Source organism: Diabrotica virgifera, chromosome 3 (assembly GCF_917563875.1).
Source record: "Diabrotica virgifera virgifera chromosome 3, PGI_DIABVI_V3a".
NCBI classification, from domain to species: Eukaryota; Metazoa; Arthropoda; class Insecta; order Coleoptera; family Chrysomelidae; genus Diabrotica; species Diabrotica virgifera.
Window position 1 is genome coordinate 53,225,417 of NC_065445.1, and position 144,179 is coordinate 53,369,595.

At 32.3% G+C, this 144,179-nt stretch overlaps 3 protein-coding genes across 3 annotated transcripts; 2 read left to right on the plus strand and 1 right to left on the minus strand.

Annotated features, from left to right (window-relative positions):
- Nucleotides 1-7,788: 7,788 nt before the first annotated feature.
- LOC114349079 (60S ribosomal protein L21) lies at nucleotides 7,789-8,645 on the minus strand. The gene is made up of 2 exons (XM_028299493.2): nucleotides 8,531-8,645; nucleotides 7,789-8,311 (listed from the first exon to the last, which is right to left on the minus strand). The coding sequence occupies exon 2, from the start codon at nucleotides 8,302-8,304 to the stop codon at nucleotides 7,825-7,827; it is 480 nt and encodes a 159-aa protein (XP_028155294.2). The 5' UTR covers nucleotides 8,305-8,311; nucleotides 8,531-8,645; the 3' UTR covers nucleotides 7,789-7,824.
- Nucleotides 8,646-8,680: 35 nt separating this feature from the next.
- LOC114349068 (RNA-binding protein 42) lies at nucleotides 8,681-17,324 on the plus strand. The gene is made up of 5 exons (XM_028299485.2): nucleotides 8,681-8,896; nucleotides 8,958-9,307; nucleotides 11,890-12,031; nucleotides 12,096-12,280; nucleotides 17,077-17,324. Exons 1-5 carry the CDS (start codon nucleotides 8,829-8,831, stop codon nucleotides 17,205-17,207), a joined length of 876 nt encoding a protein of 291 aa, XP_028155286.2. The 5' UTR covers nucleotides 8,681-8,828; the 3' UTR covers nucleotides 17,208-17,324.
- Nucleotides 17,325-25,306: 7,982 nt separating this feature from the next.
- LOC114349040 (myotubularin-related protein 6) lies at nucleotides 25,307-107,206 on the plus strand. The gene is made up of 11 exons (XM_028299471.2): nucleotides 25,307-25,786; nucleotides 25,868-25,981; nucleotides 46,923-47,243; nucleotides 61,505-61,765; nucleotides 64,103-64,235; nucleotides 64,376-64,608; nucleotides 68,524-68,774; nucleotides 74,590-74,718; nucleotides 78,485-78,611; nucleotides 90,035-90,340; nucleotides 105,900-107,206. Exons 1-11 carry the CDS (start codon nucleotides 25,763-25,765, stop codon nucleotides 106,038-106,040), a joined length of 2,040 nt encoding a protein of 679 aa, XP_028155272.1. The 5' UTR covers nucleotides 25,307-25,762; the 3' UTR covers nucleotides 106,041-107,206.
- Nucleotides 107,207-144,179: the final 36,973 nt, after the last annotated feature.

Below are 144,179 nucleotides of genomic sequence, written 5' to 3' on the forward strand. Positions count from 1 at the left end.
AAACACAGGATCTAACAGTCTTAAAGCGATGTATAAAAACCTCTTAGATTGCACTAAAGTAGTACTTCTCTTTAAAGATGGCCTAATCTAACAATTTATTCATGTCTAACAATAGGAAATCCAATACCTATATGTGACTTTTTCATTCTATTGAAGTTAGTGTCTTGTACAGCACAACAAAATTCACTTTGTATTTGAGATTTAAATGCGCACTGGTGTTGATGTTCGGTTTTTCCAAATTTTCTGAATTTTATTTTGGTAACATCTCGCCAATTAAAATACCTGCACGGTACCAAAATAAAATTCAGAAAATGTGGAAAAACCAAACGTCAACAACAGTGCGCATTCAAATCTCAAATATAAAGTGAATTCGGTTGTACTGTACATATACCAAAGGGTTCCTATGTTCCACTTAATTATAAAAATTATAGCTAAAAGAGATGTGCAATAATTTTATCCACAGGGTCGCAAGAACCCTACATACAGTAGTCAAACACTTTCCTTTGAATATTCGCGGTTTATTACTGACTCTTTATACACTCCTGGCCAAAAAAACCCAGAAACCTTAAAAATTGGTCATTTTTGATGTCTCGAATTTCCTAAACCTGTTGTCCGATTTGAGTGATGTTTTCAATATATTATAGCCTTATTCTTTAACAATATTGCTGTAATAATATTGTTGCTAGACAGGTAAATTGTCCTTGTATACCGGGTGTACCAATCAAACTGTGTTTTTGCTCAATGTTCACAACACCCTGTGGAATATTCTAGCCTTTATAAAATACTGAAAACAAACCCCAACTATAGCCTCAGGTTTTCTTAACATTTTGTTTTTTGATTCATTCGCTTATGTTGGATAATAAAAAAGTTAGGTACTTTAACAACTAGCTCTTTTTTTTTCATCAATACAGGGTGTTTTTAAATAATATGACAAACTTTAAGGCGTAATTCTGCATGAAAAAATAATGACAATTTGCTTTATAAACGTATGTTCGCAAATGGTTCGTTTCCGAGATACGGGGTGTTGAAATTTTTCTTACAAACTGACGATTTATGTATTGCTCTAAAAGCGGTTGAGGTATGCAAATGACATTTGGTGGATTTTAAGAGGTAGTTATTGCGCATTTTTTGACATACAATTAAGAATTTTATATTCACCATTGGCGCGCATATGGGTAATATGACCCGTACGGGTAATAATCTGAATTTTTTAAAGACAAAATTAGTACGCCACTGAGATATTTCAAACTAAAAATAATTTTTGAATAGTTCGTTCAATTTACAACAAAAAATCTTTCCTACCTTTTTTTCATATGAGACGCCGTTTTTATGCAAAAAAATAAAAAATCTTAAAATTTACAAAGTATTCGAGGTAGTTTCCATATGCATAGAAACTTATTTCAGTTACTTTGTAAACGTTAAAGATTTTTTATTTTTTTGCATAAAAGCGGCGCCTCATATGAAAAAAAGCAGGAAAGATTTTTTGTTGTAAATTGAACGAGCTATTCATAAATGATTTTTAGTTTAAAATATCTCAGTGGCGTACTAATTTTTGCTTTAAAAAAATTCAGACCATTACCCGTACGGGTCATATTACCGGTATACGCGCCAATTAGTCCCATGTGGTGAGACCGCTCCCGTCTGCAAAAATTTCTGATTCGGTTTCTTTGTGGATTCCTATTAAAAAATGTCCCCTTTAAACAAATCTGAAGGGTGCCGGGCGGAATTTTTGGGCAGAAATTGTTTAAACAATTTTTTTAAACAAATACAAAAGATCACCTTTTTTTGCTCCGGAACATATATTTTTAAGTTTTGTCGGTAATTCTGAACAAGAAAGGTATCTTGTAAATTTTCTCAAAAATTGATAGTTTTCGAGTTATAGGCGATTTAAAATCTGAAAAATGCGAAAATACGCATTTTCGAGGCTTAAAAACTCATATTCAAATTAGTATTTTTGAGGTTGCCAGATACTTAAATTAAAGACTAAATATTCAGCTTCCAGATTCTGAAGAGTGATCGCGTCTAACTTTAATTTATACCGTTGTTTTTTATTTGTTAAATATGCGTGTTTATCCGATTTTTTTGCCGGTGCGGCGCACTCCGTTTCAAAAATCCCCTATTTTCCTCCGAAAAGTATTTTTTCTAGATTCTTTGGGACATTCTAAATAAAATAAGTTTCTTGACATTTTTCTCAAAAGTTAATAGTTTTAAAGTTATAAGCGATTTAAAATCCGAAAATGCGTTTTTTTGTCATTATTCGGATTTTAAATCGCTTATAACTTAAAAACTATTAACTTTTGAGAAAAATGTCAAGAAATTTATTTTATTTAGAATGTCCCAAAGAATCTAGAAAAAATATTTCTCGGAGGAAAATAGGAGATTTTTGAAATGGAGCGCGCCGCACCGGCAAAAAATCGGATAAACACGCACATATTTAACAATTAAAAAACAACTGTACAAATTAAAGTTAGACGCGATCACTCTTCAGAATCTTGAAGCTGAATGTTCAGTCTTCAATCTAAGTATCTGGCAACCTAAAAAATACTAATTGAAATATGAGTTTTTAAGCCTCGAAAATGCGTATTTTCGCATTTTTCAGATTTTAAATCGCCTATAACTCCAAAACTATCAATTTCTGAGAAAAATTACAAGATACCTTTCTTGTTTAGATTGACCCAAAAAATCTAAAAATGTTGCAGAGCAAAAAAACATGATCTTTTGTATTTGTTTAAAAAAATTGTTTAAACAATTTCTGCCCAAAAATTCCGCCCGGCACCCTTCAGATTTGTTTAAAGGGGACATTTTTGAATAGGAATCCACAAAGAAACCGAATCAGAAATTTTTTTCAGACGGGAGCGGTCTCACCGCATGGACTAAATGGTGAATATAAAATTCTTAATTGTATGCCAATAAGTTCCTATTACAACCCACTAGTTTTCATTTGCTTATCTCAACCGGTTTTAGAGCAATACATAAATCTTCAGTTTGTAAGAAAAATTTTAACACCCCGTATCTCGGAAACGAAGCATTTGCGAACATACGTTTATAAAGCAAACTGTCATTATTTTTTCATGCAGAATTACCCGTTAAAGTTTGTCATATTAATTAAAAAACCCTGTATTGATGAAAAACATGGCTAGTTGTTAAAGTACCTAACTTTTTTATTATTCAACATAAGTGAATGAATCAAAAAACAAAATGTTAAGAAAACCTGAGGCTATAGTTGGGGTTTATTTTCAGTATTGTATAAATGCTAGAATATTCCACAGGGTGTTGTGAACATTGAGCAAAAAACACTGTTTGATTGGTACACCCGGTATACAATGACAATTTACCTGTTTAGCAACAATATTATTACAGCAATATTGTTAAAGAACAAGGCTATAATATATTGAAAAAATCACTTAAATCGGACAACAGGTTTAGGAAATTCCAGACATAAAAAAGACCCATTTTTAATGTGTCCTGATTTTTTGGCCAGGAGTGTGTTAAAATTTCAGTTTTACTGTTTTTGGTGCATAGTTTATTTAATTTTTCATAAATTTCCCCTTTAAAAGTCGATTTCTATAAATATAAAGAGTTAATTCTTAAAAATGTATTTAAAGGTTGAATCAATTCATCTTCATATTATAGTATAGAGAAATCGTCTAAAGAGGAATACGTACCACAGCTGCCGTGGCTAACTTCTCAAACATTGGAATTAACAGCAAACCAATAAAAATGAATGTGTATTTTCTGATGTATGTTTCTATCTTTATAAAATTTCTGTCTAGCGTATCGTGTCAATTAAGAGACTCCTGTGTTAATATATTCAGGGCTGACTTTAAGTGTAACACTTGTATAGAGCTAATATTGAACAACTGAAAGTGTTCAATGGTAGAATGAATTTGAGTTTTTCGTTATTATCCTTCGAGCCAAATTGTAGAGTACTACAAACGTTTAGCAATAATTCTTCCCAGATGCGTTTTTCTTTGTAACAACGTAATATTTAATGAATTGTATTTATTAAACTTTCCTAAAAATGTTAAATATGTTGTAAATTGTTGTTATAAAAAAACGCGTTCGCGAAAAGTGTTCAAAATACACTGTTCGAAAATATTTGACGATCTCTTATTTACAAAAGACTCATAGAACTACACAAATCTAGCTAACGTATTTGATAAAAGTCGATAATTCGTTAAAAAACAAAGTTTTACAGAGTAACTCCAAATATAGTAGCAATATAACAGTTATTGGTTAACATTTATGTGTCTCAGCACCATCTGTCGTTGGTGATAAGCATTATTTAGTTATTAAACTGTTTTGGTTAGTAATAGGTTGGTGACAGACATAATTACGCTGGCCTGTAATATTCAGTTTGATTTTGGCTCGTCTCAAGATTGATTGTCACTTTCTCAAGAAGAGTAATAATTTTGAAGCCACTTTTTGTGCGATCAGTTGGTATATTTAAACTTTTTATTTTTTACTTTTACTTTTTATTTTTTCCGTGTTTTTATTTGTCTTTTTATTTAACTTTTTGCTGTACAATTAGTACAGTCGGAAAAATGAAAGAATACCCATGAACGATCACATCAATCACTTATTTTGTATTTGCTGTCATTTTCTATAAATAACAAACGTTTGTTATAGAAAAAGATAGCAAATACAAAATAAGTGATTGATGTGATCGTTCATGGGTATTCTTTCATTTTTCCGACTGTATGTATTTTTAAGATGGTGTTTTCATAAAATATAATGTCATTAAACATCAACGACAGTGCTCATCCAAATCTCAAGTACAAAGTGAATTTGGTCGTGCTGTATTGGCTGAACCTTTAGAAATGTATTGATTATTGAGTGTTATAATAGGAGATCTTCCAACAGTCTTTTTTCCTAAAACTCATATTCAACATTACAAATTGAATTTTTATTGGAGTTACTTAAAAATATTGTGCTATTATTACTATATTATGATTTTATAATAAATAGCTGTTATGATTCCAAATTAATGTTATGGCACAAAAATGTTAATTTACTGTGGGCTATATCTGTAAATTTTTGGGACGTAAATAATTGGTTCTTCAATTGTTTAGAACAGTGTATATTTGTTGAAAACTAAATTCTTTCTACCCGATATATTAATTTTCGAATTGTAAAAATTGTTTTCATAAATGATGTCAAAAATAACTAGTGCATTAATATCGAAATATACTGCTAAGCAGATTTTATTTTTGTTCTGTAAATATTATCGTTAGTTATAATAAATAAATTAATTATTTTACAGAGTTTTATTTTGCTTCGAATTATATTGTCTTTTTCTCTTCACTACATTCTGTCAGAATAGTAGAATATTTTGTGTAAAAGATTGGTAAAAAGATGACAAGGACGCAGAATACAAAAGACTTAAATACAATAATTCGAAATAAAAATAAACGAGGCAAAAGAGAAATGGTTGGAAACAAAATTCGTCAAAATAGAAGGACTACAACAAAGGCACGATTTTTTAATTTACATGAAAAGGTAAGAGTTAACATCAACTAACTAAGAAAACAAGCTTAGACACCATTCTCAACATGGATGGCAAACGGCTAGAATCTGCCGAAGATAAACTGAAAGAATTTGAAAACTAAATCATAATACTTTCTAATGGCAAGAAGAAAACTGGACAACAACAACGATGGACCAGAAATTCTGAAAACCCAACTTATAAATGTCAACAGATTGCTGAATAAATGTTTTAAAAAAAGCTTTGCTGGTGTACTTATCTTGTTTTTTATTTCAATAAATAATTTATTTCTTCCAATACAGTCAAAGCTTGTCTAAAGTGTATGAAGAGGATGTGGAGTTCTTCTGTTGTGTTCATGGCATTTTTCGATTGTTTGTGTAATTATGTAGATCGCATCTGTAGTGAAACTACCTTCTCTGAATTCTTGCTGGTAGTCCCCAATTTTTTTTTCTGTGAATTGAATGAGTTTTATCTGATGAGGGCATAAATGTCATTTATCAACTCAAAACAAATATAAGATCCCAGCTCCAGATGGAATATACACAGAAACGTTAATACTAATAAGCGAAGAAAATGTCAAAATATTTGTCCTTTTATTCAATCGCATTTATGATACATAAAAAATACGATTGGCTAGAATCAATATTTATCCCGCTACTGAAAAAGCCATACCCATAACGAGTTCTGTCGGATAAATCTTATTTATGTTTACAATACAAGTACTGCAGTAAAACTCGAATTAATAAAAAGTGGGAAACAATCATCAGAGACGATCAGTTTGGATTCAGCATGGGAATGAGAGAAACACTGTTCAGTGTAAAAGTTCCATACTATTCCATCTCACCCGGAGCTTTTTTATTTCGCATACTGCCATTTCGTTATGGTTTGCAAATTGTAGATGCCTCGGAGGTGTAAACAGAGAAGGTTCCCAATGTTTTCAGTCTAGTGGGATGTAGAGTAACATTATGTTGTTTTATACACCATTAGATTGAAAACTGAGTCCTTTGTCTATTAGTTCAGTATGTTGTTAGTTTTTGTTCCAACTTAATTTTTCTCTTTTAGTTCGTTTTTTATTGTTTTTGCCTAGCATTTGTCTTTTTCTTTGTATATATATAACACTGGTTTATAGTGTCCTGCGCCTTCCAGGATTCCACTTCTCCAAGTAGTTTTCGGTCTGCCCCTTTTCCTTCTTTCCAGGAGTTGCCATTCCATTATCAGCTTTGGGAGTCGATGTTCCTCCATTCTTTGTACATGGCCTTACCAACAAAGTTGTTTTTCTATTCATATCTTATTATTCGTTATGTGTGAGACTAGAGATGAAGGCTGATCTTCGCCAGAAGTCAATTTCCAGTGCGAGCATCTTCTGTTTGCTTATTCCAGTGGCCAGGTTTCACATCCAAACAGTACCTCGTTTTTAAAGATGCTATTATGTTTTTTTTTCTTTTGATATGGTTTTTGAGCAAAGTAGTGAGCTCAAATTACTTTCTTATCTCTATTTCGAATTCTGTCCTTCCACTTTGTTGGATTCTTGTTCAAAGGTATACATAATCAGAGCTTGGCTCGATAACCATATCATCCTCTAGTTGTAACTTTTTCTTAGTTCTGGTGTAACCCTTAACATGTTCTGAGAATTCCGTGATTGCTACTTGTATTTGACACTGTTACACAATTTCTTCATAAACATGATAATATATTTCACAAACGATTGTATCATATATGTAATATTTTAATATAAAGCAAAATATCCTCTTTTGCAGGCATCCAAAATATGTGTCATAGCTAGTCCTCTGTCCCAAGTAGAAACACTGTAAGCGCCAATTCGAAAAATGTTCACCAGAGTAGAAAACGTAAAGTGGTGAAGTGAGGATTGAATGTGAAGTGTTTCATAGCAATGTTAAATTGCGGTTCTACTCATTTTTTTTATTTTTTTCCTTGCTAAATGGTAGATAACACCCTAAATCCAAAAATGCAATGTGATTTTGAAAAAAATGGATATACAATGTTTCTACTTGGGGCAGCCATAGTAAGGTGACATTGTATCTTCATTGCTTTATTCTTGTTTTGTCTACTTGTATTAATATGTTAATAGTATAGTATCTGATTTTCTAAAAACTATCAAAAGTTTTTGATACAACGTTTAGTACATAATTCTGATCTATAAATATTAAAAATGACTGAAAACTGTATTGCTTTCTTTAAACTATAATTTGTAAAATAAAGAAATAAAAAAAATAAGAAATTGCACTATTAACCTATTTTACAAAAATTTTTTAAGGGATCTGAGTTAAATAAAAATTCACAACTATTATATAAAGGATTTTATTTTAAGATAAACAAACCTAAGCAATGAATTCATATGGGATAGGAGCAAGCACCTGTGCTGGAACCTTTCCGCTAACAATATGTGCTGGCCTAGGTTGGGCAGGTTGTCTCCTAAGTTCTACTTTAACGTTCTTTTCTTTAGCTTCTTTACGTAGCTTTTCGTTGGATTTTACTCTTTGCAAGAAGTCTTGACGACACTTGGAGTGGTTTACATGTTCAATACGGAGATTGATTCTTTTGGGGATGATTCTTCCTCGAACCCTTTTGTTTACAATTACACCTAATGCATGTGCAGTAACATTGAAAACACGTCCTGTCTTACCATGGTACACTTTGTGGGGCATACCCTTTTGAACTGCACCATTACCCTTGATATCTACAATATCTCCAACTTTGTAGACTCTCAAATATGTGGAAAGTGGAATTACACCACGTTTTTTAAACTTGCGGGCAAATAGATCCCTGGTTCCTCGGCGGTAACCTTTAGAGTTGGTCATTTTGTACCTAAAAGATAAACAAAATTTAGTAGTTATTCTATCAATATTTATAGGTTAGAAAACCACATGGTTAATGAAAATATGTCGGTAGTACTTTTATAATAAGTTATTTAAAATAATTTATATATAATATTAGCAATAAATAAATCGCAAAAGTGTAAAAAACGATTTGGAAGTAAAAAACAGTTCTTTTTTCTTAATTTTAATATATTTTTTGGAAACTTACCTTCCAAATCCTAAGAAACACAGTAAAAGGAAATGGCGGAGGAAATGTCGCTGTCAACGTCAACTCTTGTTTGGATGTGGCGTTTATTCGAGAACGGAACCTTACTGAGGCTGACGTAACAAAATAAACAAATTTTGTTCTGTGCTAAGGTTGAAATAAAATTTAGTGATTTGAAAAATTGTCCCCATTGAAAGAAGGAAGAAAGTTTGTTTACCATATGAGGATTTGAGGTTATTATTTGACACTGACACAAAGGACACAAATACGTTTTAAAGACGTTTTTAATTTAGTTTTATGTATGAGAGATATATCTTTATTAAAAATGAATTCCAACAAATTTAGAACAATGGAAGATGAAATGAGCAGGTATTTTTTAACTATATAATTTAGAATCTTTAATTATTTCTCTAATTTACTATATTTTAAGGTTTGAAGCAGAGATATCTGCTGCTCCAATACTCAACGCCTATGGCCCAGCATACATACCTGGTTTTGGAGCTATACCTCCACCACCAGCACCTCCAATGTTAATACCACATCAAGTTAATAAGGGTGTCAAAAGATATGATAATCTATTTTTAACACCTACTTCTACTCAGTCCGCAGTGGTTTCTGCGAAACCTACTTTATATGCTGCTCCTAAGGCAAGTACTCAATCAATGCCTCAGGCAGCCCCGACACAGTCAGTAGATTTTATTGCTCTTCAAAATGAAGTGGAGAAAAAATTAAAGAAGTTGAAGAATGAGAAAGTTAGTGCAGAATTAGCTATTTCTCAAGGTAAGATATATGTTTTACTGTAGAATTTCTTTTGCTACAAGTTTCATATATTTTCACATTTATATGCATTTAAGTATATTCAAATCATTTCTCCATTGTAAATGTTATATGAGATAATGCAAATCTTACAATTTTACTGAAGCAATAAAAGCTAACTAGGGTAGAACAGGCAGTCTACTTATGCAAAGCTGTACAGCTCCCTGAACGAACCATGGCCGATGAGAAACACTGTCGTCGGTTGTATGCCCACGTAAACTTTATGCAGAAGGATTTCTCTCACTGGGCATGTTTCGCTCTGGGAGCTGTAGCAAATTGGAGATACAGTAGAACCCCGATTATCCGTGCTCCTCGGGACCGGACGTTGGCACGGATAATTGAAAAGCACGGATAATCTGAACATTTATTTCTTATTGTAATACACATGTACGTATATCCATACATATAGCCCTACCATAAAAAGACAACAGAAAAAATAAATCTTTCATTATGAGTCTCCCTCTCCACGTATAGAGTTTCCGTGGAGTGATTTACAGTGACGCTATTTTGATAAAACCTCAAAAATGCAATTTAAGTAATAGAAAATCATAGCACAGATAATCCACAGCCCGTATAATCGGGGTTCTACTGTACATCAAAATCGTCAGTGGAAAAAAATTGCTTTTATATACAGGGTGTCTGCGTAACTTGGAACCATATGGGAAACTTTTTTAATGTTAATTTTACGAAAAAAAGTAATTCCTTATAAAGTGCTCTGCATAGTCTAAAACCTAAGATGCAATCATCAGATATCAAATTTTGTCAACAGTATACGAGGTATGTCAAAAAATATTAATTTCGCTCAATAGCAAACTACCTTTATATTTCAAAATATCAAAAAATTTTATTATGAAAAGTTATTTGTAATTAAAAACCATATTCAAACATGCAATAACAGCCTTTTACGTGAAAAAAAAATTTCTGAGATTTTCCTAAATTACTGATTCCGAACATCATTTTTATTTATTAGACCTGTAATAACTCTTTAATTAATAATTTTAGGAAAAATGTTATTCTTCATAAAAATCTGTGCATGGTCTAAACCTCAAGATGCAACCATCAGTTATCCAAGTTTGATAATTTTATACGAGGTGTGTCAAATAATATGAATTTAGAAAGAATTCTTTCTAAATTCATATTATTTGACACACCTTATATAAAATTAACAAACTTGAAAAACTGATGGTATTATCTTGAGGTTTAGACCATGCACAGATTTTTATGAAGAATAAGTGTTTTTCCTAAAATTATTAATAAAAGAGTTATTACATGTCTAATAAATAAAAATGATGTTCGGAATCGGTAATTTAGGAAAATCTCAGAAATTTTTTTTTCACGTAGAAGGCTGTTATTCCATATTTGAATATGGTTTTTAATTACAAATAACTTTTCATAATAAAATTTTTTGATATTTTGAAATATGAAGGTAGTTTGCTCTTGAGCGAAATTAATATTTTTTGACATACCTCGTATACTGTTGACAAAATTTGGTATCTTATGATTGCATCTTAGGTTTTAGACTATGCAGAGCACTTTATAAAGAATGACTTTTTTCGTAAAATTGATATTAAAGAAGTTTCCCATATGGTTCCAAGTTACGCAAACACCCTGTACAAGCGTTAACAACTAAACGTTCGGACAAAAGAAAATTTATTGAAAATGTTCATCTTCATAACCTTGCTTATTGAATTAAAGAATGAGATCAACAATACGATATTAAAGTCTATCATTAACACATTCACGGACATGCTGTCATTGTATACACATATTCTTATGGAGTAAATGACTTCATATGCAGTCATGACCGTAATTGTGTTAATGATAAAATATTAAAACAGCTTTGTTTCAATAAACTTTGAATTGCAGTATTGGCAGAAAATAAACCAAAATATTGCATAATATCGTGGCAGCTAAATGTTCGAACAATTCAAGAAATTACTATTTTAAAATGGGCTTACATTGCCACATGCCTTTACAATCATGACATTGTTCTTACTAAGGGAAAAGTTTTCAGTGTTTTATTCATAGATAAAATGAACTTCCATCAAGCAACAGTTGAATCCATCACTTATTACCTATTGACATTTTAGCTTTACAGTATCAAGGACATATTATAGAGGATCCATTGCACTAACTTTAATTTTCTTATATGGCAAGATGTAAGAATTTCTAATAGAATCATATGTCTTGGTCCTTTAAAGATTTTTCTAGGGCCTTACTTTTCCTTTAAGTTTACCAGTTAGTGCCATTTTATTATTTAGTGTTCGGATACCTGTTTTAGATACACTTTATTGTCTTATACCAGTTTATTCACTGCTACTTTTGCAAGAGTTGTTATCCAAGAGACGCAAAAATGTAGTCTTAAAAATCAACAGGTTCCTGTCCTCGATTAGAGTCATGCGCATCTAGTAAAGTATCATTCTGACTCCTGGCGGAGTCATGCACAGAGAATGTGTTAAATAAGGAGTCTCTGGAATGAAACAATAGAGATTAATAATTTAAAATCATTCAAAATATGCTATGTTACTTTTATTTTGTTGTTTTAGGTAAAGCTAGCAGTGCACTACAATCTTTTGGTCCTGAGGATTATAAAAGAAAAAGTACCAAAAATAGAAAGCTGATGAGAACAGCTGGAGGTCAAACTTGGGAAGATTCTTCATTGGCTGATTGGCAAGATGATGATTTTAGGTAAAATAATAAAATAAAACTGTTTTCTTTATAAATATGTACCTACATTATTGTTTAATTTTAGGATTTTCTGTGGAGATCTTGGAAATGATGTTACTGATGAGCTATTGACTAGAACTTTCAATAAATTTCCTTCATTTCAAAGAGCAAAGGTTATCAGAGATAAAAGAACTAATAAAAGTAAAGGCTATGGTTTTGTAAGCTTTAAAGATCCTGCCGATTTTACTAAGGCCATGAAGGAAATGAATGGTAATGAATTACCGTTTTTGTTTTTGTAAAATTTTAGGATTAACTAGCATTGGGGCCCATTCCATGGCAGAACGAACATCACTTGATACAACTCGCGTACTTTTTTAAATAAGTTTTCTTGACTGGGTCCATCTATACTTTTTCACAAACATCTGCTTTACATTGAACTCACCAGAAGACAACATATATGAGGCCATTATTTCCAAAATTCACATACAACAAAATCTTTTTTGAAGTTATACTTCTTTAGGCGTGATTGAGAGTAAAATTTCATAAGACTGCGCGCATGCGCACACAGACAGTATGGCGTTTAGTTGCTGAATCTTTCAAGTTATGTATAAATATATCAGTGCAAGAAAAGGTGTGAAAATAATATATTAGTGTTTTTAGTAAATATATTTATTATAATTTTTGTGTCTTTGGATTTGTCTTCCTCAGGAGTAAGATGAGTATTATTAAAACATGTTATTGTATATTTATTATACTTCACCTTCCAGTCTGTTTGTTACCGTGAATTGTCATTAGGTACGTCCGAACCGATACAGGCACAGTCCTCCTAGCGTATTTGGTATAGCATTCAGCCAGAGATCGAGAGGTCTTGAGTTCGAGTCCGGAGCAATCCTATACTTTTTTTTATTTTTTTGAAAGCAGTAAGCACAAAATTAGTTTGGTGTTTAAAAAAATTAAAACAAACTGTTTAAAGTATATTTATTTTTAAGAAATCATATAATAGAAGTATAACTTCTTACGTGCGTACAAAGTACACACACATTCTTTTTTTTTTTTGTTAAATTTATTTCAATTTTACTTAAATAGTAGAATAGAAGGCTAGAAACTTCTAATTTCCATTGCTAAAATCTCTAAGCAACATTAATAAAATTCTTTACATTGTGAGCTAAACACTATTCGGACGTTAATCTTTTTTTTTCATTTCCCAAAAAATGGCTTTCCAGCAAAAAGCAAGTTTTGGAAAAAATGGCCTCATATAGGTTTCCATGTTAAAAAACTGTGTTTGTGTTCAATTTCCAACGATCAAGGCTCAAAGTTCAAGACCCTTGAGCCCTTTTAATAGGGAACTTGCATAAATTTTTAAATTCGAAAAAAATGTTATAAATCACAACACAACATAATTTAAAACATGTATCAAAGATAAAAAAGTTTTGATTGTCTTTCGTTTGGCCCCTAAAGACGATTAAAAATTCAAATTAAAACAGGTGGTCCAAAACGCTTCGTGACGTCACTTGGTTTTACATTTACATTTTTCCAATAAAGTAAACAGAATTTTAAATTAGACGTTATAAACGTCAGTAGAAAATACATTTATGTGACGTTACAAGTGTTTTTGATCGTTTGAACTATTCATAGAAAAATTCGTACTTTTACAAAATGGTTTTATTTTCAATAGTAAACCTTCGTTCCTTTCCTTCAAAAACAGTATAAAACTACAATTTTAACAAACTGGTATATATTATTACAATGACATACGATAAATGTCATTAGAATATAATTATTTTTGACTTATTCCACGACGATGAGCTTGCCAAATACCCAAGTAGGTGGAGGCCAATAAACTAAAGAAGGAGAAGAAGAATATACCTAAATATAAGGTTGTGTCTAGGTATACGTTACCGTGTGCGCAAATAAAAAAGTTAGAGTGTCAGTTATTTCTTATTTTTTATTTGTTTAGTGTTTGTTTTTAAAATAACTACGGAGTGTGGACAATTATTTAGTTCTTTTAATGAGTTTAAGAACATTTTAAAACGGTACGAAAAAGATAAGAGACTATAAATTAATATATATTTTTTTTAGTTATAAATGAAATAGTATGTATTACTGTAAAAGATTAAAATAAAAAGAAGACCTAATCCTTCCTGGATACGAGGCCACCACTTAACACCACAAAGTATGCGAATACTGGTCCTAGTATTTTAAAAGCGGAAGTAGAGAAAGCCATCAAACAGATCAAAAATGGGAAATCTCCAGGCCCTGACCAAATACCATCAGACTGGCTCAAACTTCTGGATGACGACAATGTCTCACAACTAACAAACATTTATAACCATATATACGAGACTGGCATGATGCCACATATATGGTTAGAGTCTACATTTATTGCACTCCCAAAAAAGCCTAATACATCATCATGTAAAGACTTTAGACTAATTAGTCTCATGAGCCACTCTCTCAAGCTACTTCTTAAGATAATTCTTAATAGAATCAAGCAGAAATGTGAAGAGACAATGGGAAACAAACAATTCGGTTTCAGAGAAGGATTGGGAACAAGGGAAGCTTTGTTCTCAATGTTAACATTACTTCAACGATCATGGGAAGTACAGAAACCAATTTACGTCTGCTTTATAGATTTTGAGAAGGCGTTTGATAGAGTTCAACATAATAGGTTGTTTGAATATCTAGAAATGATTGGAATAGACGATAAAGATCTGAGACTTTTACAACATCTATATTGGTATCAAGAAGCTTCTATTCTGGTAGACGGCAAAGAAACAGACAAAATTTGCATTCAAAGAGGTGTCAGACAGGGTTGTGTGTTATCCCCAACTTTGTTTAACGTATACTCAGAAATAATTTTTAATGAAGCCTTGGAAGGACAATGTGGAGTTCGAATCGGGGGAGAAACTATTAACAACATCAGATATGCAGACGACACCGCGATCATGGCTGAAAATATCGAAGATCTTCAATTCCTTATAGATCGAGTCACTAGAGAATGCTCCAATAACGGACTTAACATAAATGCAACAAAGACAATGTTACTTGTGGTTAGTAAACAAGACGTCGGCCCTATGCAACTAATTGTCAATGATGAATCAATAACAAAAGTTAACCATTTTAAATACCTAGGATGTTGGATAAACGAGACACTAAATCCGGATGAAGAAATTAAAACTCGTATAGAAATTGCAAGAGGAGCATTTATGAAACTTAGATCTATTCTGAGCAACTCTCAGCTGAACTTACAACTAAGAATCAAGTTCCTAAAATGTTATGTGTATCCTGTATTACTATATGGATGTGAAACCTGGATCATGAAGGTTAACATGATGAACAAATTAGAAGCCTTTGAGATGTGGTCGTATCGTAGAATGCTCAGAATATCTTGGGTTCAACGCATTTCAAACAGAGAAGTCTTAAACAGAGTAGGTCAAGGCGAAGGTGACTTAATGAAGATGATAAAAAAGAGAAAACTTGAATATCTGGGGCATATAATGAGAGGTAGCAGATACAGGATGCTGCAGTTAATACTCAATGGAAAGATCGACGGAAAAAGAGGAATTGGTCGAAAGAAATATTCATGGCTCCGAAACCTTCGTCAATGGACTGGCTTATCAGCAGATCAATTGTTACTTGCCGCACAAGATCGAGAACGATATCGGCAAATTGTTATGGAAGCTACCCACGCCTAAAAATTTGGTCACGGTACTTAAAGAAGAAGACTGTAAAAGATTAAAATAAAAAGAAGACCTAAAGCTTTCACAATAATAATTAACTTGTTCTGAAGCTATTATCCTTGTGGCATTTTTGTAATCAACTATTCTAAATGGGAACTAAGCCACAATTTAACCAAAAAATGATTTTATTAACGTTTCGACGTCTGAATCGGACGTCGTTGTCAAAATACAAAATATTATTAAATTAAACAAAAATGGTGTTGCTTAGTAAAAAATTTTTCTAATAATTTATTTAATCTGACTAATTTTTATATTTTGACAATGACATCCCATTTGGACGTCGAAACGTTAATAAAATCATTTTTTTAGTTAAATTGTGGCTTATTTCCCATTTAGAATAGTTGATTATAATAATTAACTTACGTATAAAAATTATTTTAGCAATATGTTGTACGTGTCATATCAACTAAATACATATATTTATTTTGCTAACCTAAATATATACTTTTATATATACATTGATTTATTACAATTAAGTTTGAAACATCTAAATAGTTCTGCTTCCCTTCCTTTAACAAGTATTTTTCTATCAAACAAACACTAAACATATCAAAATAGCATGTACCAAAATATACAGTCACTGCGCACGTTAAATTATGAAGTCACTGGCTTGATCAAGTTTAATTCGCGTGTAGCTAACTTTTTTATTTGCGTACACGTTAGAGTGTACCTAGACACAGCGAAATATAACCACAATAACTAATGTAAAACTATGTGACGTCACGGGTCGTATGAACTATTTTATACCGCAGAAGACTTTAAATATGTATTTCTAAGTTATTACGAGCTTTTGAAGCGTGAAATTTTGGAAATCTCATTTTTAAACAAAACTGAACATTATTATGTAACAAAAAAAAATGTGCAAGTTCCCTATTGTAATAGCATAAACTGAATTACAGTAGAACCCCTATTATCCGTTTGTGAATTATCCGGGCTATGATTTTCTATTACTCGAATTGCATTTATGTATATACACTGTAAATTACTCGACGAAAACTCGAAACTTTATGCCAAGAGGGAGACTCACAATGAAATAATTATTTTTTCTGTTATCTTTTTTTGGTAGGTTATCCATACTACGTCTGGTCCAGAGGAGCACGGATAATCGGGGTTCTACTGTATTTCTCACAAATATAATAAAATAAGTTGTAAGACCTATAAAACAAATTTCAATTTTTTAACATCTGTATATTTTGGACAAATTTGACAATTTTTTAAAGCAACAATTTTTTGTGTTTTTGCTTATTTGTGTTTCGTAGTTTATACAAAATATCATTTTACAGAGAACTTTGTAGGCAATTTGTATTTATTTTTTTATATTTCCAGGACGTTATGTGGGTAGCAGACCTATAAAGCTAAGAAAAAGTACATGGCGCAATAGGTGTATAGATATTGTGAAGAAGAAGGAGAAAGAAAAAGTAGCCCTTCTAAATTTATTGACTTCTGGAAGTAGATGAATCTTTTTATGTTTTACATGTTATAAATGGATGAATTGTACGAGTGTTTAAGAATTGATTGTACATAATATACTGTATTTCTAAGCTAATTATGTAAAGTAAAGTAGGTATTGCATATATTTTTTATTTCAGAATATCAATTATGTAAACCATGTGAAAATTAGGGATAAAATTGAATGGGTTTTTAATTAATATTAGGTAGCTACTAATTTACAAATCCTAGAAACAATAATGAAAGAACCAGTTCATGAAAATGAGTAGGAACAACAGTACCAATGAAATCCCAATAGTAGAATGTCAGTAGATTGAAAGAGTAAAGAAGTACACTGGGAAAACTAATAACTATACTGCCGAAATTAAATTTAGAACTGAAAAATCATGTACTAATTATATAAAAATGAAAAAGATTCTTTGTAACAGATATGACATTAACCTTAAAAATACAATTGACTAAAGGCCGGTACTTTCTACAACTTTCTGTCCCGATTAATCCCCGGTTAGCGGAATTTTACGTGACAAAATTCCTCTAACCGGGATTTAATGGGGACAGAAGGTTGCATAAAGTTCCGGCCCTAAATGTTACATTAAAAAGTGTATTGCACTATAAAGTTGAATAATAGACATTGAAACAAGAGTCGATAAGAAGGTTTAATTCCTTCGAGATGTGAACAAATAGAAGGACTTTAAAGATCTGTCTTGTTGGTGTTGTGGATACAATTATTGGTAATAAGTTTCCAATATCCCAAGGATTTCACTATATGTTCCCTTGTCCTTTTAATGGTCTTTTCAAATCTCTTTATTAAATATTTAAATTTTTTCGTACTAGTCTGTTAAGTAAAATCTTCCAGTTTTTTGTAAAATTTGGTATTGGAATCTTTTACTCGTATCAAAATGCGTTTGTTGAGTTTTGTTAGGTCCATAATACCGTTTTCTCTATGTAGCTCTTTTAATTTCTCTTTGAAAAAAAAAAGAATGTGTGTGTACTTTGTACGCACGTAAGAGGGTATACTTCTATTATATTATGATTTCAACGAAATAAATATACTTTATATAAGTTTATTTGTATTTTATTTAAATATTAAACTAATTTTAATACTTACTACTTTCCAAAAATTTTATTAAAACTACCAAAAAGTAAGACAAGGCAACAACATGAGGTGTTCCAAGCGGTCACCCATCCAAAACATAAACACTGCTTGACTACGGTTATCGGGCGACAACCGTTTAAGTCAGTGTGCTTTGGCCGTAAAATTGATACCAAAATGAATTATTTTGACCGATTGTACAAATAATATTAAGATTGGTTTTTAATCTTCTTTTCATCATATTTTAATACCTTTTATCCTATTCCCGACGAAGACAAATCCAAAGACACAAAAATTATAAATATATTTGCTAAAAACACCAATATACCTATTTTTCACACTTTATTTGCACTGATACATCCGTAACTTGAAAGATTTAGCAACTAACTTAAAACTGTCTGTGTGAGCGTAGTTCATATTGTCGTTTATATAAAAATTCACTCTCAACATTTTTCCCAATCGCGCCTAAAGAAGTATAACTTCAATAATGCGTAATGCCAGGTTTTGTGGATGGGTCCATCTCTTTTTTATGTTTTAACAGCATCTTTGTCCATTCCTTTTTAGAGTGGCCGCTACGTTCTTCAGAACTATTCTATGCATGGTCCTTACCAATAGTAAACCTTGTACCAGAATCACTAATTTTGAGGTCCTCTAATACTTGTAGCACCACTATGAAGATGATGATCCGAAAAGATCAAAAGCAAAAATCGAATCATCTGCATAGTGCATGCAAAACTCGTACACACGAATTGCGAATGCACTGAAGATGGTGATTCGAAACGATCAAAAGCAAATAGGATAAAGTAAAAGGAAAAATAAGATAATTAATATAATGCTAGGAATTCTAGGTAAGAATAATAGTTTAGCTCGCAAAAGAAGATAAAAAATGTTTGATGAATCGGGGGCGCAGGTAATATAAGAATGACGGGAAAGACGAACAAAATGATTAAATAAATTGTGACTGTGGATTGAAAAAATACGTAGGAAATGGATGATGAGATACAAAAACGAAATTTTTAAGCCCCTCTCTCCTTCCATTGCTTAAAGATAACTATATAGCTTTATTTTTTTAAATTATGTACTATTATATTTTCTAACCGCAAAGGTATTCAGAAATTATTTCTGATGTTTCAACTACGCGATTAGAAATTGATGTCCGAGGTGAAAGTTAATATTTATTAATACATTTGTCACGTCCCACGTTAATATTTATTAATACATTGCCATCTCTAGTGTGGTCAGAGCAACACGTGAAAAATCAGTCTCTCATAACAGAAACTGGAATTTTGAAAGTTAAAGGTGGGAACTGTCGAATCAAACTGATCCAAAATAACGTAAAGTAATTTAATTTAAAAATAAAATTCCATTTTTATTCAGTTGCAATGCGAAGGCAAAACATGCTTATTTTTCACTTAGAATACGGAGCGCAATCCAGCACTCTGAATCGACGATTTTCGACTCTTGTTGGAGTCTCATCGGAGAGAACGTAGGTCTGCTGCTCCATACTCTAAAGCGCTGGTTTCCTCGAAAGCGGTGCCGACAACCTGCGATCGTAACACTGAGATGAATGACATCATAAAAAACTGTACCATGCAAAATAATAGCGTTGCTTTCCAAGGATGCGTTGGAAGCCACCGCTTGCTGAGCTTGCACATTCCATTGCCCCAGTGAAGAACCTTGAAATTTTCACCGTAATCTGACGTAATTCATCGCAGTGCTACGGTCGCTGTTTGTCGGTGCCGCTTTCGAGGAAACCCAGGCTTAAGTGACCAACACCGAGAGTTTATCCCCCACACCGCAACTGACCTGAATGGACTAGGTGACTAGCGTCATCGGGCAATTGAAAGATGAAGTAGTTTTCAATCCTAATAGCAATATTAATAATATTAAAATATTACTAAAAGATTTTTAAATTGAAAACTTATTGGTCCATTTTCTTGGTAACACCTCCAAGGCTTCTAAAATTTGCAAGCCAGATGGATGCTGAAGCGAAGAAGACAAGAGGGAATTCAAAAAACTTATAATTCACGACCCCGTCTGTTCAGCTGGTAAATTCCAACAGAAAATTGACCTAGTTACTCAAAGAAGTAATAACGACCAATATATAAAATAAAAATTCCATTTTTATTCAGTTGAAATGCGAAGGCAAAACAATCTCATTTTTCACTTAGAATACGAATACGGAGCGCAATCCAGCACTCTGAATCGACGATTTTCGACTCTTGTTGGAGTCTCATCGGAGAGAACGTAGGCATGCTGCTCCCCAAGCAGCAATTTGTCGACGCGACAACGTTGTCTACCGCGTGGCAACGTTTTCTTACAACGTTGTTATTGCCTAAAAGACGACCCTATTCTGCACTGATTTGGTGGACGATTTTTGAGTTGTCTTGACGTTGCCTAGGCAACCTCCTGTTTAAGCAACATCGTTTCGTAAACGTTGCATAAGACAACTAAAGCGACTATAAAAAGCACCTGCGCATGCAATGGTTGCTCAAGGAGTCAGACTAGTTATGTTTTTTTACCTGTATTTTTAACACCTGTGTGAATGCGAAAACCAAAAAGTAAACTGTTTTGACATCGTATTGGGTATTTAAATTTATAAATACATAAATGACTTATTACCTGATGTGAAATTTATAAACGCATCTCAGATTACCGTCAAATATGGATATTTCACCTTTAAAAAACACACGCGCTCCTTTTTTTATGACATTTTTGACAAAAAATATGCAAATTTAAAAAATCTAATTTTAATATAAAAGTCAAAATTTATGTTAAAGATGTTCTGTATAAATTTAATGTGTTGATGGTGCTTTTAAAGGTATCAGAAAATGCCTGCATTTTTTATATTCTGTGTTTTCATTTTCTTTACATCATAAAAATCTCAAGTAAAACCAAAATGGCGCATTAAACAATACTACCAATATTACTAAAAAATACCGTATAACCAACATTAGACGGGTAAGACAACTTAGAAGTCCAATCGCCAACCAAACGCGGTCGAACCGACTATCAAAACCATTTTAGAACGCACCCTCTTATTGGGTGACAGAGGTCATGTGACCAGTGTCAAAAGTGTATCATTCTCATTAACAGCGTTGCCACATTTAGTAGATTTCTACTTTTTTGGTAGATTTTTGATATTTTAAAAAAAATTCTAGTAAGCAATATTTTTTACTAGATTTTTCGTATATTTCAACAGAATTTGATCCATTTTTTTCGAATCATGAGGAAACTATAATAAGTATTTTTGAAAAATTTAAACGCAGAATGAAAGACTGCATTATTTAGAAAAACCAAAACGTTTCTTTTGAACGAGATATTTGGAATTAAAAGTCACACTAAATTTTTTCTTTTTTTCACCCCTGTAACTTATTAAAATAAACATTATAGAAGTTTTCAGGGACTTTCGGTCCTCGGTAATAACGTAATCTTTCTTTGTGCGTTTAAATTTTTCAAAAATACTTATTAGTTTTCTAAGGATTCGCAAAAAATGAAAACATTTAAAATACATTGAACATTTTAACAGACGACATTTTGCGCCTACCCCCTTAAGTTAGCTGTTGTTTTTATTATAAAAAATTCCAAATATATCCCAAAAATCCTTAAGTATATTTTAGTTTTTAATTTAGTAGATTTTAGCTAAAAAATGGTAGATAATAACCAGCTGGTGGTTTGGAATAATTAGGTTTCCAATTTTGTGGAATTCCTCTTGGGACATTTAGGACGGATGTGCATATCACTGTATTTACATGGCCTAAAAAGAATCTACTGATTTTGTGAAAACAAAACTACTGAAAGAGTAAAAACTGACCTGGCAACCCTGTCTGCCAAAGTTGATACAAAGATCAAATCTCAAATCTACTGATAAAACAATGGAATGGAAACCAGCTATTAAAAAAACAAATAAACAGGTTGTTACATAAATCGAAAATTTCCATCAAAATAAAATATATAATAATAAGAAAAAAATAAGGTTATCAAGTAAATTCTTTTTCTCCTCTGGAAGTTGCCGCAAACGTGTCACACCTCTAGAACAACACAGGGTCGTGACGTGACAGACAACTAGAGAGTCGGCCAGGGCGTAAATTAGTTTAGCATTATAACATTTTTAAGTCGTTGCGATTGTTGAAAAAACTGAACTGTGATGTGTAGTTGTCACAATGGTAATAAATTAGTTGCCCGTATAACTAAAGGTTGTAACATCGTAATGTCAGTCGGGGTAGGGGACGTTGGCCGAAACAACTGAAAATGCTCTCGGACAACGTTGTATACAGTGCATTTGTTTGTACTGACAACCAATGCGTCGAAAAATTGCTACTTGGGTCCATACTCCAAGTGACCAACACCGAGAGTTCTAAGTATTCTCGAGCCATCGTCCTTCCCACTGTTCCAACAAGAATTTTGATCTTTCGGTGACGGTTTCGTGATGATCATTTCAAATCGGGCAAATGCATAATGTGCTGGTTGGACTGACTTGAGCACTAGAATTTAAATTTTTTGAGCCTTTGATCGACTAAAAGCACACAAGCTGTCACCAACAAAAATGACAAATATATGATAATGATAGATAAATCAGTTATCAGTCAGATAACCGTTCCAACAACGGTTTCCAAATTACCGTCATGGGACCATAACTGGGCGATACAATTACGAACATGCGCACAACAAACGGTACAAGTAGTTTCGTGACGGTTTCTGGGACCGTCCAAAAGTTCATGTTGGAACAAACCTGTTGTAATTCGTTAAAAACCAAAAATTGCCTAACTTTTTTCAATCACTAATTTATTGTTCTGTGAAGAAGTAATGTAAAATTATTAAAAATCATCAATTTATCTTAAATTAAAGTGCGTCATTCAGTTCATTAATAACACATTTTCTTTAGAAACAGGATTATTTCGCATTATGTAGTTCTGTAGCTATTTAAACCATGCAACGTATTTGTCAACGTCATTAGTATTTGTTCAGTGCACGTTCAGTGGACTCGCGTCTAGAAATTATAAAATTTTTGGCTCCTTGGCTTCCACAAGGTCAAAGTTGTGACAGTTCTATTCCAATGTAAAATAAAATGCCGCGAAATTCAAACATGATTCAAACACTAATAAGATTAAAAAAATGTTTATTTGTTTATTTGATTAAAAAAAATTGAAAATGGTTATTCATTTTTAACACAAGACAGGCATAATATCATAAATTGCTTTCAGAATAATCTAGTTCTAGTATATAGATAAAAAGGCCTACAATATTTTGAGGTTAAGATTATTATTTACTAAATAACTATTACCTACTATTATTTTAAACCAGTTTTGCTAAAATAGGAATATATAATGGAATATATTAAAGATTTCTCTTTGTTATACATATTGTCATTATATTGTATTATTTCTTGTAATTTTAGATCAACTCGACAAATATGTAATTGCACACAACAAAACATTCAAGTGTATTGCATTTTGTAACAGATGTCTCAAAACTAAAAAGGTTCTCTAAATATTAGAATTTAAAAAGCATGTCACTAAGTTTCATCCAGGTAAGGAAAAAACTTCTATTTAGTGCTTCTTGGCTATTATTGTATACAGAAAGATAGGGGATATTATTTTGGTTCAAAAAGTTTTCACATTTACAAAATCTTAGTAAACATAAAAAAATCCATACAAAAGACATTGACATTGGAAAAAGGAATGGAAACTGTAAGTACAGTTTTTGTAACGAAAGTTCTGTAAAATCCAATTTAATTCTTCATTTTGAAGAATATCATGCTAATAAAATAGAACAACGAGATCTTCACTTTTCTAGTGAACTAGAATTTCAAAAATGGAAAACTGACTTTAAAACAAATAAGAATTGTCTTTATATATGTCACGTACTGTCATCCATACATGGCTGCAGAGGGCATTAACAAACAGAGTGATATTTGTAATCGTTCAGGCTTTTATGTGAAAAAATGTAAGGATATTCAGTATGTATTTAAAACCTCAATCAAGCAAAAAAAATTAATGGAAAATGCCATTCTTGATTGAAAGTTAGTATTTTACCAGAAAACGGCACTGTTAAAATAAATTTTAACAGACTTACGTTGGTCATGACAATGACTTGGGTCATTTTTAAATATTACTAAAAATAAAAAATAGAAATAGCTAGCAAAACTGCTTCTAAAATTCCTCTGGTTTCCGTATTAGGTGATATTAGAGATTCTGTACAGAAGATTACAGATTCCAGATTCGATACAGAATCTCTTTAGAAGCTATTTCATTTTTAGTAATATTTAAATGACCCATGTCATTGTCATGACCAACGTAAGTTTGTATAAAATTTATGTTAACAGTGCCGTTTTCTGGTAAAATACTAACTTTCAATCAAGAATGGCATTTTCCATTATTTTTTTTTGCTTCCTTGAGGTTTTACATACATACTGCATATCCTTATTTTTCACATAAAAGCCTGAACGATTACAAATATAACTCTGTTTGCTCTCTGCAGCCATGTATGGATGACTGTACGTGACATATAAAGACAATTCTTATTTTTTTTAAAGTCAATTTTCGATTTTTGAAATTCTAGTTCACTAGAAAAGTGAAGATCTTGTTATATTTTATTAGCATGATATTCTTCAAAATGAAGAATTAAATTGGATTTTACAGAATTTTCGTAGTTACACAATATGCACCTGAAGTTTCCTTGTTTTTTTTCCAATATCAATGTCTTTTGTATGAATTTTTTGATGTTTTCTAATAGTTTGTAAGTGTGAACAATTTTTCTGGCATTCATGCACTGCATTGATATGGGCAAATTTTAGTTAGTCAGCAACTTTATGTTTTCTGAAACAAAATAAAATAATGTCCCCTATTGATTCTGAATAATAGCCAAAAAGCACTAAATAGTTTTGCTTTAGTTTTGTCCTTACCTGTATGAAACTTAGTGGTATGCCTTTTTAAATTTAAATATTTAGAGAACCTTTTGGAACATTTATTACATAGTGCCATACACTTGAACGTTTTGTTGGGTGCAGTTATGTCGAATCTATCTAACATTACAAAAAATAATACAATAATTTATTCCTATTTTAGCGGAAATAGTTTTAAAATAATATTTATGTAGATAAATAACAATAAACAATAATCATAACCTCAAAATATATAGATTACTCTGAAAGCAATATTAATCATATTTGAATTTCGCGGCATTTTAATTTACATTCGAAGAGAACTGTCAGAACTTTGACCTTGTGGAAGCCATGGAGCCAAAAATTTTATAATTTCTAGACGCTAGTGTTCAGTGGCTCAAAAAACAGTGGTAAAAAACTTAGACAGTAAAAAACAACCTGACCCATTTGTCACTGTCACTGTCATTTCTTAGTGGATCCATATCCTTATCAGGGTCCTCTTCAATATAAATATTTTTAGTTTTCTTATCTTAAAAAACAATTTTGATAACTATTAATAAACAGTTATAGAAGTATATTTACAAGTGATGGACCACATTAAAACTCCGAAGGTAATATGCTTGTAATGATAATTTTATGTTCAGAAATTTCGGCAGGTCCTAATTACATTTCTTTTATAATTATTTTTGTAGATTGAAAATGTTCGTATGCTAGACAGATACTCCAAAACACCCTCTCATGGGACTTTATATGTTACCGCCACTCATTTAATTTTCGTGGACCCAGATGCAAAGAAAGAGACCTGGGTGAGTTTTGTCCAGTTTTGTTGACATATTTAAAAATTAGTAAAACCTGAGAACCTCTGTTAATACTGTTTTACTTTTATGATCATTTTTATATAGAATTCTTTGGATATCAATAACATTGATTTTATTTTCTACTTGAGGTTCTTGTTATGAAAAAGTGACAGTAAATTTATTGTGGTTAAAGATATAATTACTTAAACAACCACAGTTTGGAATATATAATTTGATATTATCAGTAGTTAGTTGTAAAAGAAACATACTATTATTTACACTAAACTAATACTATAATTTTATATTGTAAACATTTAATTATTTATCTCCAATATCAAACTTTGAATTATTGTATCAACACTGTATTATAAATATTTGTATGTATGTTATCCGTAAAAAATTACTACTTACAATAATCTGGTTTAAGAGGCTTTAATGTGGAAAGTTCCACAGTGTTGACCTCTTTATTTTACTGCTAAGACTGATAATTGCACTTTGGTCTTAGCAGAAGATTAGTAGAATCAAATAAACAATAGTTTATAATTTTATTCGAAGACTTGGTCGTTTGTCTAATATTTAGATTAAGCTGATACAATGAATGTTATCAGTATAGGTTATTGACACAAACATTACTTTTGGCAAATAATTAAGTAAACATTTGATGGACTAGACTGTTACTTGAGGGAAATTCATCTGATCTAACAATAAAACACTGAAAACTTTTGTTTTCAATGCTTCTACAAAATTTATTAAGTTAATATAACTACAGCTGATACTTCGGCAGACTACCTTTTTCAAGTGATGAATTTGGCTATGTGTTATGTGTCCGCACTTTAAAGTCTCTAGCAGTGTTTCCCAACGTGGGGCCTACACCCCACAGGAGGCAATTCGAATATGGACTCGATGCGAGTTTAACCCTTTTGCTCGGGCCATTTAAATACAATGTTAGATTTCCGTGAAGAACATTAGAGTCTCTATTTACTGCTCATACTTCAACTAATATAATAATCGTGTGCTTAAGGCTAGTTATCAAATTTCTTCATTCATCGCTAAAACAGGAAAAAATCAAACTATAGGAGATAATTTAATAAAACTGCCAATATCAGCATTTCTTACAACGGTTCCTGAAAAAGATGACAAAGATGTAAAAGCTATGCCGCTCAGTAACAATTCTGTTACAAGAATAATAGATGGAATGGATAAAGATATTGAAAAACAACTTGTTGAAAAGCTGAAAACAAGAAATTTCTCAGTGCAAATGGGTGAATTAACTTTGAGAGGCAGTATTGATAACTTATATCTTATGCTGCTGATGGTGCCCCTAATATTATGATGCGCAAGAAAAATTCCTGTTAAAGTTGATGAAAGATACGAATCCAGAAATGATTCTTGTGCATTGTGTTATTCATAGAAAAACTTAGTAGATAAAAATATCTTGCCTGTTCTAGGTGACGCACTACATTCCGTAATAAAGTATGTTTATGCTATTAAATCTCAATTGTGAGCGTCTATTCAAACTATTTTGTGAAAAACAAAATGAAGACCAGGTGAAACTTTTACCTCATACTGAACTAAAATGGCTATCTGACTATAACTGCTTGAAAAGACTTATGGAAATGTGTGATACTGTCAGTGATTTTTTAAGAAAGAAACCTTAAATGAAGTATCTGCTGAGTACATCATCATGCTATCATCTACCTACAATCGCTGGTAGAGCATTTGTGAGTTATTTAGCCCAAATCTTTGAAAAACTAAATATATTAAGTAAGCGACTTCAAATAACAAAAAAAACTATTGTCGATGCAAAACGAAGATATTTGGTTTCATTACCCATATTGAGTTATGTCAAAAACCTATTAACAATAAAAACTTCTAACAGTTTCATCTGCTCCAAAAATGTGAAGTAACTGATACTGCTTTACTTGTTATTGTCAATGATCTGAATATTCTATCTGCTGAATTAAGAAAGATTTTCTGATTTAAAACAATTGACTTTACAACATAGATGATGCAGCCAATGTTAGTGGATTTGTCTGATATGGTTCATTCCACCAAGATACGCCTATTTTGGATTATCGCGACAACGAATATTTCAGTGTGCAACATAAGAAGTATGAAAGTAAATGGCTCTAATAATTATTCCATTAAACAGCAATGTAATTTGCAATTTATTTTCGTTCTTCTTATTTTGCACAATAAAATATTCGTTGTTGAAATAATCCAACACAGGCGTATATTCGTGGAATAGGGTATATATCAAATATCAATGGTGAAAGTTCCCAACCTCCTATGTCAATTTGTGGCTATTTTGTTTTGTTATCCTAAATTAAATAAAATATGTATTTTTACTGTTTACAAGCTTCTATGTCATTATTTCATTAATTTTGTTCTGAAGCTATTTCCTTGTGGCATTTTTATGATTAATTATTTATATGGGAAATAAGCCACAATTAAAATGAAAAAAATTATTTTATTAACGTTTCGACGCCCAAATCGGGTGCCGTTGTCAAAATACAAAATATTACTAAAATAAACAAAAGTGTTGGTGCTAAGCAAAAAAATTCTTCTAATAATTTATTTAATCTCACTCATTTATATTGGCAATTCAGACATATATTATACATTTTAAGGTAGAAGACTTTAAAATGATATTGCCAATATTTATGAGTTGCGTTCCTGGGACGACTTACTGAAAGAAAGTTCATTCGATTACATGAAATCAACCCCAACTCAAGAATATCCGTCATAAAAAATTATAGCATGTGATCTGTCTTTAAAAAGACAACCAAATGCAACGACAGTAAAATTCTCGCGTTAGAGACTTCATAGTAAATCACAAGGGAAAACCAGGAAAAACCCTGTGATACTATCCCGACATCGTAAGTATTTGGTCTTACATTAATTTACTCTCAAAAAATAATACCAAATTCTGACTTGTAACATGTTTAAATTATAAATAATATTAATAATACTAGATATATAAGTAATACTAAAATATAAAATATGTACTAGCTCGATATTATTGACTTACTAATCTTGGTATTTTCTTTCTATTGACTTCCTCTTTCAGTATGGGTAACCATATCCTACTGCATTCTACCGAGGAATTTGCGACACAATTGGTTTCATTTAGCATAATTAGAGCCGCTTCTTTGATTCTTCTCTTTTTACTATCTGATTCTTTCAGGACTATACTTGAATCTTTCCACTGAACTCTATGTTCATTATCCCATGCGTGTTGACATATTTGAGATCTCTCAAATTCTCTATTTTTAATATAAGATTGATGTTCACTTATTCTAACGTCTAATGGTCTTGATGTCTCACCTAAATAAAATTGTTCGCATTCACAAGGTATTTTATAAATGCAATTCTTTGTTCTTTCTTGATCATTGTTAGGTTTAGTTTTAGATAGAATAGATCTCAATGTGTTTGTTGTTTTGACTATCCGAGAAACTTAAAACAATAGGAAATAAATTCAACATTTCAACAACATTCAAAACAACAAACATATTGAGATCTATTCTATCTAAAACTAAACCTAACAATGATCAAGAAAGAACAAAGAATTGCATTTATAAAATACCTTGTGAATGCGAACAATTTTATTTAGGTGAGACATCAAGACCAGACGTTAGAATAAGTGAACATCAATCTTATATTAAAAATAGAGAATTTGAGAGATCTCAAATATGTCAACACGCATGGGATAATGAACATAGAGTTCAGTGGAGAGATTCAAGTATAGTCCTGAAAGAATCAGATAGTAAAAAGGGAAAAATCAAAGAAGCGGCTCTAATTATGCTAAATGAAACCAATTGTGTCGCAAATTCCTCGGTAGAATGCAGTAGGATATGGTTACCCATACTGAAAGAGGAAGTCAATAGAAAGAAAATACAGGGTGCGCCAAACCTCTGGTCTTCTTTGATTACGGCTAAACTATGAGATATACAAAAAAATGTTTATAACAAAACTAATGTGTATCAAAGAGGTCTATAATTTAAAATTATTTTCAATTATACAGGGTGAGTCAGAACGACGGTATGAACCAAAGTTGTATTTTTTTAAATGGAACACCCTGTATATTAAATCATTTTTGAATATATTATTTAAAAATATGAAAAATTTGTATAAGGTCTTATAGGCCTAAAGTTAATAATTTTCGAAATATTTACATTTTTATTGAGAAAAATGGTAATATTTATAGGGTTGTGGATTATGTTTCCAAGGAAATAAAAATTTAGGTGATAGGTCAAAGTTTTTAAAATATAGTGTTATTTTAAAATAATTTAATATTTTTTACTTTTAGCCATAAAATATACAGTGTGATCACTATTTGCAAATACAAAATTTTCTCATTTTTTTTAAATGGGACACCCTGTATATTAGTTTTGCGTTTGGTAGTAAATATTACAACCTTTCTTTTGGTATAAGGTTGTATGTACCTAGCATGTTTCGTTTTGTAGATATTTAAAAAAAACTATAGATTTTACGTGTTTGCGGATTTTTTATTTAAAAATTTTTTTGCAAAAAAAATAATTATAATCTGGTTTTAGAAACATACACTAAAATATAAAATATGAAGATAAAAACGTAATTAAAGATTAAAATAAATCGTATGCTAGTACAATTCAATTGAATTTAATAACTTTAAATTATTTTACAAAAAATATTTTACCATATTAATGAATGCATAAATTAGTAACTAAATTAAATAAACAACCAAATTTTAAATCAACCGTAGTAATTTTTCTACTACAGCAACTTTCCTGTACCAAATTAATGGTTAGTTAAATTGTATTTAGTTAAACTTTTAATTTACCTTTTAAATTTACTTACATACATCTTGAGAATATAAAAATTATTATAAAGTATGCTTTGAAACAAATGAATGTTAAATGTATCATCCAAATTATTTATTAATATAAATAGTATTTACTGGTGTCACAAAAACTGGTAATAATTTTGTAGTTGAAATTTTTCTAACAATTTTTTATATTTTAAATTTTAATTTTTTAACCGAAACATTTTTGGATATGACATTTGTTTTGGGCGAAACCATTAGAAATTATTACCAGATTTTGTGACACGAGTAGGTACATAGATACTATTTACTTCTTAATATACTTCCATAACGTTCATTTGTTTCAAAGCATACTTTATACGTTCTCAAGATGTAGGTAAATTAAAAAGTTATTAACTGATCTTACTCGTAAATACAATATAACTAACAATTAATTTGGTATAGGAAAGTTGCTGCGGTAGAAGAATTACTACGATTGATTTAAAATTTGGTTTTTTATTTAATTTAGTAACTAATTTATGTATTCATTAATATGGTAAAATATTTTTTGTAAAATAATTTAAAGTTATTAAATTCAATTGATTTGTACTAGCATACGATTTATTTTAATCTTTAATTACGTTTTTATTTTCATATTTTATATTTTAGTGTATGTTTCTAAAACCAGATCATAATTATTTTTTTTGCAAAAAAATTTTTAAATAAAAAATCCGCAAAAACGTAAAATCTATAGTTTTTTTAAAATATCTACAAAACGAAACATGCTAGGTACATACAACCTTATACCAAAAGAAAGGTTGTAATATTTACTACCAAACGCAAAACTAATATACAGGGTGTCCCATTTAAAAAAAATGAGAAAATTTTGCATTTGCAAATAGTGATCACACTGTATATTTTATGGCTAAAACTAAAAAATATTAAATTATTTAAAAATAACACTATATTTTAAAAACTTTGACCTATCACCTAAATTTTTATTTCCTTGGAAACATAATCCACAACCCTATAAATATTACCATTTTTCTCAATAAAAATGTAAATATTTCGAAAATTATTAACTTTAGGCCTATAAGACCTTATACAAATTTTTCATATTTTTAAATATTATATTCAAAAATGATTTAATATACAGGGTGTTCCATTTAAAAAAATACAACTTTGGTTCATACCGTCATTCTAACTCACCCTGTGTAATTGAAAATAATTTTAAATTATAGACCTCTTTGATACACATTAGTTTTGTTATAAACATTTTTTTGTATATCTCATAGTTTAGCCGTAATCAAAGAAGACCAGAGGTTTGGCGCACCCTGTACCAAGATTAGTAAGTCAATTATATCGAGCTAGTACATATTTTATATTTTAGTATTACTTATATATCTAGTATTATTAATATTATTTATAATTTAAACATGTTACAAGTCAGAATTTGGTATTATTTTTTGAGAGTAAATTAATGTAAGACCAAATACTTACGATGTCGGGATAGTATCACAGGGTTTTTCCTGGTTTTCCCTTGTGATTTACTATGAAGTCTCTAACGCGAGAATTTTACTGTCGTTGCATTTGGTTGTCTTTTTAAAGATATATCACATGCTATAATTTTTTATGACGGATATTCTTGAGTTGGGGTTGATTTCATGTAATCGAATGAACTATCTTTCAGTAAGTCGTCCCAGGAACGCAACTCATAAATATTGGCAATATCATTTTAAAGTCTTCTACTTTAAAATGTATAATATATGTCTGAATTGCCAATATAAATGAGTGAGATTAAATAAATTATTAGAAGAATTTTTTTGCTTAGCAACAACACTTTTGTTTATTTTAGTAATATTTTGTATTTTGACAACGGTACCCGATTTGGGCGTCGAAACGTTAATAAAATTATTTTTTTCATTTTAATTGTGGCTTATTTCCCATATAAATAATTAATTTCATTAATTAGCTTATAGATGGCCATATATGAAACAACAACATATGAGCTTGTAAACAGTAAAAATACATATTTCTCTTTAATTTTAGGGTAACAAAACAAATTATCCAAAAATTGACATAGGAGGTTGGGAACTTTCACCATCGATATGCAGTATCAAGAAGAAGTCAGAGAATTTCGAAATAATGAGTCAGTGACAAATTTTTTTTAAAATAAAAGGAGCGATGGCATGGCTTTCTGAGGAAATAGGAGTCAAATACCCAAATTCAACCAAATGTGCAAGAAAGCTATTGCTACCGTTTCCATCTTCATATTTAGCTAAATGTAGATTTAGTGCAGTAAATGATTTACTGGTAAAGAAAAGAAATCTGCTCGATATAACACAACGTGGAGACTTGAGACTGAAGTTAAGGGAATTGGAACCTAATATAAAATATCTGGGCAGCAAATCTCAACTAAATTAAAATAAATTAATTAGAGAAATCTGGAAAATTAATACTGCAATTTGAATTCGAATTTCTCATTAGGTATATGTTTTAAAAAATTGACTTACTCTCTTTCTTTACAAATTTCGTAGTGATTTCTTGATAAAACCTAACATATTCAATTTTTTAATATTAAAAAATATGTATGTTACATAGGAGGCAATAAGATTTTAGAATGACTAAGGTGGGGCATGACACAAAAAAGGTTGGGAAACACTGTCTAGCTGAATAGGTTGAGCAGTGGGGAGCTGTTTGTCTCAAGTTGGTCATTCAGAATTATTATATCTGTATTTTTTAATTTATTAATTTCCATAGAATCTAATAAAGATAGCTTAAGTATTTTATTTTGAATATGAAGAATTTGAAATTGTTCATTAAAAGAATGATTATGATCTAGAACAGGGGTTCTCAACATTTTAGCAACTGCGTACCACCTAAAATATTTTGAAGATTTTGGCGTACCACCAAACACCGATGGGGGGAGGCATGGAATGGAAGAAACCCCCCCCCCCCATTCCTTTTTTTTTCTATCAAAAATATGTACATTAGTTTGTCTTATTTTAATTAAATAACTAATATAACTTTATATTTAATTATTCATTCACTTTTCCAAGCCTTTATCAAGACAACAATAAATATAATTATTTGTCAAATGTTTTTTTATTTTTTATTTAAAAATATACAGATATACGTTTATTAATAAAATTTTGACAGTAAAGGAAAAATATAACAATTATGCACATTACTGTTTATTAATCATAGCTAGATACACAAAATGGTAGGGGAGCCCAAGCGGGGATTTTTGCAGTTACTCGAGCGCGTCAGATTATTACATGGGGAGAAACCTTGTTCCCTGAAAATGTACCTCTACCATATATTGGCTCTTAATGCAGGGGAGTTCGTTAAGGGGGGGCCGAAAAAAAATATATCCTTAAAAAAACTCGAAATCGTCAGATTAAGATAAGGTAAGTTAAGTACATGCAAAAGAGTGTATATTTCAAAAATCTGACGATTTGAGCGGGGCATAAGGAAATGGGTGAATCCAAAGTTTCACAAGAAAAAAGCGAAGATTTCGTGAAATAAATGACATATCGAAAAACTAAAAAATACGTACTCAATATTTTTCAAAAATTTATCGAATGATACCAAACACAACTTCCCACGGAGAGGGGTGGTGGGTAAATTTAATATTTTAAATACGAATCCCGCGATATTTCGCGAAATGAACATCAGATTGAAAAACTGAAAAATACACTTATTAAATATTTTTAAAAAAGCTATCGAATGGCACCAAACACGACCCCTCACGGAGGTGGGGTGGGGGTTACTTTAAAATCTTAAATGGGAGCCCCATTTTTTATTGCAGATTTGAATCCCTTATGTAAAAATAAGTAACTTTTATTCGATACATTTTTTGGAATTATGGATAGATGGCGCTATAATCTAAAAAAAAAAACGTTTGCTGGAAATGGAGAATTAAATTAAAAATGGAAAGTCCCCACTAAAATGGAAAACTTTACTTAACTTTTTTTTTGGTTTTAGGACCTACTCTTCACAACCCAATAGGTCTCCATAACGCTCGAGTGACTGCACATTGAGCATAGTTTGCTCCCCTACCAAAAATATAATAGTGCAATATTATCCAATTCGTACAAACTATCAGCCAAAAAAAATACAAATCAATAAAAGTCAGCATTAGTTATTGTATATCGAGAATGCGAAGCTTGTTGCAGTTTGCCTGTGATTAAAGTGTCAATTGCATGAGTAATTGTACTTAATTTTATTCCTCTTGAACACTTCTTAGTCTGTTTCTCTCAATTTGTATATTTATTTTTGTATACAATAGTTCAGAAAAACCAGTCTCACACAAGTAACTAGAGACAAGTGGCATCAAAAACAGCATACATAACTTGCCGGAAGAGCATTAGATACTCCAGTTTACACCCGATCCAGAAGTCAATTAAAGATTTCTCTTTAAAACTGCCTTTCACAGAACTAACTATCTTCTGTTATATCGGTAAATGTTTCCTGCAATTCCAAGTCATTTGGTGAAATCCTGCAAAAGGATTTCTGATCCAGTTAAATTTGGAATAATCTTCAGAGAAATATTTAATAAAACTTTCTTGAAGAGATTCCAAGTGAAAAATTACCTATATCAGCAACCACATCTGATATTGGATATATGTATTTCGTTTTCTTCAAAAAATGATGCCACCGTAGGAAATACAGACATTCTTCCCCTGTATTTGAAAACATGAAGAAATTATTCCCGGTATTTAAGAAACGCAGACGGAGGCCCGGGCCCAGCGCAATCGCTTGTTTCACACACGCCCCCACGCGACGCGTACCACCTGAAATCTTCCCCCGTACCACCGGTTGGGAACCCCTGATCTAGAAGGTGAAGTAGGTACTTGAAAGAAAACTTAGATGTTTTGAGAGGAAAATCCCCAGAAGAATATTTGGTAATCAGATTTTTGTAGAAGAAATATGTAGAAGAAATCAGATTTTTGGGTATGACTTTTGATAAAAAGTTAACTTGGAAGACACACATCCAACAGCTAAAAAAATCATGTCTACCAGGTATAAATTTACTACGATCACTTACCTACAGAAACTGGGGTGCTGATTATTCAAGTTTAATACTTATTTACAAATCCATAATTAGATCAAAACTTGATTATGGATCCATTGTCTATAATTCTTCCAAAAAAACCCATTTAAAATCACTAGATACTATCCAAAATACTTGTCTACGTATTTCTTTAGGCGCTCACTATACAAGTCCTATTCAAAGCCTCTATTGGGAAACTGGAGAATTTCCTCTTCGTTTTAGAAGACAATATCTGAGCCTATCTTACGCAGCTGCAGTGTCATCAAACCGTAATAATCCAGTACTACATAACGTTTTCGCTGATCGATTTACAAATAAATTTCAACAATCACATCAAATTGATCATCCTTTTTACTTCCGTATACAATTATACTTATCCAAATTAAACTTCCAATTTCCAAAAACTTACGATACCTCTTCAATCCAGATTCCTGCACCATGGACAATACCTCTTCCTACTATCGATATCAGTCTAACAAACCTAAGAAAATCAGAGATATCATCAATCGTCATAAAACAAAAATTTCATACACTATTAAATAGATATAGCAATACCTACAACGTGTACACCGATGCGTCAAAAAATGAAGACAGAGTTGGAGCGGCAATTTATACCGAAGACTTCGCAGTAAGTTTCAAGTTGCCGTCAACTACCACCATTTTTTCGGCTGAATTATTCGCAATCCTAAAAGCACTATCGTTAATACAAAACAAAAACAGAGAAAAGTGCATAATAATCACAGATTCTCTAAGTTCATTATCCTCACTAACTCAATTATATTGTGACAATCCCCTACTACTTCTGATTAAAAAAGAGCTTAAAAACATTTCAAATAAGAACATCCAAGTTCACTTTTTATGGGTGCCTTCTCATGTCGGAATTGAAGGTAATGAAGTAGTAGATAAATTAGCTAAAAGTGCCTCAACTAACCCTGTGTCCGAAGAAAGTAACAAATTGGTACAAAACGATTTAAAACCACTCTTAAAACAAAAAATAATTCAAAATTGGCAACAAACTTGGAACAACACCCCATCAAGGTTATACGAAGTCAACAAACACCCACATCTTTGGAAACCAAAAATAAAAGACAGAAGAGAACAAGTGATACTTACCCGTCTCCGAATCGACCATACAAGACTTACTCATGACTATTTACTACAACACAAAAATAAACCAGTGTGTGAAGTGTGCAACAGTGAACTAACGGTAAAACATTTTTTAATACAGTGTCCCAAATATAACAGTGAACGACGGAAGTATAACATACCCGACTCCCTAAAAGATGCCCTAGAAGAAAATACACATACAAAAAAAATATGTTCGTACCTTAAAGACTGTCAATTACTTCAAAAGATTTAAAAACCATATTGTAACACACATATCTTTATTAACTTATGTATACACATTGTTTATATAAATTATAGTTACATTAACCTAAATGCGCTAATGACCCTGCGTGGTCGATGCGTTATAATAATAAAAAAAAAAAAAAAAAAAGAATATTTGGACCTTATCATGACCCTAATATCAACCAATACTGAATGAGAAGAAATGCAGAGGTCAAGCAGATGTATAGGGCGAGCAAATTAGTCGAAGAATTTAAATCTCAGCATCTAAGATGGCTGGCCACGTCCATAGACTCCCTAATAACTACCTTGCCAAGTTGATCTGGGAGGAAGCCCCCACAGGGAGAAGGCACTTAGGACAATATATGTGTAGGATTCGTTAAAGGCAATCGTAATAAAAGTCCGTGTGATTTTGTGGTGATTTTTGTGTGTGTGATTTAAAAGTTTTAATTATTAAAATAGGCAACTAAAATTATAGATACTATTAAATTGACGAAATGTAAAAGTGTTTGTGTAATTGCGATTTACGTGTTTTTGTTCTTACAAAAAGAAATGTATTTGGAGATAATTGCGTCTAATCAATATTATAACCGGCTTGTCATAATACCAATACCCGTCTTAAAGCGTCTTTTTCGATTATCCCAAATAACACGTCTGTCGTGGTTCTGATGTTAAAATCGACTGCCTATCGAATCCCCACGCTAAATAAAATTTTCTTACTGCTAATCTCCCTCTTCTGATGGTTTAATTGGCTTTCGTGAGAACTAACCTATTAAAATTTGTTCAAAGGGCTCTACTTGTTATTTTTATGTCTTAAGGATGATTGAAAATAAACACAATCTTCTAACCGCCACCCGTTGATTGGTTCCACCCATCTGTCCACACATCTGTCACTGTGGGCGTCGACGGACGCTCGCTTCGTGTGTGTAATAATAATTAAAGAAAAAATATATACAGGAATCTTAAAAATTAAGATAAAATATTTACAATTCTACTACCTGGACTAATCATCATGGACTAACTATCATGGACGACTGTTCGAGATGGAAGCGAGTTGTGCAGTCAGCCAATACCTACTCCGGGTTGTAGTGCTACCGGAAGAAGAAGGTGAAGTACGTACATAAAATCTGCTCTTCTATTATTGAAAGCCCTTTTGTGTTCTGCTATACATTTGTTAAAGGTTCTGCCAAATATACAGATATTCTTCTTCTTCTTTTAGTGCCTATTCGTTTCGAATATTGGCGATCATTCTGGCTATAATTATTTTATTAACTGATGCTTTAAATAGATTAGTTGTTGTTGTGGAAAACCATTTCCTCAGGTTCTTTAACCATGACTATGCCATAACCATACAGTTATAATTATGAATATTTTATAGGAATATTAATTATTGTTTTATAGGAATATTATATTATGTTTATGATGTATAAGTATAAACTTACGTGCATAGAAATCGGCCCACTTAAAAATTTGGTCATTTTTGATGACTCGTATTTCCTAAACCTGTTGACCGATTTAAGTGATTTCTTGAACATGTTATAGCCTGATTCTTTAACAATACTACCGTAATAATGTTGTTGCTAAACAGGTAAATTTTCATTGTATACCGGCAGTGGCGGCTCGTGATTTTTACAATAGGGGAGGCTATACCTAACTGTAAAATATCTAAAATCTAAAATATCAAAAACGTAATTTAAGGCTCCATTTTTTGACCATTTTTTATTTACATTTCATAATATCATCATAATTCATAATTTCATGATATCATATCGTTTTAAAAATAGTTAGTCTAATTGTAAAAGTTTAATACCAAAGTTTGTGTCGTTTATTTGTTAACAATTCCATCTATTTGTAAATAGATACCTATACATATCAAAATAAATACAGATTTGAAGTTTTGCAGTCCATACATAATGAAGCTTCAAATTTTTTAAGATACTCAACTGAATTTTTTTAATTCTAAACGCGGCCTACTGCGAATTCAAAAACACGATAAATTACCGATATTTTGCTTTGAGTTAGAGATATCGGAAAAAGTTATTTGAGCAAGTTGTTCCAAATATTATTATAACCCCACATACCAAATTGCATAACAAAATTCGCACTTTTAGATTTTTCATTATTTTTAGTCAGGGCCCTAAAATTCGTTGTCCCGAGACGCACGCAACCACGCAACGGAGCCGAGAAGCTACTCTGCCTCCCTTGGTATATCTCCGGGCAGCATGTGATGGCGCCGTAGATGCCACTGTTAGGAGACCGGGTCTCCTTAAACGTCCGCTGCGCTGCACGGAGCATTAGCAACGGAGACTGCTGGGCTTCTCGGCTCCGTCCATGCATCTCGGGATAACCCAGGGTCCTGGCTACAATAATATTTAATAAAACTGAGACGCGATCATGCGTTCTAATGCTAATGCTCCGTACGTATGGATAATTAGTGATAATATGGAATTTACACGTTGTATAATAGTGAGAGTGCTTATTGTTTTCGCGATTCATAATAAACAAAACAGTGTAGAGTGTGTAAAATATTTATGGGGAGGCTGAGCCTCCCTTGCCTCTTCTGACGAGCCGCCACTGTATACCGGGTGTACCAATCAAACTGTGTTTTCTCAAAGTTCGCATCACCCTGTGGAATATTGTAGCATGTATAAAATACTGAAATTAAAACCCCACTATAGCCTCAGGTTTTCTTAACATTTTGTTTCTTGATTCATTCGTTTATGTTAGATAATAAAAAAGTTAGGTACTTTAACAACTAGACATGTTCTTCATCAATACGCGGTGTTTCTAAATAAGTGCGACAAATTTTAAGGGGTAATTCTGCATGAAAAAATAAACGACAGTTGGCTTGATAAACGTTTTCCGCAAATGCTTTGTTTGCGAGATACGGGATGTTAAATTTTTTCTTACAAACTAACGATTTATTTATTGCTTTAAAACCAGTTGAGATATGCAAATGAAATTTGGTAGGTTTTAAGAGATAGTTATTACGAATTTTTTGACATAAAATTAAGAATTTAATATTCACCATTGGCGTGCATACGGGTAATATGACCGATCATATAACCCGTATGTACGCCAATGGTGAATATTCCATTCTTAATTTTATGTCAAAAAATCCCCAATAACTATCTCTTAAAACCTACCAAATTTCATTTGCATATCTCAACTGGTTTTAAAGCAATAAATAAATCGTCAGTTTGTAAGAAAACATCCAACATCCCGTATCTCGGAAACGAAACATTTGCGGACATACGTTTATTATGCCAACTGTCATTATTTTTTCATGCAGAATTACCCCTTAAAATTTATCGCACTTATTTAGAAACACCGTGTATTGATGAAGAACATTCTAGTTATTAAACTACCTAACTTTTTCATTATCCAACATAAACGAATGAATCAAGAAACAGAATGTTAAAAAACCTGAGGCTATAGTTGGGTTTTAATTTCAGTATTTTATATATTCTAGAATATTCCACAAGGTGATGCGAACTTTAAGAAAAAAACACAGTTTGATTGGTACACCCAGTATATAATGAAAATTTACCTGTTTAGCAACAATATTATTACAATGGTATTGTTAAAGAATTAGGCTATAACATGTTAAAAAAATCACTTAAATCGGCCAACAGGTTTAGAAAATATGAGACATCAAAAATGACCAAATTTTTAAGCGGGCCGATTTCTATGCACGTAAGTTTATTTCTTATTGATGGTTATTTCTATATTTCCTGAAATTAGGTGTAGGTAAGGTATGAATTAAAGGCATTATTTATTTACAATATTCCACCAGTCTGGTGAAGTTCCATGCCAATCAAGCACTTTCAATTGATTGTCCAGATTTTACATTTACTGTAGATCAAAGGGAAAATACGTAATATCCCCATTTCTCTGCAAAGTAGTCGAAACAAACTTGGTATTTTTAGGTGTCTAATAAGGTTCTTATTTATGAATAGGGCAGTCAATGAGGATATTTGGCTCCGAATTCCATCCTACTACATCTATTTACTTGATATTTTCAGAGTAAGTAGGCAATAGCTCAAGAAACAAAGTCTACCCTATGCCGATGTGTGCTTTTATCTTGGGGGTGGTTCCCACCCCTTCTCGAGGGTGGAAAATTTTTTGGTTAAAATAACCACGGAAGTGGTTAGAGAACCGAATTCTAAGCAAAAACTGTTCTATAATTTTTTTTGAAAACTCAATAATTTTTGAGTTATTCGTGGTTGAAAATTGGCAATTTTCATTGAAAAATGACACCTACCTTAGGGTTTTTTGCGAATACCTACCTTAAAAACTATCATCTAACAAAAAAAACTATATAAAATATTTTTGTAGCTTTATAAAAAAAACAAAGAGACTCGTTCCTTCATAAATCTATTTATAATACAAAAAGAGATATTGGTAGGTGAGAAGAGTTTGTTTTTTTTTGTGCATGTTCAAATCGGTGCATTCAACTTGAAATAACATAGAAACGGTCGATTTTAGGTGTATAATGCTACCAATACCTTTTATAGTGCTTGAAAAGACCTTTAAAATGAGCAATATTAAATGTCGATTACATTCAACCTAAGCGAGATATGCTGCAAAATATTGATGACTAATGTATTTAAAAAAAATGGAAAGTATATTTTTAACTCCTCATCCATCAGAATTTAAATACTTTTTATTATAGTGTTTCTTTGTTCAAAAAGTTAGACGAGTTTAAAATGAATGGTTTTTGAAAAAAATAAGATCAAATTATAGAGCGCATTTTTAAATTTTTTTGAAAATCTCTTTTTCTCTATGTAACTCGAAAATGATGAGAGATACGAAAAAAAGATACCCAACAAAAATGTAGGGTTTTTTAAAAAAAAAAATTTTGTTTTTGTTTTTCATTACTGTATCTCTTATTTTTTTTTCAAGTTACAGGGAGAAAAAGGAAGATTTTTAAGAAAATTTAAAAATGCGCTCTATAATTTGATCTTATTTTTTTTCAAAAACCATTCATTTTAAACCCGTCTAACTTTTTTAACATAGAAACAACACTATAATAAAAGGTATTGTAGAAGGAAAACGATGCATTTAAATTCTGGTGGATGAGGGGTTAAATTTACTTCTCATTTTTTCTTAAAATATATTAGTCATCAATTTTTTTGAAGCGTATCTCGCTTAGTTTGAATATAATCGACATTTAATATTGTTCATTTTAAAGGTCTTTTCAAGCACTACAAAAGGTATTAATAGCATTATACACCTAAAATCGACCGTTTCTGTTATTTCAAGTTGAATAGGTACACCGATTTGAGCATGCACCAAAAAAACAAACTCTTCTCACCTACGATATCTCTTTTTGTATTATAACTAGAAGATCTATGAAGCAATGAATCTCTTTGTTTTCTTATAAGCTACAAAAATGTTTTATATAGTTTTTTTTAGTGAGATGCGCAGTTTTTAAGATACATATTCGCCGGAAGAAACCGTCCGAAAAGGTGTCATTTTTTACTGAAAATGGCCAATTTTCAACCACGAATAACTCAAAAAGTATTGAGTTTTCAAAAAAAAATATACAACAGTTTTTGCATAGAATTAGAGTCCATAGCCACTTCCGTGGTTATTTTAACCGAAAATTTTCCACCCCCGAGAAGGGGTGCGAACCACCCCCAAGATAAAAGCGCACATCGGCATAGGGTAGACTTTGAATTAGGAGATAAGTAGAGGCAAGGCCCAAATTTTCATTAAAATCCATGCAGTAGGATAGAATTCGGAGGTAATATCCTATTCTTGCTCCCATTGACTGGCGTAGAAATGAATGAATGAGATTTACTTTATGTTTATAGTTACTTATTCTTTAATGACTTCTGAAAATAATTATATGTCTGTAATTAACTTTTAACTAGTGCAACTAGAAGCAACATTTGCTTCACTTTAATACATAATTCATTTATGTTTTTAATATGTTTTCAAGATTAATTAATATTTTTGGCAATTTTTGTGAGTTTCTAAAATTATTACTGACTAACGTTGTACATTTCTCTCATTTCAACTGTTCTATTTTGCTGTAAACAAATGTAATTTTTTCTTTAACGTGTGTTTCTTTTTTTTTGTATGTTAGATAATATAATGACAACCAATTTTTTTTCTTGATTTTTGGACAAAATATTTAACAGGTTTTGAAGAAGAATAACCACAAGATAGATTTTTTTAAGATATTAACTAATTCATGATAGATCTCCTGATCATGTGATACCATAATTTTATAGCTCTTAATTTTAATGTAATCACCTACTTCGAATTAGAATTTTTTTACAACAGTATGAAGATAGCCACTGTATTTACGTTACTAAAATATTAATGGTCAGGTGTTAAGAGTAACTAAGTATTAGTTTATGTAAATAAATGTATGCAATAAAGTAAATATTTAAAGCGTTTAAAAGTGCAAAAAGTGTTAAATGTTTGTGGTATTATATCTTTCCCAAGTTAATGGTATCTTCAACAATACTATATTTAGTAACGTTTAAGATTACATTTGTGGTTTTGGTTTTTGATATAAAGCCACAGCTAAGATAGTATAATACATATTAATTTTTAAGGTAATAGGAAACGGGTTGTTCATTTAAATGAACTTTTATTTACATTTAATTTATTTATGCTATATAGGTTGCATTTAAATCGAAACACCTACTGAGTTTACATCATCCTTATGTTATATCCTATATCTTCTTAGCCTTCTGTGGTCCATTTTTGGACATACGTCTCTCCTAGTGATTTAAAATTTCCTGAAAAATTGGGTACAGGAAAAAAACCTGTTTTTTTCCGGAAAAAAAACAGGAAAAAAGGAAAAATACGCAAAAATTGAAATTTGTTACAATATACTAAACAAATTCTGCATTCCGTATTAAAATCGATAAATTTGTAGAATTGGATAAATCTATATTGTCAGAAGTGCCTTTTGTCTTTAATTATAAAAGACACAATATTAAATATTCTCCAACAAGTTGACCAGACTAGTTCTCGTATCGAAAGCTTGCTAAAATATGTTGAAGAACGCTACGAATTTTGTTCTAAGTAGATTCACTTTGCAGCCAATTTTCTTGGTGCTCGCTTTAAAGGAGAACAATTGAATGAAGACCAACTAATGGAAACTATAGACTTACATTTCTGAAATGGCTCATTCACTAAATCTAGATGTAGCGAAGGTGGTGGCAAATCTGGCCCAATTTAGAACAAAAACTGGATTCTTTTGGTCTAAATTCTTTATGGGATAGTGCGAATAATACTCATCCCGTTATATGGTGGCAATGTTTGTGTACATCGCAGCCACTTATGCCAATTGCCTCCCGAATTTTAAATGGATCTCCATCTTCCGCCTCTTCAGAAACTGGTCTTTACATAGCCTCACACGTACAAGCAAATGAAATATATTATCACAGGATAAAATTCAGAAGTTGTTGCTATTCATTTAAATTTGGTTATAAACGAAAAACAGATATTCATTTACGATGCTAGACCAGATCCACTTTTAGAAGAAACTGACAAAAATCATGTTGTAATCCATACATATTATATATTATACTAATACGTCGCTAAAGAGTTCTAAAAACAACTTTTTTATATAAAAGTAGACTAAAAATCTAAAAATTAAAGGAATAAAGCAGAAAACACAAAAAATCGCCGATATAACTTAATTAACCTATGAAATGCCAGTAGTGTCAAAATTTCATAAATGTCATTAGTGTCAAAATGTCATAACAGTGGAGTAAACTTGCCTGAGGTTGGACCAATTACAAACAAGCATTACGGCGCGGTAAATTTGAATTGCTCCTATTGGTTTAAAAAAGACCATAGATACTAATAAGTCTAAATAGTCCATTGAAATGTTACAATTAGTGTGCATTTCTTAGAGGAGTCAATTTTATTTTTTTAATGTGTAGGGGGATTCAGTAGAAGCTTAAGTTCAAGTTTTTGGGGTTGAGGCCCTTGTCCCCCGGCCGCCATCTTGGAAAAAGAGGTGCAAAGGGCTTTCGCGCTGTATCTCGTAAACTAGCTACCTTACAGAAAATTAAATTTCACACAAAATGAAGCAAATTAAATTTTCTACAATTCTATATCTATTACTTTTTATCGTAAAGTGACCAACAAAAAAGTTATAAACAAAAATAAGAGAAAATTTTGTAAGAAATTTCCTTTTGGAGGTTATAACTTTTTTACGTTCATTTCACAATAAAATAACATCATAGCGATTTTGTAGAGGATTTTTCAATAAACAATTTTCACTATAAAGTTGTTTAATTTTATTTATTATCTAGGTTTTACAGCGCTCCAAACTTGACCAGATTCTCGAATTCTCGTAGAAAAATAATGCTTTTCTATCTATATATTAGACGAGCGGCATTAACCGTTATGCCAACCACGAAAATCAAATTTAAGGTGAATGATCAATTTTGGTCTATTTTTATGTTTTCGAGGTCGCTGAATCCGAATATGAAGTTTATTTTTATCTAGAGTTGGTGGAACATGTTAAAAAAATAAATTTTATACAAAAATGCCAAAAATCAATTTTGATGATTTTTCAAATTTACCTCGCTGTATCTTTGGTCGCTGTAAATATTTCCTTTTAAAAATTTTACTGTGCCACCTTTGAAGTATGTAGATAACAATGAAATTTGTCCAAAATGTTTAAACACATTAAAAAAGGAGTTGTTAATTTATTAACATTTTGTCATCATATTTCGTTAGTTTCATGTTTACTTAAAAAAGTTGATTGACAAACTTTTTAGTTTATAATTTTAACCAACACAACAATAAAATATAGTTTATGAAGAAGTTTTCTGGAAAATTTAAGTCAAAATATATAATAGAAAAAAAGCTATGTTACTTCATATACAAGCGGCACACCCCAAAAAACGCTTATATCTCGAGATCCTGACCACGGTGTGGTGAATGGCTAATTTTTATCATACTTTATGATTTTGATATAAAAAATTATTTTTTTGCTCTGCTTAAGAATTTTGCATTTTGCGGTTGCGTCATTCTTCTTCTGAAGCGGCGAATTTGTCCTCAAACAACTTCTTGGGCCTTTTCTATATATGCTTAGAGTTATAAGTTTTATAGTGGGAAGAAAGGTCAAAAACAGAATAATAATAGCATAGGAATGTTAAAATCATAATAAATTGTATGAATAAAAAATATATATAGATATAAAAGTAAGCCTAACTTTTGTTTTTATTGTATCCCTATGAGCATTCGAGAATCTGGTCAAGTTTGGAGCGCTGTAAAACCTATATAAATAAACAGAATTAAACAACTTTATAGTGGAAATTGTTCGCTGAAAAACCCTCTACAAAATTGCTATAATGTTATTTTATTTTAAAATGAACTGAAAAAAAGTTATAACATCCAAAATGAAACTTGTTATAAATAATTTACATATTTTTGGTTATATATTTTTTGTTGGTCACTTGACGATAAAAAGTAATAGAAACAAAATTGTAGAAAATTTAATTTGCTACATTTTATGTTTAATTAGATTTTCCGTAGGGTTGGTAGTTTACGAGATATAGCGCGAAACCCCTTTGCACCCCATTCCCAAGATGGCGACCGGGGGACAAGGATGGCGACCCCAAAAACTTGAACTTAAGCTTCTACTGATCCCCCCTACACATTAAAGAAATAAAATTGACTCCTCTAACAAATGCAAGGTACTGCCTAAAAAATGTAACATTTTAATGGACTAAAAGAAATTTTAATTTTCTGATAAAACTGAGTACCTATATTTTTTTCAGATTCATCATATGCATATTGCAAGTCTAGAAAAACTCCCACTTTCCACAACTGGTTCTCCTCTTCTAATACGAACAAAAACCTTCTTGTCTGTGACCTTTGTGATACCCAAGGAAAGAGATTGTCACAGCGTTTACGTCACCCTACAACAACTGTCACAACCGGCGAAAGTCGATCAGTTGTATTGTTTTTCATATACACCTCCTATAGAAGAAATCCAGAGACCCGTGGGGTGGAGTTTTCATGATCTGCAATCTGAATACCAAAGAATGGGAGTGCCAAATGAGCAATGGTGTTTGACAAATTTGAACAAAGGTTATGAAGTAAGTATAGTTTTTTAGTTGAAAGTGTTAGTTTTTTATTAGCTGCGCTACATTTTTTGAGTCTATCTAACTGTTTCAAAATGATTTTTCTCCATTAAAAATATATAATGTTAAAGTGTCAAATTTACTTTTAGGGCAGTCAATGAGGGCATTTAGCTCCGAATTCCATCCTACTACATCGATTTATTTGATATTTTCACAGTACGTAGGGAATAGCTCAAGAAACAAAGTCTACCCTATATACTGTGGCGCTTTTATCTTGGGGGTGGTTCCCACCCCTGGTCGGGGGTGAAAAATGTTTTGGTTAAAATAGCCACGGAAGAGGTTAGATAACCTAATTTTAAGCAAAAACTGTTCTATAATTATTTTTCGAAAACTCGATACTTTTTGAGTTATTCGTGGTTGAAAATTGGCCATTTTCATTGAAGAATGACACCTTTTCGGACGGATTTTTGCGAATACCTTAAAAACTATGCATCTAACCAAAAAACTATAAAAAGTATTTCTGTAGTTTATAAAAAAACAAAGAGATTCGTCCGTTCATAAATCTTCTAGTTAAAATACAAAGAGGGATATGGTAGGTAAGAAGAGTTTGTTTTTTGCTGCATGCTCAAATAGGTGTATTCTACTTGAAATAACAGAGAAACTCTCGATTTTAGGTGTAAAATAATACTAATAACTTTTGTAGTGCTTGAACATACCTTTAAAATGAGTAATACTAAATGTCGATTACGTTCAAACTAAGCGAGATATTCTGCAAAAAAGTTGATGACTAAATGAGAAGTATACTTCTCAAAAAATGAGAAGTATAATTTAACCCCTCATCCATCAGAATTTAAATACATCGTTTTCCTTCTACAGGGTGATTGATTAGTGGGGTAATTAGTGGAGTAATAGTGGCTCAATAGATCCCCTATGGTAATAGATAGCAATAAAAGTTAACAACTAAAATTTTAGCCACCATTGAGCTTCACATTACAAAATTAGTTAGAATGTTACAGGGTGTTCGATAACACAGTGGCAGACCAAACTTATGTTTTTTTAAATGGAACACCCTATATTTTTGTATTTACAAAGTTATAATCAATTTTATACGAAAATCCTAACAAGTTCAACTCCTTGTATAAATAAAAAATAAGCAGAACAGCAATGATTTATTAATGCCATTTTTTTTACGTATTATCAAAAATTTCAATAATGATTGATATTGCTAATTTTCTTTATATCAAATACAGGGTGAGTCAAAACGCAAGTACATTATTTTCTCAGTAATTTTAAATGGGGCACCCTGTATTTTTTACTATTGAAAAGTACTATTACCGTACTTTAATTTTTAGATAACATTCCCTATATCTAAATTTATTAGTTTTCGAGATATTTTCATTTTTCAATGGACCAGTAGCGTGGCCACACAAATCATCAGAATTTAATAAACTGGACTGATTTTTTTTGGGTTACGTTAATAATGAAGTTTATAAAATACCTCCAACAACAAGGGATGAGATAAAAAATAGAATACAAAGTGTATTACGATGTGTTAATTTACAAGTGCTTCGTAGGGAAAGTAGCTCATTCAATGATCGTTTTTAGGCGTGCATAAATGTGTTAGGAAGTAATTTTGAACACCTTATGTAATTAAATACTAAAAATATTTTATTAAAAGTAGTTTCTAATTTTTTCAAACATGTTTTTTTGCAAAATGTATTACTGATAAATTATTTTTCGTTCTTATTTGCTACATTTTTTCATTTACATGCAAAAGTGGTGTTTAATTGTCTTCACAAAATATTGTATTTTGTGTTTGTGTGTTTTTTTGTAAAATTTATTACTAATTTTCTTTCTTTATTTGTTACATTTACATAAAAAAGTAGTTTTTAATTGTTTCAAAAATGTTGCATGTTGTGGTTGTGGTTTTTTTTTTGTAAAATGTATTACTAATAAATTATTATTTTTCTTTATTCGCTACATTTTTACATTGATTACCGGTTTGATAATCAGTAATCGTCAATTGTCAATTTAGTCATTGCTTACTTAGAATTTAGATAAATTTAGACACCTAAAATAATTTGCTCTGAAAAATAAAAATATCTCAAAAACTAATAAATTTGGACATAGAGAATGTATATAAAAATTAAAGTACGGTAATGTTACTTTTCAATAATGGTATAAAATATAGGGTGTTCCATTTAACATTACTGAGAAAATAATGTACTTTCGCTTTGACTCACCCTGTATTTGATATAAAGAAAATTAGCAATGTCAATAATTTTTGAAAATTTTGACAATAAATAAAAAAAAAATTGCATTAATAAACCACTGCTGTTGTGCTTATTTTTATTTATACAGGGAGTTGAACTTGTTACGATTTTTATACAAAATTGGTTATAACTTTGTAAATACCCTGTATAACATAACAAACCATTATATTTTTCTGGTGGAGAAGTTAACAGGCGTTCGAATATAAAATAAAATATAGGGTGTTCCATTTAAAAAAACATAAGTTTGGTCTGCCACTGTGTTATCGAACAACCTGTAACATTCTTACTAATTTTGTAATGTGAAGCTTAAAGTTGGCTACAATTTTTGTTATTAACTTTTATTGCTATCTATTAGTATAGCGGACCTATTGGCTTTACCCCACTAATCAATCACCCTGTACAATACTTTTTATTTTAGTGTTATTTCTATGTTCAAAAAGTTGGACTAGATTAAAATGAATGGTTTTTGAAAAAAATAAGATTAAATTATAGAGCGCATTTTTATATTTTCTTAAAAATCTGCCTTTTCCTCCATGTAATTCGAAAAAGATAAGAGATACGAAAAAAAGATGCCACACAAAAATGTAGGGCTTTTTAAGATAAAAATTTCCTTTTCATTTTTCATTACTGTATCTCTTATCATTTTCAAGTTACATGGAGAAAAAGGAAGAGTTTTAAGAAAATTTAAAAATGCTCTCTATAATTTGATCTTTTTTTTTTCAAAAACCATTCATTTTAAACCCGTCCAACTTTTTGAACATAGAAATAACACTATAATAAATGGTATTGTGGAAGAAAAACGTGAATTTACATTTTGGTGGATGGGGGTTAAAATTACTTCTCATTTTTTCTTAAAATACATTAGTTATCAATTTTGTTTGCAGCATATCTCGCTAAGTTTTAATGTAATGGACCTTTAATATAGCTCATTTTAAAGATCTTTTCAAGCACTATAAAAGGTATTAGTAGCATTATACACCTCAAATCGACCGTTTCTGTTATTTCAAGTTGAATACCCCAATTTGAGAATGTACCAAAAAACAAACTATTTTCACCTACCATATCTCTTTTTGTATTATAACTAGAAAATTTATGAAGGCAATTGTCTCTTTGTTTTTTTATAACCTACAAAAATGTTTAATATAGTTTTTTTTTGTTAGATGCATAGTTTTTAAGGTATTCGCAAAAAACCCTTCGAAAATGTTTCAATGAAAATGGCCAATTTTCAACCACGAATATCTCAAAAAGTGTTGAGTTTTCAAAAAAAAATTATAGAACAGTTTTTGCTTAGAATTAGGTTCTCTAGCGAATTCCGTGGTAATTTTAACCACAAAATTTTCCACCCCTAAGAAGGGGTGGGAACCACCCCCAAGATAAAAGCACACATCGGCATAGTGTAGACTTTGAATTAGGAGATAAGTAGAGGCAAGGCCCAAAATTTCATTAAAATCCATGCAGTAGTATAGAATTCGGAGGTAATATCCTATTCTTGCTTCCATTGACTGGCGTATTTGTATATTATTAAAATTGAAACAATAGCACTTATGTGAGATGGGAAAATGAGAATAAAACGATTTCATAATGGCAGATCAATGCTGGTGTTTAGCAGCTTGGTGGATCTGGGGTATAAGTAAGGAAACCAAGGCTAAGTCTTAGTGAAATCCTAGCTAATCACTCTACTATATTCCATGCTGAAATTTATGCTAGAGATGTGACTTCAGGAACTAATAATGGGAACCGCAGGACAGATCTACAAAAATTACATCTGATCGGTCTAATCAATGCTCTGTAGATAGTCATTTTGATATTGGTTCCTTTGTCTAATAATTTACCAGAATGCATTTACTATACTAAATTTACAATCAAGATGCAGTAGAAATAAACAAACGAAGACACGTTAAATGCTACTAGGAGCACTCCCGAGTCATAATTTACAATGTATATACATTGTAAATCCCAAATCATGATGTCCATAGTTCATACATTGTAAATTATCATTTGGGAGTGCTCCTAGTAGCATTTAACGTGTCTTGGTTTGTTTACTTCTACTGCATCTGGATTGTAAATTTAGTATAGATATAATATTTACATAAAAATGGACTCATTAAACATTTTTAAAGTCTCAGATATTTATTAATTGGTTCACGTTAAAATGACAATATAATTTAACCTTTTGTTGATTTAACTAATGCATTTTGTACATAGTTCCGTTTAAGTTATCTGTATTATTTATTTTAATTTTTTTTTTCAAATGTAAATAGTTAGTCTATGGACATTCTACGAATGTTTCTGTTATCGCCATTGTTTTCCTAAGCGGCCTTATCGGAGTATTTTAGTCGCAATAACTTTAGTTTAATTTATATTAATTAAATGCATTTTTTAATGGCTCTTAGCCCTGGATCCCGCGTACCAAGTAAAAGATTATTAATAGCACGCTGAAAATTTGTTCACAGCTTAACGGTGCCGAGTTGGACAAACTTTGATGTATGGGAACACTGGAACAGTAACAGTGTCATCCTAACAAGTTTATGATTGTGAAAACTAGCAGGTTGTTTTTAATTTTATTCAATATCCAACGTTATAATAATATAGGAAAAAATGTTTGAACGACAAAAATGTTGGATCCGACACGTAGAACATGTCAAATGACAGGAATTATGACAGGTGATAAATATAGTCTAAGATCCGAATAGGAGGTCGAAATGTACCCATCTGCTTGCCGGATGAAACATTTTTTTAAACGCTTTTATTTAGTTCAATAGTTTGCGTCAAATCTTTAGACGTTAATTTGAGTGCCTTTTCTCCAATGCAAATGAATGAAAATTTGCAGACATATGCATATGCATTCGCGGAAACAATACACGAATAATCAATAATTTTTTTTATGTTTATTAATTGTTTAAATAAAAAAACGATTTTAATGAAAAATGCTTAAATTCTCTTGTTTTTTACAATGTAAAAAACTTGAAACTTTTACGTGTTGTAGCTAATGATATGAACTATACATAATTTCACTTTTTACGTTAATTGTTTACGTTATGCTTCATAAATAAACAATAAAGTTTCAAATTTTTTGCCGATTCCGACTACTTTTTATGTGAGTACATCATATGTTTTATACATATTTTAAGAAACATGACGATATATTTTAATGTTTGAAAAGTGTAGGACTAAAAAGTAAAAAATAAAAAAAAAATGAAAAAAAAATTAAGAAACGCTTTTCGTTAGTTACGAGTGACTTAAATGAAAAAAGTATAAAAAAATCAAGTAAAAAGCAAAAAATAAAAAAGATTGAAAAAATCTAACACATTCGTTAAAGAAAAGCGTGGGGCGAAAAGCGTTTATTCGATGAAGACGCGTCACGCTTTTCTTTGACGAATGTGTTAGATTTTTTCAATTTTTTTTTATTTTTATTAAATTTTATACAAAGACAAACACGACCAGCATGGGTTGCCTATCAAAATCGTGTCATAGCTATCCTTAAGGGGGGCCGTAGGGGTTGAAATCAACATTTCAAGCACATTTTTGTGAATTTTTTTGAAAGTATGATAAAATTATTTTATTTTTAAATTAAATAAGCGTACTCAGTATATATTCAATGAATACTCAAAAAAAAAATCAAGGAAAAATATTGAAAAATAGGTCAATGGTGGCAAATTTTTAAAGACACCTCGAAAAAAAATGGATTTTGCGGTGAACATCCGAACTTATTATTGGATCATGGTAAACAAAAAATCAAAAAGATTTTATTAGCTTATATGTTTATCGAGATAATTCTGTCGAGTTTTTTTAATTATAACGATTTTTGACTTTTTGGTATCACTCAGAAATCAAAACAACGAAATTTTTTGCACAAAAAGTGCGAAAATCAACATATTTTATTATTGTTAAACATAAAATAAGCATAAAACAAAAAATATATCGACAGCGTTACCTCAAGGAATGTCTAAAGAAAATATGTACAAAAGTCCAGGTGTGTCGGTCAAGTAGTTTTTGAGTTACAATGTCTACAGCCTTTAAAAAAAGCAGTTTTGGGGAACAAGCCTTTGAATATTGTCAACTTTTATTTTCAATTTCTTTTTTGTCTGTCAAATCGTAAAATGATGCACACCGGAATATCTTTTTGAATCGCGGAGTAATTTACAAAAGAAAATGAGAACAACTGTTGACCGTTGTTCATTACGTTCAAGCGTGCCGATGCGGGCTTGCTGCAAAGCGAGTCGAAGATAGGGATATACAATACTATCTCCCTACCTTCGACTCGATTTGCAGCATCTTCGCGCCAGCGAGCCTGAGCGTAGTGAGAAACGGTCAACAGCTGTTGTCATTTTCTTTTGTAAATTACCCCTCGATTCAATAACATATTCCGGTGTGCATCACTTTACGATTTGACAGACAAAAAAATTGAAAATAAAAGTTGACAAACTTTAAAAGCGTTTTTCTCAAAACTGGTTTTTTCAAAGACTGTAGACATTGTAACTCAAAAACTACTTGACCAACTCACCTGGAATTTTGTACATATTTTCTTTAGACATTCCTTGAGGTAACATTGTCGAGATATTTTTTGTTTTATAGTTATATATTTTGTTTAACAATAATAAATATGTTAATTTTCACCCTTTTTTCTGTAAAAAAAATCGTTGTTTTGACTTCTGAGTGATACTAAAATGTCAAAGATCATTAAAACTAAAAGAAACTTGACAGCGTTACCTCGAGAAACTCGTAAGTTAATAAAATCTTTTTGAATTTTTTGTCTACCATGATCCAATGATAAATTTTGATGTCCACCGCAAAATTCATTGTTTCTTTAGGTGTCTTTAAAAATTTGCCACCGTTGGCTTATTTTTCAATATTTTTTTTGATTTTTTTTTGAATATTCTTTGAAATATACTTTAATATGCTTATTTGATTTAAAAATAAAATTATTTTCTCATACTTTCAAAAAAAAATCACAAAAATATGCTTAAGATGTTGATTTCAACCCCTACGGCCCCCCTTAAGGATAGCTATGACACGATTTTGATAGGCAACTCATGCTGGTTAGTCCAGAAAGCCACTGCGCATTCGCTAGAAAAAATATTCCGATTCGGATTTTTTGCTAAATTTTACTCGAAAAGGACCCCTTTTAACAAATTTGCATGTTGACAGGATCAAAAGTGGGTCAAACATTTTTTAAACTTTTTTTTTTGTTTTTTTTCCTAAAATTATTTTTTTTTGCATGGAACAAAGTTTTTTTTTAGATTTTTTGGATCATTCCAAACACAAAAGATCTTTAGTGACTTTTCTCGAAGTTGGTAGTTTTTGATATATAAGCGATTAAAAATTGCGAAATCGGCCATTTTTAACCCTCAAAAACTATGTGAAAAACTGAAAATTTGAATGTTGCCAAGGTAGGTAGATATTCTTTAAACATCGATTGATGAAATCCCGAAGAGTTTTTTGCAATACAATATTCAAAACTCCTTTATTTTTTAATTGCTAATCAAGCGTGCGCGACACTATTTTCCACCGACCGTATGGTGCAAATGAAAGGAATAAATTCGTTATTTAGTAAACCGGTGACTTTAAGGAAAAATCCCGAAACAGGTCGATTTTTATTTTTAAGTTATGATATTGTGGCATATATGGTATACTAGTGACGTCATCCATCTAAGCGTGATGACGTAATCGATGATTTTTTTAAACGAGAATAGGGGTTGTGCGCTAGCTCATTTGAAAGGTTCTTCAATTCTCTATTCAGTAATATAAACATTTACATAATTATTTATACAGGGCCCAAAACAAGTTTTTAATTAAATTATTAAAAAAAAGAAGAATGTGTGTAATTTATTTAATTCAAAATACATTTTACTGTTACCCGAAAACTAAAAAATGTTTATTTCACAAATAAACATTGCTTTTCGATTAAATTCAATGTTCAAGCCAGCTCCCGCCACCCACCTGCCTTTTGGAAGTTTGAACAATTAATTTAAGCGAAAAGCAATGTTTATTTGTGAAAGCAGTAAAATGTATTTTGAATTAAATAAATTACATAAATAATTTAATTTATTAAAAATTTTTGGACACCCTGTATAAATAATTATGTAAATGTTTTATATTACTGAATAGAGAATTAAATAACCTTTCAAATGAGCTAGCACACGACCCTATTCTCATTAAAAAAAAATCATCGATTACGTCATCACGCCCAGATGGATTACGTCACTAGTATACCATATATGCCACAATATCATAACTTAAAAATAAAAATCGACCTGTTTCGGGATTTTTCCTTAAAGTTGCCGGTTTACGAAATAACGAATTTATTCATTTCATTTGCACCATACTGTATACACATGCAACGGTGGAAAATAGTGTCGCGCACGCTTGATAAGCAATTAAAAAACAAAGGAGTTTTGAATATTGTATTGCAAAAAACTTCGGGATTTCATCAATCGATGTTTAAAGAATATCTACCTACCTTGGCAACATTCAAATTTTCAGTTTTTCATATAGTTTTTGAGGGTTAAAAATGGCTGATTTCGCAATTTTTCAATTTTTAATCGCTTATATGTCAAAAACTATCAACTTTAGAGAAAAGTCACTAAAGATCTTTTCTGTTTGTAATGATCCAAAAAACCTAAAAAAACTTTGTTCCATTCAAAAAATATAATTTTAGGAAAAAAACAAAAAAAAACGTTTAAAAAATGTTTGACCCAGTTTTGGACCTGGCAACATGCAAATTTGTTAGAAAGGGTCCGTTTTGAGTAAGATTGTGCAAAAAATCCGAATCGGAATATTTTTCCTAGCAGATGCGCAGTGGCCTCCTGGACTAGGTCGTGTTTGTCTATGTATGAAATTTAATAAAAAAAAATTGGTTTATCCGGCAAGCAGATGGGTGCATTTCGACCTCCTATTGATGCACTCGATACAAAACCGTTTTTGAATCGTTACGCGCATGCGCAATAACGAATAATTATGCGCAGTAACACACTTTTAACCGTTCAAGAAAGGTTTTGTATCGAGTTGGAACAAACCTATAATATTGTTGGCTATTGAATAAACTTAAAAACAGCCTGCTAGTTTTCACAATCATAAACTTGTCAGGATAACACGTTTATCACGTTCCACAATTAGGGCTTCCCCTGTTCGAGTGTTCCCATATATCAAAGTTTGTCCGACTCGACACCGTTAAGTTAAGAACAAGTTTTCAGCTTGCTATTATTAATATTTTATTTGGTACGCGGGATCCAGGACTATTATTTAACAGTTGCACTGAAGTTGAGGGTCAACGATTGATCCTAATTTACTACTTTATTCTTTTATTTAACTTTTTAAGAAAAAACTCTTGTTTTAAATTGAATCTGATACATCTGTATTTATATTTTATGAATGATTTTATTGATTCAAGATGTTGTAAATATCTATTACGTATAATTTAGTGTTTAATTAATCGGTGGAGACGTAAAACTTTAAAATACGAAAAGAATATGTTAGCGAATTATCAATATTGTGAAACTCAAAATTACAGGGAAGCACAAACTAGCAGTAAAAAGCAGTAAAAACGTAAAAGCAATAGGGGCAGATAAGTTTCACTCGGAATCCCTAAAAATTATGTATAACAAGGGAATACTATGGGTTATATCGATGAGGTTTGCTATTTGGTCTTGAACAATATCATTCCAAATCTCGAGAGCTACTGTTCTACCTCTTGTAAATTTCTAGAAGGTGGCAAACACTGTCTTAGTCTTCTGCCAATTATGTCTCACAAATTTTCGATGGGTTAAGATCTGTACTATGCAGTGGCCAATTCAAAAGTCCGAAGATTTACCTGTTGTAAATTTTCGATTACAGTTCGTGTAACGTGAGGTATCGTGCATTAGCAAAAAATTGTTACCAATATAAGGAGCCGATAGCATGGTAGCTATGTAAGGTCACTGCTTGAACACACTCAAATTCCTTGTAGCGCGTTCCATTTCCACCAAACAACAAAAATAATTACGGACTTAAATAGTAATAATACTAATTTTTACAACAAACCAGACACTTTTTGACTGTTAACAATTTGCCATTTTAGTCAAATTGTTAATAGGGAACTTGCACATTTTTTTTTATTACATAATAATGTTCTTCTTCTTCTTCTACGGCGCTACAGCCCAAATTGAGCCTTGGCCTCCTTTATTTTTTGCCTCCACCCTTGCCTGTCTGTGGCTGCTCTTCTCCATACACGGACTCCTAAAAGGGCTTGTGCGTCGCTGTTTACTGTGTCTTCCCAGCGCTTTCGTGGCTTCCCAACCGGTCTCTTTCCTTGCATTCTAGCATTCAGTGCTCGTTTTGGTAGCCTATCCTCTCCCATTCTTATCACATGTCCGGCCCATTGCAATCTTTGTAATCTAATGAAGTTTGACAGGGGCGTTGCCTAATAAAGTTGATAAAGATCGACTTCTGAAGATTCCGTTTTCCCTCACAGGTCCTAGTATTCTCCTAAGTACTTTCCTTTCGAATGTGTCGAGTTTGTTTTTGGATGTTTCTTTCAGCACCCAGGCTTCACTGCCATAGCATGTTATTGGTCGAATTAAGGTTTTATAGATTCTCATCTTTGTATTTCGGTGGACACTTTTAGACCGAAATATATGGGAGAGGGCAAAATAAGCTCTGTTTGCCTGCGTTATTCTCTTCCGTATTTCTCCATCTTCTGATCCGTCGGCATATATTTCTACTCCCAGGTATGTAAACTTTTCAACCGTTTCAATGTCATCTTCATGTATAATGTTTTCTGGGACTATATTTCTTCTCGTCTGAGTCATTATTTTTGTTTTTTCTGTGTTAATTTCCAGACCTAGTATTTTTGTTTGTGTTTTTAACTCTGCATATGTTTCCTGTGCTCCTGTTGATGTTCTACTCATAATATTAATATCATCAGCATAAGCGGCCAGTTGAACCGTTCGGTTGGTCAGTAGATTTCCTCGTCCAGTTTGCATTTGCCTAACCGCATACTCCAGTGCCAGGTTAAACAATGTTGGGGCCAGCCCATCTCCCTGTTTTAGTCCCTGCGAAATGTTAAAAAAGTCTGTCCGGTGGTTTTTTATTCGTACACATGCCTGAGTTTCATCCATTGTGGCTTTAATGAGTCTTGTTAACTTGTGTGGTATTGCCAATTCAGCCAATATATAGTATAGTTTGTTCCTTTTGACTGAGTCGTATGCCTGTTTGAAGTCTACAAACACGTTGTGAACATCAACATCGTGTTCCCATACTTTGCTCAAGATCTGTTTCACTGTGAATATTTGATCCAGTGTCGATCTTCCCCGTCGGAAGCCCGTCTGATACTCTCCAATAATATTTTCTGCTAGTGGTTGGAGCCGCTGGTTTATAATATACGTGAGGACTTTATATGCTGTACATAGTAGAGAGATTCCACGGTAGTTTGTGCACTGGAGTTTGTCTCCTTTTTTATAGATCGGGCATACTATACTTTTCTTCCAGTCGTCGGGTATTTTCTCTTCTTGCCATACGTCTTTGATGAGCGCGTGGATGTGACTTGCTAGGTGGTCACCACCTACCTTATATAGTTCTGCTGGTATTTCATCAACTCCCGGAGCTTTATTGTTTTTCTGGGCCTTAATGGCTTCGAAAACTTCCTCTATGGTTGGAGCTTCTACTCCATTCTCTTCTACGTAGATCATACCCATTTCATCTTCCATGTCTACTTGAGTTCCAAGTAGTGTCTGAAAATAATGCTTCCAGGTTTCTGTGACTTTCTGTTGGTCACTGATTATTTGCCCACTTTCATCTTTACATAGACTTGTTTGAGGTTTATACCCACTTTTTATCTTTTTTAGGTATTCGTAAGCCCCTCTAATTTCGTTGTTTTTGAAATTTTCTTCCATTTTTTCTATTTGTCCATTTTCATAGGCTCTCTTTTTATTTCTACATGTCTTGTCCGCTTTCCGTCTTGCGACTTCAAATAATGTTCGTCTTTCCCGTGTTCTTCTTGTTATGTACATTTTGTGTGCTTCATTTCTTTCCTCTATTGCTTGTCTACACTCGTCATCAAACCATGCTGCTCTTCTCTCCCTTTTCTTGTTTCCCAGGGTGGACGCTGCTGCTGTCAGTACTGCTGTTTTGATATTAGTCCATTTGCCTTCTATGGAGTGCAGTTCTAGCGTCCTTAACTCATTTGCGACTTCTTGTTAGAACTTCTCTTTACATTCCTGAATCTTCAGTTTTTCCAGGTCCAGTTTGTTTGTTCTTTGTTGTCTTTCGTTTCTTTTCCTGTTAACTCTGCATCTAAATTTGGTTTGTACTAAAAGATGGTCTGATCCACAGCATGCTCCTCGTCGTGTTCTCACGAATAATAATGTTCAGTTTTGTTTAAAAATGATACAGTGGAACCTCGATAACTCGGATTAATCGGGACCGCGACCGATCCGGGTTATCGAAAATCCGAGATAGCCGGAGAATATGGTAAAAATTAATAAAATACGGTATACTTACAGATAAACTCCGTTGGAATTGAAATATCATGAAATATATTTATAAATATGCACAGTACCTACTCATTAAAATTACTAAAAAAACACCAAACCCAAACGTAAGCAAATGGAAGCGAACAATACAAGACACACAATACTAAAGACCATTGTTTATAAAATAATTTTTTAAATAGTCTTTCCTAAACAATGCTGACAGTTTGAAATAAAAAGGAATAGATACTACAGACAGGTGGCTGTTGTTTCTGCGGCGTGTGCTATGAGTCATTTTTAATATCGTATACATATTGTAGTTCAAATTACACACATAGGTACACATTATCTCTCAAATATTGTATTACATACATTTTTATTGTTGAAAGGTTTGTCTGATAATTAACTATCTTGATTGGAAATAAGCCACAATTAAATTGAAAAATACAAAATATTGAAAATCAAAATGTTTATCTGATGAAAATCGGTCCGGGTTAGCCGGACTTCCGGGTTATCGGGGGCCGACTTATCGGGGTTCCACTGTATTTCCAAAATTTTACGCTTCAAAAACTCGTAATAACTTAGAAATACAAATTGAAAGTCTTCTGCGGTATAAAATAGTTAAAACGACCCGTGACGTCACATAGTTTTATTATGTAGTTATGATTATGGTTATATTTAGGTATATTCTTCTTCTCCTTCTTTAGTTTATTGGCCTCCACCTACTTGGGTATTTGGCCAAGTCATCGTCGCGGAATAAGGGAAAAATATTTATATTCTAATGACATTTATCGTATGTCATTGTAATAATATATACCAGTTTGTTGAGATTGGAGTTTGATACAGTTTTTGAAGGAAAGGAAAGAAGGTTTACTATGGAAAATAAAACCATTTTTTAAAAGTACAAATTTTCTATGAATAGTTCAAACGATAAAAACACTTGTAACGTCACATAACTGTATTTTCTACTGAAGTTTATAATGCCTAATTTACAATTATATACAATTTTGTTTACTTTGTTGGTTCAGAATGTAAACATATAACCGGATGACGTCACGACGCGTTTTGGGCTGGCTGGTACAATTTGAATTTTTAATCGTCTTTAGGGGCCAAACGAAAGACAAACAAAACTTTTTTATCTTTGATACATGTTTTAAATTATGTTCTGTTGTGATTTATAACATTTTTTTCGAATTTAAAATTTTATGCAAGTTCCCTATTATTATATAAAAGTAAATTTAATTAATTGTATTTTGCTTGTAGTAGTGCATTTTAATAATTAATTTTATTTACTACATACAATTGTTTACCTTTTAATAACATAACCTTAATATTACTTTTTCTTCTTATAATTTTTTTTGGGCTATGACAATTGTCCAGTAAACAGGACCAATATGATTGGCCAATATAATTAAAAGTGCGAAAAATGTTGCCGAATTATGAAACCAGGTGTCGCTTTTCCGAACTTGCACGGTCCCAATAGTTTAGAGATGTCTTCCATAGTGTTACAGATGTATATATAATTGATATATTTGATTAATATTTCTTTGTTTTTCAGTTATGTGATACTTACCCTCAACTTTTATACGTACCGAGCAAAGCAACCAGTAACATACTGACGGGTAGCTCAAGGTTTCGCTCAAAAGGAAGGTTGCCGGTTCTTTCGTTTTTGTATAAGAACAAAGCAAGTATCAGTAGGTGTAGTCAGCCGTTATCGGGATTCAGCGCAAGATGTTTGGAGGATGAAAAGATGATGAATCACATTCTGAAGACGAATCCTAATGCTACCTACATGTATGTTGTGGATACAAGACCAAAGGTAATATTGAACAGTTGCTTTATTAAAATAATCTATTTAAAATAAGTTACATTTTGGAAATTTGGAACTAATAACAATATCTCAAAAATTGCAATCTAGAATCTTTATTTGTTTTAATAATTTGAGTTTGATGATCTTTAAAATAATATTCTTCCCTCTTAAATTAAAGTAATAAGTTACAAATTATGAGTAGCTTATGTAATGAGTAATGAGTAACTCACTGTTCTTCTTCTTAAAGTGATCTATTCTCAATGGAGGTTGGCTACTACAATTGCAAATTCTTGTCTGTCTGCAGCTGTTCAAAAATTAGCCCTGTCCGTTGTCGGATGTTTCTTAGCTACTATAGTCTTTTCCTTCCTAGTCTTCTCTTTCCCTCTTTTTATTAGTATGTGGCCTAGGTATAATGTTTTTCTAACTTTCACTGTGTTGAATAGTTTTCATTCCTTGCCTATTCTATGGAGCACTTCTTCGTTTGAGGTATGCGATGTCCATGAAATTTTAAGGATTCTCCGGTAGATCCACATTTCAAATGCCTCCAATTTAGTTACGGTATCTGTTTTAAAGGTCCACGTTTCAACTGCATAGAGAAGAGTCGACCTGACGTAGCATTTTGAAAAACGTAGTCGAATTTCGGGTTTTATTCGAGAATCACTTAGTAGTCTTTTGATTTTTTCGAAAGATTTTCTATAACTATAGAATAGTAAATGAAATATCAAAAACTCTCGAAGAAAGGAAATACTGCAACGCTGTATTCCTAGATATCTCACAAGCGTTTGACAAAGTTTGGCACAGAGGTCTGCTTTACAAAGTAAAATTAGCACTATCTAGTAACTATTTCCTAATAATCAAATCCTACTTATCAAATAGATATTTCTCTGTAAAATTCAAAGACCAACAATCCAGTCTCTGTCCTATTAACTCCGGAGTTCCGCAAGGTAGTGTACTCGGGCCGCTGCTTTTCTCACTCTACACAGCCGATATACCAGAGTCTCATAATACTACGATCGTTTACCCAGAGATCGTGAGACCCATACAAGCCTCACAAGACCTGCAACACCATCTGGACACACTCAGTGAATGGTACACAAAATGGCGAACAAAAGTAAACAACGCCAACGTTTACCAACCGCCACAACACATGCCCACCTGTAAGAATGGAAAATGTACGAATACCAACAGTAACAGACGCTAAATACCTTGGCCTCCATCTTGACCAACGTCTTACTTGGAAGAAACATATCCAGACCAAAAGAAGACAGCTAGACTTGAAATTCCGGCAAATGTATTGGTTCCTTGGGCGCAGATCAAAACCCAACATCCAAAACAAAATTCTTCTGTACAAAGCAATACTCAAACCTATTTGGTACTACGGACTACACCTCTGGGGCTGTGCAAAGTCAACATCACTGAATATCATCCAAAGATTTCAGTCTAAAGTTCTAAGATCAATAGTGAGTGCACCATGGTACGTAAGTAATCAAACACTTCACGAAGACTTAAATATACCTTTCATCAGAGAAGAAATCCATCGAGCCACGGAGTCACAAAATGAGCGTACCATTCACCATGAAAATGAGTTAGTAAGGGAATTATTCCATAATGGCCCTGCCACAAGGAGACTAGATAAAACCTGGCCTCAGGACCTATTTTAAAACTTAAACATAAATATAATAAGATGCGACATCATTGGAAGTCTCTTCTTCATGCCCAAAAACATGGAACAAATTTACTTAATACTCTTTTAATGATGTAAATTGTAAATAAACATAATTACATAACAAAAATATTTTCTGGCCTGTTCTATTCTCGATATTTTTTTGGAGGATTAAGATTTAGGTTGCTATTGATCCAACACCACAAGTACTTAAATTTATTGACCTCTTCTAAAATGTGCCCGTTTATAGTGCAAGGTTGAGGTACATCCTGGTTTTTCCGGATTGACATCATCTTGGGTTGGTCCTGTCGATGAGTCGTTGTAGACCGAAGTAGGAATCCGCAATCAACACCGTGTCATCGGCGTTTCTGATGCTATTGATGTTTACGCCATTCACTTTGACTCCGTCCTTGGTAGTATCGATAGTATCCTGTCATTCTATGGCTATGGCATGACTCAGAAATTCATTACACCCCATTTTTTTTCATGGAAAATCTAATTTTCACAGGAAACCCGTGGATTATTCCACAAATTGTAAGTACCTACTCTAACCTTCCAGTATTGCAAAGGGCAGGACTCAGAAAATCGTGGCTGAACTTCTATTTAATATCTCCCGGTCTATTAATCCCATATAAGCATAACATATAATTGCTTATATCTTAATGTTTTGATTTTCTTTGCAGATTAATGCCATGGCGAATAGAGCTGCAGGTAAAGGCTATGAAAACGAAGCCTTTTATGAAAATATAAAATTTCACTTTTTGGGAATTGAGAATATACATGTTATGAGGAACAGTCTCTCTAAGGTTGTTGAAAGTAAGTAAAATATGTAACTTTCGATTTTTCAGTGCAACAGTATCTGCACGTTTAGCGCTTTACCAGATTGAGGTAAGGTTCTCATTTTCTTAGAAATATAATAACTAAATCGTTTGTTAAGAAATATTTTTAATTTTAAGCTTGCGAACAAAGAAATCCCACAATGGCGAGCTTCCTTAGCGGTCTCGAATCCAGTGGCTGGCTAAGACATATTAAATCCATATTGGATACATCCTTGTTTATAGCTGAGGCTCTTCTGGAAGGTATAAGCGTTTTAGTACATTGCTCAGATGGATGGGATAGGACGGCTCAAGTGTGTTCGCTTGCCACAGTTTTACTGGATCCATTTTATAGAACAATTTCTGGTTATCAGGTTAGTAAACAATATATTAGGAAAAGAGTTACCATTCATACTCTTATGTCAAACTTACTTCTTGTCCTGTACATAAAGTTGCATCTATCAATAATACACTCCGCGTCAGAGAAAACGGATCAATTTAAGAAATTTTTTATCTGTTAATTTTTTCTTAGTAGTACAGTCGAACCCGCTTATTGGAATAGCCTTCGTGCCAAACAAAAATATTCTTATAACCGGGATATTCTAATTCTAATAACCGATCATTGGTAGCTAGCCGTAATAAGTGTACTGAATATACGTAATAATAGTACATACTATGTTAATACACTCCTCCTAATTTACTTACCGTTGCACGTCATCCGCGTCATAGCCCGTGACGCCACATGATACCAACACGAGATATTTAGGCGGTAGGTGTGTTCTTTTTTAGAATCATTTTGCCGAGTACACTGGCATTACAGCCACTAGACATATTTTATTATGTACGCGTAGAAATAATATTTAAAGATTTCTATTAATGTTAACTTAAAGAAATGCATAATCATATTTTTCATTTAATTTGTATAAATGGATTATAAAGCGTTTTTATGAAGCACATTTTTTCGGAACACACCGTAACTGTAATCGAACGAAGGTGATATTTTGGCATAAATTGGTAACATTTATTTGACAGTTGCGGTGATGACTCTTCATATTTGTTTTTATTCTTTACTATAAGTATTTTTTTCATTATATTTAATGTTTTTATTGTGTAATTTAACTTAAGAATATAACTTAATTCTTGTTTTCTATTTCTAAAGTCTTTATTTATTTACATTGAATATTAATTTGTTTTGCTGTATAATCCACTTCCGCAAAAAGTATCTGATGTATTTGATTTAAAATGAATTCAAGAATTTTTTGTAATTGGGCAACAATGTCAACTTAGATCTCTAACGTAAATAATGACGTGCAACGGTAAGTAAATTAGACGGACTGTATGTATATTATGTATATGGTTTTAGGTCTGTTTATGTCAATAATACAATAGCGTAACGTATTTAGTAAAAAACCAAACTACATTATATTATGTGGACGCATACATTAATTAATATGAAATGTATGCAATTCGCAAAATTAAATTCCGACAGAGGGCGCTCAAAATTTCAAAGATGGACGATAACTCGAAGAAAACAATTCATTTTGTCATTTGATTCCATAGTTCTAAAACGTTAAATAAAAATCATTTACACGAGTGTTTTGCCAAAGTAACCACTAAGTTTTGCCACTAAGACATCTTATAAGTTAAAGACGACTCAAAATTATGTTTCATCTGTATGCATTCGTTAAAATTTGATGCTAACTACCGATTTGTTTTTACTTTTTTTTCATAAACAATCTGGCCCCCCGATAATCACACAGCGTTTTAAAAATTAGTAATCTATCTGAAAATTTCTCATTTCGTTTTTAATTTAATTTATAGGACACTACAATTTATTTTACACTAACAGATAACAATTTTTAATTAAATAAAAACTGCAAACGAAGTACTAGATGAATTTATTTTATAAAAATTGTGTTTTGGAAATTATGAGGTGGTCGGAATATTTTGTACATTCTATGTACAGAATATATACTGCATTTTATTTATTTATTTAATTTTACAGTCGCTTAAACAATAAAACATATTACGTTTAATACAAACGTTAAATTAACAAAATGTGTGATTTGGCATTAGTTAGTTTACGTCATTACGTAGAGTATGAATGCTGAGGAACACTGCAATAGTGTTCCTCAAACGTTTCTGGACCTCGAATTTATATTCCATAAACCGGGATATTCCTATAATAACCGGTACTCAAATAAGCGGGTTCGACTGTAGTACGTAACCAGACATTATCATAAGTAACAAATGGGAAACAAGGAAAAATTTGAGAAAATAATAAGTAACTTACATAGAAGTAAAAAACTTCGGTTTGTATAATGTTTGTTCTATAATTTTTATTAAAAAACTTTAAAAAAGTCATCCAAATGGATTAAAACATCAGAACGTTTTCGATCTAGTAAGACCATCTTCAGTGACATTCTGAATAGTAATTGAAACTAGCACACTAGTTGATACATGGTCTTCAAAATTACATAGTTATTGCTTAAATTGTACTATTGTAGTACGAGACAATGTCGATGGTAATAGATTATTAAAGTAGTATTTGAAAGCAACATGGCTACCCTGCTGGAAACTGCTGATTAGGTACTTGTCAAGGTGAATGACACTGACCGAATCTCTATTTAGATATTAGTATTTCTCCATTTTCTTTTAATTTGTTTTTTGGTAATTAAATTAAAGGAATTATCACGTATATTGAGAAACTAGACTGAGCCTGTAAAGAGAATAAACAAATTCAGAACTCATTATTTACGAATCAATGAAGCTTTGCGGATTGATGGTTTTGAGAACTGTATATATGGGCCTGGATCCCGCGTGCCAAAAAAAGTTGATTAATAGCAAGCTGAAAATTTGTTAATAGCTTAACGGTGTCTAGTCGGAGAAACTTTGATGAATGGGAAGTTTTAATTGTGGAACAGGTTAAAAATTTGGAACGTCAGAGTACGAAAACGTCCCATAAGTCAGATTCGTAGAACATGTCAAATGACAGGAATTATGACAGGTGATAGGTGGCAGTCTGATTTTTCCATGAGAGTTTAATGAAACGGTAACAAATCAATTGGAAGTTCTGTCCGACAAAATACATGGGACGTTTTCGTAGTCTGACGTTCCAAATTTTTAACCTGTTCCACAATAGGGAACTTGCGCATTTTTTTTATTACATAATAATGTTCAGTTTTGTATAAAAATGATATTTCCAAAATTCTCGCTTCAAAAACTCATAATAACTTAGAAGTACAAATTTAAAGTGCTCTTTATTTTAAAATAGTTCAAACGACCCGTGACGTCACAGAGTTTAACTATGTGGTTCCGTTTATGGTTATATTTACGTATATTCTTCTTCTTCTTCTTTAGTTTATTGGCCTCCACCTACTTGGGTATTTGCCCAGCTCGTCGTCGGGGAATAAAGGAAAAATGTTTATATTCTAATGACATTTATCGTATGTCGTTGTAATAATATATACCAGTTTGTTGAGATTGGAGTTTGATACAGTTTTTGAAGGAAAGGAAAGAAGGTTTACTATTGAAAATAAAACCATTTTGTAAAAGTACAAATTTTCTATGAATAGTTCAAACGATCAAAAACACTTTTAACGTCACATAACTGTATTTTTTACTGACGTTTATAATGTCTAATTTAAAATTATATATACAATTGGTGTAGAATGTAAACATACGACCCCGTGACGTCACGACGCGTTTTGGGGTGGCTGGTATAAGTTGAATTTTTAGTCGTCTTTAGGGGCCAAACGAAAGACAAACAAAACTTTTTTATCTTTGATTCAGGTTCTAAATTATGTTCTGTTGTGATTTATACCATTTTTTTCGAATTTAAAATTTTATGCAAGTTCCCTATTAAAACTTCCCCTGTTCCAGTGTTTCCATACATCAAAGTTTGTCCGACTAGACAGCGTTAAGCTATTAACAAATTTTCAGCTTGCTATTAATCAACTTTTTTTGGTACGCGGGATCCAGGCCCATATATACAGTTCTCAAAACCATCAATCCCGCAAATCTTCATTGATTCGTAAATAACGAGTTCTGAATTTGTTTATTCTCTTTACAAGCTCAGTCTAGTTCCTCAATATACGTGATAAATCCTTTAATTTAATTACCAAAAACAAATTAAAAGAAAATGGAGAAATATATGAGAAAACACAAAATTGTTTCAAGTTTGTGGGTGGCGCTTTTTCTCTGACGCGTAGTGTATATTCCGAGAGTAGTATCTTGTAAAATTTGAGTATGATGTATGACTTAACAACCCATTCTGTTTTATTTTGCAGACTTTGATCGAAAAAGACTGGTTAGCTTTTGGTCACAAGTTTTCCGAGAGGTGTGGTCACATTCAGACGGAAAACAAAGAGATATCACCGATTTTTACGCAACTCTTGGACGCCACGTGGCAGTTGATGCAACAGTTTCCCATGTCTTTTCAATTTAACGAGACATTTCTGTTTACGTTGCACGATCACGTGCACTCTTGCCAATTTGGAACTTTCGTTGGAAATTGTCAAAAAGATAGACTGGAATGGAGGTAAGTGGAAGTTGTACGAATAGAAATGTAAAAACTGATATAATCAAAAAGCCTTGTTTAAGATCCGTCATATGTGTTTTTTTATATATTTTATAATCTAAATCCTCTGTATTCTGATTTTAACCTGTAAATCCAAGCTTATTAAAAGCTAACGGACGAATAAAAATATCTTAAGAAAAGAAAAAAAAAAAGACAGTCTATGCTTTCTTTCGATTCAGAGGGATGCAAAATCCCTAGACAGCTATTTTTGTCTTACAGACTTCCTCACTAGAGCTAGCGTGCACACCTCTGAAGCAAAACCAAGCCAAACCGTCTATTTATGTGGAATTTCAAAGATCGTTTAAAATCCACTTTGGGACGCAATCAGCGACATCTTCTTAACAGCACTACAGGCCTTAGAGGCCCTTGGCTTCGATAGTCTTGACTAATTTCTTCCACTTTTTGCGGTCCTGTACTTGTCCTCTCCAGTCTCTTGTACCCATTTCTTCTAGGTCAGTCCGGACGGCATCAAACCACTTCCTTCGTGGTATCCCTCTTCTTTTCTTCCCTTGTTCTCCTGCTGATAAAACTCTTAGGACGTTTCTTTCTTATGGCATTCGTAAAACATGACCCAACCATCTAACTCTATGTACCTTGATTTTCTGAGTTATTTTAGGTTTCTTATACATCTCCATTAGCTCCTGGTTTGTTCTTCTGCGCCATTCCCCGTTAGCCTCCTAATCAGCGACATCTCTTAAATAAAAAATATCTTTATTCCACCAATGCATAAACAGTTTACCCATGCAAATCATCGTCATTTTTGTATTCTTTTCAGTAAAAGTGTATCGAGGAAGGCTAGAGTGAAATCATACAAGACAGTGGTAAGGAATATATTTTCTATGGTACTGAAGCATGGACAATTAGCAAATCTGAACGAGTCTCAGAAAGGAAGATCCTTAAAACATATTTGGAGGAAAACTGTAAAATGGAGTATGAGTAAAAAGAACAAATACAGAGTGGATAAGGAATATGGAGAAACGAATATTTTATTATTCATAAAAGTACAAAGGTGGATTACTTGGGGTATATACAAAGAGTGATGGAGGCAAGACGTAAAATAATACTCTAACTGGGGATATCTGACGAACAAAGGAGTACTTAAAGTCCGATGCTAAAAGGAAATTGAAAAACATACAATATCTCAAAATCAGAAGCTGGCAAAATAGAGGAAGAACTAGGAAAGAGTGAACAAGCCATGGACCAACTAGGCCTGAAGTACTAATGTATGCAGGGTGGTCCTTAAGGGCACCCAAAGTTCCATTTAACGACAATGTTAACATTATGTCACATAGCTCTGTAACCAAAGCACTTAGTGACCTAATTTTTGTTTTATTTTGAAACTACATGTATTCTTTAGTCCCGCGTAGATTTTTGTAAAGTTAGAGTGAAAGAAACATTTATTTTAAAAATTTTTAAAATACTCTTACAAAAAAAACCCAAAAAAGTTAAGATTTTATTTTTTATTTTACTTGTTTTTGTAATTTTTTCAATAAAACTTTACGCGGGACTAGATATTATCTATCTACAACTACTGTAAAAATTTGGACCTTCGATCATGTAAGGAACCAGAGATATCTGACATCAAAAGTTAAAAACCTAGTATTCGGGAAATCGCAAAGACGTAAAACACTCTAATAGGCTATAAAGCTACCGGTACACGGTAAGTTGAGTGCAGACGTTCAGAAAACAAATAGTTTTGTAACCATGGAAATTTTATACTATAATGTGTTATATACCGTTGGAAAGAGAAGATTTCAGAGAATAATTTTCAATCGTAACCCAAAAAACTTAAAAAATTCAATTTTTGGACTTTGGGTGTAATTGTACAAAAAGAAACAGTAGATTCTACACTCTAAAATATTACGATTTAAAATATTATTAAGTTAATATTAAAATATTAACTTACTTTAATAAAATGTTGATATTAAGAAAGATACAGGGTGGTAAAGTTGAAATTTAAAATTTAATTTTTCGCCAAAACTTTCATGTTTATGGAGATTTATTTACAAAATTTTATAAGTAGGGAAAAAAAATTGATGTATCTCATAGAGGACGCCACATATGCCACATATTTGACATAAATTTGCGCTTAACTTTTTTGCTCTTTGAGTTAACACTATTTTTCTGATAAAATATTCTTCTTCTTATGCAATCCACTAATGGATGTTCGCGATCACGTTTGACCATTTTTCTCTATCCCTTGCAGTATGTATTAGGTCTCCTATGTTTTTTAGTCCTGTCCATTGTTTGACATTACGGAGCCATGACATTTTCTTCCTGCCCACTCCCCTTCTTCCTTCGATCTTTCCTTCAATTAAGGTTTGCAGAAACTGATATCTTTCATTTCTAATTATGTGTCCCAGGTATGCCGTTTTTCTCTGTTTAATTGTGCACATCAGTTGTCGTTCTGTACCAATTCTTCTCAGGATTTCTTCATTTGTTATTCTTGCGGTCCAGGGAACTTTAAGGATTCGTCGATAGATCCACATCTCAAATGCCTCTAGCTTATTCATTGTGTTTATTTTTAAAGTCCATCCTTCCATGCCATATAGGAGCACCGACCATATATAGCATTTTGTGAATCTTAATCTTAGGTTTAGGTCAAAGTCAGAGTTCGTAAAGACGTTTCTGAATTTCATGAATGCACTTCTGGCTCTTTCTATCCGACATTTAATTTCCATATCCGACATCCAGTCTTCACATAGCCAGGTTCCCAGGTACTTAAACTTTCTTACGCGCTCTACATCTTGGTTGTTATATGCTAGTCTTGCATTTTGATGTTGACATAATTGACGGCTGATTATAAGGAACTTTGTCTTTTTTATGTTGATGCTAAGTCCCATGTTCTCGCTATGCTCTCCAATTTTATTAAGAAGGTTTTGGAGGTCTTCTATATTGTCTGCTATTAAGACCGAATCATCCGCATATCGTATATTATTGACCCAGGTACCATTCACTTTGATGCCGCTTTCGCATTCCTCAAGAGCTTCCTGGAAGATACTTTCTGAATATAGATTGAACAGTAGTGGGGAGAGAATGCATCCCTGTCTTACACCTCTGAGAATTTTTTGAGCTTGCGTTGTTTCACAAAATATTATGATACGATATTTCAACAAAAAAAAAGGTATACTTGTTAATAGCTTCAAAACTGAACAGATTTCGAGATAATCGCATTTTACAAATCAGCTGCATAACTCTGTTTACCGCAATTATTCCAGGCAACGAAGGAAAAATAGAAAAAATCATCAATACTTATAAATTTTGGTATGGAATACATTCAACGTAGTTTCCAAAACATTAAAGAAAAAATAGTATACGCTATTATTTTTTTACATGCATCATTAAGATAATATTAATAATCTGTTATTGGAATCAGCTACATAATAATTCTTAGTTGTGATATTTGTGCGTTAAAGCACTGAATACCTGATAAATGCTTCATTTAGAGCCAGTTTGGATGTCATCATTAGACAACCCCATTCTTATTAATTCATTACGGCAAATTTTAACATAGTAGGCTGATATCACGAATGATTTTGACTTAAAATAAGTATTGTTTCATTAACATAGTAGGCTGACGTCACTAACGATGTTGACAACTTCAAATAAGTATTGTGTCAATAAATGAGTGACTTTTGTAATATTTAGTTTATTTTGGTTTATTAAACAAAAGCAGAAAATGCCGAGGCATAATAATTTTTCAAATATCGATATGAGAGATATGATTGCTATTTATTGTCAGCAATATTTTAACGGGCGTGCAGCGAAAAGGGAATATTTAAGACGATACCCAGACAGGCTGCAACTTAATCACCAAATATTTCAACATATATTTCGGAATTTAGGCGAAAGTGGTTCATTTCGTCCTAAACGTGACAATTTAGGCCGACCGAAAATGATTACGCCTAATCAAGAAGATGAAATAATGGTTCGCGTTGACGATGATTCTCAAGTACACGACGTTTATCTTCAGCGTTAGGAATCAGCAAAACTTCAATTTTAAAAATCCTACACCGCGAGCAATTTCACCTTTACCACTTTACACCTGTACAAAATCTATTACCAACAGATTTACCTTTAAGATGCAGATTTGCAAATGATATCCGAAACAGGCAAAATCTTGACCACTCCTTCGTCGATAGAATATTATTTACGGACGAAGCTACATTCACACGCCGTGGGGTTTTAATTTAAGGAACAATCATTCCTGGGATATTGAAAATCCTCATGTTAAAAGAGAAAGGCATTTTCAACATGAATTCAAAATAAACGTATGGTGTGGAATCATTGGAAATCATTTTTTAGGGCCATGCGAGTTACCTCGTAATTTGAATGGTGATAACTATTTACATTTTTTACAAAATGATTTTATTGATTTGCTGGAAGAATTGCCATTAAACTTAAGGCAAAATATGTGGTTCATGCAAGATGGTGCACCACCACATTATACGAGAGCAGTGAGAACATACCTAGATAACAACTTTCCTGAACGCTGGATTGGTCGTGGTTGTCATTTTCCTTGGCCACTACGTAGCCCAGAATTTAATCCGCTCGATTTGGGTGTATGGGGAGCAATGAAACAACATGTCTACAAGAATGTCATAAACACTCGCAACCAACTTTGGGAAGAAATGAATGCTGCAGCTGTTTCTTTTCAACCAATGATGCTATTTAATATGAGACGATCTTTTATGGAACGCATTGATAAATGCATTGAAGAAAATGGTGAACATATCGAACACTTACTTTGATAAAAAGTGTTATGTTATTCAGTTAAACTATTTCTTAATTTCAATTGAAAATAAAATATGATATTATTATGACTTTAATTTAATATGATATGTAAAATGTCTGATGTCAAATCCAATAACAGATTATTAATTATCATAATGATGTATGTAAAAAAATAATAGCGTATACTATTTTTTCTTTAATGTTTTGGAAACTATTAACTTTAGTTGAAGGTATTCCATACCAAAATTTATAAGTATTGATGTTTTTTTCTATTTTTTCATTCGTTGCCTGGAATAATTGCGTTAAACAGAATTATGCAGCTGATTTGTAAAATGCGATTATGTCGAAAACTGTTCAGTTTTGAAGCTATTAACAAGTATACCTTTTTTTGTTGAAATATCGTATCTTTAATATTTTATCAGAAAAATAGTGTTAACTCGAAGAGGTTAAGCGCAAATTTATGTCAAATATGTGGCATATGTGGCGTCCTCTATGAGATACATCAAAATTATGCATTAAATTATAATTCCTCTTACTCAAAACCTCTACTTATAAATTTTTGTAAATAAATCTCCATAAGCATGAAAGTTATGGCGAAAAATTAAATTTTAAATTTCAACTTTACCACCCTGTATCTTTCTTAATATTTTATTAAATTTTATTAAAGTAAGTTGGGTTAAATCGTAATATTTTAGAGTGTAGAATCTACTGTTTCTTTTTGTACAATTACCTAAGGACCACCCTGTATATAAAAATGCAGAATCTATATTATTGTTTAATAGACTGTGTTGCTGTTGCCTATATTTATATTTATCAAACTTACTATTTTATTGGGAAACAAGCCACAATTTAAGTTAAAAATTAAATATAATGACGTTTTACGTATTGCATATTACGTTTGACGTTTTACGTATTACGTTTCGGAATTAACTTATTAGAATTTTTTTTACTAAGCAACATAAACAAAATGTGCTTAATTTATTCATATTTTGTATTTCAATACAGAACAATATTTATATGTCTATTAAATTTCTTTTGTTAGGTTGTCTGAGAGAACGTTTTCACTTTGGGGATATATGGCCAATCATCTGAACGAATACATAAATCCTTTATACAGTACCGAAGAAAGTCCGGAAATACTTTTGCCAAATTTAATACCTCAAAATATCAAGTAAGTCCTTCTTTTATTATTAATAGTATACTATTAAATGAGCGTGTAATAGCTATTAGATGCGAGTAGAATAAAATAATTTTTCTGCGACCTTCTATTTTTATTAGTAGAAAAATATAATTATTAACTACTCTCGATTAACATCAAAATTTACAAAATAAATGTTCACCAATAGTATGCGACTGAATAATTGGTTGCCTACTATTAGGAACCGTATAATATTGTTACAATAATACGAAGTGTAAATGTCTCGACCGTCAACATTATTAGTATGAAGATAAATACTATTTTGTTAAATTTCTGTTAGAGAATCAAATTTAAAGATTGCAACGTAATAACAAGCAAGCTCATGTAACGCAATGACAGTCTGTTTCGACCTTAATATCTGTCACATATTTATGTCACTAGACATGAATCACTTGATTAATTAAACCCGTGAGTAATGACCTGTGAGTAACTAACTGAGAAACGTGAAGTATTACTTACGGGTAAAGTAATGGATGTTATCGACACCCCCATCGAACAAGGTTGTAAGTAAAGTTACATCTTTTTTCAAATATCAACACAGGCGAATGCAGCAAAAAATTGCACAAACATCAATATAAACGATATAGTTTAATTCTCAATAGTTTGGCTGATACTACATTGAAAAAGTTGTATTTTAACTTACGTGTACCATTTTAGTGTGAAAAAGGCAGTAACACTGGATACTACCTATGTTAAATATTTCCTTTCTTTATACTTCACGATTAACAAGGTTTTTAAATGAGTTACAACTTTTTGCACGTATATTTAATTTATAAAGTATTCAAACATACAGGGTGCGGCATTAATATGACAAAGTCCAATTACTCCTTTGTCGTAAGAGATACGAAAAAAAGTTATTTAGGTAATAGTTGGGGCACACCTAGTACCGTAGTTTAAAAATATTTTCAAATATACAGGGGCGTGCGTATTGACAGGGTGACACAAACTTATGTTTTTTTAAATGGAACACCCTGTATATTTTTGCATTTGGATTCTCCTCAATGTTTCCATTCTTAAAATATATAGTTTTGTAATATTATACGAGGTAGTTTAAAAGATAATTACGTTTTTTGTTAATTTCGTAGCAACATTTACACCCTGTAGAATTGTAGTGATTTGACATCAAATTTTTATTTTATGTTCAAACTATTTTTAATATAGTGTACTATTGTTAAACATTAACAGTATAGCGAAATGTTAAATTTTAGTATACAGGGTTGGTCGAAACTCGGAATGAGTATTTTCTTAGTTTTCTTAAATGGAATGGTTTTTCTTTAGTATTGTAATGAAATGATATTTTATGGTACTTTTTTATTTCTTAAGAATTCCCTATCCCTAAGTGCTTTAATTTGTAAGTTATTCGTGATTCTTTAAGCCAAACATTAATTGCAAGAAAAATTACGTGAAATTTTATTAGGTGGCCGTGAAAATATTCAATAAAAAGTAATTTTTCGAAAAAAATACATCATAATCTAGCCCGATCCTTAATTTATTAATATTGGATGAGATATCCAAATAAATTCGTAGTTAAGGTTGTTGGTGCGCAAAATATTAATAAAAACATACAATATTCTACCTAGTCGGCTATGACACTAAATTTCCTTAAACATTTGACATTATACTATTTTTATAGTTCCAGCTGCTTTGTTACCAATACTAATATGAATCTTTCTAATGAGGAACTGATAAGATTTTTGTGCTAATGGAGTATAACAAAAATGTGCTATTAGCAATAAAAATTTTTCATCAGAAATTCCCTGATAGACGACAACTAAGAAGAAAAACGTTTAAAAATATACTAGAACGGTTTCAACGGACTAGACACTTAGATTATGATAAATCTGATCGAACAAAAACTATTGTAAGTGAAGCAAACAGGAAATAAATGTAATCTTTAGTGTCACTGAGGATCTGCATATTAGTAGAACCGTTCTTACAATCTAAGTATCTATTCTGTTGAAACCGTTTTAGTATACTTTCAAAAGTTTCTCTTTTTGGTTGTCGTTTATCAGTAAATTGCTGATGATAAATTTTTATTGCAAGTAGCGCATTTTTGTTATACTCTCCTAGCACAAAGCCATTTTAATCAGTTCCTCATTAGAAAAATTAATATTATTAATGGTAACAAATCAACTGGAACTATATAAATAGTATAATGTCAAATGTTTAAGCAAATGTTGTGTCATAGCCAACTAGGGAGAATTTTGTATGTTTGATTAATATTTTAAGCACCAACAAACTTAACTACGAATGCATTTGGATATCTCATCCAATATTAATAAATTAAGGATCAGGCTAGATTATTATGTATTTTTTTTCGAAAAATTATTTTTGATTGGATATTTTCACGGCCACCTAATAAAATTTCATGTAATTTTTATTGCAATTAATGTTTGGCTTAAAGAATCACGAATAACTTACAAATTAAAGCACTTAGGTATATGGAATGCTTAAGAAATAAAAAAGTACCATAAAATATCATTTCATTACAGTATTAAAATATACGGTGTTCCATTTAAGAAAACTCAGAAAATACTCATTCCGAATTTCGACCCACCCTGTATACTAAAATTAAATATTTCGCTATACTGTTAACGATTAACAGTAGTAGACTATATTAAAAATCGTTTGAATATAAATAGAAAATTTGATGTCAAATCACTACAATTCTACAGGGTGTAGATGTTGCTACGAAATTAACAAAAAAACGTAATTAACTTTTAAACTACCTCGTATAATATTACAAAACTATATATTTTAAGAAAGGAAACATCGAGGAAAATCCAAAAATGTAAAAATATACAGGGTGTTCCATTTAAAAAAAAACATAAGTTTGTGTCACCCTGTCAATACGCACGCCCCTGTATATTTGAAAATATTTTTAAATTACGGTACTAGGTGTGCCCCAACTTTTACCTAAATAACTTTTTTTCGTATCTCTTACGACAAACGAGTAATTGTACCTTGTCACACTAATGCCCCACCCTGTATGGTGCATCTCATAAGTCAATTTATCGAATAAAAGTAAAAAAGGATTTACAGACTTTTTTTCCTTTTTGATAGTTGTGGTGGAAAAGTAATTAAGTAAAATGGTTTAAAATTAAATATTTACAGATACGCAATAAAAATGCGAAAAATTTGAGATATGTTATATCATGTTTTTTTTATAGTGACAGAATATTATTGTTATTGTAAAATTTATAATTTCCAATTAAAATTGTGTAAACTGTGAGTTAATATTTTGTTTAAATATACCATAAAAACTAATTTTCTCCTAGCTATATTGCAAATAACTCAAAACATACAACCTTTTAATAGTTAAACGGGAAAAATAATTAACACGGAGAGTGTAAAATGGTTGTTAGGCGAGTTACAACCTTTTTCTACTAATATTTATGTTTAATCTCAAGGTTGTATCTCAATCAAACTCAAGATTTTCAATAGCTAATAAAATTACAATGCAGACATCTCACAGTAATTCTTTATTATGTTATAAATATCATATCACATTAGTGTAAAATAGTCTAATAATTTCGCTACAATTTTTTAAAAATTAATGTTTTCGTTTTTTGCCTCTCCTGTAAAATCGCTAAAAATGAATTACAACCTTGTTCGATGGGGGTGTCGTTATTATCTATTCAAAATTAGTGAATAATGAGCAATTAAACGGTCGTAGAAAAAAATGATTACTCTGATGTTTTACGAGACTCTTGAAATATTAATGATTTTTATTTTTTAGATTTTGGAGAAGTATGTACTGTAGATTTGAAAGCGGTGTACATCCTAGAGAACCTCAAGCAGATTTGCTGTTAGTTACATCCGATTATGTATTTTCCCTAGATGAGCATGTTAAATTTTTAACTAAGGTAATTTTAATTTTATGATTAACGTTATTTTTTTGATATTAATAAAAGTGTTTTAAAAAAACAACTGAGCATGACTGACAGAAATTCAGTTAAATTATATTGCTGTATTATTAAGCAGAGACATATAATAAGTAGCAAGATATGCCCAAGCTTACAGCTTTAACACGTTGACTGCCATAAGAAGCATGACAGGATTTGTTTAATACTTCTTCTTCTTGTGGTGCTTTCTCCTTTAGTGAAGGTTAGCGACTACACTGGCAAATCTGTCTATGTCCAATGCGGCTCTAAACAAAGATGTTGAATCAAGGCCGGTCCAGTCTCTGATATTTCTAAGCCATGAAATGTGGCGCCTACCGGGACCCCGTTTTCCTTCAATCTTACCCTGGATGATCAGTTGCGCGAGGCGGTACTTTTCGTTTCTCATTATGTGTCCCAGGTAGCTAACTTTTCTGACTTTAATGATTTTCAGCAGTTCCCTATCTGTACCTATTCTCCTCAGAACATATTCGTTGGTGGTGTGGGTTGTCCAAGGTATTTTCAAGATTCTTCTATAAAGCCAGAGTTCAAAGGCTTCTAACTTGTTCATCAGTGTTGTGTTGAGTGTCCAGGCTTCCGTTCTATACAAAAGTATTGACCACACATAGCAATGCAGAAAACGACATCTGAGGCTGATACTAATGCTACTGTTACAAAATAAGCTTTTCATTTTGATAAACCCCTGTCGGCCTATCTCTATTCTCGCCCTTACTTCTTGTTTATAAATCAAGTTGATTATTGAACCAGCAACCAAGATATTTTTATTGGCTTACGTATTCAAGCTGTTGGTGTTTCACATATATTGGAAGTGGTAAATTTTTGTTCCTTGATATTTTCATAACTTTGGTTTTCGCAGTATGGGTTTTCAACCCCATTTTTTCACAACTCTCAGTAACCCTATCCAACAGTGTCTGCACACTATGGTCCGAATCAGTCATTAATACCGTGTCATCTGCATAGCGGATGTTATTTACTCTTTGGCCGTTTATCCTGATTCCTTCTAAAGAGTGCGATAAAGCGTTCGCAAATATTACCTCAGAGTAGACGTTAAAGAGTATGGGTGATAACACACAACCCTGTCTAACACCTCGTTGTATTTCAATTGGCCTCGAAGTGTTACCATTGATCTTTATGATTGCTGTCTGATTCCAATAAATAGCCTCTATAATTTTAGAATCTCTTTTATCGACTCCGATGTCGTTCAATCTTTCTATTAAGGTCTTGTGCTTCACCCTATCGAACGCTTTCTCAAAATCTATAAAACAGACAAAAATGTCTGCTTGCTGATCTTTGCATCTTTGTACCAGAGTTTGAAGGCAGAATATTGCTTCTCATGTCCCCATACGTTTCCTGAAGCCAAATTGTTCTTGACCGGTGACCTCATCACATTTTTTATAATATATTCTGTTCTGTATGATACGCAAGAAAAGCTTCAGAATGTTATTTAATAGACTTATAAGGCGGAAGTCCTGGCATAATTTGGCGTTCTTCTTTTTAGGCAGTGGTATGAAGACGGATTCAATCCATGTTTTAGGGATCGCCCCTGTATTGTAAACATTATTAAATAGTCCAAGAAGGTCTAAGTTTTCCTCGTTGATTAACTTCAATAGCTCAGCTGGTATTTCATCTTTTCCTACAGATTTGTTGTTTTTTAGTTGACGCAGAGCATATTCCAATTCGGACTTTAGTATTGGAGGACCTTCGTCGTTTTCTTTATTTAATGTAGGAGGTTCTCTGATGTCATAGAAGAGTTCCTTTATATAGTCTTCCCACATGTTTATTTGTTCTTCAGGGCTTGAAATCAGTGTGCCTTCTGCGTTGATTAGATTATTTGGTCCTTGTGAGTATGTCGTGCCTGTAAATTCCTTGAGTTTCTTATGAAGATGGAAGTCATCATTTTTTTATATAAGTTTTCGATCTCTTCACATTGTTCTGTTATCCATTTTTCTTTTGCAATTTTTATTTTTTGTTTAATGGTTCTATTTATTGCTTTGTACATTGTTTTTTGCTGTTTGCGTTTTCTTCTTTCATCCATTCAATCCAATATTTCCTCTGTATAATATTTGTTTAATACATGTTCTTGTAATTCTTGTTCTTGTAATATATGGCATTTGTTTAATACATGTTCTTGCCTGTACTAATCTGCTGGTTATCATCTCTTGCTCCGTGGTTCTATTCTGTGAGAGTATGAATCCTAAGTATTTGAATTTTTCAGTGCCGTTAATTTCCCTATCATCGTCCATTTCCAAGTTTCTCACTGGTTCTTCTTCTTCTTCTTCTTCTTAACTCAGGCGAGACTCGTTAGTCTCTGGCACATGGTCATAAGACCTTTGTACCAAACCCTGTTCTTCTCCTTAAACTTTAATAAATCCTGTGGCCTCAACGAAGGCCAACAGTTTTCTTATTGGTAGTTTTAGGATCTCTTCTGGTTCAAACCTCATTTGACCAGTGAAGTCCTGCCTTACATCACCTAGCACACTGCAATGGCATAGTATGTGTATGGCAGTTTCTTCTTCCATTTCACACTTTCTGCACCATGGTTCATTCACCTTACCTAGTTTGTATAGGTGTTTTCTTAAACGGCAATGTCCAGTCACCATTTCAGTGACCGTTTTGATCTCTCGTTTATTGAGGTTCATTAAACTGTTGTGAGAGTTTTTTATCAATATTCTTGATTATTTTTTTAGTCTGGATTTGCCCTTGAGTGGTTCTCCATTTATTTTGATGATTCTTTATCAGCCATTTCTGAACCTCGCTTTTCATAGCATCTTTAGTGATGCCACAGAAAGGTTCTGGGCCTTCAAAAGTTTCTCTCGAGTCTTGTTTCGCTAACATATCTGCTCGTTCGTTCCCATGCACCCCTTAATGACCCGGCACCTATATTAAAGACACTTGATTGTCTTTTGCCAGGTTATTGAGGAGATCTTTGCAGTTTCTCACCAGTTTTGATTTGGTGAGAGGGTTCTTTACAGCCAGAATAGCCGATTGGCTATCTGTGTAAATTTTGATTCTCTTAGCTTTAGGGTCTTCATCAACGATTTCATCAATGCAGGCCACCAAAGCAAAAACTTCAGCCTGGAACACCGTTGTATGTTGACCTAGGCTGTAAGATTTATTATAGTTTCATGTTTGCCCAAAGACTCCTGATCCAGTACCATGGCCAGTTTTAGATCCATCAGTGAACGATATTAAGTCCCCATTAATATTTGGGACTTTTTGTTCTCTAGATGGTATAATTGTGTTAATCTTCTCAGTGAAGATTAGTTCTGGTGTCATCATATCTGAGTTTATCATAAAGATGGATTCCTCAAGTATAGTCCCAGTAATGTTTGTGTGGCTATTCAACACATAATTTGGCATCCAAGTATTGTTTGCTTTGAGTCTCAGGATGGTCATAAAGGCTACCGCCGAAATATATATAATTCCAGCGGAGGGAGACCTGTGATAGCCTCTAATGAAGCCGTTCCTGTACTATTCAAGGCTCCTGTTATATTTAGAAGCGCTTGTCTTTGTAGGGTGGTGAGAGTGGTCACACAAGATTGCAAAGCCGTCTTTCTCCACCAGAGTACTGATTCATAAGTGACTGTCGGTCGTATCACTGATGTGTACAACCAACATATCACCTTTGGTTTCAATCCCCAGGTTTTACCTACAACTCGTCTGCAGTTCCAGAAGAGTCGCTTAGCCCTATTGGTTATATTGGTAATATGAGTATTCCAATTGAGTTTCGAATACAGGGTTACTCCTAGATACTTAACCTCATTGGTTCTTTCCAGTACCTCTCCAAATAATTTCAGCTCACTCAGTCCAGTAAGCTTCCTCTTATTTGTAAAGGCTACCAGTTTAGTTTTAGAAGGGTTCACGGGGAGGTTCTCTTTCAGACACCAGTTCTCTATGTAGTGAAGGGCATATCGCATCTGATACGCAACAATGCTGGGAAATTTTCCCCTAGTTACTATTACGATATCATCTGCGAAACCCTGGGCCCAGATTCCTTGGGCGCTTAGCCCATGAATCAGATCATCGACAACTATGTTCCATAATGACGGTGACAATACACCGCCTTGAGGGCATCCCTTAGTTGCCCTCAGATTTATGGTATCTTCATGCGTATCTGTGGATATTATTCTGCTCTGAAGCATCTGAATAATCCACTTGCATGTTGTGTTGTTGATTTTCTTCCTCACCAGTGCGATTTGTATAGACTCGATTGAGGTATTATCAAATGCACCTTCTATATCTAAAAATGCACCAAGGGCGACTTCTTTCTGATGCAGACTCCTTTCGAGTTTCGACACTAGATTGTGCAGGGCGGTTTCACCTGATTTCCCTGCCTGATATGCCCATTGCCGTTGGTGCAGTGGATTTTCATTTAAATTGTTTTTCTGGATGTGTTCATTCAAGATTTTTTCCATGGTTTTTAACATGAATGGTTTAACATCACTGGTTCTTGTTGTGTTGTTAAGTATTCGGTCTTTTCTAGGTTTATTTCCAGTCCATTTTTTGTGTATTCCTCTTCTAATTTTCGGAGCATACAGGACGGGTCTTCTTCATCTTGAGCCGTTACTACTTGGTCATCTGCAAAACTTAATGTGTACAGGAAGTTGTTCTGGATTGGTATTCCCATCCCTTCACATTTCCTTTTCCATGGTTTTAACATTTGTTCTTTGTTTGTTTGAACAAATATTAGAACGAACGAACGAGCAATTCTAATCTCTTATGTACAATACATCTTTACAATAACACATCTCAATGAAAACAAAAATGGCTTCTTTAAGCTCCCAATCGGAAGTTGGATATCATCATCACTATCTTTAGTCTATCTACCGCTGCTCTGAAGAAAACAAACTACATTTAACCTTTAACTACCCGCGCATCAAGTTATAACGTAACTACACGCGTGGCGTACTTTATACGCCACAAGAAAATACACTTAAAAACACCGGTTTTTTTTTGAAAAAATGCACTTAGTTGTTTGTTATGAACCTTTTTCGGCATCAGTGAATACTTGGAGTTCCTTCTCAGTAAGCCAATTGGGATTTATAACTGGAATCTGATTCCACGATAAATAAAATTACTAATAAAATTTTTTTTAAATGTGATATTTTACATGGGAAAAAGTATTGTTTATAAAGAAAAATATAATTTGTGCCATAATGACTAAAAAACAATTGAAATATGTACTTATATTGCTACTTATATTAAGGTACTAGTACACTTTAGAAGACCAAAAATAAGGATTTTTTCAAGTTTTTTTTCTCAGAACCTTTATTAAAAATGAACATAAATCTTTTTACATATTAATATCTAACTCTTAGAGAATACAAAAAATATATCTTTTTTCATTTATGCACGTACACTAATATTGTAGAGGGCGCCAAAGTCGAGGTCTCGAAAAAAAGTAGTTCCGATGGCGGACAGTTAATCTCAGGATTGGGATCTCCGAAACAAAAATATGGTACGGCATTTGAAAAAGGAAGGTTCCTTACGTGACAATTTACCACCGTTAGGGAAAAATTCCGCAAAAAAAAATATTTTACGGAAATTTGAAAAAAATTTTGTGAAAAAATCACCCGTTTTTTTTTTAATTTTTCATGGTTAAACAATATTTATTTTTTTATTTTTTGGTCAAATTGTGCTAAATTGTCACGTAAGAAACATTCCTTTTTTAAATGCAGTACGATTTTTTTGTTTCAGATATCCCAATCCTAAGATTAACTGTCAGCCATAATATTTCGAGGCCTCGACTTTTGCATCCTCTACAATATTAGTGTACGTGCATAAATGAAAAAAGATATATTTTTTGTACTCTGTAAGAGTTAGATATTAATACGTAAAAAGTTTTATGTTCATTTTTAATAAAGGTTCTGAGAAAAAAATTCTTGAAAAAAATGATTATTTTTGGTCTTCTAAAGTGTACTAGTACCTTAATATATTCGTGGCGTATATTGTCCACCACCGGAAACAACAAATAATAAACTGTAAATTACGATCTTCCCAGAACGCCGATTATAACGAAACTAAAACCAAATTGTAAAGCACATTCCAGTGATAGGTTAGAGAGATAAACAAGGTCAAAAATTAAATTTTTAAATATATTGGCAGTAGAATTCTTATATTTGGCGTATAAAATACGTCAGCGCGTGTAGTTAAAGGTTAAATCAGTCCCTTAAATTTTTCGACCATAGTACTATCCTTCTATGATGTTGAAAGGAAGCTATAATTAGCTTACCTCAGCTTAGTATCATCTTTTTAATTTCAGTACTTAAATCGCATCTCAACTAAACTAACTTTTCTTCGTTTTTGATATTTTATGGACTTTACGGTCTTTAAATGTTTATTCTTCTTAATATACTAGTCACAGTGGCGGCTAGTCTTAAGGGACCACCGAGCCATGGCACTGGTTCTCAAAAATATACTTATCGGAAAATATATTGATGGATAAAAATACTTTTATTTTTACTATGCTTTTTTTAATATCAATGCATTATCTACATACTTTATTTATCATTATGTAACTTAATCTACACGAAAATACAAATAATTCCTGTGAGTTGCTCTACCCGAGCACCATTCCGTATGGCTCTAGATTTGACTTCAAAAGTATAGGAAAAGGTAGACGAGGCCAGCTTACAACGGACGCTGGTGTTTATGAGAATCCGAGCCATTCAAACTTTGGCTCGAGTGTGTTTTAGAATGTGGCTTTGCTAGTGTATTATAATGGTTTTCGCTTATCTATAACTTTTTAACGTTGATTTGAAATTTTAGTCATCAAATTTCAGTCATCACTCTTCAAATTTTAAGGGCCGTGTAAGGATGTTTAACAGAAATATACAGTGATGAGCGCGCTAGTAACCGGCAAAATAGCATAAAAGATGAAAAACGTATTGAGTTGTGAGATAAAAAGGAATGCAACTAGTTGAGCTGGGAAATTTAGCGATAATAACCTAAAAAATTTACATTATATTGAGTGTTTCCCACCTTTACACATATTAGAGGAGTATGTTAACTGCCACTGTCACAGTGACAGCTTTAGTTGACATACTCCTCTGGTACATGTAAAGGTGGGAAACAATCAATATAATGTGAATTTATATGTTAATATCGCTAAATCTCCCATCTTTCCATCTTTTGCGCTATTTTGCCGGTTATTAGCACGCTCATTAGCCGGGTTTGTGGATGTGATAAAAAAAATGCATTTTTTGTTTCGTGTGTGTTTTGTTTGGGAGCGATTCTACATGGGCAATACGTGGTATTAGATTTAGTGCATATTTACGAAAAAATAAATATATGCCTTGCCTTATTTTCATAATTCTTTATCCAAGCGATCATCTAATTATACATAAATTTCAATTTTAAAGATACTTACTGTGCCAAAAAAAAACGAAAAAAAATCTTTTTTCATCCAGTACCTGGTAAATTTACCTATAAAGTTGTGTTAAGGGTAAATGTACCTTTTTTAAGGGTAAATTTCTCTATTTGTGCACCGCCTCTTTCAGTAGTGACGAGCCGACACTGACTAGTCATGTTGTGACTGCCTGATTGACATATAGTCCATGTCATTAAAAAAAACATCCTTCTTTCCATACTTATTCCTCCTCTTATCTGGCCCAGTATTATCAATCTTAGCATTTCATATCTCTGATCTCTCATTACATATTCCAGATATTGTAATTTTCTTATTTTTGTTGTGCTTATTATTTCGTATTATTTGTCCATTTCTCTCAATACTTCCGTGTCCGTGCTATTTTAAGCATCCTTCAGTAAAACCACATTTTATAGTCTAAGAGCTAGTGAACCCTCCGACTAACGGTCTTCCTGTAAGGCTAGAAATTTGTATAGTGATAATCCATAGCACACCAAGGCTAAAAATCATGACCTGGCAGGCATCAGTCCTGCACGTGTATCCACCAGGTGAATCGAAAAGTGCATAGTTTAGGAGTAAAATAAACTTTCTCCTGTAAGGATTAAATTTACTTATGTGTTTGAGTAAGTCATTTAGAAGAAATGTGTACAATGACAGGCGATGCTGAACAGCATAAGACCTTGCCAGGCGAGGGGAAAGATTAGGGGTTTTTCCTAAAGTTATTTTTTTTGCATCGAACAAAGTTTTTTTAGGTTTATTGAATCATTCTAAACAGAAAAGGTCTTTAGTGATTTTTCTCTTAGGTTAATAGTTTTTGTTATATAAGCGATTAAAAATTTTGAAAATTGCGAAATCGCCCATTTTTAACCCTAAATCGGACATTTAACTAAAAATTTCAATGTTGCCAAGGTATCTAGATATTCTTTAAACATTGATTGATATAAATAAGTATTGATTGATGTAGTATAAGTGAGGATGTTTGAGTTGCATAAATTCATTATCTCGAGAATGGGCAAATTTGAAGAGAAGTCCTCAGACAGGTCGATTTTTATTCTTAAATTAGGACTTTTTGGCATATACATAATACTAGTGACGTCATCCATCTGGGCGTGATGACGAAATCGATGATTTTTTTTAAATGAGAGTAGGGGTTGTGTGATAGCTCATTTGAAAAGTTATTTAATTCTCTATTCAGTAATATAAACATTAATAAAATTATTTATACAGGGTGTACAAAAAATTTTTTTTATTAAATTAATTTAGACAAAAAGAAGAAAAAAATTTTTTGTACAGCCTGTATAAATAATTATGTTCATGTTTATATTAGTGAATAGATAATTAAATAGCCTTTCAAATGAGCTATCACACAACCCCTACTCTCATTTTAAAAAAATCATCGATTACGTCATCACGCCCAGATGGATGACGTCACTAGGATTATATATATGCCAAAAGTCCTAATTTAAGAATAAAAATCGACCTGTCTGAGGATTTCTCTTCAAATTTGGCCATTCTCGAGATAATGTTATTATGCAAACTCAAACGTCCTCACTTATACTACAGTGTCGCGCCCGCTTGATTAGCAATTAAAAAACAAAGGGGTTTTCGATATTGTATTGCAAAAAACTCTTCGGGATTTCATCAATCAATGTTTAAAGAATATCTACTTACCTTGGCAACATTGAAATTTTTAGTTAAATGTCCGATTTAGGGTTAAAAATAGGCGATTTCGCAATTTTCAAAATTTTTTATCGCTTATATAACAAAACTATTAACCTAAGAGAAAAATCACTAAAGACCTTTTCTGTTTGGAATGATTCAAAAAACCTAAAAAAACTTTGTTCGATGCAAAAAAATAATTTTAGGAAAAACCCCTAATCTTTCCCCTCGCCTGACAAGGTCTTATGCTGTTCAGAATCGCCTGGCATTGTGCACATTTCTTCTAAATGACTTACTCAAATACATACTTAAATTTAAACCTTACAGGAGAAAGTTTATTTTTCCCCTAAACTATGCACTTTTCGATTCACCTGGTAGATACACGTGCAGGGCTCATGCCTGCCAGGTCATGGTTTTTAGCCTTGGTGTGCTATGAATTATCACTAGACAAATTTCTAGCCTTACAGGACGACCGTTAGTTGGAGGGTTCACTAGCTCTTAGACTATTAAAGGACTGTTAGCTTATTTATGTGTTCATGCTTCAGTGTCCAGCTTTCAAGTTCTTATTAATATTGTAGTATCGAAAACACCTAACATCTCAGAGCTGATACTCTCAGTTCTAATCTAAGACAATCTTCAGATAAATGTGTTCATTTTTACAAACGCATTTCTTGCTATTTTTATCCTGGTTCTTATTGTTGTTGATTACTATTTTCTGAAATCCAGATTACCAAGTATTTGTATTTATCAACCGTTTCTATCCGCACATCTCCAAAATGTATGTTTCTATATTTGTTCTCTTTGTTATTATCATATATTTAGCCTTTTTTATATTCATTTTAGTCAATATTTTTTGAAGTTATACTTCTTTAGGCGCGATTGAGAGTAAAATTTCATAATACTGCGCGCATGCGCACACATACAGTATGGCGTTTAGTTGCTAGATCTTTCTAGTTATGTATAAATATATCAGTGCAAAAAAAGGTGTGAAAAGAATATATTAGTGTCTTTAGTAAATATATTTATTATAATTTTTGTGTCTTTGGATTTGTCTTCCTCAGGAGTAAGATTAGTATTATTAAAACATTTTATTGTATATTTATTATAATCTTATCCCTCTTATCCAGTAAGAAATTCGATTACATTCAAAAATACACAAGCTAGAACTAACCTTATGTTGAATTCTCCTCTATTCGTCATGTGCAGCTATTATAATGCCTTAAGTATTTACTGCGATATATTTAACTGCAGTTTAAAGCAACTTATTTCTATGGCCAAGATCTACCTAGGTGATTAATAATTTATTTCTTTACGTTCAATAGTATGTTGTTCGTTGCTAATTTTTCAAATTATGTATCAGCGCAAATAAGCCATTAAAATAATATATTAGTGTTTTTTAGTAAATGTATTATTTATTATAATTTTTGTGTCTTTGGATTTGTCTTCCTTGGGCGTAAAATATTAAAATATCTATTTTTATATTTCACTTGTCACCGTGATGTGTAATTATGTATATGCGAAACGTCAATAACAGGCGCCTTGATAACCTGGTTGGTAGGGCATTGGACCAGAGATCGAGAGATCGCGAGATCACGGGTTCAAATCCCGGACGATTCATATTCTTTTTTTTTTTTTTATTTTGGCATTGTTAAGTTTTGGTTAATTTTTGGTAATTATTGTTAATTTTTTGTATTGTAACTGTTAAGTATATTTATTTCGTTGAAGTTATATAATAGAAGTATAACTTCTTACGTACGTACAAAGTACACACACATTGTTTTTTACAGAAACTGCTTGCCTTGTTTAGTATTAGTTTGATTCAGCAGATCTTGCCATAATCATAGTGCTATCTGTATATCTTATGTTGTTAATAGTTCTTTGTCCGATATAATATACGATTTGTTGCAGTCTTCATAAGGGATATTGTATTGATTTTCCAGTACAATTTTTGTTTTTGCGGATGGTAATATGGTTGAAATGTTCCTGTCGGTGGTAAAAATAATCTCTGTTTTGTTTTTCCTTGGTACTCTGCCGATTTTATCTGTCGTGTCCTTTATATAGGGCAGGATAGTTTTTCCAATGGTATTCTTCTTCTACCGGATCTCTGATTTGTTTCTGCGTCTTTTCAATGATAGACGCGAAGAAGATATTTTTTCTGTTTATGTTTTAGTTAAGATATTGTAATAGTTCGATATCGATATGTAGCTCTTGTAAACACAATTGTAAAATAACAAAACTGACATTCCTTGTCATTACATACTATTGGCTGTAAAAAAGATACCTATTTTAATTGGAAAATACACAAAATTAACGTTGAGCGAAGAATATCAATCATTATTAATATTTTGTCACTTATTTACAGAAACTATCATCTGTAAAATCCCTTATAACTCGCAACGTCGAAAAGAAGAAGAACAAACCGAAACGAGATCAACTTTGCAATAACGTTTACTTGGATAACAAAACTCAATACGAAAAAAAAGCTTCCAGGGAAATGGAAAATGCCGAACAAGATCATCCGCTAAAGAATCAACATAAGGTAACAGAAGAACTTTTGGATATGGATCTTCTAGCCAAAGAAGTAGACTCTGTAGCGGTTGATTGGAAACCATTGAGAAACGCCACAGAGTGTAGCTGTTCGCTGACGCTAGATCAAATTAGTAAAAAGGTTTGTTGGTATTCTAAAATATACGTAGTTTCAAAAGTTATGCATCAACCAAAATTTGCGCTATTAACAGAAAGAGAAAGTAAAAAATTAAAAACGTCTTCTTCTTTCTAGTATGATCGGTCATGCCAGTAGCGTTGATTGATAAATACGGAAAGATGCGAAAGCCTATGCATTATTTTGTTGTCTTTAAAACCCGCCCGTGTAGTGGCGCGCCTAGCTTAAATTTGTTGGAACTAGCCTTGGAGGAAAGTGTAAAATTCTCCCTACTCAAAGAACTAGCCAACAACACGCGGTTATTTTACGTGGCCCGTATTCAAAATTTTAACGCAGTAGTCCGTATCATATTAATCTGTATTATTTTTTTTTTATTTTTGTTTCTGCAAAAATGTTGAAAATATAAATTGACTATAGAGTTTTTTTCACTAGTCTTGACCTCACAAGTAAATACTTTTCGAGTTATTTGCGAGTGAATATATTCATTTCTCAAAAAATAGTACGTTTTTACTGTTTTTAGACGGATTTTCGCAAATAACTCAAAAAGGAAGTATTTCACCAAAAAAATATTCATAGCAAAAATACAGCTTATCAAAAAGTGAAAAAATGTTTTATATAATATGACATAATATGAAGTTGTAAACCCAGTAAAAACAGAGTTGTAGCTAATGAAAATTAGGTTCGTATTATTTGTCAAATTCAAAATTGAATATTTCTACGTGAACTAACCAAAAAATTAAGAACTTTTCGGGGAAAACTTCGGGGAAAAGTTTTCACTTCTGTCGGCACTCCCATGAGTGCCGACAGTTAAATTTTTTTTTTTAATTTTTTAATAAACTATATTTTTATTGAATAATTTTTTGCTGTGCTATTTGCGTAAAACCGTCTAAAAACGTGTTTTTTTTTGTTAAAAAACGAACATATTCACTCGCAAATAACTCGAAAAGTATTAACTTAATGAAAAACCTCAATAGAACAAAACTTGCTCAGAATTAATCAGTTTACCCACTTGATAGATACTAGATAGTATTAGACTTATTGATATTATAGCTACCTAGTCTTATGCAAAGTGGATTTAGAAAGTCCACATCTATATTAGACAACCTAGCTAGTGGATATTGAATCTGTAATTCATGGGTCATTTGGATGTGATCAATTATGTTTGGCTTATGGCTTTTTTTATTATATAACGCTTGCCATTTGGGGATTAGATATAAGAATTCTATTAAGTTGGTCAATTCGAGGAAATATAAAATGTAATTTCCTATATAGACGAAACTTATTCGAATAGATAACGTTCTTTTAGACTCAAAAATCAAATTAAACGACATTTCTCAATGGTCTGCCCGTTGCACTTTTCCTTATTGCCATCAATGACATCGCTAAATCACTTAACCCACTAGTCATTTAGAAATTAGAGAATTGGTCGAACACTACTGGCCTAGAATTTTCTCCCACTAAAACGAAAACAATAATCTTCAGTAATACTCCAAAGAAGCATATATTACAGTACCTAAAATCTACCTAAAGAATTTTTTCTTCTACTTTTTCTTTTATATAGGCAGTACTGCCTGTTTTTCTTCAACGATGCCTTTCATTCTGTCCCTAAATTGTCATTCCATCTTTTTCTTGGGCGTCCTATACTTCTTCTGCCTAACGGTGACTTGTCCCTGGCTATTCTTACTATCCTTGATTCTGACATCCTGCTTATGTGTTGATTCCACTCTTCTTTTCTATTCTCTACCCAGGTATTTATATTGTCTACCCCACATATGCATCTGATTTCCTCACTTCTTACCCTGTGCCGTAGTCCTTTTCCAGCAATCCTTCTTAAGATCTTCATGACGTTGGTCTCCAGACGTCTTTGTATTTTGCTTGTATCTGGTCTTGTTTCGGCAGTATAAGTCATAACTGGTCTAATAACTTCAGTCAAAAATGACTTATATATTTCAGTCGTTTCTTTCCACTCTTAGGTGTTTGTTTTTCCAAATTGTGTCGTTTAGGCATCCGGCCGTTCTACTGGCTTTAATTATTAGTCTTTTACCTCTTCTTCGATATTATTGTCGGCTGATAGATTAAATCCCAGGTATTTACTTTTATTGTCTAAGTCCAATTTGCATCTTATTGGTTCTTTGGATATTACTAAGCTTTTTGTTTTTTGGGCTGATATTTTCATATTCATTTCTTTTGCGTTAATGTTGAATTCGTGCAGTAATCTTTGTAGGTCGTCTTCGCACTCTGCTACTAACACGGTGTCATCAGCGTAACAGAGTATTTTTATCTCTTTATCGCCCATTTTGTACCCTCTTTTTTTCTTCACTTGTTTTATTATTGCATCCAGCGTTATGTTAAACAGTAGAGGGCTTGGTGAATCTCCTTGCCTGATTCCTGTGTTTGCTTCTATGGGTTCTGTTATTATTCCATTGACTTTCATTTCTATTTTATTTCGTACATAAATGTTTTCTATCAGTTTTATAATATCCAGTGGTAAATTTTTGTCATATAGTAGGTATATCACGTCTTTTAATTGTATTCTATCAAATTCTTTCTCTAGGTATATAAAACAGAAAAACCCTCGCTTGTTATATTCTAATGATTTCTCCGCTATTTGTCTTATCACAAAAACTGCATCGTTATGATCTTCCACTGCTAAATCCTTGTTGTTCAACCGATATATTTATGCACGCCATTATTTTCTTCATAAGTATTTTTGTTGTGAGTTTCAGTATAGTGCTCCGTAAATTTATCCCTCTATAATTACTGGGGTCTGCCCTACCACCTTTCTTAAATAACGCTATCATCTGAGTGGTACTCCATTCTTCTGGAATTCTTCCTGTATTTATTATTTTACTTATCAGGATATTCAGTTCTTTGTGAAGTCTCTCTCCTCCGTATTTTAAAAGTTCATTAGCTCTTCCATCTTTCTCTGGTGCTTTTCGATTTTTCATCTGTTTTAAGACGTTCGTTATATCTTCCTCTTTAATTTCTGTTTGCTCATCCGATTCTAATCCTGGTTTTCCAGTTCTTCACGATTAGCTGTTTGTTACAGGTTTTTTAGGTAAGTTGTCCATGTATTTGTATCAATATGTTTTACTTCTATCAATTCCTTCATCTCTGCTGTTTGACCCCTTATCATTTTTCACATTTCCTTTTGCATCCCGTATAAGTCGTGCTCCGTCTCTTTTGACAATGCTTACCAATGTTCGGTTTTCTTCCTTCTTACTATCGAGTTAAACTCATTTCGAACTCTTCTATATTCTTTATATGTTTGTCTCGTTCTTTTGTATTTGTATTCTAGCTAGATTTTCTTTTTGTCTTGGAATTTTATTTTTATTTCTTCACAGATCCATGGTGTTCTCCTTTTCTTTCGTATATGTTTACTTATCTTACGTTCTCCAAGTGCGTTCGTTGCTGCCATTGTGATATTATCGCTAATCTTCCTCCAACTTTTTTCTATGTCTTCATCTGGTGTTATGTAGTTTTCGTTCAGTACTTTTTGCAGTCTTCTCTGGTATAGATCTCGTGTTGACAAGTCTCGTAGCTGTTCTACTTTTATTCTTCTCTCACATTCAATAGGGTATTCTTTCCTATTTCTTTGTAGATGTATTCTGATTTTTGCAAGTACTAGGTTGTGATCACTTCCGATATTAGCTGCACTTAAACATCTTATTATGTCTAGTACTTGAGAATGGTGGTTGTTTCTGTTTGTCAATATATAATCAATATTGGATCTGTGTCCTCCTGTATTTTTGAATGTATATTTTTGTTGATCTTTGTGTCTGAAGAACGTATTGTTTATTCGAAATTCGTTCTGAGAGCAAAAGTTAATAAGTAGTTCCTAAAGAATTTACAATAAATTATTCAGAATTGATTAACTTCTTGGGAATAAAACTGGATAGTCGTCTATCTTGGTAAGACAATATACACTCACTCCGACTGTCAGCTCAAACGGCCTCAACTTAATGAAAAATATCTCTCATAAACAATGGGATGTCGACTTCCAAACTCTTATGACTGTTCACTGAAAGTTGGGTTTCAACCTTAGATACAATACGCTAAAGTGTTACTTTTGGCTTGTTCTCTTGTATGGAATGAAAGCATGGATAATAAAGGCCAGCTCCATTAACAAACTTGAAGTCTTTGAAATGAGGTGCCTGCGCCGAATGCTTAAAATATCATGGACATACTTAGGGACATATTGCGAGGAGAACGATATACTTGTCGGCAACTGGTACTCGAAGGAAACATAGAGGGTAAGGGAGGTCTAGGAAAAGATATCATGGCTGCGTAATATTCGCCAAATGATATTAATGAAATTACTCTTAATATAATAATGTAATTCTGACTATCTAATATCTCACCTGACAATAAAATGCACGGTGGACGCCTACGCAGAAATACACGGAACCTTTAAGAAGTAAAGTTAATAATAAATAATTCAATAATTATACTTAGTCACTATTTTACCAATAACTCGGAAAATATCGACCGCACGAAAAAACTTGGACGAAATTGTAGGAAATCGCCATTGCAACAATTTAAGTCCTTACCATTTTTCTCTCGAAGAGTTTAAAGTGGCCGAGCGGGTTACTTAGTCAATTTAATTTAAGTAAATACGGTTGCAATATCTCCAAACAAAATATACAATCATCAGAAGAGACTGTAATTAACAAAAATAACTACCTAATTTTTTATCGAGATTATGAGGCAAATAAGAAATGTACAATATCTAAAATCACCCAGTGAGTATTTTTCTCGTAAAATAATTTTTTTAATAAATAAATTATATTAGTATATACATATAAAATTATTAAATAAATTTTAGAATATTCATTGATTTGTTTCAAGAATTCAAATTAAAAGACAAATTACAACTACAATTCTTGCTAATTTAAAAACGAGTTTAGAAAGTAATACATAGGTACACTCCAATAATTATTTTAAAGATTGCCACTGTTATCGTTGAATGATAACTCAAATTTAAATGCATCAAAAGAAATAAATAATTTTTATTATAATCCAGTCGACCCGACCGACCCCAAATTCCGATAACCAAAGCTACTTGAATACGTCTCATCGTTGTCTCAGGTAAATTCAATCTCGTACCTAGAAAGCTGCTAACGCCATCTATTTCTAAAACCACTGGTGTCGTACATAAACGCTCGTTCAGTTTCGTATCTTCCAGTATATTTATCAGTCAACGCTAGTAGGCTACTGCCTGTTCATTGCCATCAAGTCTTCCCAGCATTCTCGCCATCGTTTTGGTGGTCTACCGCGGTCTTTTACCTACTGGGTTATTTGTTTTTGCGCTTTTAATGAGTCTGTTGTCCTCCATTCTCTTTATATGTTTGTTCCAATATCTTTGTCTCTCTGACCCACCTTCCTATGTGCTTTATTCCACAGTTTTGTCTGATGTCTTCACTTCTTATTAGAGTTTTGCCTTGTTGTTGTTGCCTTGCATTCTTAGTGTTCTCATTTCAACTGTTCTCATCATTGGTAACTTTCTATTTGTGTCTGCTCTTGTTTCTGCCGCATATGTTATAATAGGTCTTATTGTTGTTTTATATATTTTGACTTTGCTTTCAGTATTTCGATATTTGTTCTTCCATATGATTTCTTTCAGGCATCCCGAGATTCTAGCTGCTTTCATTGTTTGTTCTCTGACCTCTTTTGAGAGACTTCCGTAGCTTGTTATTTCCGCTCCAAGATATTTGAAGTGATTCACCTGTTCCACAGTATTGGAGTCAATTTCCAATTTGCATCTTATCGATTCTTTGGAGCCACTCTCTTTGGTTTATGAGCCACTCTCTCAAGCTACTTCTTAAGATAATTCTTAATAGAATCAAGCAGAAATGTGAAGAGACAATGGGAAACAAGCAATTCGGTTTCAGAGAAGGATTGGGAACAAGGGAAGCTTTGTTCTCAATGTTAACATTACTTCAACGATCATGGGAAGTACAGAAACCAATTTACGTCTGCTTTATAGATTTTGAGAAGGCGTTTGATAGAGTTCAACATAATAGCGTTGATTGATAAATACGGAAAGATACGAAACCCTATGCATTATTTTGTTGTCTTTAAAACCTGCCCGTATAGTGGCGCGCCTAGCTTAAATTTGTTGGAACTAGCCTTAGAGGGAAGTGTAAAATTCTCCCTACTCAAGGAACTAGCCAAGAACACGCGGTTATTTCACGTGGCCCGTATTCAAAATTTTAACGCAGCAGTCACTATCATATTAATCTGTATTATTTTTTTTTTGTTTTTGTTTCTGCAAAAATGTTGAAAATATAAATTGACTATAGAGTTTTTTTCACTACTCTTGACCTCACAAGTAAATACTTTTCGAGATATTTGCGAGTGAATATATTCATTTCTCAAAAAATAGTACGTTTTTAGACGGATTTTCGCAAATAACTAAAAAAGGAAGTATTTCACCAAAAAAACATTCATAGCAAAAATACAGCTTATCAAAAAGTGAAAAAAATATTTTATATTAATATGACATATTATGAAGTCGTAGACCCAGTAAAAGCAGAGTTGTAGCTAATGAAAAGTAGGTTCTTATTATTTGTCAAATTCAAAATTGAATATTTCTACATGAAATAACCAAAAAATTAAGAACTTTTCGGGGAAAACTCATCATAACTTTTTTAAAAAGTTTAAAATAAGCTTTATTTTTTTGAGTTTCTAGTATCAGAAGTAAACAAGTTGCGGACAAAATAAAGTTGATCCTTTTTTTTTGTAAAAAATATCTAAAAATCACCTCCTAATTAGCATCTCAAATGAAATTAATCAGTAGCGCTTCATAAGTTACTTTACGTATGTATGCTTATTATAGAGGATCTGTAAGTTTCATCGGTGCATAGTGCTTATTTTTGAAAGGCTGTAGTTAAAAAGGCTTCAATGAGTCACTAATCACGATTATATGCAAATTTGGAACAGCCATATCTTAACCAATTTTTGTATTACAGAAAAACAAAATATTCAGAAAACCAAAACCTTTAAACTTTGGGATATTTCGTATCACAAGTTATTTAAGGTTAAAATAGCGGCGAAAGCAGGAAAGGAAAGGTCATGGGAGAGATTTGGACAAAAAATGACAAAAAATTATAGGGAAAACCAAAAACTCTTCTACGGTGCATTAAAACAACTCAGACAAAAGAAAGAGCACATTATGCCGAATATAAAAGACAAGAATGGAAACGTACTAACAGAAGAAAAACAAATAATGGAAAGATGGAGAGAACATTTCAAAGAGCTAACTCATGTAGACAAGGACAACATAGGGGAGATACAAGAAAGGAATGAAGAACAACAAGTGGAATCCATAACAAGAGAGGAATTAGAGAAAGCAATAGAAAGAGTAAAACTGGGCAAAGCACCAGGCAAGGATCATATAACCCGGGAAATGATAAAATTCATGGGGACAGAGGGAATGGATAGCATGAAAGAACTAATGAATGATATCATAAATAGAGCAGAATTACCAAAGGACTGGAAGAAAGACATTATATTACCAATACACAAAAAGGGAGACAAGAGAAACTGTAATAATTACCGAGGTATCACCATATCAAGTATCCCTGGGAAGGTATTAGCAAGAATACTAGAGACAAGAATAAAAACCCAAATAGAAACAACTATGGAAGACACACAGTGTGGATTCAGGAAGGACAGAAGCACGCAAGACCTAATATTCACATTAAGACAAGTAAGTGAGAAGGTAATCAAGAAAAATAGAGAGATACATATGTGCTTCATTGACCTGGAAAAGGCGTTTGACAGAATCCGAAGAAAGGACGTTTGGAAGACACTAACAGAAAGGGGAGTCGACAGACACATAATAGAAGTAATAAAGCATATGTACAAAAATAATAAAAATACAGTAAGAACCAATAACGAGGAATCCAGAGAATTTTCTACAAGTCAAGGCGTCAAACAGGGATGCGTGCTGAGTCCACTGCTGTTCTCAGTGGTACTGGATGAAGCGATAAAGAAAGCCAAGAGAAGAATGAGAAAACTAACATTAGGATACTGGCAAATGAAACAGACTCAACTATCGGAGCTACTATTTGCAGACGACATGGTATTGATAGCAGAAAACAGAGAAGACTTACAGAACAATCTTGAAATCCTAGAAGAAGAACTATCAAACATAAATATGAAAATTAATACAGAGAAAACAAAAACAATGATAATTTCAAATACGAGGAAGACACACGCAATAGAATTAGACGGGAAACAACTAGAGCAAGTGGAATATTTTAAATACCTAGGAGTAATAATCGAATCAAATGGTAAACAAGACATGGAAATAAACGAGAGAATGGGACGAACAGGAAGCTTATTTAACACTATGAAAACAACATTTTTTGGGAAAAAAGAGATACCGGAAAAAGTAAAAACGGCAGTCGTTAAATCAGTAGTTAGACCAACAATCATGTATAGCAGCGAGACATGGACATTGACGGGGAGACAAAAATCCAGAGTCAATGCTATGGAAATGAGGTTCCTGAGGAAAATAGCAAACAGAAAGAGAACAGACAAAATACGAAACGAAACAATTAGACAAAACCTAAAACTAGAACCAATCAATGAAAAAATAGTAGAAGGACAACTTAGATGGTTCGGGCACGTGTGTAGAATGTCGAACGAGAGGCTAACAAAACGAGTGTTCGAAACGAGAGTGCAGGGGAAAAACAAAAGAGGGAGACCAAGAGTTATGTGGGTAGATGAAATCAGGAAAGAAGTCGAGAAGAAGGGATTGACATTGGAAAGTGCAAGAAACCTATCGCAAGATCGGAAAGCATGGAGACTACAATGCCAAACTCAACTCCACCAGCCTTACACCTAAAGGTAGAAAGGCTTAGGACTAAGTAAGTAAGTAAGTAAGTTATTTAAAAAAAAGGCATTTTTTTCAAAATAAAAAAATACTGTAAAACTAAATTTACGATGAAACTTACAGATCATGTGTATTATAAACAATACATAAGTAAAGTCACTTGTGAAGCGGTAACAATAATTTGATTTTATTCGTCTTGAGGGGCCAAACGAAAAACACAAACTACTTTTTTTCTTTTTAAATCGTGTTCTGTTGTGATTTATAGCAAATTTATAGCATCTCTTTCGAAATAAAAATTTTATGCAAGTTCCCTTTTAGAGGGTGATTTTCACGCTTTTTTAAAACTATTTTTACAAAAAAAGGACCAACTTTATTTTCGGCGTAACGTGCTTACTTTATTCTAGAAACATTTTTAAAAACAAAAACAAAGCTTTTTAAACACTTTAAAAAAGTTGCGATGAGTTAGCAAATATATAGCATCTCTTTCGAAATAAAAATGTTATGCAAGTTCCCTTTTAGAGGGTGATTTTCACGCTTTTTTAAAACTACCTTTTACAAAAAAGGACCAACTTTATTTTCAGCGTAACGTGCTTACTTTAATGCTAGAAACTTTTTTAAAAACAAAAACAAAGCTTTTTTAAAGAAATGTGCTTTATTTTTTGGTTATTTCACGTTGAAATATTCGATTTGGAATTTGACGAATAAGAACTTACTTTTTTAGCTACAACTCTGCTTCTACTGAGTATAAAGATTTTATACAGATATTTTTTTTTTAATTTTTTATAAAGTATATTTTTATTGAATACCTTTTTCGATAAAATACTTACTTATTGTGTTATTTGCGTAAAACCGTCTAAAAACGTGTATTTTTTTGTTAAAAAACGAACATATTTACTCTCAAATAACTCGAAAAGTATTAGCTTAGTCAAAAAACTCAATGGAATAAAACTTGCTACAATTAATCAGTTTATCCACTTGATAGATACTAGATAGTATTAGACTTATTGATATTATAGCTACCTAACCTTATACAAAGTGGATTTAGAAAGTCCACATCTACATTAGACAACCTAGTGGATATTGAATCTGTAATTCATGGGTAATTTGGATGTGATAAAGTATGTTTGGCTTATGGCTATCTTTTATTATATTGTATAACGCGTGCCATTTGGGGATTAGATATAAGAATTCTATTAAGTTGGTCAATTCCAGGAAACATAAAATTTATTAGTAATTTCCTATATAGACGAAACTTATTCGAATAGATAACGTCCTTTTAGACTCAAAAATCCAATTAAACGACATTCCTCAATGGTCTACTCGTTGCACTTTTCCTTATTGCAATCAATGACATCGCTAAATCACTTAACCCACTAGTCATTTAGAAATTAGAGAATTGGTCAAACACTACTGGCCTAGAATTTTCTCCCACTAAAACGAAAACAATAATCTTCAGTAAAACTCCAAAGAAGCACATTATACTACCAAAAATCTACCTAAAGAATTTCTTCTTCTACTTTTTCTTTTATATAGGCAGTACTGCCTGTTTTTCTTCAACGGCGCCTTTCATTCTGTCCCTAAATTGTCATTCCATCTTTTCCTTGGACATCCTATACTTCTTCGGCCTAACGGTGACTTGTCCCTGGCTATTCTTATTATCCTTGATTCAGACATCCTGCTTACGTGTTGATTCCACTCTTCTTTTCTATTCTTTACCCAGGTATTTATATTGTCTACCCCACATATGCATCTGATTTCCTCACTTCTTACCCAGTCCCGTAGTCCTTTTCCAGCAATCCTTCTTAAAATCTTCATTTTGTTGGTATCCAGACATCTTTGTATTTTGCTTGCATCTGGTCTTGTTTCGGCAGTGTAAGTCATAACTGGTCTAATAACTTCAGTCAAATGACTTATATATTCGGTCCTTTGTTTCCACTCTAAGGTATTTGTTTTTCCAAATTGTGTCGTTTAGGCATCCGGCCGTTCTACTGGCTTTAATTATTAGTCTTTAACCTCTTCTTCGATATTATTGTCGGCTGATAGATTAATTCCCAGGTATTTACTTTTATTGTCTAAGTCCAATTGGCATCTTATTGGTTCTTTGGATATTACTAAGCTTTTTGTTTTTGGGCTGATATTTTCATATTCATTTCTTTTGCGTTAATGTTGAATTCGTGCAGTAATCTTTGTAGGTCGTCTTCGCACTCTGCTACTAACACGGTGTCATCAGCGTAACAGAGTATTTTTATCTCTTTATCGCCCATTTTTTACCCTCTTTTTTCTTCACTTGTTTTATCATTGCATACAGCGTTATGTTAAACAGTAGAGGGCTTAGTGAATCTCCTTGCTTGATTCCTGTGTTTGCTTCTATATGGGTTCTGTTATTATTCCATTGACTTCATTTCTATTTTATTTCGTACATAAAGGTTTTCTATCAGTTTTATAATATCCAGTGGTAAATTTTTGTTATATAGTAGGTGTATCACGTCTTTTAATTGTATTCTATCAAACGCTTTCTCTAGGTATATAAAATAGAAAAACCCTCGCTTGTTATACTGTAATGATTTCTCCGCTATTTGTCTTATCACAAAAACTGCATCGTTATGATCTTCCCCTTCTAAATCCTTGTTGTTCAACCGATATATTTATGCACGCCATTATTTTCTTCATCAGTATTTTTGTTGGGAGTTTCAGTATAGTGCTCCGTAAATTTATCCCTCTATAATTACTGGGGTCTGCCTTATCACTTTTCTTAAATAACGCTATCATCTGAGTGGTACTCCATTCTTCTGGAATTATTCCTGTATTTGTTATTTTACTTATCAGGATATTCAGTTCTTTGTGAAGTCTCTCTCCTCCGTATTTTAAAAGTTCATTAGCTATTCCATCTTTCCCTGGTGCTTTTCGATTTTTCATCTGTTTTAAGGCGTTCGTTATCTTCTTCTTTAATTTCTGTTTGCTCATCCGATTCTAATCCTGGTTTTCCAGTTCTTCATGATTAGCTGTTTGATACAGGTTTTCTAGGTAAGTTGTCCATGTATTTGTATCAATATGTTTTACTTCTACTATCAATTCCTTCATCTCTGCTGTTTGACCTCTTATCATTTTCCACATTTCCTTTTGCATCCCGTATAAGTCGTGCTCCATCTCTTTTGAAAATGCTTACCAATGTTCTGTTTTCTTCCTTCTTACTATTGAGTTTAACTCATTTCAAACTCTTTTATATTCTTCACATATGTTTGTCTCGTTCTTTTGAATTTGTATTCTAGCTAGATTTTCTTTTTTCTTGCACCTTTAAGAAGTAAAGTTAATAATAAATAATTCAATAATTATACTTAGTCACTATTTTCCCCCTAACTCGGAAAATATCAACGGCACGAAAAAACTTGGAAGAAATTGTTGGAAATCGCGATTGCAACCATTCATGAGTCCTTACCATTTTTCTCTCGAAGAGTTTAAAATGGCCGAGCGGGTTACTAAGTCAATTTCATTTAAGTAAATACGTTTGCAATATCTCCAAACAAAATATACAATTATCAGAAGAGACTGTAATTAACGAAAATAACTACCTATTTTTTTATCGAGATTATGAGGCAAATAAGAAATGTACAATATCTAAAATCACCGAGTGAGTATTTTTCTCGTTAAATAAATTTTTTATTAAATAAATTATATTATTATATATATTATATAAAATTATTAAATAAACTTTAGAATATTTAATGATTTGTTTCAAGAATTCAAATTAGAAGACAAATTACAACTACAAAATTATTCTTGCTAATTTAAAAACGAGTTTAGAAAGTAATACATAGGTACACTCCAATAATTATTTTAAAGATTGCCATTGTTATCGTTGAATGAGAACTCAAATTTAAACGCATCAAAAGAATTAAATAATTTTTGTTTTAATCCGATCGACCCGACCGACCCCAAATTCCGATAACCAAAGCTACCTGAATACGTCTCATCGTTGTCTCAGGTAAATTCAATCTCGCACCTAGAAAGCTGCTAACGCCATCTATTTCTAAAACCACAGGTGTCGTACATAAACGCTCATTTAGTTTCGTATCTTCCAGTATAATTTATCAGTCAACGATAATAGGTTGTTTGAATATCTAGAAATGATTGGAATAGACGATAAAGATCTGAGACTTTTACAACATCTATATTGGTATCAAGAAGCTTCTATTCTGGTAGACGGCAAAGAAACAGACAAAATTTGCATTCAAAGAGGTGTCAGACAGGGTTGTGTGTTATCCCCAACTTTGTTTAACGTATACTCAGAAATAATTTTTAATGAAGCCTTGGAAGGACAATGTGGAGTTCGAATCGGGGGAGAAACTATTAACAACATCAGATATGCAGACGACACCGCGATCATGGCTGAAAATATCGAAGATCTTCAATTCCTTATAGATCGAGTCACTAGAGAATGCTCCAATAACGGACTTAACATAAATGCAACAAAGACAAAGTTACTTGTGGTTAGTAAACAAGACGTCGGCCCTATGCAACTAATTGTCAATGATGAATCAATAACAAAAGTTAACCATTTTAAATACCTAGGATGTTGGATAAACGAGACACTAAATCCGGATGAAGAAATTAAAACTCGTATAGAAATTGCAAGAGGAGCATTTATGAAACTTAGATCTATTCTGAGCAACTCTCAGCTGAACTTACAACTAAGAATCAAGTTCCTAAAATGTTATGTGTATCCTGCATTACTATATGGATGTGAAACCTGGATCATAAAGGTTAACATGATGAACAAATTAGAAGCCTTTGAGATGTGGTCGTATCGTAGAATGCTCAGAATATCTTGGGTTTAGCGCATTTCAAACAGAAAAGTCTTAAACAGAGTAGGTCAAGGCGAAGGTGATTTAACCAAAATGATAAAAAAGAGAAAACTTGAATATCTGGGGCATATAATGAGAGGTAGCAGATACAGGATGCTGCAGTTAATACTCAATGGAAAGATCGACAGAAAAAGAGGAATTGGTCGGAAGAAATATTCATGGCTCCGAAACCTTCGTCAATGGACTGGCTTATCAGCAGATCAATTGTTACATGCCGCACAAGATCGAGAACGATATCGGCAAATTGTTATGGAAGCTACCCACGCCTAAAAATTTGGGCACGGTACTTAAAGAAGAAGAAGGTTCTTTGGAAATTACTAGCCACTTAATCTTCTCGGTGTTGATGAGCATATTTGAGGTCTATAGAATCAAAACCAACCTGCCAGATCCATGTTTTGAAATTTTTCAGGAGACTAAAAAACCATTAAAAATGTAAATTTTCCAAAAAGTATCCTGCATTTCTCAATCAAATGGGCATCAATAAATGTCATAAAATGGATCACTAATTTGGTATAGAGTCATTTTTCTGCATGCCCCTTACATCTTCAAAAAAATTTGTACTTTTTGTTTGGATTTAGCAGATTCTAAGCCCACATAATATGGTTCAAATTCGTCCTATTTAATTCAACTCCTTTTAGGAACAATAAAATTAATGCACTAAAAGTGGGTATTGAACCATTTTGATAGGAAAACACAAAGAAAAAGAAGTATTTTATTGTTCATAAAAGAAATGGACATAGCACTTCAACGTTCCACTGGTATTTTAAATCGGATTTAGAAGGTTTTGAGCCGAAACCTTATGCCTATAGATTAATATACAGAGTGAGTCTGTAATTTGGAATAAATTCAATATCTCAAATACTAATCGTTTTTTTGAAAAATGCTCAGACCCTTCGATTAGTATTTCAAATTGTCTTTTTTGACATACAACAATAATATATACAGGGTGTCCCAATTTAGAGATATGACGTCATCGTTGATTTTCTTAAATGGCAACACTGTCATTTTGATAGCTATTTTGACAGGGTGTGTAAAGTTATACATAACTGCAAAATATCAAATTTTTATTCTCTACCGTTTACAAGATAATAAAAAATAGCAAAGTTATGTCTGTAATTTGGAATAAATTGTGTAATTGGGTATTTGGCCAGCTCATCGTCGGGGAATAATGGAAAAATATTTATATTCTAATGACATTTATCGTATGTCACTGTAATAATATATACCAGTTTGTTGAGATTGGAGTTTGATACAGATTTTGAAGGAAAGGAAAGAAGGTTTACTATGGAAAATAAAACCATTTTGTAAAAGTACAAGTTTTCTATGAATAGTTCAAACGATCAAAAACACTTGTGACGTCCGTCACATAACTGTATTTTCTACTCACGTTTATAATGTCTAATTTAAAATTATATTATACAATTTTGTTTACTTTGTTGGTGCAGAATGTAAACATTAATCATATGACGTCACAACGCGTTTTGGGATAGCTGCTTTAATTTGAATTTAGAATCGTCTTTAGGGGCCAAATGGAACACAAAAACAACTTTTTGATCTTTGATACATGTTTTAAATTACGTTCTATTGTGATTTATAACATTTTTTTCGAATTTAAAATTTTATGCAAGTTCCCTATTAAAAACAGAAATCTTCTAATATCATGTTTAAATGAATTTAAAAAATAATTTGACTTATCACAGACTGTGGGTTTTTTCACTACTCAAAAACCTTATAAATTTTTTCTCTTGATTGTTTTGATTGTTTGTTTTTTGAACCCTGATAGAAAATTACTTCGCCATCTGTTAATATCCTCGTAGAAGTAATAACGCCTAAGCTAATATCGATGTATTTGATGTTTTAGATGCACTGTCGGAAATGTGGAGACGTGTTCTGCCAGCGTTGCATAACCAAAAAAGTCGCTCTTCCCGGACATTTGTCGCAGACGCCAGTACCTGTTTGTAAACCTTGTTTTGATACAGTCACATCGCCAGCACACACTTAGCATATAGACTACTAATGCAGATGAGAAGAAGAATTGTGATTTAGTTGTTGGTATTTAGATTGCATGTTAGTTTCACTTTCGAGAAGACATTACATTTCTCTCTTTACAGCTGAAGTAAAAATATATTTATATATAAATAATCATTTCGTTGTAAAACGAAGCAAGAGCCGTCTTATATTTCAGTTTGTTCAGGGAGCATCAAGAGCACCCTAACCGGTTTCAAACCTTATTAGGTTATCATTAGAGAGTGCATATTTGATTATCTCTGCACAAACTAAATTTTGGGTTGCCAATATCGCTTCACAACGAAATAACATGATGGTGTGTTGATTAAATAAATTTAACGTGAGCAGAGCAGATGCTTTTTAGAGCTGTGAAGTGTGCGAAATGCAATGATTTCTTTGCTACTCAAACAGGGAATATTTATTAAATGTATAATCTTAAGGACTAATATGTATTTACACGTAACTGAAATGTCAGTATTTTTTATTCTGGTATTTAAACATTTTTGTTGCAAAATATTTTGTATAGAACTTTAACGAGATTATCGACGACATTTGTAACAGTTTTTCAAATTGTCTTACTTTGCTTAGATATTTATTTGTTTTTTATTAATGTATATATTTCAGGCAAATAATAAACAACATACTTTGGGCCACTTAAGAGTGGAAAATAAAAAAAACCGTGGGAAAAATGGCATTTTTAGATGTACCTCCAGGCGGACAGTTGGGCAGGTGAGATAGGTGGGCAGGTATGAGAGATGGTATCTGTCAATTTGTCTTCTTTTCATTTGTCTCGTCAAAACGTAATCCATCAAGCGCCAAAATTGTCACACGCACATCCATCAAACGTCAACTGCCAACAGTCAAGTCATTCTTTTATTATGTCCAAAACAGCTAAAGACAAAAGTATCGTTTTGTTTTATTGTAAAACTATAATTATTCTTTTATCAACAGTTCGTTTCTAAATCCTATCTATCCAGTTTCAGCTCATAATTTTTTCTATATTCGCACGTGGATTTTTAGATATGGTAACTGCTATTAAATTGTTCCATAAATATCCACTAGGAAGAATTTCCTGTAGCTGGCTGTATACCATTAATTACAAGTAAAATTTAATAAAAAATTTTGGTCTTGGTAAAAGGTATATTATTTTAAAAAGCCCTATAGGGCTACAAACATCGAACAGAACGTTTTCGCTCTAAAAAGAGCATCATCAGTGTTGCAAGAACATGGTGAGCCAACCAAAAAATACGAAGGTCAAAGCCTTTCAAAAATGGACTAAAAGTCACATCAAAATGCTAACATAGCAAATTCCAAAGGATGGATATAATCCCTAAGGATATGGCCCTAGGATAACATATGACTCCCACACGTTGTAAGTGGGTCAAAGGTAACAAATTAGGTCATTATGTTACAAGAGCCTGTCAGCTCTTGTAACATAATGACCTAATTTGTTACCTTTGACCCACTTACAACGTGTGGGAGTCATATGTTATCCTAGGGCCATATCCTTAGGGATTATATCCATCCTTTGGAATTTGCTATGTTAGCATTTTGATGTGACTTTTAGTCCATTTTTGAAAGGCTTTGACCTTCGTATTTTTTGGTTGGCTCACCATGTTCTTGCAACACTGATGATGCTCTTTTTAGAGCGAAAACGTTCTGTTCGATGTTTGTAGCCCTATAGGGCTTTTTAAAATAATATACCTTTTACCAAGACCAAAATTTTTTATTAAATTTTACTTGTTCCATAAATATTTCTAACTATGATTTTTAATGAGTTTAATTATTTTTATGGATTAACATGTGGACTTACAACCTAGACTTCTTTTGTTTGATCTTGTGGTCCATATCCTCTCTTAAAATTTTCGGCATGTTACAGTGTCCATATATTCGTTGTGTTTCGTCCACGAATGTGTTGTATCTATTTTGAGTTTAATTATTTTTGTGGATAATACATCTGGACTTACACTCTAGCCTTCTTTTGTTTGATTTTGTGGTCCATATCCTCTCTTAAAATTTTCGGCATGTTACAGTATCCTTATATTCGTTGTGTTTCGTCCACGAATGTGTTGTATCTATTGCTTCTTCCTTTTATGTAGAAATGACACTGTTTTTTAATGTGCCTTCAGTAATTTGTCGTTCCATCGTTTTCGAGGTCTTCCTACTGATCGTCTTCCTATTGAGGTACCGTCTATTGCCGCCTTTATAACTCCATTTTTTGTCATTCGGTTTATACGATCGTTTCATTCTAATCTTCTATTTCTTACCTAGTCCTTGTTCTCCACCTTGTATCTCCGTTTTCTATCTGTACTTCTAGCTCTGTCCCATAGTCTTACCTTCGATTTTTCTAAGGGTTTCCATCTCTGGTGTTTTTAGCATTATTTTTATCCTCTCTGTGTCAGGTGGTGTTTCTGCCGTGTATATCATTATTGGTCTGATGACTATTTTGTAAATTCTGCCTTTCATTTCTTTTCCGATATTTTTACTTCTCCATATTACTTTGGCAACCTTCTAGTGACGTTGATTATAGTTACTTTCGAGTAATCGTTACAAATCGTTACTTTTGTATAAAGTAATCATTTACAGTATTGGTTACTTTGATTACTTTTGTTACTTTTGTATTTGAGTACCGATAATCATATGGAGGATCGCATTTCTCAGTACATATTTTGTATTAGTAGGATATTTTGATTACTATGATTACTTTTGTATTTGAGTACCGGTAATCATATCGAGAATTGCATTTCTCAGTATTTCGTATAAGATCCGATATAACAACAACCTTCACCGATCTATTTAATGGATAGAAATTAAATGATATGTAATCTATTATGTTAAAAATTTTATTAAAAACAAGAGGTGCCCGACATATTTTGTCCAGACTAATTAATAATTAAAATTGATTTTTTTTATAAATTCTACTAATTTTTTGGCCTGGGCAGATATTATTTTAGATTTTTGGATCATAACAATAAAATATACATAGACCAAGACATTTAGGAAAAAATAAATTATTTTTAGGGAAATAGTGAAACAGGAAAAAGTTTTCAATAGAAAAATGTGTGGAAATGCATAATTGCAGTATAAAATGCATCCAAAAGTACATAAACATTCATCCATGATTAAATTGAAGAGCAATGAGTCTCCCTGTCTTATTCCGCTGCCTATATCTATAGATTCTGTAAGTTGTCTATCTATTCTGACTTCTATTTTGTTGTTACGGTAGATTTTTTCAATACTTTTTATGATATCTAAGAAAAATTCTCTATTATACAGAAGATGGATTACATCTGTGAGTCTTAACTCTACTCTGTCAAATGCTTTCTTCAAGTCAATCAGACATAGAAATGCTGGTCTATTATACTCTAGTGATTTCTAAGTAATTTGCTTTATGACGAATATTGCATCGTTACACGATCTTCCAGTACGAAAACCCTGTTGTTCATCTGCTAAACTTATCCTCTGATTTATTAAGTCTTGTAAAAATTTAGTTGTAAGTTTTAGGGTAGTATTTAACAAGTTGATACCTCTGTAGTTATCTGGCTGCTTTTATCTCCTTTTTGAATAGCAGAATTAGTTCGCTTGTTCTCCATTCTTCCGGTATTTTATTGTGTTTTATGATTTTGTTAATTAATGTTGTTAATTGTTCTGTCATTGCTGCTCTACAATATCAGTAATCTCGAGTAATCTGTTTGCATCAATTACGTGCCAAAAACAAACCCTCGAAACTCTAGATGGCGTACCTTAACAGTAACCCTGGGCACCCAGGTGCTTCGGAGGTCGGTTCTGATTGCATATTCGTGTTCAGTGACCTCAAATACCACGAAATAAGAAAATCTGGCCCTTAATATACTGATTTTAACATGTTTATGCATTTTTCGATGCGTTTTATACACTTTAAAATGTAATAATGCATTTCCACCCATTTTTCTATTATAGACTTTTTTCCAGACGTCATCCTAATCCTAAATACAATGCACAAAGTTGCAAGTCTCTAGGTACCTACTATATTTAAAAATAGATTTATTCCTGTGTTTTTAGTGTTAAATGCCCTGGTCTAATAAAAACAATGCCATACCTACATGTAAAATTAAAGTTGATGATCACAGTCTACAAATATTATCATTTCTACATTTTTTCCAGTCAATCTAAGCTAGGATTTTTTTTTCTAGGCCTGATAAGAATAGTGTGTATGTATTATTAAAATGTGTTGCATTTTTATTTTCAAAGGAACAAACATCTGTGAATTATCTACCTCGACAAATCGTATTTTATCGTATAGACATCTGTTTCTGGGTGCATGCTTTGTTAAATGATTTACCTCCCTCTGTTTCAGCTACTTCTCAGCGCCCTGTAATCCTGTAAACCTCTTCATAGGCTTCGCCCTTCATAGATAAAATTTTAGTTAGCTGTACTGATACCGAACACTCGTGGAATTCCGGTCCAATTCCGATATCAACCGATTGTAGATTCAATACTCAAACAGGTACTCGCTCTCGCTCTGATACGATTGGTAGGAAGTAACGAAGTTATCAGAGTAATCAAAGTAACGATTTGCCTCTCTGTATAGTAATCGTTACTTTCGGTATTCGTAAGTAACGAGTACTTTATAATAAATAGTTACTTTTTCAACATCACTACAAACTTCTCTTTTTCCTCTATTTTGATCTTCCACTTCTGTTTCGAGTTTTCCGTAGCTAGGTAGTGTGGTGCCTAGATATTTACACTACATCACTTGTTCTATTACCTGAGCCTCCATTTCTAATTTACATCTTAGTAGATTTGCTGTTATAACCATGCATTTTGTCTTTTCTTTATCGTCATTTGATGTGCCCGATGTATAAAATTGATATGATTATTTTATAATTTTACTTGTCTCGAACTGAAATAAATAAATAATGAAAGAAAAGAAAGACAGATTAAATAGCTGTTTAAGTATGCGATATACGTTTGATTATTCCCTGCTATTATGCACTTTTTAAAAATGTCTAATACATGATCTATGTTTAATTCGTGTTTTAATTTTTGAGATGAACGTTATATAATATTTATAGTTAGTTTCCTGGATCTTTGCACAAACATCATTCATATTAAGACGAATTATCAAAACATAGGTCAAACAGAGAAACATATAACACAGACTTATAATAAACTATTTTTAATGGGAAATAAGCCTTTATCAAAAAAATTATTTTATTAACGTTTCGAAGCCCAAATCGGGTTTCGTTGTCAAAATACAAAATACTACTAAAATAAACAAAAATGTTGTTGCTAAGTAAAAAAATTCTTCTAATAATTTATTTAACCTGACTCATTTATATTGTAAATTCAGACGTATATTATACATTTTATAAATATATATAAATGAGTCAGATTTATAATAAATTATATAAATTTTATGTAAATGAGTCAGATTAAATAAATTATTAGAAGAATTTTTTTACTTAGCAACAACATTTTTGTTTATTTTAGTAGTATTTTGTATTTTGACAACGAGACCCGATTTGGGTTTCGAAACGTTAATAAAATCATTTTTTTTTGGTAAAATTGTGGCTTATTTCCCATTAAAAATAGTTTATTATAAAAATGCCACAAGGAAATAGCTTCAGGACAACAAATCGACTGAGCGTACCTTTCGCGCTTCGTGGCGACAAGATCTCTTGAGCTGGTTTGTTGCTACGTTTCTCTAGCACGTTATATCGAGAAACTAACATGAAACTAAGTGGGGGTACGGGCAATGATACTGTCGCAGCTTTACTATGTGTAAGAGTGAAGCAGCACTGATCCAAAAAAGATGGTTTCGTCACTTCGTTCAACATAACACTCGGTCTATGTTTATAAGTCTATGATGTAACAATTACTAAATGTAAATTTAGAGGTTAGAAAATGTATTTCTCAGTTTAGTACAGAGAAAATTAGCTTATAAATATATCGCCGTCGCCTACGAAAAGTATAACTCCGAAAAATGCCGTCAAGAGTAGAACTTTCAATGAACGCCGCGAAAAATATTATTTCCGATTATATGATTGTGAAAATTATAATCCCTAATAAAGTCTTAGCGAAAAAATTTATTTTTTGAGGAGTATCAGCAAAAAACATCATTTCTTCTGTAGGTCAACGAAAATTATAATTACTAAAAAGTTCTCAGAAATAATTGTTTTCGTCGGCAGAAACAGAAACAGAAAGGGAAATAATTGTTTTCGTCGGCAGAAACAGAAACAGAAAGGGAAATAATTGTTTTCGTCGGCATCTATTATGAACTAAATCTTTTCGTTATAAATATTTTGGGAGTTATAATCTTCGCGGACACGCATATAAAAAAGAATTGTATCATCAACACTTATCAAAGAGTTATTATTTTCACTGGAATTGTATTAGGAATCACATTAATCATAGCTAGCAGCGATATATTATAATTACTTCAAAAACTACAACATAATAAGGTAATGGCGGTTATAAAAAAAGCTTTTGGAAAATAATTAAAAATATAAGGTGCAAAATTGGATAGAAAATTTAAATACTCCGAAAATAATTTGTTCACACTACAAATATGTGCTGTTACTTGTCATGTACAAAACTCTAAATGACTAGTGGGTGAATTTGTTGTATTGATGTCTTTGTTTGTTGTGTAGGAACAGGCGGCTTAACTTCATGATCCTGTTACTCGAAAAAAGACCTAATGTAGGAAATGATTCATGAATAGGGCTTTTCATCGATTATCATTTGTTTCGAGCTTCTGTCATGTAGTCATATGTCGTATAATCCGTGTATTATATACAGTATACGTACAGTATACGTATTATACACAGATTATACAACATATGACAGAAGCTCGAAACAAATGACTGTGAATGAAAAGCCCTATAATCTCATGCTTGTGCACAAATCCAATGAATCTACTATATTAAATTTTTGACTCATTCGCTGGAAGCCTTCATATTCCTAGATATCTGCATAAATGGTGATATTTTTTATTTTTGTAACATTTGTCAAGATTTTGTAGATAATGAATTAAATATAGATCTTTTATTAATTCTCAAGTGGCAAAACTGTACCTATATAAAAGCAGTCTATATCCAATGCTAAAATATGCTACATGCAACATTACATTTATAAGTGATATGTAAGATTTACTTTTGTTGTTTATTTTTATTACCATAGAAAATACAAACAAATTTTTGACCATTTTCTACAAATTATTTACTAATAAACGTTGTATAGTAGACGTAGAGGAAGGACTTATACATATTACTTAAATTTTCTATCTGGAATTCCGTATCTTTCTGCAACGAATTAATGCATGATACAATTTGGCAAACTATTGTTTATTTTCGATCGAATAAAAAAAAGTTTCAAATACGATCTCGAAAATTTATGAGGTTGCTAAAACCATCCTTTACTTACTTACTCCGTGTCGTGAGCAATATCCATCCAGTTCTCCACGCACATAGCTTTCAGGTCTCCTCTATATTTATTATCTCGCCCCCGGAGTTGAAGCCGTCCACGTGGTCTTCTTCCAGTTGGGACTTCCTCCAATAATAGCCTTACTGTTCTTTTGTCAGAATGTCTTCTGAGGTGTCCTGCTCATTAGAGTCTTCTGGACTTTATTTCTTTTATTATGTTGGCGTCTGGGTATAGCTCTTTGAGCTCTTTGTTATTTCCTATCCTATATTTTCCTGCTGCTTCATCAAACACAGGCCCAAAGAGCTTCCATAGAAACACCATCCTTTTTCCAGTCTGAAAGTCACGACACTTTTGTCATCTGGTGCTGTGAGAAAGGTGAACTTACAAATTTCTTAAATTTCCTAAGTACTAAGATCCTGGTCGCCATGGAAATAATGAACTATAAGCATGTTCTAAATTCTAAACGGTTGAGAAAAACCAGTTGAGTCTAAACCAGTGAGAAAATATTAAGTACTATATATTCATACAAGAAGTAAATGTAGTAGGATATATTCAGTTTGCAGTCTACGGATTTCTTAAAAAAAACTTTTCTAGTAACATTAATAGAGTGCTTAGAATTAGGTTTCTATTTTTCTGTGATACGTCTGTAAAAACAAAGAAATAATCATTTTATTCAATCTTGGAAGGTTTTACAGCACAAAATTTGTTTACTTTCTAAATTGTTACCTAATTTTTAAATGCTTTGTACTAGTTAGTCGGACGTTATATAATTGTTGTAGAATTGCTTTCGGAAAGTTGTTTATAATCAGAATTTTGATATGTTCGAGCTCAGAATTTTAGACTAAAAATTTTTTCAACCTGTCACATATATACGATTACGGATAAAAGTAAAATTGTTTTCAATTAAACTTACTATCAAAATTTGTTTGGGCATTCAGTAAAATAAATTCTCAGTCCGTAGAACTTAAAATTCGTGAAAACAAGTTGTAAATATATTCTTTTGACTTTGAAAATTACTTCGAAAATCGGAAAACTCAAGTTTTCTGAAAATTGAATATAAAAAATCTGAAATATTGAAGAGTTTTGCAAGCAATTCCATAAATCTTTGTTCTATAAATCACTGATTATCTTACATGTAAAAGAATAAACTATCCCTTAAACCAAAGAGCTCAAAAAATAAAAATCTGTTAATTAGGGGAGCCAAGGGAGTTTTTTAAAGGCGTTATAAAAATCCGCTACCAATATGATAAATATGACAGGGACTACTGACGCTACTTGAAATAAACGAAATTGGAGAATGCTGAGGAATCACCTAAACGGGAGTAACTCAGATAGTACATTCTTTCACGGTTTTTGCTGTATATTTTAAAGAACCGCTTAGATTGACATGAAATTTGGCCTACGCATAGTTAACATATCATAGAATAAAAGTGATATGGTGCCGATGTGTGCTTTTGCCCTGGGTGTGAGTTTCACCCCATATCGGGGGTGAAAAAATATATGTTCAAGTTAAGTCCCGAAATGGATAAACTGACTAATTTTAAGCAACGTTTGTTCTATAGAGCTTTTTCACCAAATCAATACTTTTCGAGTTATTTGCAAGTGAATATGTTCATTTTTCAACAAAATAACCACGTTTTTAGACGGTTTTTTGCAAATAACTCAAAACGTAAGCATTTTGTCGAAAAAAATATTCTTAGCAAAACTATAGCCTATAAAAAAGTGAAAAAATGGTGTATATATTAGGTCTCTATACCTAGTAAAAGCAGAGTTATAGCTAATGAAAAATAGGTTCATATTCGAAAAATTCCAAATAGAATAATTAAATGTAAAATATCCAAATAATGAAGCAATCTTGGGGAAAATACATTACAACTTTTTTAAAGTGTTTAAAAAAAGCTTTATTTCTGTTTTTATAAAAAAAATTTCTAGCATCAAATGTAAACAAGTTACGCTCAAAATAAAGTTGGTCCCTCTTGTTATGGCAAAAAAATCAAAAAATCACCCCCCAATTAGCAACTTAAATGAAATTAATCGTTACCGCTTCAAAAGTTACTTTACTTATGTTTTGTTTATATGATCTGTAAGTTTCATCGATTCAAAGTGCTTATTTTTGAAAAAAATTTGGTTTTAAAGTAAAATTCCTAAAAATTTTAATTTTGAAAAAAATGCTTTTTTCAAAATAACTTAAAAATTGTTAGAGATACCAAAAGTCTTAAACAATAAAAAAAAGTCGGCTTTACTTTACTGAATATTTTGTATTTTTCTGTTTTTCTTTAAGACAAAAATTGGTCAAGATTCGGTGTTTCTAAATTTGCATACACTCGTGATAAGTGACTCGTTCAAGCCCTTTTAACTACAGCTCTTTCAAAAATACCTGGAAAAATACAAAAGGACTTTGAACCGATGAAACTTATCTCTTGCAAGAGATATTAAGGTATGATGTGTACCATAGATGGAAACATAGGAGACCCAAACAACAAATATTAGTAAATATATAATAAAGGCTAGATAATCGTAGCTCTATCAAAAGAAGACAACTTGCTCACCTTTGGCATCTCATTATATTTATTAATGTTGATTTTTATAATTTTCAGACATCCCTCAAAAAAAATATACAAAAAACTTCAAAACGGCTTCAGCCACTAAACAAATCAATAAAATATTAACAATAGGCGAAAGCCACAAAAAAATATTAGTAACAAAACCCAAAAAACGGGCATGAGGGGCCCACATCCTCGAGCGCCGAGTCGCCGAACTGGACATAGCCCAGAGCGGGGACTCGGCGCCCGAGCAAGCAAAACAGATCGAAGATAAGTCACTAGAGATAGCGGGAATAGAGCGCCTCACGCTGGCCTGCATTGATCGGGGTAGGATTTCATATGGGAGTCCGTGTACCCAAGACTCCCATATGATAAGCACTTTGCTGATTGAGAGCCCCTATAGCGCATCAGAGTGCTATCGGGGGGTAAGTGGATGGTCTGGAGCATTGAAGCGGGGTGGAGTGATTCCTGCTTACGGGAGTTAATCCTCCTCGCCCCAATGAATTGTATCACCCGAATGTCATTCTCTAGGGGTGAGCAAGTCTCTCAGGCTGGGTTAAATCACTATGCTTGCTTGCTTCCGATGAAACTTACAGATCGTATGATCAATACATATGCGAGTAAAAAAAGAATGTGTGTGTACTTTGTACGCACGTAAGAAGTTATACTTCTATTATATGATTATATGATTATATGATTATAAACGAAATTAATATACTTTTTATTTATATTTTATTTAAATATTAAATTAATTTATACTTAGTACTTCTCAAACATTTTTATTAAAACAGTGCCAAAAATTAAAATAATAAAAAAATAAAACACACACAAACACATTAAAAATGCCACAAATGATTTCTGAACATTAATTGTCGGAAAAATTTTTAACTAAATACGTATTTTCTGAAAATAAAATTATATAATAAATATACTTACAATCATAAAATGTATAAAAAAAAATAAAAAAATAAAAGTTTCTATTGGGATTCGAACCAACTTACCACGCGGCTGGTATTTGCGTTGTATTGGGATTCACCCGCATTAAAACTGCGCTACAGACACAGCTTGTCATTATGTGCGAAGATCGTCTAACTAAACAGATTAACCTTTTGACATTTTTAACTTATGTAAATCAAATTATTTTGATTTTGAATTGAAATGATTTAGAATTGAAAAAATACAACAAAACATAGGGTAAGAAGACAATATATTAGGTGAATATTAAGGTGTAAAATAAAAGTATTACATACTACTTATGTATTTTGGTAGGTTCAAGGTAGGTATCGGAGCCCGTATAACGACTAATAAATTTCGCAATCAATTGCGTCGTGCGAAGTGGCTATGTTCAAATATCATAACAAAATTTGATCAACTATTTATAAAACACTTACCAGTGAAAGATTATTTAGCTTTGAATAAGCGAGATCTGCGGCACTCATACTAGGCACAGTTTGATGAGCTTTCACATTGGCATGCAACAATCATCTCTTCTATATAAATAAGTCCAAAAATATAATATGAAAACTATTTAAAAAGGCAGTATAACCATTAACTAACTTTTTGTTTGTTGTTTCTCTTCTTACAAATTTTAAAACGCAACAAGCATACATTATAACCAAACCATGCACAGTCCCACAGCTGTGTCACAGCTGCCATATCGGATAATTTTTGTCATGTCATTTGAACATCCAATCAGAACAAAGTTATAATGCGCATGCGCCCGGTCGCTAGGTTTTCCCCTATAAAATTTCACCGTCATTACGCCCGTAAAGAAGTATAACTTCAAAAACTTGTGAGTGAAGTGATAACAATTAAGTTCATTTGAAATGCTAATTAGGGGGTGATTATCCCGATTTCTTACCAAAAAGAAGGAACCAACTTTATTTTGAGCGTAACTTGTGTGCTTTTGATGCTAAAAAAGTTTTTAAAAAACAAAAATAAGCATTTTTTAAACACTTTAAAAAAGTTAAATACAGTTTTCCCCAAAAAAGTGCTTCGTTTTTTGGTTATGGCACGTTAAAATATACGATTTGGAATTTGACGAAAATGAACCTATTACCATTAGCTATAACTCTGCTTCTACTAGGTACAGTGACCTAATATATACACCAAGTTTTTCACTTTTTTACGTGCTATATTTTTCATAAGAATTTTTTTCCACCAAATACTTACTTTTTGAGTTATTTGCGAAAAACCGTCTGAAAACGTGGTTATTTTGTAGAAAAATTAACCTATTCACTCGCAAATAACACGAAAAGTTTTAACTTGGTGAGAAAACTTTATAGAACAAAAGTTGCTTAGAATTAGTCATTTTATCCATTTCCCGACTTATTTCGAACATATATTTTTCACCCCCAAAAGGTTGTGAAACTCACCCCTAGGGCAAAAGCACACATCGGCACAATATCACTTTTTTTCTTTGACTTATTAGCTGTGTGTATGCCAAATTCCATGTCAATCCAAGCAGTTCTTTAAAATTTAGAGGTTTTGCAATATTTTACCTTTACAGAACGTACTAAGATAAAAGAATAAATCGCGCTGTTACTGTAGAACGAATTTTTGAACGCCTTGTATTAGGGTGGCCCTTAACATATGTGAGAAAATTTAAATTTTGAAATTTCACGTTCTCGCCCCCCAAAAGTGTTCCATTATACATCAAACTTAAACGTGCGAAATTTCATGAAAATCGGTGAATATTTAGAGGTGGCCCCGAGTCTGGAAGTTTCGTATATATTCGTTATTCATGTTAGTATATTGCCGTTATAAAATAATGGGATATATAAAATAATTTTAATAATTTATTAATAAAAATAAATAATTTCTATGATCTTTAACACCTATAAGAAAGATTCACTACAGTTATTACTTCTTATGTTGTTTTGTTTTCAAGATTTCGCTTTTTATAGAGCCCGGAAACATTTTTCGATGCTCCGCGACTACTTGCAAGAGGTATTGTAACTGTTCTCCCTTAGTAGTGAGTTTTTGTTAAGGTCTTCAATTAGTGCAACTCCTCTTTCTGTCCTATCATTTGTCGTCACGAAATTCTTCACCATCTTTTAAGCTGCCTTGAAACTTTCATCATCTTTCCATTGAACCGGATCTCTTTTTAAAAAGTCATCAGGAAGTCCAAGCATGTTGAATAATTGTTTGGAGTTTACAGTAAAAACTTCTCCAGACCTTTGCTCTCCAAAAATGCACAAGATTTCATAGGATCAGTAGGACGTTTTAGAGGGTGTTCAGCAGCTTCATTCTCCATAGCTGCGACCATTAATCTTTTGGATTCTGGAAGTATCCTGGAATCAAAAAACTCATCGGAAAGAGATGTTCAGATAAATATTATAAGTGTTTTTGAAGTTTTTGGCTCGTTACGATGGCACTTCTTTCGTTAAGGAGCTGTTTCCTAAGTCGAAATCATTGAATGGCGCTTCAATAGCTAATGGTGCTTGTATCTAGTCCCTCAAGTATACGCTGACTTCGAAGAGCGCTGATTTACAATTCCCTTCGGCTCCGAAGCTGTGATTAATTGGCTGTGAAGCAACCACATCTTTATAGCATAGATAACTTTAGACTTCCATCCCTCCTCTGCATGGCTCCAGCATAATAGGAACGAACCAGGTGGAAGCCAGTTCAAAAGTACTTTTGTCTATAATTGAACAGCTGTCTTGAATCTTTCGAAAATACTTATTTGGAGGCTAGATGATTTACTACTCATTACCTTATCAAACACATATCCAACTATAAGTTCCGAAATGTGGTGGTGGAAGGCTAAAAAAAGTAAGTCCTTTCTGGAGTTATGCTGAAGAATGGTACATGTTCCAGACTTCAGCCCTGAGTCGCATGCAGTAGTATCGAAACATAGAGCTGCGACTTCATGAAAAATACCCCATTCCTACAAACATTCCAAAATGGCATTTGCCTGGACAATTCCACTTCCATTGTGTAATTTTGGAACACCCAGCAGCTGTTCATATCCACGATTGACATTTGACACAACAGAAAGGCGATCCACATGTTTCTTGGAAGTTAAGTCCTCCATTAGCTTACCGTCCAAATGAACAATAACAGGTCCAGATATTAAAGTCTTTTTTTTTTAATTTTGTTGCAATCTTGAATCGAGTTATCTCTCTCTCGCGCTGAATATAGTTGCGATTGATGACTAACGAGCTTACATCATGACCAAGACTGGATACTACATCACTAATAATAAATGTGGCTGTCTTGTACGATACCTGGGTTCTATCGAGGGAAGACGAAAGTTCAGAAGTCATGATTTTGATTCGTGCTCTTTTAGGTAAGGTTTCACCTTCAAAAGTCGCAGCCGCACCAACGTTAGCATCATCATTGTTGTCCAAGTCCATTTAACCTTCACCAATTTTAATATTCTTTATTCCTTTGCTTAATTGTAACTGATAGGCGATTAATTATTAATATCTTTTACATTATTGGCAGAAATTCGTAGTACATGACTAATTTCAATTGCATGGGGTCTCATGGGCCCGGGGCCACCTTTAAATATTTTCAGATTTCAATAAAAATTTATATTTTTAAGTTTCTCCATAATTAGAACAATTTTAGGGGGTGAGAGGTAACAATCGTTAAATTTCATTTTTAAGGGCCACCCTATTGTATATACTGTGAAGATATTGGCAGAACAGATAAAATATCCTCTTCTTCTAATGGCGCTACAACTCTTTGTGAGTCTTGGCCTGCTTAACAATGTTCTTAACTGCTTAACAATGTTCTGCCCTGTCGAATACTTTACTTCGCCACTGCCTGATGTTCATGGTTTTAAGATCTCCACAGATAAAATATAGTGAATGAAATAGTAAATAAGGTTAAAACTACACTGTTATATCTTCTTCTAATCGCGCCATAACCTTTTCTGAGTCTTTGCCGGCTTAACAATGTTCTTCCATTCTGCCCTGTCGGATACTTTCTTCGCCACTTCCTGATGTTCATGGTTTTAAGCTCTTCCTCTACGTCATCTATCCATCTTTCATGGGGCCTTCCTCTTGTTCTACTTCCTTGGGGCTTCCGTCTCTGGATTTCTTTTGCAGCTCGATTATCTGGTATTATTTCTGTGACCAAGCCATTTTAGTCTTTGTGACTTTACAAATCTAACAATATCTACGCTCCGCATTAGTTCATCCAGCTCGTAGTTCATTTTAAATCTCCACGAATCATCGTTGCAATGGGTTGGTCCAAATATCTTTCTTAGTATTTTGCGGTCAAATGTTCTCAGTTGATTTTCACCAGTGGTCGAGAGGGTCCACGTTTCACATCCATATGTGACCACTGGCACTGATCTAAATCACTGTTTTGTACATTCTAAGCTTAGACTCACGATTCAGTAACTTTTTACTTCAGTCTTTGTATGCATAAAAGCACTTATTACCGCTAAGAATCCGTGCTTGTATTTCTTGACTGGTATTGTTGCCATTTATTATTGAGCCTAGGCATTGAAAAGTGGAGGCATATTCTTAGGTAATTGATGGATTCGACCGTTACTTGATGGAAGTTCATTTTATCTAACAATAAAACGCTGAAAACGTTTGTTTTCTATACTTCCACAAAATTTATTACAACTATGTGACTACAGCTGTTTCGGCAGAGTGCCTTTCTCAAGTGATTTAGATTACTATGGGTTTGCCTTTTTAAAGTCTTTAACTGAAGAGGTTGAGGAGTGGGGTTCATAGTAATATTGAGTTTACAATAGAATCCGAACAGAATAAGTCCATAAACTTTCTAGATGTAACAATTACCAGACTACACAACAAACGTGAGTTCTCCGTATATCATAAACCTACCCATACTGACACAACTATACACAATTCATCATCCCATCGTACACAAAACAAATTAGCAGCCTACCATAGCATGATACATAGACTGACAGAAATTCCCATGTCAAAAAGTAACTTCGAGATAGAACTGAATATCATTAAACAAATAGCAGTAAACAATGGCTATAACGAACAAACAATTTATAAAATTTTAAACCAAAAACTCCATAAGAGAGCCCTGAAATTAGTCTATCCACCACCACAGAAAGAACCCAGTACCTCCTGCTCTATCACATATACTGGCAAGATAACAACAAAAATAGCCAGATACATAAAAAAGAAAGGAATACCAGCTTTCAGAACTAATAACAACTTAAGCCAATATATCAAGAACAATAAGAGCCGAAAGAGAAAACAACTACAGAGTGGTGTTTACAAACTAACTTGTGATGACTGTCCGAAAACTTACATCGGTCAAACTGGCAGAACCTTTGACAAACGGATAGCAGAGCACAAAAGGGCTTTAAACAATAGAAAAACAGACACTTCTACATATGCACTTCACCTTCTAGATCATAATCATTCTTTTAATGAACAGTTTCAAATTCTGCATATTCAAAATAAAGTTATCTTTATTAGAATCTATGGAAATTAATAAATTGAAAAATACAGATATAATTCTGAATGACCAACTTAAGACAAACAGCTCCCCACTCCTCAACCTCTTCAGTTAAAGACTTTAAAAAGACAAACCCATAGTAATCTAAATCACTTGAGAAAGGCACTCTGACGAAACAGCTGTAGTCACATAGTTGTAATAAATTTTGTGGAAGTATAGAAAACAAACGTTTTCAGTGTTTTATTGTTAGATATTCTTAGGTGTTGTTGTCTACCTTCAGACTCACATGTTGATTCGATTTTTTGCACTCCATATATTTTGTTTTACTTTCATTTATATATAGACCAAATGTAGCTATTCCCGTTTCAGTTCTATAGCTTTTTCGCTTAATATCCTTTTGTTGCGGCTTATTATGGCAACATCATCCGCATGTGCGCATGTTTGTATAGATCTTGTATTAATACAGCCGTTCATATTTAATTTTCTAACAACAGCTTCCAAAGTTAGATTAAGAAGTGTTGTTGATAAAGCATCACCTTGCCTAACTCCATTTTCAGCATCAAATGAATCTGTCAAATAGCAAGAGTAATTTCTACACAAGAAACGTGGAAGCAAAGAATGAAATGAAAAAAAAAGAACTGAATAGTTCATGTAAAACGGGGATCAAAGAAAAATTGATGTTTTGATTATAAAATCAAAGGATCAGGTTAAATGAATTATATATAGTACATGAATGACGGATGTGTATAAAGCCACGCAGGGATTTTATTTAAAATATTGTTTGTATAACCTTTCAAAGATTTTAGCGCATGAGGTTTGTTCTCAGTATTTCTCAAAATTACCTAGTCACACATTGTATTAACATAACTTCATCAATTTAATAAAAAAAATCTTCAAAAATAGATTTCTATATCTCTTCAGATTTGGAAACACGTGATAATCGGAGGGGGTCAAATCAGGAGAATAAGCTGGATGAGAAAGCAATTCGAAGCCTAACTCATGAGTGTTTGCCATTGTCATAACGCTCTTGTGAGTCAGTGCGTTTTCTTGGAGAAACAACAAGTTTTCTTCTGCATATGAGGCCGTTTCTAACCGAGTTTTTGCTTCAGTTTGTTCAATAATGCGCAATAATATTGGCTGTTGATAGCTTAACCTTTTCCCTCGATTCATCATCTATGTTAGTACAATGAAATAAATTATAGAAATATCGAAATAAACGTTTACTAGTCCATATATTGATTTGGTCAACAATATTCCGAATTTAATATTTTGATTGTATTTTACTGGCGTTCTTTTTTATTCTCTTTAGTTTTACTGTGATTTCTTTGCCAAATCATTCCTGTATTAATTTTAAATTCGAGGAGGTTTAGCAATTTTTTTCTAGAGAAATTAATATATTTTATGAATAATATAAAACAGTTGTTTTAATTTAGTGGTAAATATAATATAAGTTTAAAAATATTTTATTTTGTATCAAACTGACACTGTGTGTTAATATATTTATGTTAAAAATCACTTTTTTTCATTATGGAAAAAATGTATAGAAAACTTTATTGGCACGATGTATAATTTTTGTTAGATTATAAAAAAATTAAAATATACATTGTCATATAAGTAGTTTCTTTATAAATACCCAAAATGGATTGATACGATTCCATCACTTAAATGATTTTCCTCATAAATTAAGGATTTTCTGTGACTATTCTTAATAGGTTTGCAGATATTTTACATTATAGTGGAAAAGAGATATTGCGTGAATTAAATTGATTATTTTTATTTACTATAATTTCCAAATATCTGGAGCAACACACAGAAAAAATGAAAGAATAATGAATAATATTGTAATGAACAATATTAGATATATCTACTAATAACCTGGATGATGTAATATCCTGGGAACTATTAGCGATAAGTTTTTTAAATCACGTTTCATTTTTTCAAACCTATCTCACAAACAAATCTACACATACAGTCTGACCAAAATAACTTTCTATTTGAGATGCGCACAAAGAGAACAGAGACCGTGGAATTCGTAAGCTAGCAGGAAACGAATGTACACTCCATGCAAGTATTTTACTTGGCGAGACGTTTTCAAAATAAAATTTTAAATATAAATCTTTTTTTTTTTTATTATAATTGGCTTTGGCATGAACCAATTAGCCAGACTTATTTTTTATTTATGAAATATAAAGGGAGCATTTTTTTTTATCCAATATAAATAAATGATTTTTCAAATTCTCACACCCTAGGATAAATGTTATTGTGTTAGTAAAATGTGTGTTTCTGTTTAGTGCATTTTTTTATATGTATATTTTTTTTTATTTTTTTTAATTATATTTTTGTTTTTTTTAACGCTTTATTTATGTAGTATTTTGTTTAGTTTTATTTCCTTTTTTTTTTCATTGTTTTTTTTTATTTGTTTATCATTATTTTACTTTTTTTTTAACTTTTTTTTTAATTATTTTTTTTATGTTAATTTTTTCGTGAACACACTTACAATAATATTTTGTATCGCAGAATTGCTTACAATGGTGTTAGTTTTTTACAATTTCATTTTGCAACGAATTAAATGATTATACAAACATTGATATAAGTTAATATTATTACTAAAAATTATACAATTTAGACTGGTTGGCAAACAGAATTTGAGATTTACCATTTCTTCGAAAAATGATTCTATGCTCTTCTTATTTCTTGAACATTCTAGGATTACATGGTTCATATCACCAACTTCTCCGCATGCACAATATGGGTTTTCATCCAGTCCTATTTTATATTTGTACAAAGAAGTCATAGCATGATTAGATCTTATTCTGTTTATTGTAACAATGAAGTTTCGTTTGGTTAATTCATGAAACCAGCTTTTCAATGGTATGTTATTTTGGTGGCCGACATAGTTAAGCCCTGTGACTGATGAATTATATTCTTGCTGCCACAATTGTTTTAAATGTGAAGTAAACTTGGAGGTAAGATCTGTATATGGAACAATATTGGTGGTTAGATGGTAGCCTGTGTCAGTGGCTGATTTGGCTAGTGTATCCACTGCATCATTACCTTTTATTCCTGAGTGCCCTTTAATCCACACTACAGTTATTGTTTTCCTTTGTTTTGTTGCTTCAAAGTTCAGTTTTAATATTTCTGCCTCTATGTTAGTAAGGTTTTTCGATGATTTCAAGTTTGTTATTCTGTCAACTGCACTTTTACTGTCAGTGAATATAACATGATTCTGTGTGTTTCTCGACTGGACGTATCTAAATGCATTTGCTATGGCAATTGTTTCGGCGGTATATATGGAACACTCATCTGGTAGCTTGAACTTGTAATATTGGGAAGAGTTTGCGTCATAAAAGGCACAGCCTACTTTTCCATTCAACTTGGATCCGTCAGTATATATGTATTGGTGTTCAGGCCATCTTCCATTAATGGTTTCTAGAAAGTTTTCTTTTGGGTCCAGGTAGTATGTTTTTATATGTTTTGAAAAGAAAACATGGGGAGGTTCGGTGTAGATAGGTATAGTTTTGTTGATAGACAGGGAGTTAGAGATTTGTGCCAGTGTGGTATAGCTGTTTACTAGGAGTGGAGTAGCTTTTGAGTGCCAATATGGATGGGTGAGTACTAGGACAGTGAGGTCGTGAATGTTACGAAGATAGCTGGCTTCTTTGGATATGGCTTTAGCCATAAATTTATGACTAATTAGCTGCCTTCTGAAAGATAGTGGAGGTTCTACAGATTCGACGTCTATAATATTTATTGGGGTAGATTTAAGATAACCAAGACATATTCTCAAACTTGTGTTTTTCTGGGTCTCTATTTTGTTTCGGTGAGTATGTGCTGCTGTTCCATATAGGTGACTGCCATAGTCTAATATACTTCTAACCATTGTTTTATAGAACAGTAAAGCGGTATTTGGATCTGCTCCCCATTTGGTATGGCAGAATGCTCTCAAAATATTCATAGCGTTCTCGGTTTTTTTTATTGCATGGTGGATGGTATCTTTCCACAGTAATTTTCTGTCTAAATAGAGTCCAAGGTATTTAACACAATTTTTGATTGGAAGAAGATATGGTCCCAGTTGTAACTGTACTTGAGTTATGTCCCTTTTTTTAGTAAAAATACACACTTCAGATTTTTTTTCAGAAATAATTAAGTTGTTTGAATCTAACCAGTGCTTAACTGACCATAGGTTTGTGTTTAAAATGTTCTGACAATTTGAAATAGTAGTACCGTTGGTGTAGATAACTATATCATCAGCAAACTGTATCATATTCACGTTATTCAAATTTACTTCGAAGTCCATTGTATATAGTATAAAAAGTAGCGGGCTGAGTATGCTGCCTTGAGGGAGTCCTAAATTCGATGTTCGGGATCCTTGAAGATTTTGGTTTAATTTTAGTGAAAGTCGTCTATCAGAGTATAGTGAAATTAAAAATGAACATATTTCATGAGGTATTCCTATTGATGTCAGCTTATGGTACAAAATGTTTAAATTTACGTTATCAAAAGCCGAGGAAAGGTCAATAAAAACTGCAGCTGTATGTTTTTTTATTGTATATCCTGTCAGTATATCTGTAACGAGAACAGTAATAGCTTCGAGAGTGGACCTACATTTCCGGAAACCATATTGTGAGTTTGGTAGGATGTGTTCAAATTCTAGCCATTGTTCTAATCGATTCTTTATTATTCTTTCCAGAGTTTTAAGAATACAAGATGCCAGGGATATAGGTCTGTACGAACTTGAGAGGTCTAGCGGTTTGTCTTTCTTTTTAATAGGTAATATTATATAGTTCTTCCAGCTATCCGGAATAGGACTTGCACCAGTCCAGATACTATTATATATTTCTAACAGAGACTTTTTATGTTTAAATGGGAGGTGAAACAGCATGGAGTAAGTTATATTGTCCTCGCCTGTTGAAGTATTATTAGATAGTTTCAACGATCTTTCTAATTCCCACATCTCAAAACGTTCAAGTAAGTACAAGTTGTTTCTGGGAACAGTTTTTAAAGATAACTGATTGTATTCTATGCATTCTTTTGCCCAGTCTGGTGAGATTGTGGCATGGAATTCTTCTATCCAATTCGCTTCCAGATCAATAGGTAACTTATTCTGCTGCTTACGATTCTTAAAACTATTTACCTTTTTCCATACTTCAGTGATGGGAGTTGTCTGATTTAGGCTCTCAACATATTTCCTCCACTGAATTCTTTTTGTTTCTTTGAATGTTTTTTTTGCGATGGCATCAACTCGTTTGAATTCAAGTAAATTTTGTATGTTTGGGTTTTCTTTCCATAATCTGAAAGCTTCTTTTCTCCTATGAGCAATGTTGTTGCAGGTCTCATTCCACCATTGTTTTGGTTTGTGCTTCCAGTACTTATTTCTTATTATTGTTCTTTTCGGGATACAAATGTTTGCAGCTGAGTTTATCGAGTCTATGAAATTGTTGTAGTTACATGCGGTGCTCATTTCCTCTAGTGTTGTCGTGTACAGATTCCAGTTGGCTCTTTTAAGAACCCATATGTTGTGAACTGTACCATAGGTTTGTAAGCCTGAGTCAGAGTTATTAAACTTCATATATATAGGAAGGTGATTGGATCCATGAGGATCCTGTATGACTGACCAAGATATTAAATGTACTATGTCTTGCGTACAAATAGACAGATCAATGGCACTTTTTCTACCTGACGTAACAAGTGTGGGTGCACCATCATTGAGATACACAAGATTGCAGTGATTAATAGCATTGAGCAAAGAAACACCATAGACATCATTAAACTCACAACCCCAAGAAAGATGATGAGCGTTGAAATCTCCAGCAATTATAAAAGGTCGTGGTAAGTTTTCGAAAAATTGTATCCATTCTCTTACTTCTATCCAAGTCTTTGGTTTAATGTATATTGACAATATGTACACTGCTTTGTTATTAGGTAGAAGTTTCACTTCGATGCATGTACACATCATTCTTGCTGGTTTCTGTACTACGACTTCTGAAAATAATCTATTGGATTTTACTAGTATGGCTACCCCACCGTAACCATCCATACGATCTGACCGAACAATATTATAACCTTGGAAGTTATAAAACCTTTCCTGTTTGAACCAGGTCTCTGACAAAGCTGCTATGGTAGTTTCTGTTGTATTTAAGAGATATTCTAAGTTTTCTTTATTGCCAACTGCAGATCTGCAGTTCCACTGTAAAATGTTGAGTTTGTTTATAGCTGAGAAGACGACGAAGTAGTTGGTATATTGTGCACGTTTAATAATTGTTTACTAATTAATATTTGCTGTAAGTCTTGTTTAGTAACATTGGGATTATTAGTTTCCCTAAAATTTTTAAAAAGTTCGGTAACAATAGTAAAAATTATATCTAAAATATCAGAGTTTGACTCTGTTTGTAGCGTGTGAGAATTTGAATTTAAATTATTTTTATATGAAGGACTATTTATAATTGGAATATTAGTTCCTGATTGTCTAAAGTTAAATGTGTATTCTGGATCCGACTGTGTCAAGACAGGACTATTTGGTCTCTGCCTTTTGCTGCCTTTAGAAGATTTGACGACTGTATATTTATTATGATTACTATTGGCCGAAAATGTGAATGGACGAGTAACAGAAGAGCTATTTAAACTTTGGTTAACAAGAGGGTAATTAGAAGAAGGCAAATTTTGTTGATCAGAATCTTTAATAATGTTATTTGATGTTACGTCTGCATAAGATTTGCGGGGAATTTGTTTGTTGGCATCATGGTAATTAATATTACTATTAGTCATGCATTCTTTAATTAATTTCTGTCTTTTGAATTCTGGACATGACTTAAGATTTGTTGTGAAGTGGTCTCCCATACAACTAAAACATTTTGGGGTTAATGTTGTTTCCTGACACTCTTTTGTATTATGGTCTTTCTGGCAATTGTTACAACGGGGGTTACTCCTACAATGCTTCCCCTGGTGGCCAAATCGCAAACAGTTGAAACAAAGCAGGACTTTTTGTTGATATGGTTCAATTTCTTTCAACACCTTATTTATAGTAACGTATTTTGGAAGTACTTGTGTTTTAAAGCTTACTACACACGATTTAGTAGGAACATAATTTATTTTATCATCGGTAACTGTTTTTCTATTTATTCTAGAAACGTTTACTACCTCAAAATTAGAATTTATTTCGAATTTTTTAATTTTATTTTTAAGATATTCATCGGAGAATTCTGTTGAGACATCCCGTATAACACCTTGTCTAATAATAATAAATTTAGGTATATAAACATCCAAATTGTTTTTAACAAAAACCGGATCGTCTTTCTTGTCGATAAGGTAATTAGCGTTTTTAGAATCCGTAAATTTAATTCTTAATTTATTTCTGCCAATTGTATCGATACTAATTATTTTATTATCTGATTCTGGGAATTTTGTAAGAATAATGTCACCAATTTTTAATGCATTAAGTTTACCTTTAAGATCGCTATCTTTATTTTCAACATATATATGGAACGGTCCACGGTCATTTATGGTATACTTAAAAATTTCTTTTTGTTTGTCATCGTTAGATTTAATAGGATCGGAAGTACTTACAGTTTGGTTGAGTTCAGCCTTACTAAAACCTTTAAAATTGCTAGGGGATTCCATTTCAACATCTGGACTACTAAGGGTGGTATTGGGAGGTCCATCAGGTTCAGGGGGCGGTTTACCGCCCGTGTCCGCACTCATTTAATTAAAAAATAGAAACAAAAACGCGAGTTATTAGTCTATATATTATTTGAATAATTATCAATACTTATTATTCGTATTAGTAAAGCGTTTAGATTACTCGTCAGCACCGGCTATTGACACGTCCGACTCACACGAGAACTAAAACTAGAATGAAATATAAATCTTAAATATAAAGTGAATTTCGTTAGACCGTAGCGTCTATAGTTTTATCTGCAAATACATCAAATAATCTCCAAAATCGTTAAAAGAAAATTAAACATTCTAGAGTGAACTGTACTAGAAAGATGTTGGTTGGTTTTTTTTATTTAACTTAAATGCTTCGACAACTAATGCCCATTGGCATGGTACGGTTGATTTCGCAATCAGATTATAGTGTAGTGTGTGTGTTGAGTAAATGTCTTGTTACTTGGTAAAGTCGACTTGATTGTTTAAAGAGACGCTAATTGTATCCGAACGTCTGTGGTCCCTTCGGTGAGTATCGATCCCACAAGGATAGAAATTGATTATGTTTAATTTCATCTAGAAGAGAAATATTCTCTAGAAGAGCCGTCCATGGAATTCGAAGTAGTGGTCTCCACGTCCATATCAAAAATTGTACTGAAATACATTCAACCTATAGTAATAAACTTGCTACAATCTGACCATCTTAATAAAAGAAAAATAATGTTAAAAATTAACAATCTTTATTTTTAAAATAGTTTTGACGATTATTTTTATATTTTATTTATATGGTTTTTGCAGTGTTTTACAGCACTATTTTTAAGTTATTGGAAAATATGCAAAATTATATATACAGCAATAAATAATAATGTTTGAAAAAATTAACTACATTTTTTTTTGATAATTTGCATAAAATTTGAAATGTATTTCTGATAAAATTTATACATAAATCTAAGTTATTTATAAAAGAATAATGCAAATAAACTTATGCAGTAAAGAAAATAATTTGGGATAAGGAGAAAACCGATAAAAAGAAAACAACATGTACATACATACATACAAGGAAGAAACTAATTTTTGAAAACACAATATGAAGTAAAATAAAATAAGTTAAACTAGAAATCAAGCTGTCCAAGGATAACTTATTCTTAAGGCTGTCTTTGTGTTTACACAATCAAAACTGTCCCATAAAATGTATGAACCCATTTAGTATAACACTGTAGACAAAAGTTTCCTATAAAATGTGGTTCATGGTCATTAAAGAAGACCATGCATTGATAATATGGATGTCTGTGTCATAAAGTTTCATTTAGTAGAATAGCATCCTAAAAAGGGCAAATTTCGTTTTTTGAAGAATTTGAATTATATAAGTACTCCATTAAAATGTTACATTTTTTAAGCCCTACCTTGCACTTGTTAGAGGAGTCAATTTTATTTCTTTAATGTGTAGGAGGGATCAGTAGAAGCTTAAGTTCTAGTTTTTTGGGTCGCCACCCTTGTCCCCCGGCCGCCATCTTGGAAATGGTGTGCAAAGAGGTTTCGCGCTATATCTCGTAAACTACCAACTCTACGGAAAATCTAATTAAACATAAAATGTAGCAAATTAAATTTTCTACAATTTTATTTGTATTACTTTTTATCGTCAAGTGACCAACAAAAAATATATAAACAAAAATATGTAAAAAATTTTTAACAAGATTCCTTTTGGAGGTTATAACTTTTTTTTCAGTTCATTTTAAAATAAAATAACATTGTAGCAATTTTGTAGAGGGTTTTTTAGCGAACAATTTCCACTATAAATTTGTTTAATTCTATATATTTATATGACAGCGCTCATGCGCAGGTGTTACAGCGCTCCAAACTTGACCAGATTCTCGAATGCTCATAGTGATATAATAAAAACAAAAATTAGGCTTACTTTTCTATCCATATATATTTTTTATTCATACAATTTATTATGATTTTAACATTCCTATGCTATTATTAATGTGTTTTTGACCTTTCTCCCTACTATAAAACTTATAACCGGAAGCATATATAGAAACGGCCCAAGAAGTTGTTTGAGGACAAATTCGCCGGTTCAGAAGAAGAATGACGCAACCGCATATTGCAAAATTCTTAACAAGAGCAAAAAACGAATTTTTGTTATCAAAATCATAAAGTATGATCAAAATTAGCCATTCACCACAGCGTGGTCAGGGTCTCGAGATATAAGCGTTTTTTGGAGTGTGCCGCTTGTTTATGAAGTAACATAACTTTTTTCCTATTGTATATTTTGACTTAAAATTTTCCAAAAAACTTCTTCATGAATTATGTTTTGTTGTTGTGTTGGTTAAAATTATAAACTAAAAAGTTTGTCACTCAACTTTTTTAAGTAAACATGAAACTAACGAAATATGATGACAAAATGTTTAAAAATGAACAGCTTCTTTTTTAATGTGTTTAAATATTTAGGACAAATCCCATTGTTATCTACATACTTCAGAGATTAAACAGTAAAATTTTCAAAAGGAAATATTTACAGCGACAAAAGACACAGCGAAGTAAATTTGAAAAATCATCAAAATTGATTTTCGGCATTTTTGTATAAAATTTGATTTTTGAACATGTTCCACCAAATCTAGATAAAAATAAACTTCATATTCGGATTCAGCGACCTCGAAAACATAAAAATATACCAAAATTGATCATTCACATTAAATTTGATTTTCGTGGTCGGCATAAAGATTGCTGCCGCTGGACTAATATATAGATAGAAAAGTATTTTTTTTTTATTGTATTCCTACGAGAATTCGAGAATCTGGTCAAGATTGGAGCACTGTAAAACCTAGATAATAAATAAAATGAAACAACTTTATAGCGAAAATTGTTCATTGAAAAATCGTCTACAAAATCGCTATGATGTTATTTTATTGTGAAATGAACGGAAAAAAAAGTTATAACCTCCAAAAGGAAACTTCTTACAAAATTTTCTCATATTTTTATTTATAACTTTTTTGTTGGTCACTTGACGATAAAAAGTAATAGATATAAAATTGTAGAAAATTTAATTTGCTACGTTTTATGTGTAACTAAATTTTCTGTAGGATTGCTAGTTTAGAAGATACAGCGCGAAAACTCTTTGCACCCCTTTTTCCAATATGGCGGCCGGGGGACAGGGTGGCGACCCCAAAAACTTGAACTAAAGATTCTACTGAACCCCCTACACATTAAAAAAATAAAATTGACTCCTCTAAGAAATGTAACCTAAATATAACATTTTAATGGACTAAAGATGAAGTAGTGGTCCAATAGAAATTTGGGAATACATTTGTGGTCCCTAGAATACAAGGGGTGTAAGTGCCAAGTTTTGAGAAAACTTTCTTCAAAGTTTTAGACAAATTTAAAAATCTAGGCCACTGGGATATATGAGACCACTAACACCAGAATCAAAACCGGCACCAACAAGGATGTTGTCTATCTGCCACTCTCTTTAAAATATACCTTGACCAATCCTTACAGAGGTGGACAAAAGCAGTAAAACCGATGGGACTGAAAGTGGGAGACGACTCCCTATTTACATTATACTTTGTGGACGACCAAGTTGTTATAGCCCAAGATCAAGATGACTTAAGGTATATGATACGGAAGCAGGAGCGTCATTTGAAATTTTGCTGGGGGGGCGGCAAACATTATATATACAATACATTATATATGCAAACATAATACAAAATTGATCTATTTTTTGTAAATTTCAGTCATTTTCAGGGTCAGGGGGGGGGGCAAATGCCCTCTATCAAATGACGCCCCTGTACGGAAGCTAAATGAACATTACCAACTGGCAGGATTAGTAATAAATATGGACAAGTCAGAATACTTCATAGTGGGAAACGAAGACGTTGAAAACCTACCATTGGAACAAGGACATATTGTTGGTGTGAAACAATGCAAATATTTGGGAGCTATATTTAACAAACGAGGAAATAGTGAAGATGAAATACAACACAGGATTAATAAAGGTAGAAGCATCACTAGATCCCTCAATTCAATTTTATGGGACAAAGATATCAGGAAGGAAACAAAGAGAAGAATATATGAAAGTATAATGAAGAGCGTTACAATCTACGGTGCAGAAGTTTGGGACGTAAGTGCAAGAAATAAAAAAAAAGCTACTTAGTACAGAAATGGACTTTTTAGATTAGAACATGTAAGAAATGAAACAATTAGAGAACATATGAAGGTGGAAAAAACTATAATAGACGATATTGAAAAGAGACAGCTCACATGGTTCGGTCACGTTAAAGGAACGAATGAGACTCCCTAGCCGAGAAAAATATTAGAGTGGGTCCCACCGGAGAGAAGAAAAAGAGGACGACCACGGAGAAGCTGGAGGGACAATATTCAGGAGGCAATTAGATGAAGATATGTGTTACGATAGAAAAAATTGGAAGCTGGGTATGGAGAGGCGGCGACAGCCGTAGAAATCCATTATATATATAAAAATCTAGGTAGGAGAAATAGATGGAGATGTATGCAGTAGAATTAGGGCTGGATTGATGAAGTGGAAGGAAGCGAGTGGTGTGTTGTGTGACAGAAAAGTTCCAATGAAGCTGAAAGGAAAATTCTATAAAACAGCCATAAGACCGGCTATGATGTACGTACGGAACTGAATGTTGGGCAGTGAAAAAGAAAGAGGAACAACGAATGCATGTGGCGGAGATGAGAATGCTTAGATGGATGAGTGGAGTGACAAGAAAAGATAAAATTAAAAACGAGTATATTAGGGGAAGTCTAGGTGTGGTACCAATTGATGCCAAAATGAGAGAGCATAGGTTGAGATGGTTTGGTCATGTTCAACGTCGAGACGTTAATCATCCAATACGAAGAGTAGCTGAAGTGCAGATTCCTGGAAGGAGTAGGAGAGGAAGACCAAAGAAGACGTGGGGGGAGACGATTAGGCAGGACATGTTGGTAAAGGGGATTAATATTGATATAAAATCAATGGGAAAAACCCAATAGTTGGCTGTATACCATAGTTTAAAAAACTCATACAGAAGTAAAAACTTCAACTTGTATTCTGGTATAAAATCGTTTATTAAAAAACTATCTAAAAAGTCATCCAAATGGATTGCAAAACGTTTTCGTTCTAATTCAGAACATCTTCAGTGCATTCTGCTGAGTAGTTTGAAACTAGCACACTATTCAAAGTGGTAACCCCATAATATATGGTTTAAATATCTTATTTTAGCAAGACATGGTGACTACAAGTCGATGTTATTAGATATAATAGAACACATGCTCTTCAGTTGGTCTGTGCCCATTGAACTGGCAAGTATTCTTTTTCTCATGATCATCTTTCAGTGCGTCACAGTTTTTCGATTTCTTTCTAACGCATTAAATTGTATGTGACAGAAAAAAAGGCACGTCCGTGATTACAGACATTTACAACATATATTCTAGTTGTCGATAGATGGCGCCATAATAAAAAAATAATTTTTTTTTAATTAGATAATATTACAAATATAATCTGTATAATTTATAAGACTATAAAATCAAAGAAAATACCATTTTATAAATGAAAGGAACACATTTGATTTGTTTTTATACCAAATTGAAATTAAAATGTGACAACTGCGTCAGATTTAACCAAAATATCATGTTAGAATAAATGTCATAAATGTGTATTATCACGGACTTACCCTTTTTCCTATCATTTGTTACGCACTGAAAAATGCTCATGAAAAGGACAAGATCGAACAAGATCGATGAAAAGGACAAGATCGGACATTTTCGAGCAGGGAACCATGTTGCCCTTTGAGCATGTGTTCTATTATATCTAATAACATCGACTTGTATTCACCATGTTTTGCTAAAATAAGATATTTAAACCATATATTATGGGGTTACCACTTTGAATAGTGTGCTAGTTTCAAACTACTCAGCAGAATGCACTGAAGATGTTCTGAATTAGAACGAAAACGTTTTGCAATCCATTTGGATGACTTTTTAGATAGTTTTTTAATAAACGATTTTATACCAGAATACAAGTTGAAGTTTTTACTTCTGTATGAGTTTTTTAATATTGATATGACCCAGGATAGAATTGTGTGGAGAAATACAATTAGGGAAGCCGACCCCTCATAGGGATAAGGCAAAGAGAATGATGATGATATAAAAATCTAGGTAGGTACTACTTAGGATGTTTTCAACGACATGTCATTTTTGATCATGTTATTGTTAGTTTATGTAGAAAGTTTAAAGCCACCATATTTTATATGTTTGCGAGTCCATTTTTGTATTTAACCAAATTTTGTAAAAATTGTCACTTATTTGTAGTCTGAATAGGACTAAGTTTACTTGGCAACATTGGAAGTTAGTTGATAACGTTTTGTATGTCAAGTTAGCCATGACAGGAGACATATATAAAGCAAGATTGAACACAATCAAGGGCAATATGTCAATTATTTGAAAAATATGTACGACCACTTTCTTTAACCTAGGCGACAGCAACAACAACCAAACACAGAGTAACCCAAAGAATGTAACAGTCATTACTTGGACTGACTCTCAGAGAAGAAACAAGGAAATAAGGACAGGCGTCACAGATATCATAGTGAACATAGCAAGGATGAAGTATAACTGGGCGGGCCAAATGCCCAAAATGAATGACAGGCAGTGGACCAGCAAAATTAGAGTGTGGAGACCAGGAGTAGACAAGAGAAGCTGAGGTAGACCCAAAGATCTTATACACATAGATTTGGCCAACTCCGAAAAATAGCGTGGAGCAGTTTGGGTCGGTGGTCTATCTATCTCTCTCTACCGGCGCTTAGCTTTCTCTCTATAGTATATGATGGCTGCCGCCTCTGTGTCACTGTCGTTCCATTACTCCCACCTCTTAGTAGATACGCTCACACTCGCACGACATACAAAGATAGCTAGACCACCGTACTTGATATCGACGTTACACCCCGATGCATTGAGTAGCATATCCCTAGCCAGATCTATTCTTGACATATCTCTGGGTAGACCACCTACATGATGGACAAACGATATCAAAAGAATAACTGTGAACTGGCTGCAGGAAGGTCCTCTCATGCATAATTTTAAGGAAAATTTTTTTTTTCTTAGAAACATTATTTTACTGTGAAACATTAAAAATTAACATTAGAAAATAGTATACAGAGTTGGGATAAAGTATGGAACCAAGCAAATATCTTTGAAACGAAAAGAGCAATAATTATGAAACTTTGCATGCAAGTACAGTGACGCAAAAGGCATCTAATGCCATATTTTTGTTACTACTCCACTTCCGGTTTCACCGGAAATACCCTTAAATTATTTACTTTAAATGGGACAGATTTTAAAAGAACTTGTTATTTTTAATTCATACATACCAAGTTTGGAAGAAAAGACTATTAACACAAGAAATAAATCTCGTTTTTTTTTATTTGTGACTTTAGCAGTTAGTTATTTAGCCAGATACAACTTGATAATAATTAATACTAATACAAAAAAACTATTAAACCTAATACAAATTATTAAAAAGAAAAACATATTATTCTAATTTACTTAATACTAAATAAAAAAGTGTCTATCTATACCTACTATTGCAAACAGGTCATAATAGTCAAAAGAAAAAAAAAAAGAATGTGTGTGTACTTTGTACGCACGTAAGAAGTTATACTTCTATTATATGATTATATGATTATATGATTATAAACGAAATTAATATACTTTTTATTTATATTTTATTTAAATATTAAATTAATTTATACTTAATACTTCTCAAACATTTTTATTAAAACAGTGCCAAAAATTAAAATAATAAAAAAATAAAACACACACAAACACATTAAAAATGCCACAAATGATTTCTGAACATTAATTGTCGGAAAAATTTTTAACTAAATACGTATTTTCTGAAAATAAAATTATATAATAAATATACTTACAATCATAAAATGTATAAAAAAAAAATAAAAAAATAAAAGTTTCTATTGGGATTCGAACCAACTTACCACGCGGCTGGTATTTGCGTTGTATTGGGATTCACCCGCATTAAAACTGCGCTACAGACACAGCTTGTCATTATGTGCGAAGATCGTCTAACTAAACAGATTAACCTTTTGACATTTTTAACTTATGTAAATCAAATTATTTTGATTTTGAATTGAAATGATTTAGAATTGAAAAAATACAACAAAAAACATAGGGTAAGAAGACAATATATTAGGTGAATATTAAGGTGTAAAATAAAAGTATTACATACTACTTATGTATTTTGGTAGGTTCAAGGTAGGTATCGGAGCCCGTATAACGACTAATAAATTTCGCAATCAATTGCGTCGTGCGAAGTGGCTATGTTCAAATATCATAACAAAATTTGATCAACTATTTATAAAACACTTACCAGTGAAAGATTATTTAGCTTTGAATAAGCGAGATCTGCGGCACTCATACTAGGCACAGTTTGATGAGCTTTCACATTGGCATGCAACAATCATCTCTTCTATGTAAATAAGTCCAAAAATATAATATGAAAACTATTTAAAAAGGCAGTATAACCATTAACTAACTTTTTGTTTGTTGTTTCTCTTCTTACAAATTTTAAAACGCAACAAGCATACATTATAACCAAACCATGCACAGTCCCACAGCTGTGTCACAGCTGCCATATCGGATAATTTTTGTCATGTCATTTGAACATCCAATCAGAACAAAGTTATAATGCGCATGCGCCCGGTCGCTAGGTTTTCCCATATAAAATTTCACCGTCATTACGCCCGTAAAGAAGTATAACTTCAAAAAAACCTCTTAAATATTCCTACAAGACATTACTATAAATAGGGAAAAGGAGGAAAAATAAACAATTGGGTAAAAAAAAGGTTAACGAGATTGGATAAAATTGATTACAAACATAAATTTGTACTATGTATAAATTTGATTAGACAATCATATATACTCTTTTGTCATTAGTGGCCAATAGGTTATTTATTTGGTACGGAGGAAATATTTGCAGCGTTTGCAAGCTACTTAAAAGAGTTCCTGAATGCTGAGTATATTTGAAACAGTTAAAAAAGATATGATTAAGATCTCCTTGTTCTTGACATGTTTCACATAAGTCTGAATTGTAAATTTTGATTTTAGCAAGATGAGTAGGATAACAAGCATGACCAAATCTCAATCTTATTAAGGTTGTTATATATTTACGGATGTTATTAAATTTCTTAAACCATCTCGAATTTGGAATTTGTGGTTGTATATAAACATATTGTGTTGTTGAGTGGTTACAAAAAGTTTGCCAATAAGTTTTCCAACGATCTATTTGATTTCTTTTAGAGATACAAAAAGTGTCAGGAATACAAATTCTCTCCTCTGGTACAATTTCAGCTGAAGAGGTTACTGCAGCTTTAGCTAAAGAATCAACATGCTCATTATATTTTATACCAACATGAGCTTTTACCCAAATAAAATTAGTAGTTTTATTTTTATTTTTAAGCTTGACAAGCATGTTCTTAATTTGGTAAATGAAAGGATTAGAATTATAATTGGGTAACTTTGAACTTTTGAGAGATAATAAAACTGACAATGAATCGGATATTATTAACACTGAATTATTGTTTAAACTATCGAAATATATCAAGGATTTAAGAATTGCAATTGCTTCTGCACTAAAAATTGAGCAATTAGAAGGTAATTTGAACATTTTTTCTGTTGACTTAGATGGAATGTAGAAAGCACATTCGGTCCCTTCCGATGTTTTGGATGCATCTGTATAGATTACAGTTGCTTTAGGCCATTTGTCTATACAGGAATTCAAGATGCATGAATCTAATAATGAACTATTATAATATGTCGGTATATGTATATCAGGTTCATAAAAAAATGCGAAATAGTCGTTAGTATCAAGGTTATTGGTATTGTTGATATACTTATTGTTGCACATGGTTCTATACGCTGTACACAGGGTTGGTGTATTTTTATGAGTCCAGTAACTGTTTGTTAGATAATCTGTGTTTAGTGAGCTTATGCTAGAATACAAGGGATTATTGATACATGCAATTTTCACAACAAATATTTCACTCAGATAATCTCTTCTAAAATTCAAGGGAGGTTCTAAAGCTTCAACATGCAATGGAGCTATTGGAGTAGACGTCATTGCTCCCATACAGGTACGTAGAACAGTACGTTGAAATACATCAATTTTATTTAAAATTTGTTTACTTGCTGATCCATAAAGTATACATCCATAGTCCAGAATAGATCTGATGTAAGATTTGTAAAATAGTAAAGCTGTTTCTACATCAGCTCCCCACCAAGTTTTAGAAATGGATTTTAAAAAGTTTAGACCGTTATTGCTTTTGTCAAGCATATACTCGATGTGTAATTTCCAAGTTAGCTTTTGATCTAGAAACATGCCTAGATACTTTATTGACTTGCAGAAATTTAAAGTTTCGCCATTTAATAAAATAGTATTTGTGTTAGGAATATTATGTTGTGAAAAAATACACACATTAGATTTACTAGTGGATAAATTAAAACCATTTTCACAAAACCATTTTGAGAAATGTTCATGTAATTTTCTTAAGATTGTAAGGGAGGGTTCATATTTTGTCCTTTCTGTATATATGAGGAAGTCATCCGCATATTGGATTGTTTTGTAAGTAATATTTGGTGCATTAAGGCTATGAAAATCAGCCGTATACAGATTAAAAAGAAAAGGGCTTAAGACTGATCCCTGAGGTAATCCCCAACTAGTATAACGTGGTCCAAGAAGTTCATTTTTATGGTTTCTAACGTATAGGCGTCTATCAGTTAAATAAATCTCGTTATATAAATCTCGTTACAGTTAAACAATAGGTTAATTTATTTACGTTAGGCCAATGATATTAAAAATAAAAAAAATCATTTCAAATGTTGGCTGTTCACCTCCTGACAACGTGCAAGCCTATAAATAAATTCGTGAGTCACTTTTTTGCAAGATTTCTCCACGTATTAGTTCACATTCATCAATTATTCTTTGTCTCAAATCCTGCAAGCATGTTGGTCGCCTAACGTAAACACGTGCTTTTAGATAACCCCAAAGAAAAAAATCTAACGGGTTTAGGTCCGGAGAACGAGCGGCCCACTCTATGAATCCTCTAAGTCCAATCCATCGATTTGGAAAATTCACTTCCATAAAATGAAAATTCACCACAACCGATTATCATTAATATTTCAATACGATCTTTTTCACTTAAATGAACCATTTTTAATACAACTTATTTCTGTCAATTAGTTCAGTAACAGCTTAACCTACTATATTAAGTTCAAATAAGTCATGCAGTGTGTCAAGTCCTTTGTACTTAAAGGACGTAAGTATTTGTAATGAAATAATACTCGATGTAAAATACTTTATTTTAAAGAATTATGCACATGGTTTCCATTTTCTATCGCAGTATTAAGTATCTGACAGCTGTCGTTCAGATGACAGTAGTACCAACCTACATTCATGGTTAAGGGAGTTTTACACGAACATAACACCTCCTCCCTTGACCATGAATTACAAAAGTTAACTAGAAGTAAAAGTACTTACAAATTCAGTCTGGTAACAGGTTTCCTTACTCTAGTGGAACGCCTTAAAATGGGTTCCTCAGTTTCAGTTTGAGCCCCAGGTACACTATTCGAACTCTCCATATTGTTTGAAATTTCGGATTCATCAGTAATCACTTCGGTAGGTGGTGGTGAGACACTGTGCTCTGGAATTGATGCCTCCCTCGGAATCAAATTGTGAGTAATGGTATCCGGAATGTAACATGTTGGATTATTTTGAGATGGAGTATATTCCCCAATTTGCCGTATTTGGTCTACATGACGTTTCCATGTTCTACCATCATCTAACTGAATTAAATAATGCAATAACCCTAATCTGAGTACAATAATGCCAAATTGCCATTTAGAATGAAAATAATCCCTCACGGAAACCCTAGTTCCTATATCAAAGTTTCTTAGACTCATATCAGTATAGGTAACTCTATCACTACATGAAGGTTTAAGTAAATCTAATCTATTCCTTATTTGTCTTCCTAACATAAGTTCTGAGGGACTTTTACCTGTAACTGTATGTGGGCTTCTGCGGTATTGCATAAGTAGCTTACATAATTCAAACTCCCTGTCATTTCCCTCACTTCGCATAGCCCTTAAACATTTTTTCAGTATTTGGACATATCTCTCTCCCTGTCCATTAGTTGCAGGATGGTAGGGTGCAGTAAATTTTTGTGTAATTCCATTATCTTTCATAAAAGTTCTAAACTCATGAGAGTCAAATTGTCTACCATTGTCTGTAACAAAAACTTTAGGAATACCAAAAGTTGTAAAAATTTTTCGGCAAATTTCAATAGTAGTTTTTGTAGTAGTATTTTTTGTAAAATGAATTTCAGGCCATTTACTGAAGGAATCTACCAATATAAAATAATAACCTCCATTGAAAGGTCCAGCGTAATCAGCATGCACTCGTTCAAAACAAAATTTTGGTGGCTCCCATATATGAGAATTATCTTTAATTGGGTTGTTCTTGTGCTTATTGCACTCTAAACAATTTTTACAAAGTGACTCAATATCCTGGTCTATGTGAGGCCACCAGCAATAACTACGAGCTAAAGATTTCATTCTAACTATTCCAAAATGTGCAGTATGTAATTCTGTCAAAATTTTATTTCTCAATTTAGTAGGTATAACTACTCTTTGTCCTCTCATAATAACATCAGATTGTAATGAAAATTCAGCTTGATTTATATTGAAGCTACATCGTTTATCAACAGGTTTTCCTGTTTTTAACCCAACAAGTAATTTTTTTAAGGTATGATCATTTTTTGTATGAAAAGCTAGATCTCTAATATTTGTAGGCAAAGTTTCAATTTGATTTATTTCAAAAATATCTGGCTCATCATGTGTGAAATTTTGTTCTGATTTTATAGGTAGACGTGAAAGTGCGTCAGCATTGAGATGAGAATCTGTATTTTTGTAACGAATGTCATAATTCAAACCTTGTAAGAAAATTGCATAATGTTGCATTCTTGTTGCACTTAAAACTGGTAGGCTTTTATCAGGTGCAAAAATTTGAACTAACGGTTTATGATCAGTGAGCAAAGTAAATTTCCTAGCACATAGATAATTGTAAAATTTTTTTACTCCAAAAATTATGCTGTAAGCTTCTTTGTCTATTTGTGAGTACCTTTGCTGTGTAGTAGTAAGAGTTTGAGAAGCAAACTGTAAGGGTCTCTCTGTACCATCTGGAAAGATATGTGAAAGTACTGCACCTACCCCATAGGGTGATGCATCAGTTGCTAGGACTAATGGTAAATTTGGGTCATAGTGACATAAAACATTTCTAGAACAAATGAGTTTTTTTGCTTTGTCAAACGCAGTTTGACAAGTATTCGACCATTTAAAATTGACATTCTTTTTAAGTAAATTATTTAATGGTTGTAAAATTGTAGAAGTATCTTTTAAAAAACGTCTGTAATAATTAATTAGGCCACAGAAACTCCGAACTTGAGTTCTGTTTGTAGGTATTGGAGCATTTGCAATTGCAGTTACCTTATCTGCACTAGTAGACACACCCGTTTTACTCATCTTATATCCACAGTAGTCAATCTCGTCTTTGAAAAATTCGCTTTTATCCAAATTTATATGTAAATTATGTTCAGATAATTTCTTTAAAACTTGTTCAAGTCTTTGTAAATGTAAGGTATTATTTGGAGCTGTAATTCTTATATCATCCTGAAATATTGAAATACCATCTATTCCTTGTAGCATTTGCTCCATTAAACGTTGCCATTTGGCAGGAGCACTAGCAATTCCAAACATTAATCGATTTGGTTGAAATAAACCTTTATGGGTGTTTAATGTAAGTAAATGTTTCATTTCATCTTTTATTGGCAAGTGTAAGTAAGCTTTCGTAATATCTATTTTTGTATATTTGTCCCCACCTGCTAATTGGGAAAGTAGGTCATCTGGTGTAGGTAAAGGGTATTCATCCACTTCAATGCAAGGGTTTAATGTGATTTTAAAATCACCACAAATGCGTATGTCCCCATTTTGTTTAACTACAGGAACAATAGGAGTTGCCCAGTCCGAAAATGCTACTTTCTTTAAGACTCCCTGATTTACTAAGGACTCTAATT

Bases quoted from the DNA above. Each gene is read 5' to 3' on its own strand.
- LOC114349040 (XM_028299471.2), top strand. From the start codon at position 25,763: ATGGACCACATTAAAACTCCGAAG. The intron at 64,236-64,375 runs GTAAGTAAAATA...TTTAATTTTAAG, and splicing joins TCTCTCTAAGGTTGTTGAAA to CTTGCGAACAAAGAAATCCC. The intron at 74,719-78,484 runs GTAAGTCCTTCT...TTTATTTTTTAG, and splicing joins TTAATACCTCAAAATATCAA to ATTTTGGAGAAGTATGTACT.
- LOC114349068 (XM_028299485.2), top strand. From the start codon at position 8,829: ATGAGAGATATATCTTTATTAAAAATGAATTCCAACAAATTTAGAACA. The intron at 9,308-11,889 runs GTAAGATATATG...TTGTTGTTTTAG, and splicing joins AGAATTAGCTATTTCTCAAG to GTAAAGCTAGCAGTGCACTA. The intron at 12,281-17,076 runs GTAATGAATTAC...TTATATTTCCAG, and splicing joins GGCCATGAAGGAAATGAATG to GACGTTATGTGGGTAGCAGA.
- LOC114349079 (XM_028299493.2), bottom strand. From the start codon at position 8,304: ATGACCAACTCTAAAGGTTACCGCCGAGGAACCAGGGATCTATTTGCC.